This window comes from Erigeron canadensis, chromosome 3 (genome assembly GCF_010389155.1).
Source record: "Erigeron canadensis isolate Cc75 chromosome 3, C_canadensis_v1, whole genome shotgun sequence".
Classification (NCBI taxonomy): Eukaryota; Viridiplantae; Streptophyta; class Magnoliopsida; order Asterales; family Asteraceae; genus Erigeron; species Erigeron canadensis.
The window spans coordinates 32381741-32502860 of NC_057763.1; the positions used below are offsets into that span (position 1 = coordinate 32381741).

The window sequence follows — 121120 nt, forward strand, 5'->3', positions numbered from 1 at the left end:
GCACCCCTCCCTGCATATATATAGCCAAGCAAGAGAACTAGTACGGATGTCACAGCGTAAATCTTAGTAGCAACTAGCAAGTGAACCCAGACTGCACTAAGTAGAGCAGAGTTTGTCTTAACTTTAATTTCAAAATGGTATAAATGGCTCCAAAAGGTACCATTACAGAATATCTTTCTTGACTACTACTAAAAGTATCTTTAACATTCAACCATAAACTTTCGGGCATTACAGAAGATCCTTCTCGACTAGTCATGAAACATTAGTGTCTATTCTCAGGCATACTAGTATAGAAACATATATCAAAATACACATTAACGCAAATTCATAGGTTAAAGCTTAGGTTGTGAATTGCAGCTAATTTAGTGCTTTTCATCTGGGGAGAGTTGAGAAATATTATACAGTCCAGGAGACTTCGTCTTTAACTCACCAAGCTTAGATTGTGCATTTGCAGCTAACTTAGTGCTTTTCATCTGGCGAGATGACTGAGAAACACTATACGGTCCAGAAGACTTCCTTAACTCACCAGGCTTATGTTGTGAATTTGCAGCTAATTCAATGCTTTTCATCTGGCGAAAGGACTGAGAAACACTACACGGTCCAGGAGACTTCCTTGTCTCACCAGGCTTAGGTTCTGCAATTGCAGCAGCTAATTTAGTGCTTTTCAACTGGTGAGAGGACTGAGAAAACTCACCAGGCTTAAGTTCTGCAATTTCAGCTAATTTAGTGCTTTTCATCTGGCGAGAGGACTGAGAAAAATACTGTCCAGGAGACTTCTTTAACTCAACAGGCTCATGTTGTGCAACTGCAGCTAATTTAGTGCTTTTCTTCTGGGGAGAGGACTGAGAAACAGAATATATAGGAAAGAATGCAACAAATTGCAAAATAGATAATAACATCATCTCAAAAATGAACAACTTGTCAGAAAAGTGATTGGATTTGATTACGCCCATTGCCACAAGAACCTTAATCCCTGCATATAGCCAAACAAGAGAATTAATATAAATGCCACAGCGTAAATCTTACTAGCAAGTGAACCCAGCCTCAAGACATGAACTCAAGGTACATGCATATGAATTTATTATCAAGCAAACTGTTAATCAACGATTGAACTACAGAGTGCATATCATTGCTCTGATTCCTACATCTGCCCTCGGGGGCAAGAGATAGTGTTCAATCCTTAAGACACATCGAAATATCAAGCGAATCATGGAATTCCAAATAGTTGTACAAAAGCATATAATTTTTACCTGAGAAATGCAGATTCGGAAGATCAATCTGATATAATAGAGCCTGGCAAGCAACATATGCGGAGGGAAATTGTCCACAAATGCTAGTGAGAAGCAAAAACGGTAGAAAATGCCAAGGAGGCTGATACATACAGGATAAAGAAGAAAGTCCAGTGGAGCCAAAGAGGATACATGCCATAAATTTGTATTAGTATCATGAAAAAGGGAAATCGGCACAACCTGCCATGTGCAATACTTAAGGAACTTGGGGTAATATTGGTTCACAACAGCATAGCGAGGCTGCATCCAAACACACGGTTTGGTTAACACAACAAAACATAAGCGTATGATATAAATACACGGTATCAGAAACTCATAAAAAAAAACCCAACTAAAATAGAAAAGAAAAATATTACTTGGAGGAGAGTCACAGGGAAAGCATTTACAATAAGTCTTCCTTCAAATTTATGCAAAAAGTCTTGTGGGGATATTTTCATATATGTCTGGCCCAAACTCATGGACATGGCGATAGCCTGGCATTTGATGATTAAAGCATTCTTAATTAATACGTATATATAGTAACAAGATTTAAAATCACGAAAACATATTGTACTAGATATAAGAAAACAAGGTTAATTTTGAGATCATATGACATACGAAACCGGCACAGCATTGCTTGATGCAGTCCAAGACGAGAAACAAGGTCTTACGTACAGTCTTCATCTAGTTGCAATGAAGTATACGAGACAATAGCGAAAATTGCTGGAATGCTAATGATGACAAGAATCTTCAGCGGGTTTCGTCCAAAAGGAAAGATGGATGTACATCATGAACACGACTAGCAGAACAGAAAGTAGTAAACAGAACGCATAATTGACAAGATACTCATCTATATATTCAAACCCTTGAATGATTTTGAACTCAAAAAATCTATTCATCAGATCCACATCCCTGCATTTATTAAAAAGGAATAAAAAAACTTAACAACAAATAATAAAGGAATAATAATAATGATGCTGTATCCTTAGCTCCTTAAAAATCATGTTCCTTAAATTAACTAGGGTTTTAAGCTCCTAAAAAAACACCGAAGATTTATAAGAAGACGAAATTGAATAAAAGAAAGAGGGAACTCACGACGCAGAAATGGAAAAATCTATCGGTCGCTTGTAGGCCGCCATGTCCAGTTTTTAGGTTTCAATCTTCCGGTATCAAATGTATACACATACTATATACGAGAGTATTAATGTTGGCATGCACATCATACGTGATATGCTAGGGAGGATGGCGGTCCAGGAACGGTCTGAAACAGACCAATAGGGAGCTTGACACCGAGGGGTTTACCATGGTTTTTGTCACGATCTTGTCGAGCATATTTGGCGCCTCCCGTGCTCCGTTGTTCTTTGTTCTAATTATAAAATGTGAAACTATGTTTTTTTTAGTCCGAGTATTGTACTTTTCAATTAGCAATGTGTTTTGTTTTTTTAAAAAGGAAATGTTAGGTAACGCATGCAGTATCTATCTTAGGTAAAACAGAGGAGGATTATGTAAAATTCAGGGGTTATGTAAAATTCAAGGGTTATGTATGTTTATCAAATTCAAAGGTTTAATATGTAACTTTTTTTAATGTGGCGGTACCTAATCTTATATAAAGTCTACAGTACGAATCATTTTTCCTTTTTTTATTAGTATTGTATTGTATGTTTTTTTATTTAATGAGATATTTTAAGTGTGTTTTTATTAATAAATGTAGTTGTACAAGTTAAAGGGTTAAAAGTGTACTACTAAATAGAATAATATATGGTAGAATATTGGGTTCAAAGGGTAAAATTTAATAAATAGTGGGTCCTAAACTAGTCCTGATATTGTGGGTGTTTTGGGAATTAGTTCTTGGTTAGTCTTCAGGCTGATGTGGTACTAACAGAGACCAGTTCTTAGAGGATGAGTGAAGGGCACTTTGACTGAGTTATTAACCAAAATGGTGTTTCTTAAAAACATAATTACTAAAATGATGATGTTTTTAAAAAAAAATGTTTATCATAGTGCTAGTATCATTGATAAATTTGTATCATTTTGCTAAAAATTCAAGCTCTCGGCAATTTCTTTCTTTTTTTTGGTAGATTTGAATTAATTGATTTCTAAAGATTTTAGATGATATATTATGGCTGTTAAAAGATAGCTTTAACCTTCGATCCTTTGAAGTTTGAACTTTTAAACACTTAACAGTTGTGGTGGATTCCTTAAAAGTGCCCTTCTTTTTATATTCACATAAGTTAGTAGTATAACAAAACATAATAACCATCATTTTATTTTATTGTATGATGATAATGGACAGTAATTATAATAAAACTAGTGATGCAATCCGGGCGTTGCCTCAGGAGACATAACATTGTTTTAAAAAACCTTATATAGGCAGGAGATACATTTGTTTGTTCCATTACATGATCAGTTATATGAATAGTTAAAAGGGGAAAACAATGGTTAATCATCTACCAATTATATATTGATTAATTGAAAAAATGTGGCAAAACAGGAAGAAAGGAATGCAAAACGCACTAAAACTATAATATTATATATGAACTTTAAAAAGGAAATGGAAAGTACTGTATAAAAAATCATTGTAAAAAATTAAAGACAATGAACATGGATACCATATTAAATTTGTACATCAAATTGTAAAAAATTACAAACAACTAAAAGAACGCAATTTTAGTCAAAAGTATAAGGCAAAAATAAAAACGTAAAACAAAGAAATAAACTCACGTTTTTTGTTGTTAAATTGACCGATCGATAGACTAAATTGACACAAATACTACGTATTCCACGCCAGTTATAAAATGGACCTAATTTGCAGCTTTTGTAGTTCATGTTAGACATCAAAAAACTATTTAACGATTATTAACACTCATTTGAGGAAGAAAACATAACTCCATGTCAACGAAAAGGACTTCATTTGCAGCCGTTATTGTTATTCCCGTTAAAACACCTAAACTAAAGTTAACAGCTGTGAATATTTATTAAAGTTTTATAATACCTTTTAACGAAGGGGACTATTATTGCAAGGGATTTAACAGGAAGGACTAATATTGCCTAAAAGGAAGTCTTAGTGAAAATCCATTAACTAAATAAAAGGATTTTGGACCCACTAAAATGGTAAAATAAAAAACTTTCGGAAAGGACAGAGTTAAAAGAAACTTAAGAGAGATGTGGGCCCTACCAAATTAATAAAAAAATAAAAGATTGTGAGGTGGCACACAAACTCACGCACGCTCTTTAATATATATATATATAGGAATATAATTATCTTATATTTAATAAGAGAAATGATATAGTTACAAACAAAAGTTTACTAACCATATTTACAAACACATGTGGACCAATAGAAAAAAAAGTGATTCAAGAAAGAGAAAATAAATTTAGTTTTATTGGTGGTTATTGATGCCACATGGGTTTGTAATTTTTGTTTGTAAAATTTTGTTTGTGGATGTAGCATTGCTCATTTAATAAAGCTTCCAAGAAGTGTATATCCTTTCATCCGTGTCAAAGAAGCATTATATATTTTTGGAAGAAAGATTCATATTTTTGTCTAAAAATTAAAGGAGACAAAATTGAATATGTTGCACGGGTTGGAGTTTACCTTCGGTAGGCCAAATGACAATATAGAAACGTAGAACAGTTTCAATGTGCGCAAATGTATCGAGCTAAGCACCGGGTAATAGGGTTAGCAGCCATTATACATCATTTAAAATGGTGTGTTTTTGCCAAATGATACAAACTATCAAAAACAGTATTTTGGTAAATATTTTTTTAAAAAAAACACTATTGTGATAAATACTTTTTAAATCACACCATTTTGGTTAATAACTCCACTTTGAGTACTCTTAGGCACCCAAGTTGGGTGAAATCTTCTCACACGCTAATTTTCAATCCATAAAAAACAAGGGGTACCAATTATTTATTCATTATACATTAAATATTTAGCATATGAGAAAGATTTCACTCAACTTAGACGAGTATGGTACCCGCGCAATGCGGAGGCGAGTTGGCGAGGACGGTGATGGCGACATCTATTGGTGTAGGTAAAAGTATTTGATTTAAAGGGGTTAGTAGAGATATTTTTTAATATAATGGACTAATGGTGTAATTCAATATTAAGGGCTGATGGTGATTTAATTCATTAAGGGTATTTTGGTCAATTCACATGTACCATTTATGTAAACTTTTAACATAGGGGTTATAATTTTTATATAGTAGTATAGAAGTATAGAAATACAGATGTGTGACGATACCAACTTTACTTCTTCCCTTTTAAATATTATGGTTATAGATATGTATCAAAATAGGTCTTTTGTAAGAAAACATATTATTATTTATTTACAAAAGTTGAGGTTTATATACTAGATAGAACTAATAAATGTTTTAATATTCAAAATTCAATAGGTTTATGTATGAAAGTCAAGCTTCATGTAGTGATTACGAATTGTAACTATCTATATCTGTAACGACTTGGGGACATATATGAAGCAAAAGCAACTAAGTCTCTCAATTTTACTGTTGCATTTAGGGTATGTTTGGTAATAAAAGCTCAGAGCTGAAGTTATGACTTTATCAATAATAAACATAAATATTATTTTGAAAATCAACCATGTACAAGTTTTCAAATTTAAGTATTGATCATTGAATATGTCAGAGGTAATTGAACAAACTTTGTAGATGTTTAAAACATTACATCTTGTTCATTTTTTATCTACTTATAAATAAATGTAACATTAATTCAACAATATTATCGGTAGTATAAAACTTGAACTGCCTCAATATACATCATAAGGTTATAGTATTTCTTTACCACACTTCTTATTATATCATTACATTATCATTTATCAGGTACAACTAATTTAGATAAAAAAAGCAAAATAGTAAAACATATATGTAACTTTCATATATAATGGTCTGATATATGTATGTCCGTATATAAACAAAAACATATGCTCATTTGGTATATCGACTTACCAGTCCATCTCATTCATAGTATGCCAATTCTTGACTCGTACATTTACAACAGAGAAAAGAAAAAAGACTGAAAAGTACAAGAGCAAAATGCCTTGTCCTGTCATGTGTTGTTGGTTTGTGTTCTTTGGAAGTCCTACTTTGGGTTCAATTTCAAGGAAGCACTGCAAAAACCAGACATTACTTCACAAACTTACAATAAAAACAAACATTTTTGTTAAACGAACGCTGCAAAATGTACAAGGGTCGTATACCTATTGATGCAGTAACGTTTGCCGGTGGGTGGAGGACCATCATCGAAAACATGACCAAGATGAGCATCACAAACTGCACATACAACTTCTTGGCGAGGCATGAAAATGATTGATAGGTCTAGCTTTGACTTCACATTGTCTCCAATTGGTTCATAGTATGATGGCCAACCGGTTCCACTGTCAAACTTGGTGGATGACCTTTAGCACGGACAAATTGTGTCAACTTTTAAACAAATCATACACAAAAAAGGGGGTCTTTTATTATTAGTTTCTATGTTCGATAACTTACTCGAATAGTGGAGTGTCACAACAGATGCAATTGTAAACCCCAGGAGTTTTAGTGTTCCAATATTCCCTGAACATTCATAAAAACTTTAGAACTATAGTTACCAAGAAAGGCATCAATTCTATAGCTATGTTCATCTAATCAGGATTAATATTTTCCTTTAACAAGAAACTCAAACATACTCGATGTTACACCTTTTTAATCACCTCAAGTTACGGGCTTGAACCCACACCTCACCCTACAACCACCTTGGATACTGCTAGCTGGTTACAATCATAGATAACATACCATATAGATGTTGTACACAGACATTATGCTTCTAAAACTTCGATGACCTGATTACATATTTTGCCATACTGGCAAATTATTGGTCTCATTTTTATAAAAATAGGAAGAAAAAAAAGTTCACACCAGCTATATCAAAGCTTAATGTAATATGACCTATTTTGAGGAAACTTGACTCCTATTTCAAAATATATCTAAGTAATTCTGATTATAGCTTAGTGTATAATTACTTGAAAATCGCATACGCAAACACCATATAAAAGGAGATATATAGAGATGTTATAAGCATACCCAGAAAAGGCCCTTTCTGTGCCTTTCTGTCTAGTTACATAAAACTGCTCTCCAGTCAGCTTCTTCTTCCATTCTTGATCACTTACAGATTTAAAATCCGTATTTCCTGACTCTGCATTTGATCAATCAACAGAGCTATTAATAAATAGCCGGAAGTAATTGCAAGAGTCAAGAGAACAGTTTTACAGAAGAAAGCCTCTGATTATCGACAGTAATAAGTCCAAACAAATTAGTTCCTCATTCAAGCAAAATACAAGTTTAGCCTCAACACTCGAGTCTACAAATTACTAGTGAGCATTTGGCATTGTGTTTTGAAAGTAATTTTGTGATACGACTAATCTGGATCAAATAGTGTTTTAATGTTCTTGTTAGAGTTATCTTAACAAAAGGTGTAGATTGGCAGAGACGCCCTTGAACCCCGGTGCCATCTTGACACTAGTCATTGTCCACCGCACAAGGATGAGTCCAAGCAACTCCCCTGGCATAATGGGGCTCGCAGGAGACTAGGTTAGGAACTGAGACCTATGATCTTGACAAATTCACTCCTGGGGGCATGTGTATTGTGAGTGTGGGTACCGATTGATAAACTGGTTCTTGTTTAAAGTTGGGATGATCAGATGACAAGTTGCTGCTACTTCTAAACTGATTATCCAAAACTTGTTATTCGATCCATAAATGGCATTTGAGCATGAAATGATGAGCTTGTAAACAACTAAACAATGGAAATTCAACTACGCCAATCACCGTGTCTCCTGAATTCTTAACAAACCTTAGATGACAAATGATTGGCCTACAACGAGAGTTGTGTTTTTCAATCTTTTAGAAGTAATGATTTGAGTGAGATGAATAGTGAAAAGGATAGTGTGTGTACCTAATGATTGGGTATATATAGAGTCCCATATTAGGACCCTGCACGTGTTAGGGGCCTATCCCGTCATGGGCTATCAATAAGAGATACGTAATTAAACACTAGAAACTGAATTATGTCTGATCATATAGTCAGATAATCATGAACTAGTTTCCTATAACCAGACACTCGATACTGATTTGTCTCATAATGTATATGCTACTTGAACAGACCTTTCGAAATGTAATGCCAAGCGCCTCATTATAACACCAAGCATTAAGAGGTGTCATCATTTTCATTAAACTTTGCAGACTCTAACTGCCGGACACAAAAAGGACAACCTCTACTATAGATGGCTATTCTATGGCCATCTCAAGGTGTTTATCCATGAAGTCTTTCAGACTACCTTAGAAGCAAAACCCTTCAACTATGTGTGCCAAACACGGTCTTAGAATTATTAAATTACCTTCTTTTGTAATAACTTATCACCAATATAGGTATTCGAAATGAACCATTTTCTAAGGACAAACTGTAAATATATATATGTCGTATATGCCATTCTAAAAACACACACATGAATACTTGGGTAGACTCAAGATACCATAAATATCTGATACCAATCATACTAATAAATGAATCTTTAAAATCTTTATAGAATCATAAGCCTAAGCTAGGAGTGTTTAGAATTGCTTATTTATAAGTGCCTATTTGCTAGAAAAAGTAAACAGTTACCAAAATGCTTATTTCAAAGTGTTTATTCCAAGATAAGCAGTTTCTAATAAGCACTTAAATACACTACATGACTACAATTAATTTTAAAAAAAAAAATTTTTAAAAAGAGACCTTGGATAGTGGAGTCTGGTTTCTGTGATGATGAAGAAGAAGAACCCATGGAACAAACTAGTGAAGGAAATCTGGTTGTTGGTATTCTTGATATAAAAAGATAAGATGATTTGATAGCTGAATTCAATTGGGGTTTGGATGAAAACTGAATTTGGAGTCTAATACTGTTTGAGGTTAAAGAATGAGAAGCCATTGTTGACTGTACAAAACAGAATACAACGTTCTGGTCCCTTTGGTAAACATTGATTATGTGTTTGATTTTAGTTTAATGTTGTGGAGATTGTTTGAACAAATGGATGATTTTTGACCATGTATTTATTTGGGTATCAACCCATCTCAAGCTCTTCATGATGTGATTCGTTTTAGATTAGATTGGGCTGGCCCAATTATGGAAGCCCAGTATGCTTACATTATCATACCATTAGCAATTTAGCACAAGTCAGTGAGTCACAACACATTGCCACAATTGCATAAATGTATCATAATACTACATATTATCTTTTCAATTATTATTATTATTTTTTTCCAATTAAGTTTTGTAATTCAATGCAAATATTGAACAATCTGTAATCTATGTTTGGTGAGCAAATGCAACACTATCCCAAAGCTTTTAGTTCATCTAAAAACAAGTTAAAGGATCCAAAATTGACTACGTGTTATAAAGTACAAGTTAATACGAGCCAACCAAAAGAAGCAAGGCTTTAGATCAACAAATCATCGATACAATCTTCTTAGAGATGGGTTATTTATGTTTTAGATTAGCACAAAAAAGGCATTCGTAGAGAGAAGGAATTTTTGACATGGATAAATCAACATTTGAATACAGATGATCACATTGGTGTATAAGAAAGTAAGAAGCAAGTCAGCAACAATGTGAGCATTGGTAGTGGCATGGGTGTAAGAGCACACGGTATGGGGGCTCTATAGCGCTCCAAAGGCCCAAAGACTAATGTGGCAATCGACACCTCCTCTCCCACCATACCAATCTCTCCGTTTGGCGTTCTTGGTTAATGCCTTAATGGATTGTCATATCAACATTTTTATCTTTCTATAGAACTCATGTTATATTTCATGTAATACATACAACTTCTTCAAGCTCCATATGCTAAATCCCACCATTTTGAACTAAAGCCATAGATGACAGATAGTTATACACATGTAGATGACTTGAGAGCACACCAAAATTGGATGCAAAAACAAAACTTGAAATATGCAGCAGAAATTGTTATTTCAAAACAAAAACTACATAACTTTAAAACTCACAAAAATACTAAATGGATCTACTTTTAACTATCAAAAACCAAAAAAAAAAAAAAAAAAACTGTAAAAACTACATAACCTTAAAAGGATCTACTCTTGACTATCAAAAACCAAAAAAAAAAACTGTAAAAACTACCAACAGCTCTTGTTACTCCTCTTCATTTCTTGCTACAATCTTGTACTTCCCTGTTGCTTGTTGCTACAAAACAAAACAAGACACAATATAACATCACTAAAAATAACTATTTATGATTCAAATGATCTATAAAAAATTTCTTTTACTACTTTTAGTACCTTTTCCCACAAATCAGTGTGTTTTTTACAAAAACCAGCAACAATAGTCCCTTTGTTTCTGCCTTCTTTATACTCAATACACAAATTTTGCTCAAGCCCACAAGTCACATGAAAACTCAAACCACATTTTTGTTCAGAACAATCTATAACACATCCTTTTGGTTCCTTACAAACATAACATTTTCTAGCCCATCTCTTTTTCAACACTTTTGAACAATCTATCCCTTCTCGACCTTCCGGGTCAGTGAAAAAAACCTCCGGTATGAACAACGCGCACACGATATGCGCCCAACGACCATCTTTAGTTGGTTTCAATGCACCCCCATTATTAGGACATAAACAACAAGATAAAGATTTAGTTTTATCGGTTATTATTCGACATTGCGAACAGAACCAATCACCTTCTGGAACACCTTTTGTTAATGGGTCACCATAACAAGTAGTATGCACCATTAAATTACATCCATCACAAAACACAATTGGGTCTAATGCATCCCCATCTGTACTTTGACATACTGCACACAAAATCCCATCTTCTTCATCATCCTGATTTTTTTCAGTTTCTTGACCATCAACAGATTCTTGGCCCGTTTCTTGACCCGTTTCTCGTTTCGGGTCATATTCGAGATTTAGATCAAACAGCGAAAAGGGTTTGTCAGGAAGATGATTTGGGTGAAGGGCACATATTCTTTTTTTGGCAGGTAAGCAGTAAGTAGCAGCAAGGGAAGCCAAGCTATCAAGATTCGTCGAAATCGATAATGGGTTTCGAGATTCTTTTCGTTTTTTGGCGGGTAAGCAAGAAGGGGTTGGATCTTGATGCAAAAGATTGAATCTTTTGTGTGGTGGTAAGCTGTGAATTTTGTTTTCCATTGTTTGTTTTTGCAGAGAAAAATTGAGTTTGGTTTTGGGAGAGATAATGAAATTTTTGATTTGGATTTTGTTTTTTAAATGAAAGATTTGGGGAAAAATTTGAAGTTGGCGGGAATGGAAATTAGGAATCTTTTTGTAAATATTTTGATTTAATTTTTGAATTTAAAAGTTTGATGGCTTCAAAAAAATTTTAACTGAAAATGTAGCTTTTGTTTTCCCACTAAATATTTAAAAGTTTTTCATTTTAGAATCTGGATTTCACTTAAAGAACTACAAGTTGAATTAATTACTACGAGTACTTTACTAGCACTACTACTTCCTAATAAATATCTTTATGGTCCCTGGTATCTAGATCATGTTTTTGGTAACTTGATCAGATTATTAATGATAGAGGGTCATTTTTTACTCTATCATATATATCATTATAGACATAGAGGGCCCACACTTTTTGGTTGGATACCAAAAAGTGTGGTTGAGAATTGAGATACCCATAATGATCTTTATATATTGAGGATTTATTTACTTATAAAAATAAAGATATTACAGATCATGTTATTCGTAACTAGTTCCCAATAGTATATTTTATACTTTTTTATCCTCATATTATTTTGTTGGTATGTGGATGAGAATATATAAGTCTATTAGACATTTATTCATTAAACAATAAATAATAAAATATTAGCATGTGAGGATTTCCACACCTAAGTTTAGATGTCGGATAGCTTTATATTCTTTTTTCCCTATATATAAACCTAATAGAGTTGTGAGATAAAATAATTAACAAAAATATATGCTAACTAATAATTAATGTACGAATGGTTGAATGAACTACACGATCCCTCAAACCATCCTAAGTTCCTAACAAATAAGAATGACCCACACATTTTACGAGCTGAAAATCATGAAACCTACTTATATCTAATAAATTGTTAATCAGGCCACATACCCCGACCACAGAATATTCTGTAACCCGACCACCCCTCTTTAGGAGCGACAGTCGCTCCTAAAGGGTCGATACATTTATTGCTCGCGGATACCTATGCATATACCGGTTGTACCGTTGACCTGTCAAACCCCCTCTTTAGGAGCGACAGTCGCTCCTAAAGGGGTGCATCGAATAAATAAAAACCGATCGATCCCCCTGCTTCTTTATCAGTCTTCTCCATTCCAATCTCCTTTTCTCTTCTCCATTCCAACCGATCCAACCCCCCTCTCCCCCATATTTTCCGGCCAAGATATTCCGGTGAGGCTTTAGGAGCGACACAGTTTTTCAGTGAGGCTTTAGGAGCGACCCGTCGTTACCCCTTTCGTAAACCTCAACCGATCCAGCCCCCCTCTCCCCCATTTTTTCCGGCCAGATATTCCGGTGAGGCTTTAGGAGAGACCCAGTTTTTCAGTGAGGCTTTAGGAGCGACCCTTCGTTACCCCTTTCGTAAACCCAACGTTAAAGTAAGTTTTTATTTTTTTTTTTATTTCGTATCTATTAATTTGCTATATAGTATATGTATTAGTTTGATGTTATTCTTGTTATGCATAGATGTATTAGGATCGATCTTATATGCCCATAGATTTAACGTATTGTATACGCCCATAGATTTAATGTATTGTTGTTCTTGTGTTCTTGTTGTTGTTCTTGTTTTTGTTATGTAAAAATGTTTGTAAAAAAGTGTAAAAAATATAAAATGTAAAAAAAGTGTATTACATAGTATATAAAAAATATATTTAAAAAAAAGTTTATAAAAGTTTGTACTAGAAAATGTTTGTATTAGAAAATATAAAAATGTATAAATAAAAAAGGTATTAAAACATAAGTATAAAAAAATATTAAAACATATATTGAAAAAGTAGTAGTACAAAAGTCATATAAAAAATTAAGTTAAAAAAAAGTAATTAAAAAAGTTGATATAAAAAGTATTATAATACGTGTATTATTTATGTAGATATAAGAAAAATGCTAGGAAAATGTATAAGTAAAAAAGGTATTAAAACATAAGTATAAAAAGATATTAAAACATATATTGAAAAAGTAGTAGTACAAAAGTCATATAAAAAATTAAGTTAAAGAAAAGTAATTAAAAAAGTTGATATAAAAAGTATTATAATACGTGTATTATTTATGTAGATATAAGAAAAATGCTAGGAGCTCACGGCGGCGACGGCGATGGGAGGGATCCGCACCGATCGTGGTGGAAGAAAATATCAGGCTGCAAAAACAGCGGTAAGAAAATTGACTTTACATTAAATTTAGTTATGCATTGAAATAATTGTATTCTTATCGTTTAAAGTAACTTATTTATGTTATTGTTACTTATTGGTTTTGTAGGCTCGAAGAAAACACCACCACCACCAAGAGGGGCAGCCAAAAATCTAAAACTTGAGGTTGCCTTGAAGAAAAATGGAGGCCCGTTACCCATGTACTTCGACTACAAATCAAAGACCTTTCAGTCGATCGGGGACTACGGGGCTATGTACAAATCTTTGTTAGGCTCGTTGATCGGAGATGTCCCCCAGTACTACGAGTCATGGGACGATGTGCCTGAGTCTATGAGGGACCATATCTTGGAGGAAGTACAGGTTAGAATATGTTTCTTTTTATATTTTTTTACTTAATATGTTTTACAATGATAACCCCGAAAATGCTAACTTGTATTTTTAAACAATGTAGCGCTATTTTGCGATGGACCAGTACTTAGAGCTTGATGAGGACGACCCCACCCGGAAGGCAGCAAAACTGGCTTTCCGTGCTGATGCAGCTAGCATACATAGGCAGAGAAAGTCAAAATTCAAATCTCAGCATTTTACAGCACGGGGGGGTGTAGGCGCAGCAGATACCCTGCAGACAACACCGCCAGCACCGCCAGCCCCGGATTGTTTGTTGTTTTCATACTCGGCCAACATATGTAGTCGGATCCACTCGTAACCTTCGTTTTCATCATACCCCAATGCAACAGCAAGTGCCCGGAATCCACAGTTGCCATCACCACTGACATTAATAATCCCCTTGACGTATGGTCTAAATACATTCGGTATGTCATCAAGGTAACCCTTTATACCCGTCGTCTGCAGTGGGCGAGTGTTAGGTGGTGGTACTGGTAGAGCAGCCAATTGCTGCTCAGCTGATATGGGAGATATTGGTGATGGTGCTGGTGCTGGTGGCATCGGAGGTGATGGTGCTGGTGGCATCGAAGGTTGTGTGGGCGTACTGAAAAAATCAAAGTACGATGATGGTGCAGCTGGCATCGGAGTGCTAGGACCTGCAGGAAAATAAGTATCGGCACTGAAGAACTGATCCACTACGCCTGTTGGTGCTGTTGGTGGCACAGGATAGTACGCGGGTTCGGCTGCGCCGAACAACTGATCTAAGAATGAGGGTTCGGTTGTAGGCTCATTACTCGGCCCTGCTGCTGAAAATTGTGACGATCGGATCAACTCATCAATATAATCACGGGTGTCCTCCCGTAATTCGGTGTCAGGCTCCGCGAAACGTGACTGCGTGGGCACATGGTCACTGTGTCTCGCCGCCTGAAAGTCTCTGTAGCATGAGCCTGAGTCTGGTGCGGTATCCGGATACTTAGGTGTTGTCACGTGCACGGACCTCGACTTTTTCATCTTTGGTGGTGGTGGCATCGGAGGTGATACGTTCAAGTCTGGCATCTGCAATGAATGAATGAATAATTAAGTTAGATGTATACCCGTATAGTATTTAACAATTAATAATTTGCTAGACTATAATAATATACCTTTTTCTTTGACCCAACAGGTCTACCACGTGTTTTCTTTTGGACCTCTGGATCCTTGATTTTAGACCGACCCGGATAGATGAGGTCCTTTATTTTTGACATCAAGCTTTTCCTTTGTTTTATGGGTTGTCGTTCCAAGGCAGCAGTAACCTCGCCACAAAAGGCCTCAACAGGCTCGTCATCATCCGAGTTTTTCTTCACATTTCCAGGCAGGCAGGTGGACGGGGTTATATCGAGCCTGCACCAAAATGCATCTATCTCATATTCTTGTACACGCCTTCCTGCAGGAATAAAAATATTACATTAAGTATTTTTAAGTAAAATGGACCATTTGTATCTGAATGAACTGTACTTACGTTCCTGCATGTATGTTAGAAGTCGACAACTACATGGCAAGCCACAACTAGCCCATACCGTACACCCGCACTTTGACACGTCCCCTTTTACTGTATTTTTCAATCGATCAATTTCGTCAACCATAATTTGCAAGGCTACATGGGAGGCTTTACCGAGCAAATCCTTTAAACAGGGATAGTTGTGTTTATTTTGATTGTACTGCCTGCAATGTTCCAGTGACCCCTTTATTTCGGTGTATTGCCCGCTGACAACAGAGTTAACACATTCAACGATTCTGTGGAACGTAAGCCGCTTTTGATGCATAACTGACTTCAGCAAAGAATGCTCGCTCTCAACCCTGTTGGTAGTGTAGTTACGATAGTTGCGGTGTTGGTCGACCCAACATGACACAAATAACTCCTTGTACGAGGTAAGCCACTGTATTTGTAGATACTTATAAAGATCTGCAGGAAAATAAAAAGTGATTTAGCTACATGGTTACATCGTAAGCGTTATCATAAAAACAGTATGGGGACGGGATGTATATACTTAGTTTATCTGCCAAGAATACTTTTAGCCGCTGCTCATTCTCTGCGTATTCTTTAACCGTGATTGAGTTTACGAGTTTATCCCACCGGTGTCTAAACGAACCATAATCTTTTTTTGACCCAAACGATGGGTTGGCATGTAACTCAATATTCCTCCAAATGTGTATTCTACACAGTATCAGCTTCGTTTCCGGCATCACATCCTTAACCGCTTTCATGAGGGCCAGATCCCGATCAGTGAGTGCCACACGCACGACGAACCCTTCTTCGAGCGTCGACCTCAAGCACTGTAACACCCATGTGTATGCCGCATGTTGCTCATTTTCAATAAGTGCGTGCGCAATGCTGAATGTCTTGCCAGTTGGAGTGACACCCACAATCTCAACAAGCGGCATGTTGTAAATGTTGGTTTTATACGTGGCGTCTATTTCAATGATCCAAGGAAATGCACGCCATATGTCAAGTGATGTAGGATGTACGAAAAAAAGATTGGTCAAACATCCGGTTTTGCTATCCGTCGTGTACTGATACGTGTACTGATGGTCAGATAGTAATTGGAGCACGATCTGCAACGGGTAAACAACCAAAGTATAAGGAAGTCGTATTTTTTAAAAAATAAACATATAGTTATATGATCCACATGCAGGTATGTTTCTTATTTCACCTGCATTCGAGTTTCCCCTCGTTGTTGGGCGTGCTTTAGCCGGTGTTGCCGCAGGTAGTTAGAAATGTCTTGTGAACGGGTCAAGATGCCGGGAAATGCATCCTTCAATTGGTCCCTTATGCTATTTGGCCCAAAACCTAGCAACGCCTTTTCGTCCACAAATTCTTTTTGAACATCGGTTAGTCGTCTTGCGTACGCAATACCTTCCAAATTACGAGCTGATGGATGGTTATGTCGGTGATCTATAACTTCAACCCACCAACTATGGTCCTTTGTCAGACGGCCTACCAATTTGAATGGACAGTCAATTTTGGTACTCCCTTTGGGTGCCCCGGTTGACCGCTTATCTTTTTTTCCACCACGGTTGCAAATAAGGACCACCTTTTTAACTTCTCCGCCTTTTGTGACATTTGATCTTCGTGTAACTAACACATAACCAAGCTCTTTTGCCGTTCTTTGAGCCCAGTCTACCAAATCTATGTGTGTGTCAAACACCTGAAATATTTTATACATTTTTTTTTAATACACTTTTTATGCACTTTTTTATAATACATTTTTTTTAATACACTATTTTATATACTTTTTTATAATCCATTTTCTTATACACTTTTTTATAATACACTTTTTATACACTTTTTTATAATACACTTTTTTATACACTTTTTTTTTAACAATTTTTTAATAGCTTTTGTTAATCTACATTTTTACGTACATTTTTTAATATGTTTTTATAAACAATTTTTTATCCGTAGTTTTAATAATTAGTTTTCTTACATACTTTTATAGCAACAAATCTAATGAATAATAACAAAATACAATTACTCACAAAATAACAACACAAAAAATGAAAATGTTGGATTATATACATACCTCCTTGGTATAAAAAACATCGTGATCGTAATCAAATTCATCACGGACATCTGGGGATTCAAATTCGTCATCGGGCTCTTCGTACACAAACTCGTCATTTACACCTTCCGGCGCATTTGGATTTAAGAAAATTTCCTCCAAGCAATCCATCTAAAATAATAAAAACACTTAACAGTAATAAATGAAAACGAATAAATCAAAATGAATGAATATGAAAACGATCGAATATCAAAACGATTGAATAATGAGATTGAACTTATAAAGAATGAATATGAAACGATTGAACTTATAAAGAATGAATCGTCACGGGGAAACAGAGAATAAATCAAAATGAATGAATATGAAAACGATCGAATATCAAAACGATTGAATAATGAGATTGAACTTATAAAGAATGAATATGAAACGATTGAACTTATAAAGAATGAATCGTCACGGGGAAATAGAAACATTGCTGTACGATTCGAACCTACCACCTCTTTTGGAGCGACTGTCGCTCCTAAAGGGGTGGTAGGTTCGAATCGTACAGAAATGTTGTCGTATGCTGTCGCCCGTTGTCGTATCCTACTACCCCTTTAGGAGCGACTGTCGCTCCAAAAGGGGTGGTCAGGTTACATAAGGGGTGGTCGGCCTACACGTCCCCTTATTAATAGAATGTGAAATCATTGTAACTAAAGACAGTAAGACATCCTAATAGATAAAACCCCAGAAGTCCAAAACCAAATGACACGACTAATCCGTCATATGAGCATCTCCAACGTAACTTGGCAAACACTTTTTTAAAAATTTAAAATAGTCTTATTTGAACTCTTTGAAGCAAGATTGTTAATATCTCAATCTTCATCACAAGATCTCAAAATTTTACCATATGATCAATGCAAATGATTTAGATTTATGTAGGATTTATGGAAGCATATGATCAATGTAGGATATTTGGAAGCTTATGATATGTATAAGCTCTCAATCTTTCGATCTTAGACTACCCACATCAGTGAACTCTATCAACCCAATCTTTAATTAAAAACTAATTTTTCTCTCTATTCCACATATACAACCCAATCTCCCTAAACTTTTCACTTACATTCGCAACCCAACCTAAACCATTTTTTTTTTGTATATTATAATTTAAAATTATTTTAAACTTGTTAAAAATGAAAATTTTACCTCAAATAATTTTAAAATTCGTACGATAATCTTATAGATATAGAAATAACGAGTAGAAAATACAAAATTAATAAAATATTAATAAATGTAGATTTTAGAAATACCTTCTTTTTAATACTACTTATGTCAAAATGTTCGTAATGAAAAAATAAAAAATACCATATATTTATATTTATATAAAACTTAATAAAATGTAAGATATTATAGAAAAAACAAATATGGGTTATTATTAATTGTAATAATAATATACTTATAAAAAGTTATCATTCAGTCAATGACAAGTGTGTAAAGTTAATTGTCTTTTTGTGTGCAATCCAAGATTGAAATGAAGTTTGGTTTGTGTGTCAATTCGTCCCTCTCTCATGCTTTATTAATATTTTAATTGGTGAATCATCTCATAGTTCACTGATAAGGATGGTCTTAGGATCTCTCTTCGACCCAATCTTGTTTAACTTGAAATAGTAATTAAAATTTAAAAGGCACCAAATAGCTAAATTTGGTCATAAAATTCTTATATGTATATCCATAAATGACGTTTAAAAGTATATTTTATCAATATTTTTAACCCAAAAATTTAACGTTCAAAAAAGAAAATTGTAACCCAAAGGTTAAATACCTTAAAAATAATGTCATGTGTATATCTATGTGGTCCATTAAGAATCTTTAAATTCTAAAAAAAAAAAAAAAAGTCATGTGAAGTGGTTGTGGTGGATATAGATTTGCATTCAAAGTTTTCAACATCTATAAAATGTGGTCCTTAAATTTTATCATTTGTTCAACTCTGAGATATTTCATTGAACTCCAAGGCCATCCAAATCAAATAAAATACCAAGTTTGTCGAGTTGCGTATAAGGGAAACGTGTATACGAATTAGTGAACCGACTAAATTAATGATGTTTTGGTAACAAGGTTAAAGAAGACAAAAATAAAAATAGAATTAATGCCGTCAAAAAATGAAGAAAGAAAATTTCGATTTAATTAACCATATAATATTCTACAATGCGCTTGGTCATTATTTTTGATGACCTTTCTTAGGAACCATGTTGAAGAATAGCTAGGACTTCATTCCTCCAATTTTTGCCATATCACTAGTGGTTTCAGCTTTCTAAGCATAGGGCTAATAGCATAATGGCGTTGCTGCTAGACTTTGTGTTCGAATAACGCTTTGAGATAACCAACCAGTCAAGAGAAAGAAGCGGTCCAGTTTAACAGATTCAATGCACTGCGTCGATATTGAGATCAATTTGTGGGTATTAGGCTAAAGTTAAAGTTGGGTAGGAAGGGAGTTTTTCTTAAATGTGGAAGTTTTGGCTTCAAATTATGAGCTCAGATGGTTTGAAAGTATCCATCCAATTCCAAATATAAAAAAACTCGACACAAACGTAACCCAAAATTTGCGTTTTGTATATAATAGCGAATGCAATTTATACAATAAGTTAAAAAGGTAGACGTCACATTATACAACGAATCGCAACAAACTATAATAAATCGAACAAACGATTGTAAATGCTATATGAGTGTAAGTCACTTCAAATGAATGTGATGACACTAAATGCCTTTATTTATTACATGACCCACAATGTTGTTGGCTCTCCACATGATAACGTTATCCATACACATATTTATGTTTGTTTTTATTATTTATTTTACTAAAAAGTAATACAATCAACTTGCATCTTGTAGTACAATATAAATAAAATGCAGGCACATGAAACAAGCAACAATGGCTGCTTCTTCTGTAGCACTTGTCATCTTCTTTTGCATTCTCTTTCAATTGTTTATATCCATTTCTGAAGCCATTATTCCTCCCTAACGCCTTCAACCGCATGGAGACAAGACGTGATATATCAGTCAAGCCAACCCTCGTAGATGCAAGACCAGACCTAGTCGATGCGGTACCTGGATCAGTTGTGATGACAAGCTTGTGATACGAAACACTAGACTCGTTTATGGTTTGTAAGAACTGTCAAGAACCCGGCCTAGAGCCTAAGATTAAAAAACATGCAACATTTGAGGTTTTTTTTTTTCTTTTTTCTTTTTCCCATTTGCTTTGTGTATGTTGATATGTGAGAAATTTTTTACATAAATGGTAATTGGTATCGAAGGAAGACTTTCTAGAAACGCTTTCTCTTCCCGACAGTGGTATAACTGTTTGCATCTCACTTTTTCCGTAACTTGTTCCGATGAGATTGAGTATTGTTGTGTCTATTGTCATATATGTATAGTATTATCTGTTCTATACAAAGAGAAATCTGACTATTTATCTTCATAAAGTGATAATCGTACCACATATTTTGATTCATTTACCACACCGTACATGTTTCATAGCATACTGTATAAGTATACAATGCATAACAGTGGTAAACTTTATCAAATTCTGTGATACGAATATCACTCCCCTTGTCTTTTTATGGGGTAACAACTATACACATTAACAATCATCTTTCAATTCCCTCTAACTAAAAGAAGTCTTATAAGGTCGCAACTGGATAGGAGTAGACCTGTCAATTTGAATTGACCTAATATAACATCTAATAAAAGTTCAAAAGAACATAGAAGAGCAACAAACAGTCCTCATGCTGTTTGAATTAGTGATCGACACATCCTTGTATGTATGAGACGAGTCACAGTTTGAAATGGTTAAAGTTCAAAAAATGAAATGTATAAATGTAAAATGTAAAATGAAACCAATTGAGCATATCTCAAACGATGCCCACAATAGCTCAAGTGATACTCACACTAATAAAATACATGGGTCTCATTAGAGGGACTTATGAAAGATAAGGTCCAACGGTGACATTGTGATCATTCAGGCTTTTGGTTCAAATCATGCCGTCTGAAACTATTCCTTATGAGGTTGATAATGACGGGCGGGTTGGACAACAGCTAGTGCCAAAAAAAAATCCAGGGTCAAGGATGCCCTTATCAATCGCTTGAAGTAAAATGAAAAACAGATGTTTAGGTTAAACCAAAAATACTGAAACTTTAACACTTTGTTTTTATCATCATCGCTTGAAGTAGAAGTAAGAGATACATACTTTGCTTCGTATCTATTCTATTTTTCTACATATAATGTTCCTTTCATATCTAGTCTCATACATGTATTCACCTTCTTTTCTAGATTTTCAATTTGTACAAATTATATGCTTCAATTGCCAAAAGAAAGAAGTTGATCGTTAGTTATTTGTCTTAACAGCAAAAAGCATCCAGTTAAATAAAGAGGATGTATCTTATGGATGTTCCAAGATGGTCAAATTGCATATACACGTATTTTAGAACTTTGATAACTTTGAGTTTAATTTCACAACTAGCTTCTGTGTAGATATTCCGATGAGCATATGTTAGAAACGGGTTAATGAGAAGGGCATTGTGCGAAAATCCAGATATTTCCATCATGAAAGTGTCAACGGAGCAACCGAGCAACATTCCCACGCTCCTTATGGCACCTCCTAATAGCACAAAAATACAATCTATGTGTTAACAGGGTATTATAGAAATTGTTGTTGAAACTGAAATAATATATTTCATGCTACGGGGACACTTTGAGAATTTGGATGTAAGCAGTACTGTTTCTAAACATACAAGTGTGCTTAGCTCTATGAAAGTGCAGTCTAAAGACTAAAGTATTAAGATAACAGAAGTCTAACCAAATTATAGAAAATCTTAGAGAAATTTACCTTATTGGTCACATTTATTTGAAATTTCCTTGAAATGAACAAGATCTTTCTAGTTTTCAAAAATGGTCAAAAATCCCACCAAAAAGGTCCCCCGGACCATGATCAAAATGGGCAGGTGCCCTGGGTAGCCGTGTAGTGCAGTACAGGTTTGCAGACAGCAAGATATCACTGTTAAAGTGCAAACAAACGTATCAGATTACAGTTTCTTGTGAAAACTAGATTATGAAGATTGAAGAACTAGCTAAATGAATCAAAAAGCAGCTCATTAGAAAAATTAACCACCTTTGCAGTATGCACCACCATACCAATAAAAACTATATGATAGTCAAAGGAAAAACTATATGATAGTCAAAGGTCTACTACTCTAGTACACGAGATAAAATAATATATACACTTAAAATTTTCATAAGTTATGAACCACAAAGTTGCAAATTCAGAATTTGCATAGGGGGGCAAGTATTTGACTCAGGTGTACGTGGCCTAACCAGAGTATATCTATGACTGTTTAAGAACCATTTCCCTGACAACCCTAAAGATGTTTACGAAAAGGTTCAAACCTTAGTCCTCATACGACGACATTAGGATGCCTAACAACTAGGCCACCTTGGTGACGACTACACATAAGAGTGACTAACATGAAGAGAGGAAAGAAGAGAAGTCCATAGCAACCACCTGCTGAATTTTGCGTTGTCTAGTACAATCCAGAAGATCTTTGTTCTGCCACTCCCAAAGCAAACACCTGAGACAGAAATACGATCATCAAAAATATGAATGAAGCACTACACGGTATAAAATGCTATGTAACAAACTGAATGATACAATATCACACATTTTATGAACTTGTGAATAGTATTTTGGAAATACACAGATAATAATTCACATCATGAGTTAATAAGGTGGTTAGGTACAAACACAAGGCAGATCACAGTCAATGATTTTTAAACAAGCTAATAAAACATGAGGTGATGAGCCTGCAGAAAAAATCATTATATAAGAAAATCTTTCTCACAGAATAAGAAACATAAACTTGTGACAACAAGACTCTTTTGTGATCTTCAATGTCAATGTCTGAATCTACAGATAAATTCTATAATAGGATTACAAGACCTGCTCTTTTCCTGCCTATGAGTCAAGACTCTGTGGAAATGTATTACACAGATTTACAGCATGTTTAGCCTAAGATCAAATCTATACGCTCAGACATCTTTGCACATCTAATCACTCAAGCCTTTTAGCTTATATCAGAGATATAAATAAGACTGGTATATCTGCTAAGTATTGATCTCTCACTAGAGCTATAGTTACAGAAGTCTTTAAATGATAATATCAATGTCACAATGGCTAAGCTTGTACACTCTATGTGAAAGGATCATGCAAATAATCCTTCATATATTCTTGACGCCTCTTAGCGACAAATTGCAGAAATAAGACACAAGCATACTTTCACACATATGGCTTGAATAAAAAACCCTTCCCTCTCTGAGTAACCTGAACAGGGAAAAACCTCATCTAAGATCTGAAACATATTCTATTCCCGACTAACTTCCAAAATGTAGCCACCATGAAGCAAGGCAATACATACAAGCACATGTAGTTAAACTACTCACCTATGATTGTAAACATATCATTACAAAGGTCCAGTTTAGCTAAACATCTATATTTGGATACAGCTTATGATATATATAATAGCTGCTTTTAATGAGATAAACAAATATTCATATCTTATATGCACATAAACAAGTATTGTAGCTTTAATAAAAACTCTCTAAATCACTAAATCGGATACAAAAAACATAAACTTCGGAAAGCTTATAGTTTGTTGATCAGATAAAGAGGTGTAAAAGGTTGGCATTTTTTGTTTCTTGAATTATATCCTAACAGCAGCAACTTGACTCCTTTTCTATACACAAAAACTACTAACTACTTACTGGAAAGGACAATACCAAGTGAAAATACTAAAACACTTAAACACCTATATAAGGATTCAAGATACTTGACACTAATTGGTACTGTTATCTAAAGCACTAACAGTGCATGCCGTGTTCAACCTCCAGCCTCCTAACGGGCCATGTAGAAATCACATCAGTAAACAAATGCTACTTCAGTCCTAAGGTAAAACATCATCCCAGTTCCAACTTCCATAAATGATATGGCAAAGAAAGGGTAAAACAGAATTACAAGCTAATCTAGACAGGGAAAAAAGTAAGCTATTGCTCTAAATTATTTCATCACACTCATTCTTTACTGCAGCTAATGGATTACACACATGTCAGATGATTACCAAAAAGATAGTAACATGCTAGTCTAAGAGAAACGGCAGATATCCTCAACAAATCTAGAAGAAAACCAATCACCAAAAAAAAGAACCAAACACTGATTTACTCACAAGATTGCACACTTACTTGATTGTGGAACTCATGGAACTCCACTTCTTCAAATTTGCAGCAGCCATAACTCCTCATGCAAACCCTCGAGCCCGTGACACTCGACTGTTTGGTGAAAATAACTGATACTAAACACAATTGAAGGCGCAGCCTACTGATCATTACCCCATCCCACAAACATTAAACGGAACATAAGCAATTACAATTTACAATCGCATCAGTACATTTGTTTGGCTATGTGGACCAGAGTCGAGCCTCCCTAAATGACCAAGCCTATTAAACTGGCAACCAGCTATGACCCTTTACACCCACAATGAGTAAACCAACCAAGACCAAGAGAAACAAAACATAAGAGCAATAAAGAAGGTGAAATAAGAGAGATGCAACGGCATACAAATAGTCAATGAAGCGATAACAAATGCAACCAGCAGTATAAACCCTACTGCAAATACGGGTACCCCCGAGCCGAGCCCGAGTTGACTCCCCAGTCCCCCCCTCGCCAAGCCGAGAAAGAGTCTTCAAAGCGATAGCTAAGAATGCATTGAATGCTCTAGCAAACAGAACACCAACTACTCACAAAAGTGAGCAAAGAGAAAAACTCTATAACTTTAATCAATTTTGAAGATACCTTTACAAGGATATGGAACCGGGCTTTAATTACACTCAGCACAAAAAACTAATATAAAGATAGTGAAATATGATGTACCCTAGATATCCTGAAACTAAAGAATCTAAGTTTCTTAAATATAAAAAGGGACTAAAATTTGAGGAAAAAACTATTATAACTAATATAAGGCAACTTGAAATAGTTAAGGTTTACCATTATGAAACTTTTGATCATCCATCATTCCACGAAGCCTGAAAGAAGTCAACCACCTATGTGTTTACAGAATATAATTGATACCTTAATGCACCATGAAAAGGTCAGCTTCAGTACATGTCTTCTTTCTCCAACGCTTATCCTGATCTTCTTAGTATTTGGTACTGGAAGCTTCCAGTTTATTTCTGACTTCAGTTTGTATAACTTTGATCTTTTCTGCTAGGTTCTCCACTACAGTGCTTACCCCAACAGAACCAATGATTGTAGTAACAGAGAATGGTGTTTTGAATTGGAGATATTCCCACCCATTAGTTAACCAGAAGGTATTAACTACTCTAGTACCTAATAGCGGATGGCTGACGAATTTTTCAAAACAGGCCCTACAAACAGGTTGAATTCTCTAGCAAACTACCAACGCTTAAAAAGAGTTTATGCAACGAAGCACCGAAAGGTGCAAAAACAGATGAGCTTTTACTCTTTAAGATACCTTTACCTGCCTATGGAATTGGGCTTTACATGAGCTCAACATACAAAGACTATAGAAAGTAAAAACGAAGTAACCTAAAACTCCTAAAGTTTGGAAATTTGGTATTATAAAGAACAACTAAGTCTCAAAGATATCAAGAACTATATTTTAGTAAATCTAAGACTGTAAAAAAAACTAGAATAGATAAACTGTTTCTAACTATGGAACAATTTAGCCTCCTTCCATAACAGAAAGTCTACATATAAATAAATCTACAATTGCCCAAAACATATCCGATGAACTATCTACAAGCAGAAGTGAGATAATGAGACAACCAAAGAAAAAACCATCTACGAGATGGCTGTATCAGTTCCAAGACCTATCATTTCAACCAAAATGACAAAGAAAAAGAAGATAAAACTTGGCAATTTGCTTTTCAAAGGGACATACATCACCATATGCAACTAGCTTTTCAATTAGCAGCCCACATTAGTTACAGGAATTGAAGGACAAGCCGCAACACAAAAAACCCAACACAGACAATAATGAATAGTTTACCCCAGCATTCACACATACACGACTGATCTGATGTAGCGCGTCTACAAATTAGAAGAACACTTTATGCTAAGGATGCAAGCTAGAAAAAGTAACACATCGACAATAAAGCACTATAACCAATAGGTCTTAAGAGTGTTACCACCCAAATGTGTAGTAAGTTAGGCAAGGACCTCCCAAGTTGAAATATTGAGCTCTAACAGTATCTGTCTCGAAGTCATCATTCAGCTAACCTTGCCCCCTTCCCGGGGTCCGGCCCAACGTGTGAGAGGTAAAGCAAGCTAAACGAGAGGTCAAGGCCATATTGGAGATACATCTATATGTAGGATCATCCACACTGGATTATAAATCTTGAAAGAGATAGATACCAACGGGGAATTTACAAATGCGATTTAATCAGCTTAACAATACTAGTTCACCCAAGCAAGAAACCCATCATCTGACATTGTAATAAAAAATCATCACATCAATTTGTATTTCCAAGGCATTTGGTGGTTCTAAACTGCACTTAACAAAAAGAGTACTATAATGTTTAAACATCATGGCCAAGAATGTTGGGTAAACCGCACATCAGAATATCGGATTGGTCCTTAAGTAACTGAAGATTGGTACACATGCCATTTACACTACACATATTGAAGTCTTACTATAAAGGACACCAGCTGATAAACAATTAATAACCAAATTTAACCCAACTTCTTTCACATCTACATCACATAATGAAACAGGTCAAGTCAGTAAAGACTAAAGAGAATCAAAAGATGACTTACATGCTTTGGATGACATACAAAGGGACATCAACAAAAACCAATGAGTTCAAAAGAGCTGCTAGCATTTGCAGTAAGATAAAGTAACTAAATAGCATGCATATCTTAATAAATGTTTCTTATGATATAACATTTCAAACCAACCTAGGGTTCAATTCCAAGTACCATAGCTCCGATAAGCAATCTAAGATACCACAGCGTAGCATAGCATTGTCTATCTGTGTCCTTGAGCCCGTTGCATGTCATATGAGCCCCAAGATCCAGGTCCAGGTCCATACTGAGGATAAGCTTCTGCACCAGGCTGTACCTGATAGGTTGAAAGAGTAGTAAGAAGAATTAAAGCCCCCAAAAAAATGTCACTTTGTATTGAAATCAAGATAGGTGACAACAGAATGGAGATGGCTGTGGTAGTCAACATACCACACTTACTACAAGCAAAAAATGATAATAATGATGAGAAAACTTACTGGATTCATTTGATTCGTAGTACCCATGCCATAATTTGTAGGATAAGAATTCCCTGCATAGCTAGCTTCAGCATTGCCATAATTTGGGTTATAGCCTGAGTATAAACAGCCAAGAGAACCATTAGAATGCATATATATAGCCTTAATGAGGGTATCGTATTCCATAATACTAGACAAGCAATGTATGACAAGGAAAAAAAAACTTGCAAAACAATTACAAGTGCTAGAAGCTCCAAACCCCAAGACTCGTACTAATGCTTGAGGATCTTACAAAGTTAACATAATGAAGCAATAACAAGGGATTAAAATTCAACTTGATCCAGTAACACACCCAAAAAAAGTAACGTGAAACTTATAGAAAACAAAGGGTATGTAAGCATACCACAAAAACAGGACATGCAAAGTTATTAGAAGGATAAATCACACATAACTCAGATGACCGACACCAGGTGAGCTAGAAAAACTTAACTGAAATTATGAGGGCTTTACTTAGTGCATGCATACATCAACCAAGAATTCAGCTAAAAGATATATCAAGGCAACAGATGGCTATTTAAACTTTGAAGAACCTTATTTTCCTCTAAATAATACCAAATGCAAGTACATGAGATCATTTTTAAACACTGTAGGATCGTATGGAAAGTTTGAGTTGGCTAGGTTTTCAAGATGAACAGGAGTGGAGAGTGTTCTTCAGACACAAGTTAGATAGGTTTATTGCAATTACCATTTTCTTAATTCAATGTCTAGGGACTTCCTCTTCATGTCTCTATGAGCTTTATTTTACGAGATAAGTCAATCACATGTAACTAAGGAACTGCAAGTACTTGCATACCTGGATTTGGATTAACTGCTGCTGCAGCAGCACGAGCCCTTTTCTCAGCATTGGCCATCTCAGCACGCAACTTTTCCAGCTCACGAGCCATAGAAAGTAAATTCTTTTCCATCACTTGACCATGCTCATAATTCTCTGCATGCCCCTTCTTCTCATGTTCAATTGCAGCCCTTCAAAAATAATATAGTTGTCAATGGACATTCATATGCAACATAATATACTTCACATGTAGTTTTGAAAGAAAAAATGAGAACGGGTAGCATCCTTATCATTCTTTTCTGATACTTCTATCTGTATTCGAACATTAAAAATGAGGATCCTTAAGTTCATAATAAAACCATAATTTTAACATCCATGTAACATAATCCTGGTCACATATCACAAATTCCAAAGTTCCTTCTCTCTGTTAGAGCCAACTAGTACAATATAAAAAATTGACGTTTAGTGAGCAGCACACACACACACAAACAAATACATATATCAAAAACAACTATTTAAATAATGAAGAAGTGAAATAAAAGGCACTTCCAATCTACTATGTTAATGCACCTAATAAACAAAAACAGATAAAAGTCGGCAGTTTCTGTTGTCTGCTATTAGATAGAACATAACCAGGCCATCAATAGTTTAAAGATAAAAACTGAGAGTGGATCAAGAATTTATTTTTACTCTTTATGTCAAACTCTAATGAAGTTCATTACTTTGCCATAAAATAACTTGCATTATTACGTATAACTGATTAAATGGCACTTTAAAGCAAAAAACTTTACAATTTACAACTAGAACTAAAGATACGGCTTGTAAAGCCATTCAGAGACTACCTCGCACGTTGCAGTTCCTGTCTAAGCCCTCCAATTTCTGACTTAAGTGCCGGAACTTGCTGCAAATCTGCATTTGCTCTAGCAAGTTCTTGGGTCATAGCCTGAACCTGTGCAGTAAGTTTCTGACGAGTAGCAGTCAACTCCTTAACATCAGCATGAACTTGCATAAGCTCGGCTCGCATCCCTTCCATCCCGTGAAGATCATGTTCCATTTTAGCCGATTTCTCATACAACTCCCTCATCTGCATATCCTTCTCAATCAACAAATTCCTCGCGAAATGATCCGTTTGTTGAAGCTCATGTTGCGCCGCTTCCAGTTCCTGCTTAAGCGCAACGTGTGTCGCAGCCAACCGCTGGTTATCAATCAACAGTCCCTGAATATCCTGATGTTGAACCGCTAACCGCTCCTCTATAACCGCCGGATGAGGCGGTAGCGGCCTGTGACCGTGACCGTGCACAAACTGAGATTCTCTCAGTTCTTCGAGTAATGCGTGTGACGGCATCGGCATCGGCATGGGCATCGGAATCGGACCTCGGTTCCTTCCGAACAATGGAGGCTCGTGTACCGGCGCCATCGGAACCGGAGGTCCGCCACGGTTCCTTGCAGACATTTTTTTTATGCTTCTAAATAAATTTTATATATGACAAATATATAAAACCCGAACTGTATGTATATAATTGTATATGCCTACAAAATTGAAAATATAAAAAAAATTAAAAATTAATTGATTGTAAATTGATCACATAAAAAGGACATATATAAATGAAGACCTAATAATTGACAGAAATTGTGGGAAAAAAATAAATAATAAAACTGAGGGTAAGTATGGATTGAAAAAATTAGGGCAAAATTGGAAAAATAAATGGGAAAAAAAGGAGGGGAGATTAAAAGGGAATGATACCTGAGGGTTTGAGATTACCGTCTTCGAAGTGGAGTTTGATAGAGAGATTTTTGACTGGAAAATACGTAAGCGAAGGAGCAACTGTTTTGTTGAATTTTTTATACGGGTATTGACCCGACCCAGTTAGTTTATGTCTTTATGATATCAAATGGGTGTTTGGTATTACGATTACAAAATAAATTTTACGTTTTCAAATTAAATTATATGTTTTTATATTGCGTTTGTAAAAAATTATGCATGTACATGTTTTTTCAAAACTACGTTTTCATAGCAAATAATCATTTTTTAACACAAATATTTTTAAAATTATTTGCGTTTTACAAATATAATAATCAGATAATCCACTTTAAAATGAAATTCAAAAACCCTCTAAAAACTATACCATTATCATAAAATCGTGTATGATGTTTATACATTTTTTGAATGGTTTGTGATTGTAAATATAAATGACAAACATAAAGTATATGTTTGAACAAAGAAATGAATGATTTTACAATCTAAGACATATCGTGATGTATTCTATATATATATATATATATATAATTAAAAAAGGATATATTTAAGTTTATGTGACTATTTAATTTATTTGCCAACTAAGCTTTTGTCTTATGTGTAAATTTATGGGGTTTTTTGTGGTTTTATCCAAATATACGAGTATGGTACCCGCGCAATGCGGCGGTAGTAATGGGGAAGACGGTCTGTTAGAGATTTTGGGTAGTTACATAAAGAAAAAAAAACAAAAAAATCCAAGGGCAAATCTGGTAATTCAAAGGCAGAATTACCTAATATAGAATATGACATTTCTTTTATAAGGTATTATAGAAGATCTAAGTCTTTTTTATAGTTTTTTTTTTATTAATATAGAAAGATATTTTTTTAAAATACACGAACAACTTAATTACTAATTAATCTTTTAGTTTTTAAACTCTTTTGAAATTTAGATAATGCTTAATGACTGGGATGATTTGTGTTGCCAATATTTATTTCAATTCTTACTTTATTATATTGGACTTCAATCGAATACAATGCAGTTTTTTATTTTGTGTATTATATACATCTCATATATGTGTGGTTGTGTTAAATTGAACTTTGTATAATTGTATCATCACTGTGAAAAATCATATGTGTGCTATGTACATGTTGTAAAAGCTCCAAAGGTTTGTGATTTTTTATTTTAATTAGCCGATAATTAGATCAAGACCTACTATATGCATAACCTGTTTTTAACATATGATTAATGATAAAGGTTATGATTAATGATTAAGGTTCTATCATCTTCCTGTTAATTAAAAACACTCATCTTCTTTTAGTATATGTTGTTACTACTACTATTTGTAATTTTATTTTATTTTCATTCAAAATTCATATATGTTGTTGGAATTTTCAACTTTTTTTTTCTCGAAAAGTTTATATATTGTTTAGGAAGTTATATCCAATATTTGTTACCTTCAATAATATGTGTGAGGTTTTTTTCTCTAAAAGTTTATATATTGTTTAGGAAATTATATTCAAGATATGCGAAGTTCATTTATTTATAAGTTGAATGTGTTTTTTTGGGGGAGAAAATAACCTTCTTTTATCCTTATTTTTTAAAATTTTTTTTCTCTTTTTTGTAACATTATTTGATTTAATGTATACCATGTGTGTTTCAATGTTTTAATTATTTATTAACTATTAATTACTTTTTGGAAAAATAAAAATTAAACCATTTATTTAAATTTAAAATATCTTTATTATATAACTAAGAGATGATAATGTTGCTCTTAATTGACAAACGCAGTTAATAGTCACATTAGTTTTTTTTTATTATTTGTCATTTTATCAAATATTTATTTTATTTTCATGTCATATATATAGTCATGTCATACTCATTAGTCCAAGTTAATTATAAGTTAATTAGTCATATATCTTGTAAGTCAATATCAATTACAAAAAAAAATTTAAAAATATTATTTGATGTATACTTATTTTCAAGTTATACATAAATCATTTTGACTCAATCACATTAATATATTAATATTTTGTTTAAATAATGATCTATAATTTATAATAACATACATTAATCGTTTTGTTTTCTAAGTTTTACCTCTTACTTTATAGTCATTCAAGGATATTTTTTTGTTATTGTTTTTGTACTCTTTTTTTTCTTCATCTCTTATAGCTAATTCAGTAAATTATGCAACTTTTGTAAAAATAAATTACTATATTTAGAATTTTTGTTTTATTCACGGACTCACCATCAACTATATGTCATTCTTGCAATAATTAAAAATAAAAAATAATTGAAAATTTTGATAAAAAATGAGATTCTTGACAATTATACAACTAAAGTTATTTTTTTCCCTTATAAAATATTAATAGATTTGTAATTTGTATGATTACTTTAAGTGTTTTATAGAATATATTTCTTTTTTGTTTAGTTGTTTTTTTAATAATGAATTCATAAATTTAAAATCATTTATTATTTATTTCTATGTGTATGTTTGGCAAGGGCTTTTTAAGGGGCTAGATGATTGAGCTTTTAAAAGGAAGCTCCTACGATAAATATTATATAACTTATGTGACATTCCTCCTTTTTTACCATTTAAAATTTTTACTATGTGGCGCTTTATTGTTAAAACAAGTTCTTTTAAGTTATATATGTAGTTATTAGGTGTAATATAAAATTCGAAAATATTTAGTAATCATTCTACCATAATATTTTTTAAAAATTTTATTAAATTATAGTTTTTAATGGTTTACAAGTATTAAAAAAAAATATATTATCTATTTATTATAATATTAACAATTAATTATTACAATATTTACCGTTCAACGGACGAGTTTAATCTAGTTATATAATGTTTGAATAAAAAGGTCATTTCTTGAACAAATAATTCTTAGCTACCCTTCTCATTCACTATTTTGATATCTTCCATATTTGATACTACTATCATATATGAAATTATGCTATGATGCTAACATGATAATAACAACATTTGTAAAGATTTGGTGAATACTAGGTGAAATAAGATGATATGTCAAATTGGATAAGGTGAAAGCTTTAAGCTTACCTGGAAAAGTGTGTAGGTGATAACGGAGTCGGTGGAATGGATGGCCGTGTGAATGAAAATGTCATTATTTTTGTTTTACTTCCATAAACATAATAACCATAAACATAATAAAAAGCAAAATGCAAGATATTATTGTTTTGTTTTTTTTTCGTAATCGTAGCAAAATGTCCTTTGTGACGATCTTGTTTGGCGAATCAGTGAGTGAGGTCAAGGAGCAACTCCTCGTTATATCTATAAGCAAGGGTGATGAATAACAAGAATAAAAATAAAGGATCTCCATTAGACTCTAGGTCATTTAATCGATCTAGCGATCAATTCATGTGGCCCTATACTTTTTACCGTATGTGTTGCCAAACATAAAAGAACTTTTGTTTAGATTATCGGGAGAAAATCAAACGACTTTGATGTACGTGCATAACCATTATTCGCATCAGTATATCATTGTTTGTTTAGTATACAAAACATTTATAGGAGTTGTATATAAATATGATATATAGGTCGAAAGTTTTTCTGGATACAATCTCTCTATTTTTTATTTTTATGGGAAATTTGTAAGATTGTCTACATGAGTACATCTTGACCCACTTATGGTAGGTTGACTAGATATAGAAGCAACCAATATATTCCCTATATTATATTATGATTTTGAAGAATGTTGCATATATATGTATCCTATATGAATAGAGTCTCTGATGTCTAACAGAACAAACTTAAATTCTTGTTGTTGGTCGCTTTAATGATCCACCGTAACTACAGACATAATCTCGTGACCAAGTAATTAAATTCCTAACGGCTAATTAAATGAAAAGGACTTAACACCAACTTCATGCTAATCAGGCCCAATTGTCAGTAGTGACCCACTAACTCCCATCCACAATAAGCCTCTATACAACTTCGATATCCATCGTATTTCCATGCAAAACACACATTGAATTCATCCAAATCCCATGGAAGCACTTTGGAATTTAGAAGATAAATGGAACTTTTCAACACAGAAAGCTGTCATCTTCTGTGCTTGTACTGCATTTCTTGTTGTGGTGATCGTCGGGTTTTGTGTCACAATGGCCTTGAGGAAGAGGGCTAGAAATGACATTGAAGAACGTGGTGCTGTGGTTGAGTCGGGTGTGCCAAAAGGGGTAAGGGTGAAAAAGGGGTTGACTGGGTCTGTTAGGTGGAGTAAGGCTAGTAAATGGGATGGGAATTTGACTGCAAGTAGGAAAGAACAGCCCACACCCTTGCTTGCTAGAGGTGGCGGTGAGGTGGGGTGGCCAAGTCATAATGCTCTGTCTCCAGTGTGGCAACGGCCTATACTTATGGGTGGGAAGTGCGAGTTTCCGAGGTTTAGTGGGCTCATTCTTTACGATGAAAGTGGAAAACCGCTTGATCAAGGTCACTCTGTTGTTGATATCCAGGTATGTACTTGTAATCAAATTCTTTTATAACTAAATGTGTAGAATACGGGTGACATACGGGTGACGCTTTCAATTCACTGAACGGGTTGACTCAGAATGTCTGATCTCCAACAGGAAAAATCACACACATTGAGAAGGGAAGGAAATGAAATGGGTTAAACATGTTATAAGTTGTCCAAAGTCATTTTTCATTCCATAGAACTTCATAAACCGTTAAATTCAAAGACAATTTGTGATTGTGAAAAAGAGTAAATGCCTAGGAACCCCTCAGTCCCATAGAGGAATTTTTCCTCTCAAGCTAGCGACCCTGCAACGTTGTCTGACGGTGAGACCCCAGAAACCTTGACTGGTTGAATATGCTTTTGCAGGGATTCGAACCTAGGTGGTGTTCTCACCAAGTCGTTTTTTAGGAGGGCAGGTGGCCACTGGGCTGTAACCCAGATGGTTGACAATTTGTGATTGTAATAACAATATAATCATAATCAAGTAATCAACTTATAGAATACTTATAACTGTTTTGAAATGGGCACACACTTTTGTAAGTCAACCAAACCCTGGCTGGCCGAGCTTCAACCCCCACTCAACCTGACCTGTCACCCAACCGCCCATTTGGTCACCTGTTGTCTAAAACAATAGCACAATAGTAACTTACACGGTGCGGCGGTTATACCTCACGGGGTTCTGAAAAAAAGGCATTGAAATGCTGAAAAAACCTGTAGAATGTCTGCAATCGGAGTTCTAAAAGATAATATGCACAACACATGTATCAGCAACTTCAAGATTCAAATGATACCTTCTCTTCTTTTTGTTTTTACAAAAAAGAATTACCTGTGAGGCTATGAGTGCTATTCAGTTGAAACTTTATATATCAATTTCTTTACTAATCAAACTATACTATGAATGCTATTTGTGGGATTGCAGGAACAGTCTACGACAGGAACTACTTTGCGGGATCTTCTTCTATAGTTCATTTTCAGCATTCGTTGTTGTTGGTATCAATATACGCGTGTAATTAGTCACTTTTTTCTTCTGAGATCTAGTAAAATTCTATACAGAAGATCATCTGCCCAGTACCCATCTTTTGCATACATCTTAGAATTCATAAATCAATGCATCTATTGTAAAACAAAACAAGCCAATAAAGAAGTAATTTGAAAATTTCAAAAGACTTTAAATAATGAAATTTATTGAAGAACAAGAATATGACATACACGACAAACCTCTCATCAACAAAATGAAAACAAATATAGAACACAGATGGCGTGCACCTCAGCTTTACAAAAAAATTACACAATCGGGAGACAAAATTCACAAGTTGACAATGATATATCCAACAAGCGCCACAATCAGATGATTCTGCAGTTGTTCTTCGATGATAATTGAATAACAAACTCAGAAACCAACCAAGTTCACACAGGCAAAGAATTGATGCGTGTTTGATTACCTGGCAAGATACAAGCTTGCACTTGATCATGCAATTGACTCTATTAACGGTTCTCTGTTTTCTAGTCTTGACTTATCATGGTAGTAGAAGTACAAAACCAATTGTGCAATTCCCAAAATGGTTCCTATACCATTTGGGACCTAAAGTTCAAAAGATACAAATGTTAGTCGTTATCAAATAAAAGTCCAACATGGAAACAAAGTTAGAATTTTGCTTGGTGCAAGAAACTTACATAGATGAAAGCATCGAAATTAAATATTCCATATAACATAAACGCGGTGCTCATCAAAAAAGTGGAGAGGGAGAGGTAAAATGGCATGAATTCGACACTCTTTGTCTGGATCACTAGATTCTGGAAGTAAAAAATAAAGTGAAGAAGTAGAAATAACTACCTTGAAATCTGTCAAGATCGGATACAAAATTACAACACATAAACAGGCTATTAGATCATGATGCAAGTTCCATAGTGAAAGAACATACCATTACTGACAAGGGGGAAGCAAACATCGATATAAGGGTAGCACAACTCAAAAACCCGATAAGTAAATGTCGAACTTCAAGGTCTGTTACAAGCAAACTCCCGATAACAATGACTGCAAATACGCCAAACACTGCCAGTAGTAATGCAGACATGTTGAACTGCAAAGATGAGCACATATTTAATATCCAAATGATTTGGATAATATCTGAAGATAATGCACTATATACATGGGATCCTAACCTTTTTGCGTTTCTCAGCACACGAGATATAGATAATTATGTACGTTAATTGGAAAACTGCACCAGCAGAGTTGACTGTTGTAACCAAGATATTATCGGAAGATATGAACGGGGTGCCATACCAAGCACAGATCAAGCAGTTCATGAGGGCATATATGTATGGCATTCCAGAGAACTGCTCTGTTGATCGGTTTCTGATTATTCTTTGAAAGGTAGGTCTGTAATATAAAAAACTATGTATCAGTGAGGTATTTCAAAGATGATTTAATTACCCTCCCAAAGAAATTTCGTTGTCGAAAGAAGATATACATGGGACTTAATTACAAGGCCTAAAAATAAGATGACGGCACATAACAAAATCAATAATTAGCATTTAGAGAGGGGAAATGACTGACTTTATGCATTTTCTCTCTCAAAATATTCACTATTGATTTTGCCAGGTGCCAACACTCTCTGGAAACTGTAAATACTTACATGGGCGAAATGAAAAGCCCAAAAGCAAATATGTTTCCTGCAAAAGTTGCCAAGAATCGTTACAAATGATATCTGGACCAACACTAATATGCTTTCAAAGAAAGGTAAACATTCAAAAGTAAATCCAGTGATTAAACATAAGAAAAAGGCAAGAACAGAACATTTGTTGCCTTTTCTGTTTTCGGAGAGACAATTAGGAAGGGAAATTCACGGTCAAATAAAAAGAGCCCTTATCATAGATACTGAAAAAAGCACGCCTTTTTAATTCTTCAATCCAATGAACAAGCAAAAAATATCTTAAAATCCGGGTGCTTAATTGTTTTTATTCTATTCAGCAGTATGCTATGTACGCTAAGGAAGCTTTTTACAAGAGGATCATGGCCCGAACTAATATAAGTTTACTTTCAGATATATAATGAAGCGATTTCAGTAATCAATTTGTTTATTAACCAAGTTACCCTCGTCGTTTCCCTTTTGTCTCACTGCTCAAACAGTAGTCTAAATATTTGACATTTGCAACTCATATCAAATCTTATAAAGTCCAAATGATAAATTAAGTTCCCTCAGCTCCAACTTCAAAAGTTCATTATTCCTAATGGTTGACTAGACTATCTGGCGTGTGCCGGCCAGAATTTCAACCTTTAATGATTTGTTTACACATTAAACCACGAAAAAAAAAAAGAAAAAAAAAAGAAGAACAACAACAACAACGATACCAAATCCTAATCCTGACATTGTCGGGGCAAGGCGACACTACAAATCAACTAAACCCTAAAATCTAAAATATGGTTCCAAAAAACCAAACAATATTCTTCCAATTCTTTCAACTTTTTTTTGGGTCCTTTTGGTTAGAAGCTTTGAGTAACTACTTTAATTACCAAATTCATTTATTTTATTAAATAAGTAAATACTTGGTAAAATTACAAGCCAAATATTACATAACTACATACATACAGTCAATCATTTTGGCACTAGTAATAGTAAACAACAACTTACCTAATCCAAACAAACAAGATAACAAAACAAACCACATTGTAAATTTTTTCTAATAATGAAAACACAAACACATATATAGTTAGATACAAGAAAAAATATATATCTATATATATGTACACTAACCAGCTACTCCAGCAGCTTGTTTACAAGCCTCAAATGTTTGAGGGGAAACTAAAGCAACAGCCATTGATAGACAATTTTGAATTATGGGTTCTATTGTAAAGGTTTTTTAGAGACCAGAACTCCAGAAATATCACATGATGATTGTTTTATGGAAAAACATGTATGTAGTCAACTTGAATTCCAGCTGTGTAGTTTACCCTACGTATTTACAATTTAAGAACTAAACATATTTGGTTAACACTTGTTTAGTCCTTGTACTTTTTTAGTATTGCAATCTTTTCCGTGGATCATTCGTTTGTTTTTAACATGTGGTTTGTCTATGCTGGAAAAGGGTTTGGAAACACGAATTATTACACAGTTTAGATAAAAATTTAGCTTCAAAGTAAATGATATGACTTGAATTCAAATTTTGATATGCGGTTTTTATAACCAGGTTAGGCTAGAGTTTATCATTGTGTCTATCTAAATAAGTGTCGTGTCATATATACGAAGTGTTAGACTACAACAAAAATATTACAAGGCCAAGAGTGAAATGTACAGTAATTTATACATTCGTAACTTCATAACATAAACCAGTTATAATTGTTGACGGTTTTCCTTTTCCTGGCATGTTTATTTTGGTCATCAACCTTCTAGTTGAAAGTTAAATCATATATATAAGCATTTTAATCACATTTTTGGTGAAACGTGAGAGTTAAATTGATAACATTTAGTTAGGGGGTTAGCTGTAATAATCGATAGTTCAAGAACAAGCTCCGAAAGTCCATCATAAGTTAAAGACTTAAAGATCATTAATGCAGTTTCCACTTAAATAAAAATTAAAAAAATTAATTAATATATATGATAAATATCGCTTTCAAATTACACCATGTCAAAGAGAAATAAGAATTTGAGACGTTTTCATTAAGAAAAAACATGCCTTATCTTTAAGGCAGATTTTCATATTATTATTGGTTTAAAACTGGACTACTTCTAAACAAATACTCTACCACGTTAATGTAAATAAAAGTTACAGATTTTTTTAACCCCCAATTAATATAAGTTCAATAATTTAAGTCAATATTATATTCAAGCAAAAAAAAGAAGATGAGTTGGACCGAATAGTTATAGTTTACGCACGAAAATGCCTTTTGTCATAGACTCATAGTTCATTGTGGATATTGAAAAAGTAAGTCAGATTTGAAACCATTCCAAGTGTCATTTTACAATCTTATCTTATGATTTTTTGTACCCTTGTGTTGTGTTTAGTGCATCCTCAATTCCTCATACATTTACTCCTGGTTAGGTAGGTACGCTCTTTATTCATAAAAACAAAAACGTGGGTTTATATTTTATGGTGGGGTAGTTTGTGTTCGCTATCACTACGTTTGTCCGAATATGTCCGGATAACAATATTTTGGACCCACAAGTTATTTTCTACAGATGGCACATCATCATATGATTAAAAATAATAATTAATAATATTTTCTAATGTAAATATAATTATTATTTTTTATTTGGTTCACATAATGTTTTTAGAATAAATAGAATCTTTCGAAGAAATTATAATCTGAATGAATGAAATTTGACGGAATGTTTTTAATTTTTTGAGAATTCAAGTGACGGAAGGAATGAAATTTCTTCCCCCATCTCCAAGGAATGAAGATTCCATCAAATGATGAAATGTTTACATTTCTACGGAATGAGATTCCTCCTTTTTTGAACAAACAAACGCACTAAAGAATGTAATTCAATTCCAATTCCATCAGAATTCATCAAATTATGTGAAATAGACGCGAGCTAAGAGTCGTTTCAATGTATTTATATTTGAAAAATAAATTTCATATCTAACACGTTTTGATGATATGGAGGTTGAGTGTATGCATTGTATGTTTTTAGAGTAGGTTTAGCTAGTTTAATATCAACATTATTAGGGACGCACGCGTAATGCGGCGACGTGTGGTCGTAATGGCGATGACAGTGGCAATGGTAGCGGTGACGGTTGTGGTGTGTGACTATTGATGTAAAAGGTTTTTTTATATATATATATAAAATGGGGTTTTGTAGATATTTTTAAAATTGAGATGAGTTGTATTGTAAATAATGTCGTTAATATTAAAAAAAGGGGGGGGGGGGTTGTTCTATAAAGAAATATACATAGAACGAGGTTTTTTACCAACATGATGTACGACTATTTAAAAATATAGCTAAATTAAGTTGGTTAAAAGGTTATAATGTATACGTCAACAATTATTAGTAATTTGTCTAGTGGTAAAATTTCATCTAAACTTTAAGTGATGGCATCATGTATTCATACCTTTGATGTGTAAACAATTAAGACATATGTCAAATAATTATATTCTGCAATGAAAATTATATTCAAAGAATCCGCAACAAAAGATCTATCTTTTACAATCTTTAAACACATGTAATTATCGACGTAAATTGGATCAATTATTTGACAAACAACAAAGCTTTTTTTAAAAAACCACATGATGAAAAAAAATACATCAATATGAAAAATATATAATCAAATTTTTGTATTACTGTCCAAAAAACTCTAAAACAAAAAAAAAGACATCAGTTTAATAAAGAACATATAAAAAAACAAAATATAGAAAACAAAGAGTAAAAAAGATACCGTACATGTTTTGTAGTTATAGAATTAGTATGTATTAAAAACTATTTTAAATGTATATATAAATAGACGGGAACGGTACCTGCGCATTGCAACGTTGATAGAAGTGATAACGGGGTGGTGATGTAATGACTGCTGCGACGGTGGCGGTGTTAGGGTGATCTACATGACGGGCTCCGTCCTCAAATTTAAAATTTCGTCGAAAGTATATCGAATGACCACTCTAATGAAAGAGTATAGATTTTTAAGAACACCCATATAATTTTTTTAATTTATCGATGTACCGTTTTTGAGATAAAAGATTTTAAATGAATTAGTAGAATAAAATGATTTATGGAGGAGAAAGAAAAAAATAATTGGTTGAGATTTGAGTAGAGATAAAAGGTATTATAATTATTTTAGGTAAATATAGAATAGATAGGAATGGTATTTTGAGGAAATACTTAAAGTCAATATTGAAAATTTAAGTTCAATGTTGAAAATTTATAAAAAAAATCTGTTTTATAATATAGTATAGATATTTGTGAATAAATAACAACAAATCTTTTATAACACAATGGAGATCATCTAAATTTTATTTTCTTTTTAGTTTTCAAATGATATTATATATCAAGATTTCCTTGCTTTTAGGAATAATAACAATTAAAAGATTATGGAATCATATTTTAAACTATTATTTTATAAAATGCTTGTAATGTTTATACATATATGAAATTTGAAAGTTATTAAATCAATAAAAGAAAAAAGACAGGCACACAGTCTGTATAAACTTAAAAGTGTGTTGACATTGTTGTGACATTAAAAAAAATGTACATGTTTAAGTTGTTGTAATCTTTATTTCGTAACCATATACAAAAATATACTTTAAGAGATGTAACAACATTTACCAATTAAAAGATTATGGAATCATATTTTAAATTATTCTTTTATAAAATGCTTATAATGTTTATACACGTATGAAATTTGAAAGTTATTCAATCCATAAAAGAAAAAAAATCTATATAAACTTAAAAATGTGTTGACATTGTTGTGACATTAAAAATAATGTAGATGTTTAATTTGTTGTAAGCTTTATTTCGTAACCATATCTACCAATATAATAAAACATATATGATTAAAGTATTATTTAAACGACATGTGACTCATTATCTTATTGACATGTGTATTTTAATATTTTAATTATTTGAGTTAATTTATATTTATCAAGTTTCCTAAATCAAATCAAATACAAATTATTATTATATTATATTAATATTAATATCAATATTAATATTAATAATAAAAATCGTAAAAAAACCTCCATTATCTTCCGTTCGTAATGTTTCTAATTACCAACTTAAATAATCTAAAGTTATAACTTATCAATTCAATTTACTTATTCATATTTAGAACCTACCTACCATGTTAGATTATTATCGGAGTTTTACATAACATCTATGTAAATTTGAATTTAATCTTAGACTATTAAAAGATAATGTTATGTTATATTGCTTACCATTATATAAATCAAATGTATGGTAATCATATATTATATATGGTTAATTCGTACATTATACGGGTATTAGAACTAGTACAAAAATATACCTTAAGAGGTGTAACAACATTTATCAATTATCAATCACGTGAACTTTTTGGTACTATATTTATAGAAGAATCGTCAACATTCGTATAGTATCATTTCTGTCTGCTGAAAAAAACCTATGTAAATCCCTCAACATTTTTATATATAGGAAAACCATTTTACCTTATTTGTAAAATATATAAACATGGTAATTAATTTTTGGCTTCAAAGAAATGTTACATGCTTTAAACAAGCCGAAAGAAAAGTATAATATTCAATATTGATTAAAAAAATGTAATTTGTTTTACATGATAATTAGATGGAGTAAGCTGTAAGCATATGTAACAAAGTCAAATGCATGCCAACAAAAAAAAATTAGACACTTAAATTATAAAAGAAACCTTGTGTTCCTAGCTTGTCCTTCTTGGAAGCCCCATCAACATGCACATTGTGATTTGTCAGTGTCTTCCTCTACACTACTTATCTATTAAAAAAAGAAAAGTATCAAATGTGGTCATTATCAGTTTATAAATAGTTTTTATAACCATAATATTTACTTATCCTGTTCAATGGAACGACTCCTTGTACTGATATTGTTAGATGTACGTACAGATTAAGGGAAAGACAAATTTTGACATCATGTTAGAAAGTTAGACATAACAGAGGAAGGAAACAATTCCCAACTGCAATCTATCTCATTATTATTAATTACCAAAATCTAAGTTTATTGGAAACCAATAATTTGATCATTAAAAACCAAAACTAATTAACAACTCAAAAATTAAGTTCAAAAAAAAAAAAAAAACACAAAAATTAATCAGGATAACTATTAAGCTCTAATATAAGGAAACTAGTTATTTATCCCCGGCGTTGCCCGGGGTCGTAGTTCTGTGTGTTTATCGGATGCAATTGTTTATCTTTCAAAGCATGATGCGTTAAATATTTACCTGTTTAAACTATAAAAGTTAAATTACAAAATATGTAATGCATGTATGATGTGTTGAGGTTACCATTGCCTTTTTTATATGTACTCTGCAATAAAGAAATAGATTTAGCTTCAGAATATATGTTTTTACATGTGACCCAAATTTGTTGAAACCTAAAAAAAAATGGCCCATCAAAAGTCATCACGAATCCATACTTTATTTTTAGTTGTTCACGTCATCACCGTCACACGGTGCCACTACTTTACCTCCATCTGAACCTTTAGTCATATCATTACACATGTCTTTTTTTTTTCTTTTGGGTTATATGTTAAGTCAAGTATTTCATTATTTCCAATGCCTTTCAAAAAAAAAAAGGAAGAAGTACTCATATCTCTCTTTTTTTTTCAAGTTTTGTTTTTCTTCCAAATTCATTTCTTATTTCTTTATGGAACTCTTTCTTTATATCCCTCCAAAAACTGTTATAGCCACTTCTGAACTGTTGTTCATCTGCGGTTAATAATTGACCAAATACTTTCTGGGTTTGCTATTCATCCGCTTTTACACAAGTAGATTCCGTCACAATACGAAGGTTGTTCACGGAAGATGCGGAGTCACACCTTAAGATGTTAGCACACTATGATGTTTTCAGCGATGATATTTATGTTAATTTTACCAAATCGGTATGTGTGTATATATATTATATCATATTTATAACTGTATATTTTTAGATTACAAACGAAACAGAAGATAGCTGACGATTCACAACTTAAACCGAATTCTACAGATATCTGCTGCAGCCGTAGTCCCACTCTGATGTCGTTATTATACTGTCAATCTGTTATTTATTTGAAGTTATCATGTAAATGGTGGAGCATTTTTTTGGTTGATTATTGAAGCAAGTAATCAATGTTTGATATATGTTGTAAGTGGTGGAGCATTTTTTTCAATTGAATTATAGCATAGATTATTGTAGAAGCAAGATTATACAGTATGTATATTTATGTATGTATGTAATTGAATATGTAGAAGAAAAGATAATTTTGTGGCATGATTTAGCCAGTAAAGTTTTCAGGGGGTAAAATGTAAAAGATAAAAAAGCTAGTGGAAGAAATTAAAAAAGAAAAAAACAAAACTGCTTACATCAGCAGCCAATCAAGCCGGTTACATTTTAACTAAGCCGATCAGAGCCAGCACTGTACAATCCACTTTCGGATTGTTATATATATAATGAATGAATCACCAAAGCCGACGATGTTCAAGGTTTCTAGAAGCTCGACTAATTCTTCCAAGAACCTTATATGCCTCTGATCGAATCTATCTCCTCAACGAATATTTGCTAACTCATTGCATAATGACAAATAGCCAATGTACGTAATCACACATCTATACGCATAATCAAACCCCCATCTAGAAAATGATGAATAGCAATATTCTGATAAATTAGATTTGGACAGAATAAAGATAGCCATACATTAATTGTATCATTACTACGTACTACAAGCCAAGATCCAACCAAAACACAAATTCGTTTACGCAAAGAGTCAATTGAAATGAGGATGGCAGATCTAGTAGACAAGTTTCAAGAAGCAAAAGCTCGCTGGCCCAAGAAATTTTCTTATTGTAACAAACCTAAAAATCTATCCAACCTCATAATATGCACGAAACTAACCCAATACTATTACGTTATTACCACCCATTAATTTTCCTTTTAACTTGGGGGTCAAAAGTGTATAGAATTTCATGAAACTGCCAGACTCCCAGCAGCATTTCCACAAGGGCCGGAAAATCTTTCAAAATAAAATTTAAAAAAAAATAAAAACATAAAAAAACTATCATTCTTCAATTAGTTGATCAATTTGGTACCAAGACATAAAATGCCACTTCAATTCAGAGTGCGACGACATAAATTCCAACAGAAAAGCTTAATGAAAAACAAGTTCCTTGGCGGTGGCCCATTCACTGCAAAAATTTAAAAAAAGGTAGACGAGTAAGATTTGAATCGTACTTGAAAAAAAAAAAAAGAAGCTTCGAAAGGGAAACGATAAAAGCATACATAAACTTGATGGTTAAGAAAGAAAGAGAAAAAGGCCGGGCTTAGAAAATTAGCAAGTTAGTAGCTAGCTTTTAGTTGGTTCAAAAAAGTATTGAGTGTGAGACGAATCCTTTCACGTACAACAGGTAGCATATAAAAGAAAGATGAAAGTAAACATATAATACATGCCGAACAAGTAACAAGAGATAAAAAAAAGTATGCATGTATATATTAAGAAATTAAGAAGAAGGTTTTAAGAAACATACGAATTAAGTCCAAGGCTAGCTCCTCGTGCGTGGCTTATTAGGTGCTGGTGGCACAACACCCTCGAGCTGATTGAAGAAATTAATGAAAATTAATGACAAGTGTGTACGTTGTAACAAGAGTAGCTAGGCTACACACACAAATATAGACACACAATGTTAAAGCTTACGTACAGCATCCGGAAATGAGATTTCGGAATATGGCTCAGATTCTGTGAATACGACTAAGTCTTCTTCCGAATACTTATAACGGTCCATGGTCAACATTTAGGGTACGTGCAAGGCTTCACTGTTATAAGGTGAAGTTTCCCTGATGTCGCATATCGAATGAATGTTCGGAAAAAAATAAAATAATACAAGCCCATATCCAACAAGAACACAATACTTTTATGCAAAGACTCGATTAAAACAAATATGACAGACTAGAAGGCCAATGGTCGCCTTTTTCGGGAAACTAAATCACAAATTAGTCGTAACAAATTAAAATAAGTGAATGATTTAATGTATATATTCCTGATTAAAATGAAATCTAGCTTAATTAGTTACTGGGGGGGGGGGGGGGGGTGGTAATACGGTGCGAGCCATCTCTCGATCGATTGTAAACTCAAACCGTAATTTCTCTTCTTCTCCCTATGTGTATATCGACTTTTATATATTACGCAACATGGGGGGTGGGGGTGCGGTTTAATTGGTGTTATATATTTACACGGTGGATATGTTTATTTCATTTATAGAGAGTTATGGGTTCAAATCTTATCACATGTAAATGTGGTGAGGAGACCTTAGCAATGCTATACCCATCTACACATAAAAGAACAAACCCTTCAGAGCATTGCCAAGATTCGAACCCGGCGTGAATGCATCGAAATTGAGGGTGTTAGCCATTTATCCGCTCAATGTATAATCACTATGTCATCATTTATATCCATATTATATTAAATTAAAATATAGAAAAAATAAACCCAAAACACCAAAACATGTTTAATTAGTTGAAGTACAATTACAAAACTAGATTATTTTAAAAAAGCTATTAACAACAAAAATAGAAATAATAGATTAATGTTTAATTAGTTGAAGTACAATAACAAAACTAGATTATTTAAAAAAAGCTATTAACAACAAACATAGAATTAATAGATTAATGGAAATTGGTTAAAAATATAAAAGCTCATTGTCTTTTCCACATCCTCACCTTCAACATTAACTTGAAAAATAAATAGTACACAAAAAAGGTTATAAGATAGTGCATACTTTATAGTTGTCTAAGTGGTATGTTTGATACGACTATTGACTTTTCACATGTGGTTCTATTTTTTATTTTTTTTGTTGTTTTTTCTTTTTTTTTTAAAGAGTATTGACTTTTGTGGACAAACTATAAGGTAAGTGTGGGGGAGGGCAAAGTGCGATAAGTGCGCCGCAATATTTGTATAGCCAGAATGTGCGACGCAGTTTCTATAGACTGCGAAGCACATTAATGCTCGAAAATAAGGGGTGCGACGCCTAGGTTGTGGGTGCGACGCACTCCCACGTGTCGTTCAGAAAATTCGAAAACCAAAAAAAAAAAGTATTTAATTAAAAAGGGCGACGCACTTTTATAAGTGCGACGCAGTGTCTGTTCAGATCGGGTCAAAGCAGTCAAAAGGAAGGGTTTTCTCACTTTACCTTTTTACCTAAAACTTTTGAAACCCTTTTTCTCTCTAACATTCACCCAACCGACCCTCTTTCTCCTCTCAATTTGTTTGTTTCTCTTGTTATTTCCAATTCACAATAATCATGACAAGAACTGGAAAGGTATATCTTCACCTTGCTTTTGTTTTATTTTCTTATGTATTTTAGGTTAGATTCTTTTGAATAAATCTTGGTAGTGGTTGTATGTTTGGATGTTTAAGGTTGCGTGAATTAGTCGAGGGTTTTGATTGTCAAATGTTTATTAACAAGTAGTTAGATGGATTTTAAATTACGATTGGGAATCCATTGTAAACCCTCGACCAAAAAACCCAGAATACATTCGAGTGCGACGCACTTTCTGAAGTGCGCCGCCGTTGGATAGGATATGAGGGCGACACACTTTTAAATGTGCGACGCAGTTTTGTATGTCGAGGTTCAGACTGCTTCGCAGTCACCTAAAACTGCGACGCAGTTTGGTTCCTTGCTCGCCTTACCCGACTTAAGCTCATATATAGTCATAATTATTCGGGTTTTGATTGTTTTCGTCTTTGTTTGTGTGCAGGCCGCTGCTGCAGGTACAAGTGGGCGTAATCCCAGGCGTGCCTCTTTTTCATCCCACATGGGTGAAGACACATCATATGCGGGACAAGCCCAAGCTGCCGTTGCTCCTGTACCCGCACTCTCTGCTCACCAATGGCTTACTTGGCCTCGTGCTTCACAAGAGGAAAAAGCCGCGTACAATGCAAGGTTGGAGAAATTTCTCTCCAAAGATATCGATGAGCCCAGGTATCTTCCCTCTAGTATGCTTGACATGTTAGCGATACGGGGGGACATTGAAGGGTTTTTACGTTTGGTTGGAATGGAGAATGATGAAAGTGGGAATCCAAGGGATCAGGATTTTAGACTTTGGTTTGATATATTTGGTAATAGGGAGTCAGTTTGCAAGGAATGGTGCTTGGAATTTTACTCCACCATCAATGTTAGTAAAATTGATAAGGTTAAGGACATTTTCACTGAAAAATGTATTCACTTCCGATGTGGGGGTAAAGATAGGTCTTTAACCATTGCTGAGTTTGGAGTAGCCACCGGGATGTATACCCAGAATTTGTTAGAAAATAATCCATTGTTCAGGAAGGTTCTTAGCAGGGGGGCCAGAACCGGGTTAGGATTCTCGGATGGTGATCAAAAATCTTATTTCAAGCAGATTAGCGGTGGTGTTACTTGGGAAAATGGTATTGGGGCGAGTAACATTAAGTCACCCATTTTGAGATTGTTTTTGAAAATGATAACTTACTTGGTTGTTCAAAGATCAAATCAAAGGGACAAGGTCTGTTTGGAAGATATGTGGTTGCTTAGATTGTTTCATGAGGTTGTCCCTTATAGGTCAGCTTGTGCACCATACATGGTGGCAAGGCATATGGGAACCCGGGGAATGAGGGATCGGAAGCTAGTGTGTGGTCACTACATTACAAGAGTGGTTAAGTTTTTTGGATGTGAGAACGATAGGGCAAATGCGGTTTACAACTTGAACTGGAAGCTTATGAAGGAATTTGAGTACGCTAACTTGAAGCGTTTTGGTTTGTTGAAGAAACAGTCCCACGAAGATTTGTACGCTTTGATTGATTTTGGTGATGATGCCCCCGAGGGTGAAGAAGGGGATGATGAAGATGAAGAAATGGAGGATGCAGTGGAGGAAGAATTGGTTAGACGCCCTAAGCGTCGTGCTACTTCTACTGCAGGAGCTTCTTCTTCTTCTTCTGCAGGTTTTGACTTCACCTCTCTTCAGTCTGTTATGGATCGGATGTTTGAATCTCAGCAATCATTTCACATGGATAGTTTCCGAGAGCAGGTTGAGGGAGATATGACGATGATGGGTTCTGGGCTTGGTAGAGTGGTATATGACTCGCGCCGTTACCAGCCCATGTGGGAGGCACAACTGAGAGGGCAGGACTTTAGCCCACCCGCTGATCTTCCCGACTACCGTCCACCTACCATGTTTATTCCGCATCAGAGAGTCGGTGGAGGTTTTTACTTTCCTCCCGAGCATGTGGTCGAGGAGCCTCCTCGTCACGATCCAGGGGCACTAGGACCGGATATGCCGGTCCGATTTGGTTCTTATACAGGTACTTATGCTGGCATGGACGTGACCCAGGCAGGAGCTTCTGAGCAGACTTATGCAGAACGGGTGGTTGATTCTTTCTTTGACTATGGTAACCTTCCTGGCTACCAACACTACCCACCTCACCCTCCACCTCAGCGAGTTTTTGTGCAGGTTGAAGAATGAGAAGCCGTCAGTTTGCTGTTTTTGATGGCTTGTATGATTTGTTTGAACAATTTCATTTTCCGTACTTTTAATTTCGATTTGGTTGTTTTGTATCCACCCTACGGGGTGATGAGACATCGTATTTTCTTTCCATTCCCGTAGAATAATTAGGTTTGAATGTTGCATGCTTAACATTTATATTATTATGTTGGCTTTGTTTGTGTTCATGTGTGATAACAAAGGTGTCATATACATATGTTGGCAGTAAGTTTAGCGCTCATTATTCTTGTTGGCATTATTCGCGCATGGAACACCACATGTACCCGGCAAGTTTTCTTGTTCTTATTTTGCTTTTTAGTTTACTTTTTCCTATTTCCCTTATTTGGCTTAGTTTCTTGGACATTGAGGACATTGTCCAACTCAAGTGTGTGTGTGGGTGGGGGGGGGGGGGGGGAGGTAAATAGGAAAAAGTCGGGTAATTTTTGAAGATTTTTGCATGTTTGTCCTCGTAGTTAATTGCTTTTGTCACCTAATTATAGATATAAATGAGCAATGTAACTACACTTTGGTAATAGTTTTAATATGTGGAATGTGTTTTGACTGATTAATTTGGCATCCCTTCTGGATTAATAACATTGCTAGCATGCTTATAGCACCAAAACACCAGAATTGTGAGATTGATTGATTCATTGCTAGATATGATAGGTGTTACAGTTTTGGAACTATTTAGCCTTGTAAATTTGTCCCTCTCATAGGCTTTTGGATTTATCCGGAAGTAAAGCTCTCTTTTAGAGCTCTGAACTATGATGTGCAAGTTTGAGGTTGGTTTTCCATTTCTGGAATATTGCATTTGATATGAGTGTGCCGGTGATTGCGTTGATTCTAGAACTTGTCCTTGTTGATCGTTCCGTTATTTTGCTATATGATGAAGAGGCAAATCTAGATTAATACCTTTATTCCTTGTTCATTCACCTGTTGTTTCGTAAAAATCTGTTATGTGCATGTGATGTGCTTAGTAGCTAACTACACTGGTTAGTGAACCACCCGTTGGAAACCCGTATGTTGCACTCACTTTTAGTGCAAGAAACAATAGAAAACATGTTGTCACTAGCCTGTTCTTTGCTAAATCCACCTAAATATAAACCTTTCTTCGCCATACCGATAGTCAAAATCCTGGTGGGTCATTGGTTGCCTTTGCTAGATTGGATGGTTTGGGTTTTGCCTTATTATGTCGGGTCGGGATATTCTCATCATTTGGGGGTAGTTTGATTTCGTCATGGTTCTTGGATAAAGTCTAAATTGTTCATCTTAGCATCTTTTGTGATGATTTGTCACTATTTCTTAAATTATGTAAGAGAATACCAATTAATCAGAGTAAAAGTAGCTCACAAAAAAAAAATTGAATAAAAAGAATAAAAGATTTGAAAAACAGAAAAAGAAAAAATGAGTTTGGGCTGTCAGTTGGTATCTCTCCTTTTTGTCAAATCATTTTATCTAAGTTGGTCGTCATTATAACCAACAAAGTGTGCTGAAGTTTAATACGTATATGGTTAGATTGTTTGAAGTTGGCAAGTTGTTTGAAGTCAATATTGGTTAGATTTGGTTGATAAGTTGTTCGATGGAGAACTTTTTGGGATGTGGACCGTTGGCAACTAATGACATGGGTTTGTTTTGGACTAGACTATATGTGCAACTTTGTTAAATGTTGTGTTAGATCTTTGTTAACACCACTTGTTACCCAAATACCCATACCTTGTTTAAATGCCCTGTTTAGCCTAAAAATGTTACAACCCGTAAAGTCCTCTCCAGATAGACGTTATAGGGCGCATGCGCCTTGGCGACTTAGGAACGATCCTTGTACAAGCCTATGGTTAAAAGATTATGCATCACGACTTGGCTATTGAGTGATTATTCAAATATTCAACCCCAAGAGAAAGTTAGTTGGAGTAGGATAAGCGAGATATCACTTGTTCGTTTCATTTGTGCTTAGTCGTGTTATTGAGGCTTGCATATCGGTCAAATATTGTCAAACGTTCCGGTTTTCATTTAAGATTAAAACTGCCTAACCATTTATTCTTATTTTTGATTATGGTTGAGCTTCTTTTTTGACAACTGAAAATGTGGTTCCATAAAATACCAAGGATTGATTTGTTTTTAGTTTGGATTTGCTTGAGGACAAGCAAAGCTTAAGTGTGGGGGGATTTCATATTTCGTATTTTATGCCCATTTCCCATAGCTTAAAGTGTCGATTAGTGAGGTTTACGAGTCATTTTCGTATACATTTGGTGCGTTTATGGTATTTGTTAGTGTTTCAGGTGGAAAACAGGTACCTAAGCGATATTTTGCAGAAAACAAAGTTTCTGGAGCAAAATGGGTGTTTACGGATGTTTCATGTGGCTCGTGAATGAAGAATTAAAGAAGTCAAGCTGGTCAAAGAAGCTCAACGCCAGAGTGCGATGCACCTTATGGAGTGCGTCGCCGTTTTGCTTGTCGTGGAAATAAGTGCTTCGCAGTCCAATCAATGTGCGACGCACATTCTCTATAGGCGACAAGAGATCAGTCAACGAAGTCAAAGTCAATAAAGTCAAAGGGCGAGGTGCGACGCACCTGGGCGCCGAATCTGTCCACTTTTCTGCATCATATAAATAGCTGCAAAAACATTCCAAAAACCTATCTTTCACTTTCCAGACGATTTGAAGAGCTTTTTCTAGGGTTTTTCTTATTTTTCATCATTTTGGAGGATCGAAGACTCGTTCGGAATCATTTCGTTATTCGTTTTTCAATCATTTGTATTCGGTAACAATGAATTCTTTCGTTTTGATTTGTTATTTCATATTTAATATGAGTGGCTAATCGCCTTTTCATCCATCTTGATGGAGTGAGACATTATGTAGGGTTTGCACAATATTTTTTAATTCAAGTGATTTGATTTAACTTTTTGTCGAAATCTCAATCTATTAATTCTTTGCTATTCGATTATTGATTGCGGATAATTTGTATTCAGTGCTTAGTGACGACTAGGATTTGGGTATAAGTTATTTTGATTGCTTAGTTAGAAGCAATTGGTTCTATGACGGGTACGGTAGAGGGTAATCGATATTTGATAAAAATTAACGGGTTGACGGTTGGGTACAATCGATAGGCAAAATTGTTATCTGAAATGACCAAAACCATTGTTTAACTAGGGAAGTTATAAAAAGGCGTCTCGGGGTACCGGTCTTAATAATGAAACTAGTCTATACAAGAGAGTCGAATAAGTTGTTAACTTGACGGGTACGGAGTTTGACGATTAATTTGAGTCTCGGTCATTTAATCACTAAATTAAATTTGAACTTCAACAAATGTACAATCCTAACATTCTGTTGAGCGAAATCAGGATGGGTGACTTTTAAATTATTGTTTTTCAACAACAACTTTTTTTTCGATTAATCCTTTGGGATTACTAATTTTTCAAACTAACTTCTTGCAACGTGACAATTCGGCCACAAAACCCCCATATTTTACTTGAATCATTTAATGTTTACAATTGCTTGTTTAAGTCCTTGCGAACGATCTCGGCTTACCAGTTTTCACTATACTGCATGCGATCAGGTACACTGCCTGTGAGTGTGTAGTAGTCAGTCTTTCGGTAAATCGTGTTTATAAATTTAAAGCTAGATTTCGCACATCAGGATTATTAGCATGTTTCTAGTATGTTTAATAGTATTAGAAGCTTTGTATTCATAGAGTATGTAATAAATTAGTATGTATAAATAAAAAAAAATTTAAATTTCAATAATCGCAACAAAACACATCGCGATTTTGAAAAAAAAAAAATCAAAGTCAACATATTACGATTTTGCAAAATCTCATAGCGATTTTGAAGATCTTGTAGTGATTTTGTAATATCTAATAGCGATTTTGCAAGATCTCGTAGCGATTTTGCAAGATTTCGTAGCGATTTTGAAGATCTCGTAGCGATTTTAAGGTTCTTTATGCGATTTTGTCGAGTTATTGCGATTTATATGGCTATTTTGTGATAATTTGAAAAAACTTGGCTATTTTTGTACATTTGTAACGATTTTTGGCTATTGTTGCGATTTTTTCTTTCGAAAATATATCTACGGCAGTCTTTTCATAATACACGGGCTCCATGGAACAATGAGTTGGCCCAACTGTGACAAGAAGTTGGTCTAAAGATGTTCCATACTTCCATTACCAGCCCCATTCGTTTCAAGTTCCAATTTATATTTGTTCTAGCTTCATTTTTATTTTTATAGTTCATCAATTAACTGATCGGTACCTGCCTATCGATTTAAGCAAGTGTAGAATCATAACTAATGTAGCGATCGAGAGAGTACTGTTAGGAACTGACATCTAATTATTTGGGCTTACATGAAACAAACAAGACTAATAATAATGATAGTGTACTTAACATTTGGTTAACTAATTAACAAAGGAAATGTGGTTGGAAACAAATGAACTCATATCCAAACCCTAAAGACGCGAGATATTAACATCCAATTAGTGTCCAAAAGAAATGAAATATTATCCATTGAAAATGTGGCCAGAAACCTATAAACTCAAATTTAAGTATCGGCTTATTGGCTTCATGGCTCCACCAATGTTAATAAGCATTAGATCTACTGGCTTCAAATTGTTGTAAGCTGTGTAAGTGTTGTACATATATACCGTGGGCGATTTTGTCGGGATGAGTGTGAACAAAATTCTTATTTTTCAAAAAAAAAAAGGAACAAAAAACAAGTATATGTACGTTTCTGGCGCATTTGCTCCATTTTGTTGGCAATGGGTTTAGGTTAAGGAAAACATTCTAGTTCTAGTACATGTGCATATGGGAAAAGCTACTATTAATCATGTAAGTTTCATGTGTCACCACATGCTAATATACAATAATGTATCCATCTATGTCTAAATTTAATATATATGTTTTCTTTAGATTTTGTGTCATTTTTTAAATAGAAATAACGTAAACCATATCTGTGGCATGGCGTCTTGCATACTTGTGAATGAAAATGGAAATTCATATATGATTTTACCACAGTACACTTGTTACTAACGTTTTTTTAATACTATTTGAAATAAACACAAGAAATGAAAAATCACTAGAACTCCATATGTAACATGTTAAATTCACAAATATTTTTGCATCATAATTATTTTAATACCTGAAAATTTAAAGATTTGATATTATGAGCTATCCGTATAATATTTTTAAATGGCGTGATATTGATACCACAATACTACTTAATAAAACCATTGCATAATGTAACTTTTAGTCTTCTACAAACATGTTGTACAGGCATATAATGCATAAATGTGATAAATTAATAAATTTGTACAACATGTTTAATATAATGCATAGTATTTAATAAAGTCATCACACAACACACCTCACCAATTAACGCTGTTATGGCCGCACGCAAGGCTGGCCTAATTGTATCATAGGGTCAAGCATGAGCTTTAGGCCTCCAAAAACAAAAGGCCCCCAATTTTTGTAGCATTTAGCTTTTGTATACATCATAAAATTTAGCGGCTAAAAGAAAAAATTAAACCTCGACTAAAAAAAAAGTAGGGTATGTAGGTATAGTATACCATTTATTACTCACAATTAAGTTTTTTTTTATCTTAAATTTCTTTTTATTACTCACAAATTTTAATTACAATAGCCTTGTGATCCTTCAATCCTTCATATTGATACACTAGTAGCTATGTGAGATTGAGTACACCATTTGATTTAATGCATGTCATTTTGTTATAGTAATTCACAGAGTAAGAGAATTCAGCAAATCAATAATAGAATAGTTGTGGTCCTTCATTGTAGCATTTTTTTCTTTGTTATAAACTAAACCCCTAAATTTGATTCCGTTTAAAGTCACCTAAAAGCTTAAGCCGACACTGGCGACGCCACCATCACTATCGCCGCCGTCATTATTGCCGTCGCATCATACGGATAACATTCTAGTAACTAAAAAGGTAAAATTAAAATTCGCTTACATTCAACTTTTCAATATAAACTTTGTAAGTAATTCCACCGCAAATGATGCACCAATTATTGTGTCTTTTCTTTCCTCTAAGGTACCATGACATAGCACATAAATCCTCTACTAATTTTATACGAAGTAATTATGTCGTGTTGAGCTTTGTATATAAGTACTATACTATGAATCCTGGTAATTTTATTGAGACATAACTATCATATACCTTCACTAGCTTAGCTTGACAGCTGACATAGATCATAGATGATACGTAATTTTATTGAGACATAACCAACTATCATATACCTTCACTAGCTTAGCTTGACAGTTGACATAGATCATAGATGATACGTATTTATAGATATTTTTGTAGGTCGAACCGTATACAATAAATGCACATGTCTTTTTTTTCTTTTCCGAAAGTGATTTGCAACAAATAAATTGAGGGCAAAAATCTAAACATAACGTGAATCTCTTCAATCACTTGATTGAAAAACAATGGCCTTTTTGAGTTGGCAATATCATATTAAAGCGATTTATAATGTGATTTTAAGCTTACGAAAGATTTTTATAACTAAAGTGTACTACTAAGTAGTAGATACAATAAATCGATTTATGTTTATTGATGGTTCATACAAAACACGTTCTGAGTCACATGGAACACATTTATTGTCCTATAAACCAACTGAGCTATAAAATTTTCTATAAACTAATGAATATTGTATAAAATTAATTATTGATATTATTATATAGTTCACAATTTCTATTCCAAATAATATAATCTAATTATAAGCCCACACGAAAATTGATATTTCAAAATGCAAATTTTACGTTCATGGTCCTTCACCCGTCGCTTTCATTTGATTTGATCTAATCAAAAACACAATCAAGCGTTTAGTTAAGTATTAAACTCTCTTTATTGTACTTATTTGCTTAATAAGATAAATGATTAACTCTAAAGATATTATTAACTTCATGGGTGAAGTTGAGAGAATCTTGACATTTGGATTAAAATTAAAGGTTAAGATTCAAAGTTGATGTTTAAAATTTGACCCTTGATTTTAATCTAAAGGTCAAAATCATCAACTTTATCTATAAAGTTAATAATAATTTTAGAGGATCTCAATCCTAAGATAAATGCAAGAAATGTTTTACATCAGAAGAATCAATAATTGAGTTTCAATATCTTAATCGGCTTTTTCCACGTTTGTTGAAACAGTACAAAGTGCGAACATATGAATAGATATCTCTCATAGTCTCATATCTACTGCACTAAAGTTGGATAAATGTCCTTGCATAGGAGATCGAGATTAAAAACGCGTTTGGTTCAGAGATTTCACGTTTGTTGAAACAGTACAAAGTGCGAACATATGAATAGATATCTCTCATAGTCTCATATCTACTGCAGTAAAGTTGGATAAATGTCCTTGCATAGGAGACCGAGATTAAAAACGTGTTTGGTTCAGAGATTTTGATGGAATCTGATGGAATTTGAATTGAATTCCATTTCGTGGTACGTTTGGTTGTCAAAAGATGATGGAAGTTCATTCCATTGGAATGTAAACATTCCATCAAATGATGGAATCTCCAATCCATAGGGTTATTGGATGAAATTTGATTCCTTCATTCTTTTTAATTTTTAGAAAACAAAAAATATTTCATCAAATTCCGTTGCAAGATTCCATTCATTATAAAAACATTATGTGAACCAAACGCGCCTAAGTGTTCTATCCACATGCCTTGCAAGACTGTAGGTCTTTTTCCACCTTAGATGAATATTAAAAATAGTCTCTTTATACCGCTATGGTAGAAGTAAGGTTACTACATCTTAACTTCTACATACATCGTCAAGGTATTGGAACCCAAAACTTATAAAAAAAAAAAAAAAAATCAACATTGAGTGCTTACTTTCTATTGATTCATCACTGTTGTCAACTCTCGCTAGATTTCAAGCGACCAACACTAAAAAATTATGAAAATTCATCAGTAAACTATCAAAAATCACTACATTCTACCCTTTAGTTCGGCTTTACGTTTTGAAATTAATTTGTGATGGAAGTCATTATATCTAATGTTATTGAAATATCATTATATTTGTTTCCAAACTTATATCAACTTTTTTTATTAATGTCGAATGCTAACGTTATTATTCCGATATATATGTTTGATGTTTCTATGTGGCTTATATTATCATTATTAAATTATCATTATTTGTATTAATATTTGTTACTTTGGTATGCGACATATCATTATTACGCAGATTGTGTAAATGTAAACATTATTTTGTGAATAGCTAATTGTTAGGGTTGAACACATGTTCTGTAACATCGTATGACCGTATGGGTAGACATTTTCTCGCTTTACTCCAAATTTATAAGACGACTTACGTAATTCTAGCGAATACAAAATGATATTAATCCAGATGGATTTAAAGTAATTTTTAAATACAAAAGTTACGGTCTAAATTTAATAATTTTGATTCACATTAATAATAAGATCATATACTTTTATTTTTAGTATCAAAATCAAAACGGTACCGAATCAGAACTTAGACGGCTAGATTTGAGTCATGGGTGCTTTAAAAAGATAAGAACAATATCTAATTTTATAATTAGAAGGATTCATAATTTTCTTTTTTTTTTTTTTACAATCTATCGCATTTTAGGCCCAAAATACCCTTTTAATCTCAATACTTTATCATTGTTTTGGTAAACTTACTAAACTTCAAAGAAACATTGTCGGTAACAAATTAAAAAAAAAAAAAAAAAAAAAGAAAGAGTGTTGGGTGTCATTAGTCATAACCCAACTCATTAGCCAACAATATGTACAGCCGATATATATATATACTAGATTTTTGACCCGCACGATGCGCAAACTGTATAAAAAACTATATAATACACTTTATATATGAAGAAACGATAGCGAACATATTTCATTAGAATTACGTGATGTGAACTATATAAATAGTTTAGTAACATATAAACATATGGTTGAACAGAAATAGATTCAACCAAAAGCTTGATAAAATATGAACTTAAGGAGATAGAAGGACTTAAGTTATTAAGTTATACTTTAAATTATCATTAAGAATTTAGTAATATGTTTTTCTTCTAGTAATTCTAGTAATTTGCCTTTTGTTGCCACTAAATGATCTACATCTAGAACATGTATTATGTAGTCGTCTTGTTACAACATAACTCGAAGATATACAATTTGATCCTTAATGTAGAGTGACAATTCCAACTATATTTCTCTCCAAAAAAGTTAAAAGTCACATGAAAAATTACAATTGGCTGGATGTATAATTCAAAGAGGATAATTTGACTATGCCTTATGTGTTGAATGTTCTTCTTAACATCCAAAAAGTAAAACAATTATATTCATTTGAAGGTGTTGCTGCGATTTTTAGAAATGGATTATCAACACCATGGTGGTTTTAATTTTTGTTTAATCTAATTGACTAATCCAGAAGAGGTAGAATGTGCCGTTCCAAAAAAGAAAGAAAAAGAAAATTAGGATGTAGAATTTGGTTTAAGGGTGGGGTAGGTCTCGGACTCCGGGTGATTTACAATTACTTGAATTTATATGAGTCAATTTTTTTTTGGTTTTGCTAAACGAAACCCTAAGGGTTTTTGTTAAAGTGTATTAATTAGTTGTACGTTTACCATAAAACCCATCTTATTTGTACTTACCGGCTATTGGCAAAGAAGAAGGTATACACCAATGTAGTTTTTATACTTAAAAGAGGATATTGTTTATTAAAACAAAAAAGTTTAAATTTGGAACATATATTCAAGGTGTAGTTAATATAATGTTAAGATTTATGAGTTTCGATGTTATCTTTTAACTAATTAAATCTATTTTTTACACTTAATTTGTTTTATTTATTTGTTTTATTTTTGTATATTCATATAGTTTTGAAAACTTCCATATAATCATCATAATAAAAAAAGATAATGAAATATCATGAGGTATAGACGTGATTTTTTAGTTAAAGAGAAGATATCATTTTATCTAATGAGAAGATCTTAGATTTCTACAATATATTTATTTATTAGTTAATTAATTAATTAATATATATATATAAGTTCATTTTTTTTCTAAACATATAGTTTATTTTTGAAAAAAATATGGAGTTGACACATAGGATAAAATCTTATGTGAGATTTTACCAATATAGTTTTAAATTGCAAAAGTGCTTTAAAAAGCTTGATTAACTACTTTTTTTTTATAAGAGTTATAGATATATATTTCGATAATAATATACTGTAATATAATTTCTAAAACAACCACCGCGCATACACACACAGCACTCTGTCTCTACTCTTCACCCCGCGTATATATCTATATCTATATCTATATATCTATATATACACACACACATTGCGACACAAAAGCATCACAACTTCTCATTCTGTAAATTATATAAATCCCTTCACTTCCACTTTTTCAGGAACACATTTTTTTTTAATACTCGTCTTAATTCGGATTGGATCATATTCAACGTAAGTTCATTCATTATTCCCAAAACATATTTCATTTCCTTCCTATATTTGCCGACATTTATGTTGTGTTTATTAGATAGATCTGATGTTTATAATTTTGTAAGAATATGTAATACTAAAATTTATGTTATAATGTTTCACATTTTTATGCTGTTCGATCTACTTGATTTCAAGTAGAGTAAGTCTAGATTAGTTATTTTCGATTTTTTAAAAAAACCCAATTATTAAGCTCATTATCAGAGATTATTTAGCCGTAAGCCCGGAAAATAAGCTGATCCAAATAGCTCATTAGCTAGCTTGTTTTAGCCCCCATGATTTATTTTAGTAAAACTAGCATTTTGCTTTTTACAATGCTGCAATAAAAGTGAGTATAAAATTGTATTTTTTTAGGACCTTGTTTGGTAAGTTGGAATGGGGTGATGATGGTGAATTGGTGATCTATTCTAATGGAATTTAAAAAAAGTTTTTGTTTTTATTTTTGGAATAGAATAGTTAATTCTATCGTTATTCCATTCAGGCCAAACAAACCTAAGGTTTTAATAAAATGGGTGTTTTGGTTAAAAAGATTAGAAAGATCCAATGTCTAACCCTGAAAAAAAGTGGAAAAGTTAGTAACTTTTTATATCATGTCAACTATTTTAATAGTTGTCATATGGCCCAAAATATCGAAATTTCATCATTTTTTTTTTTTAAAAAAAACTCACATTCTATGACGGAAAGTTTGTGACGCTGCCATGGAGTTGTCTCTGCCCCTGTTCATGTTTATGTATGATTTGCTAAAATGTGTTTTTGATATCTCATGTTGGTATATTCAGTTTTAAAAATGAAATGTTTGTAGCATGTGGATGTTAAGTAACATTTGTTTAACTTGTTTATGTTTAGAGAGTTCAAGGATGAGTACATATACACCAAAGAACATTCTCATTACCGGGGCGGCTGGTTTTATTGCCTCTCATGTCGCTAACCGGCTTGTTAGAACCTATCCGGATTACAAGATTGTCGTGCTCGACAAACTAGATTACTGCTCAAATCTTAAGAACTTAAACCCCTCTAGATCATCACCTAATTTTAAGTTTGTTAAGGGGGATATTGGTAGTGCTGATCTGGTGAATTACCTTTTGATCACCGAAAATATTGATACTATAATGCATTTTGCTGCTCAAACCCATGTTGATAACTCATTCGGAAACAGTTTTGAATTTACCAAGAACAACATTTATGGTACCCATGTGCTTCTTGAGGCGTGCAAAGTCACACGTCAAATCAGACGGTTCATCCATGTCAGTACGGATGAGGTTTATGGTGAAACCGAAGAGGATGCAGTTGTGGGTAACCATGAAGCTTCACAGCTTCTTCCCACGAATCCTTATTCTGCCACGAAAGCTGGTGCAGAAATGCTTGTTATGGCTTATGGCAGGTCTTACGGGTTGCCTGTGATTACCACAAGAGGAAACAACGTTTATGGCACAAATCAGTTTCCTGAAAAACTGATCCCGAAGTTCATTCTATTAGCAATGAGAGGTGAACCACTTCCGATTCATGGTGATGGTTCTAATGTAAGGAGTTATCTTTACTGTGAAGATGTTGCGGAGGCTTTTGAAGTTGTTCTTCATAAAGGAGAGGTGGGTCATGTTTATAACATAGGAACTAAAAAGGAAAGGCGTGTTATTGATGTTGCTAGAGATGTTTGTAAACTTTTCAACAGGGATCCTGAAGCAAGCATTAAGTTTGTGGAGAACAGACCATTTAACGATCAAAGGTACTTCTTGGATGATGAGAAACTTAAGGGTTTGGGTTGGGCCGAAAGGACTACATGGGAAGAGGGTCTGAAAAAGACCATGGAATGGTACACAAGCAATCCCGAATGGTGGGGAGATGTCTCTGGTGCACTTCTTCCTCATCCAAGAATGCTGATGATGCCAGGTGGCACCGAGAGAGTTGTTGATGTACCTGAAAACGTTCAATCTGATTCACCTCATGCCGCGGTTAATCCTTCTCAGTTTCGAAAGGTGGTTTCTGCTCCAAAAAGTAACGGTTCTGCTAATAAGCCATCTTTTAAGTTCCTTATCTATGGTAAAACTGGGTGGATAGGTGGTTTACTTGGGCAAATATGTGAAAAACAAGGAATTCAATACGAGTATGGGAAGGGTCGTATGGAGGATCGGGCCCAAATTGTTGCTGATATTCAGAAGATCAAACCAACCCATGTTTTCAATGCTGCTGGTGTCACGGGTCGACCCAATGTTGATTGGTGTGAATCTCACAGGGCTGAAACAATCCGTACCAATGTTGCTGGCACCCTAACTTTAGCAGATGTTTGCAGAGAATCTGGGATCCTGATGATTAACTTTGCTACTGGATGTATATTTGAATATGATGATGCACATCCAGAAGGTTCAGGCATTGGTTTCAAGGAAGAAGACACACCCAATTTCACCGGTTCTTTCTATTCTAAAACCAAGGCTATGGTAATTTCACTAATTCCTAATTTCCTTCCAACTATACGGCATATATATAACTGTATGAAATTACAAAATTTTGAAACATTCTTGTATTATTTATGCAGGTTGAGGAGCTATTGAAAGAATTTGACAATGTGTGCACACTTAGAGTCCGAATGCCAATCTCATCTGATCTCAACAACCCGCGCAACTTTGTCACCAAAATATCTCGCTATGATAAGGTGGTCAACATTCCCAACTCAATGACCATTCTGGACGAGCTTCTGCCTATTTCTATTGAAATGGCTAAGAGAAACCTCAAGGGAATATGGAACTTTACAAACCCGGGGGTGGTCAGTCATAACGAGGTCTTGGAGCTATATAAAGAATACATAAACCCCGAATTCAAATGGAAAAACTTCACGCTTGAAGAACAAGCACGAGTGATTGTCGCCCCACGAAGCAATAACGAGTTGGACACATCCAAGTTGAAGAAAGAGTTCCCCGAGTTGCTATCAATAAAGGAATCGTTAATCAAATACGTATTTGCTCCCAATAAAAAAGTTTGATTAGCATTTGGGGTATACTCAGAGAGACAGAAATATGTTTGCTTGGGATATTATTAGTTATTTATGTGTAATAATCTTTAAAGTTTAAACTGGGAAATTGATTACTTATGAGGTTTACTTGGTAAGTAAAATGAAAAGATTACAGGAAAGGCCAAAAGTTTGTACTATGTAGTTGGTTTTTGTTGGTCCTATATATCATTGGTTCTCATCACATTTGTTAAATACTATTAGCATATTGCTAATTTTGATTTTGCTTTACACAATCTTTGTATTTCTATATATATATTTTTTGGTCCTATTTGAGTTGATAGTTTTGTCAAGCAATACATCTTTTTCTTAAGGAATATTCTACTTTTTTTCAATCTAAAAAGTTATCCATCATGAACAAATGTTCAAACAAACTACTATTACTTGATAGAAATACAAAACACTAACAACTTTAAAAACAATAACCACTTGAGATTTTTTTTTTTTTAATTTTTTTATAAAAGAAATAAAATAAAATAACCACTTGAGATTGTATTATGAAATAAGTATAAGATATATGGCCTACATCTGAAATTTGTAAGATTTACTTTATTTGTTTTAACTACTTACAGAAATACGGAATGTATATAGAGATTTATTGTTATTTGGAATACATAATAGGGGAGGGAATGTGGAAAGAAAAGAGGTGTGGGATAATAATAGTAGCCTAGTAGGAATAGGAATATATATTTAAGGTGACAGTTGTGACCATTTTTTAGTAGAAAAAGGAGCGAGTTGGCCATGTGACCACCGCCACAATCATATCTTTCATGTTCCAATCATGCTTGGCCTGGGTGCCTCCCCCACACACCGCATCTCTAATTTCATCGACATTGAGATTAAAATATTAAAAGTGTAAGGGTCTTATTTGGGCGTTTTAAGCTCGAGACACTTGTTGTCCTAATTGTGTCGGCCAAACCATTTAGGACGTATTTGGGTTGGGTGGTTTGAACCTTTGTTAATAATACATTTTGAGACGTAAACTATACTTCAAATATGAAGTATACTAAAAAAAAAGTGTCCATTTTCTCGAAGTAAACTTGCCAGAGAGACGTCTATTAATCTATTATCTATCCCACAAAAATAATTTCAGCCAAGTTGCATGACATAGTGGAACACTGTAAAATAACAAATTTGAACCTAATATTGACAAAGTCACGAGTTCGGGTACCGAGATTCATGATCAATTGATAATTTGATAAAGCCAAAAGTTCCCGAATTTCATACCAAACATTCATATGATACCGTTAATTAATTAATTAATTTTTTTTTAATTCCAAGTTTCCAACCTTAAAATTGTTGTAAAAGAAATAAGTTGGAGATTTTCCACCCAAAAGTCCAAACCATGAACTGGAACGCGCAAGTCGTAAATGGTTTCTCGATTTCTGAAACGACAAAATCGATAGTAACATATAGTTTCCTTTTGATAAAAGTTCACAATCTTTGAATTTCCGTGTTTATTTATTGCTCTGACCAATCGGATCGGACACCAGACCGCTCGTGCCCGCCCATTTTGTCTCGCTCTAAATGGAATCCCTATCACATAAAGTCATAGAAAAAAGTGTAGTGACATGAATTAAACACATAAAATTTGTTGCGATAATATACACTAACCATTTTTTATTCCATATAAATCATTTTTTTTTTCTTTTTTAAACGGCGATATAAATCATATCAATATCTAATAATTAAAAAGATAATTCTCACACTTAAGACATAGCCATGTTTTCTTTCCTTTCCACTTTATGGTCATTAGTCATTACACTAACCAAGTGACCATCACAACAATTGCTAGATTTTTTCTAATTAATTAACAAGCTAACATGTTATGAATCGAAAATTATAATTATAATAATCAATAAGTAAAATTATCATAAACTCAAATATACGAATCTTTCCAAAAAGGACATAACACGGATCATAGTAAAAGAGGACACGCAAGCCCAAAATCACACCACCCACCTCTTTGTCTACTCAATCATATGCTCCATGTTCCCCTTACTTTTCCATTTTTGTGAAACTTCACTTTGTGATAGTAATAATCAAAAATAAATAAAATAAATTCTTGTTTCATTTCTATGTATAGAAATTTGTTAACAAATTACTTGTAAATCATGGCCACTTTTTTTTAAAAAAAAAAAACAAATATCATACATACATGTCAGCCAACGCGGCGGAAGCCCTAACCGCAACACGCCAAGGTCTCGGACTCTCGGTATGTTGGGCCAAAAACGCTGACACCACTTCTCTTGTTACGGATGATCTTAGAGGCTAGAGAACAAGAACACTAAAACAATGCTGATAACACATTTGACAAAAAAAAAAAACAACTAACGAAAAGGCACACATCATTGGTTCCCATATGGTTCGATCCTTCCTAGTACAACAACACTATTACATAAATTAACCTATTTATTAACAAAACTAATAGCCTGCTACATATTTACATACATTTTCATGATGCTCTAGCAAGATCTTTCAGAAATGAGACGACATCATCTGATGTCGGGAGTAGGTAGCGAGCATTTGTACGTTTTCTTCCAACTGCACATGAGAAATAGTTATCCCCTTTCAGATCAAGTACACTCCACGTTACTTTATCCGGGGATGGTGATGATCGCCTTCCACCATTCCTAACAACATCGTTATTGTTATTGCTACCATTAGTGTAGCTATTACCATTTTGCTTATATTCCGGATGTCGTTGGTGTGTTTGCCTTTGAGATGATTTTGACCCGCTTTTTCTCGATTTCCTGTCTATATATGATTTTGTTGCATCACTTAGCTTCTGTCTCGGGATACCAATGCTGTCTGAGGGGAGATCTGGCTCAAAAAATGTGTAAATATCTTCATCCTGTAAACAATACAAGTTAAAACATAGTTTTTGTATATGAGAAGTTATTTGAGCCATTTAGAGGTGCACAGATGGGATTGGGCCATAGACCGGTTCTCAAGCTGGTTTAGCCTAAAATATGTATTCGGCCCGAAATACAATTCCAAAGCCTGGTCTAGCCCGAGCCCAGTTAAACTTGAAACAGTCTGGCCTTGGGTTGCAACTGGTTTAACAAAAGCCAGAAAGCTGGTCTATTTTTTGGGCATTTCTCAAAAATGTCTTGTGTTATTGTTTATGATTTAATATATTATTTAAGATTGCAGAATATTGGACTACATACCTTCCCTAGTGAATGACCAATGCATAGGACATAATCGATCGGTGCAGAAATGGATTTGCTATGAACGATCTCTCCTAATATGCGAACAATAGTAGTACCCTTTTTACATGAAAAAAAAAATATATTGTGAGATTGATTGATAGTAATATCCATGAACTATGGCTGATATGGTCCACCTATTTAAATAATAATCACCTTTGTGACTCCCACGGCTCGGACCTCGACAGAGCGGCTACCTTGGACAACGTCTACGGATGCATTAGATATCGGGCCTGTCCAGAGATGCTGCAACATGTCCCTGGCTTGTAGCCTCCCGAACTCCACATCTGAATTCATAATTAATTGCAAGAAACACATTATGATCATTAGTCTCTCACACAATGATAGCTAGAAAAAATAAACCATACCTGCATACTTGTAGTTCCATACAAGTGAAGTCTCACGAAGCTCGAAATGAGATCGAGGTGTTCTTTCGGTAAAGTATTCAAAAACTTGCTGTGAAAAATTTATGAAGTTTTATGATGAAGAAAACAAGACAAGCCATGAACCTTAAAGAAGCGCATGTACCATCTACCTTTACACTATCCACCCAATCCATATTTGAATGTTCAGGCATCGTAGTCATCCAGTCACCTCTGGTAGAGCGTAGAAACATTCCATTTTCGGCAGCCAACCACATGTTGTACTCACCAAAATTCTAAAATCAACATAAATAAGAATCATGAAAACTTGAGGTGGAAATTTTGACACTTCACCATATATAGGTCGATTTGGGTAATGTTTGATCTTTAACAGGTCAAGCAAAAGTCTAAAGTAAAAAGGAGACGCATGAAATAGGTTATTTAGGCTGAAGTGTATTTGAAGACATAAAAACTTCGTAATTGCTTTACTAAGAGATTCACATTATCTTATAAAAACATGAAAAAATAGGTTCAGGTTGTGTAACTGTTTTAAGTAGTTTATAAAGTTTACCAGGAAGGGACCCTTTTAGCAAAAAAGGAAGATATGGGTTATATTATTTTGTAATAATATAGTTTTGTAATCATATGTAGCATGTTATTAATTCAAAGATCTAAGAACTGCATAAAGAAAATATATTTGCAGGTCAGTTCAACCCTTTTCTACCTGCACTTAAAAGTTAACCGACCTATCCAATTCACCACCTGTAATGAAAATCCATGGAAGTACCAAAGATAGAAGATGTACCTCATCCAAAACAGCTCTGTCGCTTCCACTGAGAACAACAACCGTGGTTTTTGGGTCACTGCAAAGCCTAGTCAGAGGTTCTTTCAAATCGGGGTGCAACCTAAAATCCATTTCTCTTATCTGATCGCCTCCAATTCTATCAGGTGTATCAACTGGTTCAGTTAATGTAGCATTAAATCCCTGTAGTTTTTGGGACATACAATCAGCATTTCATTATGTACCCCCAGACGTTCTAACTTCAAAAAACAATAAAGTTAAATGACAAAGTGTTTACTTGCCAGTATAACAAGTCGATTACTTGACTGCAAATAACGCTCGATAGCCTCTTCAACTGGAAGCGGTGGCGGAACTTGCCTAATCCTTTGTTGCGCTTCAATTACAGTATCGTTCAGTTCACTACATGAAGTTCAAAAAAGTTGAACCTTTACAGCTTCATATCACTCAAAAAGTCAAAATTAAGTTAACTTGATGATATAAGCCATATATTGATACCACATGGGCACTTTCATTTCTCCTCTGAAAATACAAGTGTAAATGGTTGACTGGGCCAAAAAAGTTACCCGTCAAAGGTTTAGTGTATAGTCATAGATAAGACTTTCTAAATTATTTGATTGAAGATATATATTCAATTTCACCATTTGTACATGTTATTGTATTGAATCTATTAGCTACTCGTATTAATTAAACACATTTTAAAACGGGAAAGTGTTTATGGGTAGCACAATTTGACATATTCCAACCCAGTCTTTTTGACCCAACCGGTTTGACTAGTTACCAAAACTACCCACTTCACTTCTAATATATATATATATACCTAACAAAAGTTTCAGCCCATTCTTGAGCAGTGTGAGTTGTGACGTGCGAAAAGTTATGCAGATGACGTTTCTCTCTTTCTTCAGCTGACATATTTAAAGCCTGGCCTATGGAAGCTGCAACTTCTGTTATGTTCCATGGATTAACAAGAATCGCTCCTGCACCCAGGGACTGTGCAGCGCCAGCAAACTATGCCATTAACCAGGAGATGGTGACAATGATACGTAAGAGCTTATAATATAAATCTTGAAAGTTGAAATTGAAGATCATAATATAAAAGATAGTGATAATTACTTCACTTAATATGAGTACTCCTCTTTTAGCATCTTGGCATGCAACAAATTCGTAGCTGACAAGATTCATTCCATCTCGCAAAGATGTTACAAGTGCTACATCTGGTAACATGAGTATGGAAAAAGCATCAGGTATAGTCGAATCTTTGATAAATTCGACCATGTATTTCACATGTTGCACATATCAAAGAGAATGTTGACTTAAGTATGAGAAAAAGAGAGTTAAAAAAACAGTACCCGTGACAGCATATAGTGCACATAACGCTTGAAAATCAAGAGAGCGATCCTGCAGACATCACGTGATGGTCATCAAAACTTCACTTAATATATGTAGATTAATTTCCATTACCAAAATCTTAAAAGCCTAAGTATTGGTTTTTTATAATGGAAGGCTAACCAGATGGTGAATCGGAACGGTAGTCAATGTCCCAAACCTACCATTTATCCGCCCCACAATTTCATGAACCTGACTTGTGAGCTTTTGATCTGCAAAAGTGTAAATTCGAAAACCAAAACAATGTGTCATCTTATAAGGGACAAAGCAGTAGCATGAAACAACATGAAGACAGCTAATACATGCTGAATCAAACGAAAAGAAATTAAAAGATACAAAAAAAATGTGAAAACATACATTCAGGAACATCGGTTCTTGTTGGTACTGCAATTTGTAGCAAAACCACTTTATCATGCCAATATTGATTTTCCTCTAGGAACTTCTCGAATGCCAGTATCTTTTGAGGGATCCCTTTAATCATATCCAGACGATCAACTCCTAACATCACCTTTAAGAACAAATATAAGTAAAAATGATAAAACATAAGTATAAAGTGATATAACTAATATCAGAAAGTTAAAAGGTGAAAAAGTGACATTACCTTTCTCCCAGAAAACCTCTCCTTCAGTTCTTTAATGTGGTTTTGCACTTCTGGAGACTCGAGAGCATGAGTAAACCGTTCTGAATCTATACCAATTGGGAACTGTGTTTCATCAATTCAAATAACCAGCATCAGAATTAAGTAAAAAGGCCGTCTTTAGTGAGTTCATCTTTGACTTACTGCAGCAACACGAGTAAGCCTCCCATTATCCTCTACTCCTTCAGGTGTACCCTCAAGTCCCAAGATACGAGTACAAGCACTCACAAAATGTCTTGCATAATCATATGTATGAAAGCTGGATAACAAATTAAAATTACGTGAATACGTAATCATAGTCTGCGATAAAAGCACATACAACTTATTATAAACTACAAACTTACCCGACCAAGTCAGCCGCAAGAACTGCTCGAAGAAGCTCAGAGCGAGAAGGCAATGTTCTATGAATTTCAGAAGAAGGAAAAGGCGTATGAAGGAACCAGCCAACTTTCATGTTAATGTTATGATCTTTAAGACACTTTGGAAGGAACATAAGATGGTAGTCATGACACCAAACAACATCACCTTCTTCATAATGCTCATTTACCACATCAGCAAACATTTGATTTGCTTTCTTGTATGCAGCGAATTGGGACTGGAAGCTTCGGGTTGTAGCCAAACGGTCTTCTTGTGGAAGACCAAGATAATGAAATAGAGGCCATAATATGTTGTTGCAGTAACCGTTATAATACTGATGGACTATTTCTTCATCAAGAAAGACTGGTATGCATCTCTGCATAAAAATTATGTAAAACACTATTTAGAGGTGGTAATTTAGACCCATTCTCTTATCAGTGAGTTTAGATGGGTTTTCTTCTCTTGTTATCCCAAACAGTTCGATTGAAAAATATTTCAAAGGGCAAAGTGGCTATACGAGTCACACAGGTCAAGCAGCCTGAGAGTATCCCAAAGTCTATTTTCAGTGCATACACCCTCAGGTGCTGTTTTCACTCAATTATTTGGATTATAAATTTATTTTTAATAATAATATTGTTTGTTAATCATAATTTCCGAATTAATCGTCTATAAAAAAGCTAAAAAAGGACTCGAAAGTGTTCTGGACCAACACAACCAAACCAGCCCCTTTTAACTTGTACAAAGATGGTTAATTTCAGCATGAATATGTTTTGACCCATCCAACTTGTAAACTTTTATCACAACTATAGGAATCTATCTCACAACAATACCATTTCCTTGTTATCTGAAATATACCTTCTCAGCCAGTGCTTTAGTTAACGACCTCTGCCCGGGCTCATCAGGCACATTTACACCTGCCCATCCAATCCATTTCGCCTCAACCTCCTTCACTCCTTCAATAAATTTAAACAAGTGAACCAAGTTTTACTTTCTATTAAATTGCATACAAATGAAACCAACCTTATCTTAGGGCCTTTGACCTAATGGTTTTCAAGGTGACCCCTGAACCAAGGGGTTGTGGGTTTGAGGGCCAGTAGGGACACATATGTAGATAAGGGCTGAAGTGTTTCAATAATTACCTTCAAAGAAAATATGAATTAAGAAAGTAACCAAATAATCTACCTTTTGTTTTCGGCTAACCAACTTAATTTAAGAACGGTTCAAAAAATATATTCCAAGATAATTACCGGAAAATAACAAGTGTTCAGGAACAAGCACACATGATTGCCACGTCCGAAGAAAATTCGTAAGGTTAGAGGTAATAGTTAGTATGATCAAAAGTACTTTTGACTGGTTACCTGATACAATTACCTAAAAGTGTAAATCTTTAGCATTGATTTACCTTAATTCAAAGATTCTGAAACTTTGTTTTACTTGCTTAAAGGGAGTTGGTAACTAAAAATAGAAATTGGACTTTATGGTAATGGAATGACTTTTAAAAACTTACCCAAAAGAGCACTAACAAGTCCTCCACCGCTAACTTCTAGTGACCAACTCTCTTCTCCTCTTCTAACAGCAGAAACCGGCAATCTATTAGCAACGACTAGCAACCGTTGTGTGAACAATCCCCCATCAGGCTTTTCCCATGCGCCATGTGCAGCAGAAGCTCCATTTAAATACTGCTCCACAAAGTTATCGCATTCCCTTAACCGTGGTTCAGGATCAATAGTGGCATTGCCATTAACATCATATGAAGCTCTGCTATTTTTCCTGAACTCTCTTTCTCTCAACAATCTCTCTATTCGACTCTTTGGAACTGATAAATTGCCATTGTAGTTATTCCCAGGCATAACCGAATAACGGCTATCCAAATCAGCTACTCTAAATCATGAAAAAAACAAATATTGTAAGTAAGATTTTTTAGGTAGTGATTATCACTAGAATAAATGGGATCCACATAATTCTTTCATATTATACATGTGAGAAAACAACAAATGGGATCCACATAATTCTAGTAAACTATCATAGTATATCTGGGGTCTACCAAGATTCCAAAATCCTTGTTTCTAATTTAACCCAAAGTTGAAATTATTTAGCTCCAATATGTACAACACACCAACTAGATCACACTGAATTCTGAACACATACAACACATTATAATGACTCCGTCACACAGAACACAAACAACACACCAATCAAATACCCACAAATAACAAATACAAGATATTAATCTTATACAAGTATTTATATATCTAATCTAAACAAGATAATAAAGTAACAAACTTTAAGAAGATCAAGAAATACCCAACTCAAATAACATGGTCTTAATTACTAACTATAGCTATGATTGTATTAACACGCAGTGAAATATAATATTTAAGATAACCGCCATCTAATATTTAAGTATAAACCGCTATTAAAACATTACATTATACTGAAAATAAAAACCCAACTTACCAGAAGTTGAAGAAGCAAAGTGTCAATAAGTTTAAAGAGAGAGAAACATAAAAGGTTTTGAGTTGCAAATGAGAGGAAAAAAAAGAGTGTATGTTTGTGTGTATATATATAATACATATAGAAATGAATACACTTGTAAGCTTTATATATAAGGTGTGTGTCTCACAGGCATGCAGGTGAAACAAAACAACAAAGATTGTATTATGATGATGAGATCTCCATTAATTTATTGTCGGAAGAAGTTCCTAACAACTTTGACAGGTCAGGGGCCCTTAATTAAGGCTAAGAGGTTAAGATTCAATGATGATCAAACTTGGAAGAATCCTCGTCCTTTATTATCAATTTATCATATCTTTCTATCATTCTTTTAAATTTTTAATTTTATTTATATATTATTTTCATTGATTGCTTACATCACTAGATAGAAAAATAAAAGTATGACAGATACAACATACGATATGACTACACAGAGCTTCATTGTATCTGAAATTATATTTAGATGGCTTTATTATTTAGGTTGAGCTTATTCGAATTTGAAACAGTTTTAGGAATGACTAGTTTGCACCGGCTTTAATCTCATGGTCACCTTTAAAATTATTAGCACGGGCCACACATTACGACGGTATGGCCGCAACGACGGTCTGGTGGTCTTGGCGACGGATGGAGACGACTGCATCTGTCAAGTGATGTGATGTGATGTAAATGTGAATGATATAAAGGTTGTGTTGTATATATCTTAGAAGATAGAAAGATAATCGTGCAATGTGGCATGATGTGGTGGTGATGGGGACCGGTGGTGATGTCGACGGTAGTAAGTGGTGGTGGTAATTGATGTAAAAATTATTGACTGAAGGGATAAGGAAGATATTTTGAGAGATAAGCGATTGATGATGTAGATTAATTTCATTAAAAATATGATGATCATTTCACATTTTTTTTAATATCTAACTTTTTAAAAACGATGTATCATCTTCATATAGTAGCTAATAAGATTCAAACATGAGACATTTTGTAAAAAGGTTATAGATGCGTATATTTATATAAAAATATGGGAAGTGATATTGGTATCACAAAGGTTGATTTTTTTTTACCACATGAGACAACTTTTATAACACACTGTACAAGTCACTAAGACATATGTGTGATAATAAATTAACTATTGTGATACTAAGGTGGTGTTTGGGGTTGCGTTTACAAAATAAATTTTGCGTTTTCAAAATAGATTATGCGTTTTCAAAACTACGTTTTGAAAAAGCATGTATGTACATGCTTCTCCAAAACTACGTTTTTTTATATTTAGGTAATTTATAAAGTAAGTATTTTGTAACACTAGCTTATTACTCGCGTAAAACGCGAGATTTGTATATTTTTTTGCATTAATTTTTTTTTAATATTTGAAAACTATTAATATCAAAATAAATATTTACAAACTTTTGAACCACAATTATAATACCATATTCATTGTTAAAGAAAAATATTAATAATGTTATTAAAATGACTTATTTGTATAAAAGTAAAATATAAGGATTAAAAATGTTATTGATCAATTCTTGGTGAATGATGATGTCATCATGAGAATCTAATGGTGCAAAATATAAATTTGATTCAATGTAGAATGATAACCGGACATTTGATTTTTATTCTTAAATCCGTCAATGTATACGATACACTAAATTATACATATAAGATATATTTTGTTATATAATGTGTGATTCAATATCCCAGACTAAACTTTTTTGAGAGATTTGATGTACTAGAAAATATCTAGTTATGATGACAAAATATTGCGAGTATCAAAGAGACAGAGGAATATATGGTACGTAGCAAGTGGGGTAATTCGACAAGTATGTCCAAAACAACAAAATAAGTGGTTTTGGTGCAATGGATACACTTTATTTTCTAGTTTAACTGTTTTGCACACATAAAAATAGTCAAAATTTATATAATTTGTATATGTCAAATTTTATATATCATTTCATCAATGAATGAAATGATAAAATAATAAATAAGTTGTGTATGTCAAATTCTAGAACATTGTTTGATCCAATGTATTACTAAATTATAAAAGAAACGATTATTTATTAGTGAGATATTTACATTGACATTTCTTTTAAAAGACACTAGCATATTACCCGCGCAATGCGGCGGTGGTCGTGACAATGTCATTGTAATGGGGAGCCGAGTGTTGGTGGTGGAGACGACATCGAGTGGTGTGGATAATTGATGTAAATGGTTAATGAAAATATATTAAGGAATATAGGATTGGTAGTGTAAATAAATCATTAATGTTATGGGGTAGTGTATGTTGAAATATTTAAAGGGTGCTAAGTGAAAATATTACATATTTTCAACACTTCCATAAATAAAAGGGGTTATTTCTTTTATAATATAGTATAGATAATTGATATATGAGTAAATGACTAATATTTCCAATTTTGGTATGCTCACCTCGGGTTCAAATCCTGATAACGCCTTAAGAGGTTTGCTCTTCTGTGTATTGATAAGTACGTCATTGTTAAGGTCTTTCATCACATTTGCTCTGACAAGATTGACTCCATAAAAAAACCACAAAGTGTAATAATCTATGTATAACTTACTATTGTTTATTGCACAGTCAAATTGGTATATTGGAAAGAAAAATAAAATAAGATAAATATGCACTAATTATATATACATTAAAAATTTATGTAAATGTATAAGTTTTTTATGCATGAAACGTATAAGCTCCTATAACACATAATAATTTTTATCAATTTTTAATTTAACCTTAAAGTTTTTATTATTTAACTTTTGTCTCACATCAAAGTTTTAGTTTTTATTTTTTTGACTCTAAACTTTTTTTTATCAAACAAGTATAAGTTTTTTTATGCATGAAACGTACAAGCTTTTATAATACATAATATTTTTTACTAATTTTCATTTTAACTCTCTAAAGTTTTAATTTTTTAACTTTTGTCTCGTATCAAGTTTTATTTTTCATTTTTTTTACTTTAAGCTTTTAGTTTCTCATGTTTTCATCAAACAATTTTCACACAGTTACTGTTTACTTTTAAACATTTGATTTTGATTATTTCCATTCGTCATTTTGTATATATAACACTTTAAATATATAATAAATTTCATCATCGTTACGTCTTACTTTCATGTAACATTTAGGACATAAACTAAAAACCTATACATTTTATAAGTTCTTTATGCATGAATGTACAAGTTCTTATAGACATAATAACTTTTACCAAATTTCATTTTAACCCCATAAATTTTCATCTTTTAACTTTTGTCCCACATTAAAATTTTCATTTTATTTTCATGAATCTCAACTTTTGGGCTTTCATGTTTTCATCAAACAACTTTTACACATTTACAGTTTTACTTTTAAACATTAATTTTGATTATTGTTATCCGTCTTTATATATATAACGTTTTTTAAAAATATTATAACTTTCATCATCGTTACGACTTACGTTCATGTAACATTATTTAATGCATTAATATAGTTATTATTTATGTTATTATACATCTTATTATTCTTTTGCATTTTTTTTATTAACATTGCTACATGTTTAGTTATCTTTTTAATAAAAATTAGGTTCGAATATTTGACATAAACTTAGATGCAAAAGTTTGTCGCGTAAAGAGCGTCGACTGCAGTAACGCGCGGGTCCAGTATCTAGTTCAAACTAAAAAACATGGACAAATTGTCCAAAGCTGCTTCACATTTTTAAGTTTAAGTATATTCATTAAACTTAAAAGAACAAACATCTATAATCTAGACCTATGAGCATAAGCATATTTAATTTATACTATAAATTTCATTGACAGGCTTTTTCATTTTTACTTCCTATCTTGTTAGGCCTCAGCCAACGCAACCTTCGTGGGCTCTTCGTTGTTGGTGTCGACAAGGAAGCCGTTGGCAGCGTGTCGATGGCGGTCGGCGGTCGGTCGTCCCGAAAAAAGTAATTGGTGACACATCGGCGATGCCCTTTCCTTTCTTCACAGCAGCATCAACCACATCGAACGGCGAGCCAGAAGAACCAACATCAACAACCTTTCTTTTTAAAGACATTATACCCTAAAGATAGCAGATCTGAAACAAGCAAACACAAACGTCAGAAGGAAAGACAACTACCAATAAAAAGGATTTTAATGCAGAAAGCGAGTAAGGACGCACCTTTTATATAACCAAGAAAGGAAGACACCAACCGTCGATCCAAGATATCGAGATACGTGCACACCTGCCATACTTAAATACAACTTAAAATAAAAACACAACACAAAAATCACAAAAACTCCCCCAACAAAAGAATAAATGGCATGATAAGTCCAAAGGAACGGACTTTGTGCACGGTCCCTCCCTTCGGACTGGGGGCTTGATGGTGTACCCGCCCAGCGATATCACCCTGCGACTCGGAAGATCATCCGTAACAATGGCTTCAGGAAGAATTAAAACCATAAAATCAGTTTGCTATAAATATGAGATTTGTTCCTATTAATAAGGACGACTAGATTTAGAAAGTTATAAGAAGTCCACGAAATGAGGGAAAACCCTAGACTACTTCCCAAGCAAAACCCCTATATAAGGGGCAGGAAAAGGATCTCGAAGGGAGAACAACATCACGGCATAATCATCGCAATACTACTACGACAAAACACACGATCATTTCACGAGAGAAAACTCATCTTGTTCGATTGGCGTAAAGAGACTAGAGCCCTACCTTCGGGGAATCGTCAACGAACAACCACAAAACATCCATTTCCCATACTCTTAATCTAATCACGGTTTAGTGTACAAACATTGATATTTCACTCTCTCTACTCCACCGCTCCTTCTAGTCCATTGCAACCCACATCTTTTTTCAGGTAAACAAAAACAAAACGATAACAACATTGTTTAGTACTGTTGTTTGCACAACCATCATAAATTCATTTTCTTGTAGCAACAATAATAGCCTGTAGAGTATAAGCAACTTAGCTACCACCAATAGCGGCTTAAGCCATGTTGAGGTCTAAAGTGAAACAAAAAAGTGAGGCCTATTTATAACTAAAATTTATTTAAAAAGAAGAACAAAAAACCCACCCAAAACATATTACAATTTACTTAATCAAAAGTCATTTTAAACTATACTTAATTTAAATTTTTTAAGTTTCTCTTATTTATTTTTATTTTCAAATTTTTTTATATGATTTTTTTCTCTTCCATACATAAAATAAACTGATATATTTAACTTATATATAAAATTTGAGGCCTTCAATAATACAGGGCCTAAAGCCCTTGCTTTCTTTGCCTTACCCTTGAGCCACCACTGGCTACCACCACCATGATCATCACCGAAGGAAGTACAAAACAATCCCATTCTCTCTTTGTATATATCTACATGTTTCGTCATCTTTTTCGGTGGTTGAAGGAAGGAAACCGGTGGTTACTGGAAGTAGCTGTTACTGCTACTGATACCCTTTCAATCATAAAATCAACAAAAAGAACCATGTAATCACTATCCTTTTGCAAGAACATTAAAATCCCACAAACTTGTTTAATTTTTATACGAATTCAAGACACCGGAGGGAGCCGCCACCATCGCAACAGTCTCTCCCCACAACACTATACTACAACATCATCTATTATGTCTGTGCGTGTAGATCTACGATTTAAATATCTATTGTGTTGGTTTCTCTAGCTGGAAACGACGACTGTATGAGTTTGAAATCGTTGGTCGGAGTTAATGGCCGTGGCCGGAGATCTTCTCCAATATTTTCTTCTTTTATCAATTTGCTAAAAATGCCTTCATCACAGATGTCTGTGTTCTTGAGTTTATATGTAAAGGAAGGGGAAAGATGAGAAGAGGGATGAATGGAAGAGAAGGGGTGGAGTTTCCTTCCTTCCAAATCATCCCAAAAGTGGGAGGAATATATCTTTAACAAATTCTATAGAATTCTCATTCTAAATCTTTTCCCTTCTTCTCTTCTTCCCTTAAATAAAACTCAAGAACCCAAATATTTTTAAAATCCTTTACAATCTTTTCCTTTCATTTTAAAACAAAACTCAAGAACATACCCGAGGGTGTTAATTGTTAAAATATTTTTTGTTTTTTTGATTTTTGTGACTCTTCAGCTTGAAGAGAAATGATTGTATAAATCAATAAAATTTAGTAACGATTAATTACGATTCAAACAAAAACTTCTTTTGAAAATTTAATACCAAAACTTGCGATCGATCTAGTTTACATGAGAATACGTTTGAAACCCATCATCAATCAAATTCAGGCATCATATTATGAATTTTAATCTATTGCCGAAAATAAGATAATGAGTTTAATTAATGTATAGTTTAAATTTATACATACAGTAAATCAAGTCCCAAAAACGAAAGATATGGACTTCTGAATATAGCGTAGGAATACACTATAACATAAATTTGATCAAAAGAATTACACAAAAAGATGATTCTATCTATCATCTACAACTCAAATTCAATTAGCTAGCAAGAAATTAGGAGTAGTAATTTTGCGTCATGCATTGATATAATCCTAAAGAAACATTATTTAATTATATGCCCTTTTCGGTATATTCGTAGCAAATTATCAGTTTTATCAAGGATTCACATCAACAATACATAACAAAATTAATTTAATGACAAAAGGATCAAAATCTCAAACGGTGGATGATAATTAATTTTAATTAATATACACACTTCATATAAATTATTATTCTTTCAATAAATCTAATATCTAAATTGTATGTGATCCCGCAAGCTTTGTGAAAATAAAGGTAATCTAGTACAAAAATTGTGTCATCAGACCACTTATATATTGTAAGGATATGTGCGTATTATTTGTTTATATCCAATAAAATCTTTCAATCTGTTTTTGGAAGCAGAAAAAAAACAATGAATCTAAAATCTAATATTTACTATACATTATTAGAAAATAGCCAACATGTTTACAAGATCACCTCCATAAATGTAATTTCGACACAAACATTGACCAACTCGGATTAACTAAAATCTGGTTTATTATCTAAATGGTTATACCAAACGACGAAGATATATATATATATATATATATATATATATATATATAGAAAAAACACATCATTGATCCTTAAGACTCGAACAAGTAGCTTAATCTCTATCATAGAAGTGACCCTTCATATAAAAACAAATAAAATCAAGCTATTTTAATTAGATCTTTATTATGTAGATTTATTCACAAACATTATCATAGTATATCTATATCCATGTCTGATGTAAACTTGTCTCAAATACGTAATATTCGTAATTAGTATATTTATAATTTGGCATGTTCAAATTTAAAAAATCTTAGAAACAAAATGGCAGATACACAAAAATAATGAATGAGACTTATAAGCATATATCCATAATCGCATATATGATGCTCACAACATCATGTATTTGAAGAGAAATAAAATACGAGTAATCACTAACTTTCAATTTCAATGACGAAACTTTGTAATTGATCATAAAGTCAAACTAAAGAACTATACAAAAATAACCAAGTTTAGCTATAGTTGATGGTAAATACGAACCATCATAATCTAATAGGTGGTTTAGAAAAAAAATATATAATTCAAACTATTATGTATAATTTATGTCCCATATAGCAAACAACTATTTCAAGCACAATATTACATATTGACTTCTAATTTGTTGTCAATATTTAAAAAAAAAAATTGTTGGTAATCAAATCAAAGAATATAATATAATAGTAATAGACAACTAAATCACCATATCAATTTGTGTAGTTGATAGTAAGATTGTGTAGAAAATTGTGTACCTTCCATTAAAATAAAGAGCCAAAGATGTGCATATTGTTCTGGCCGTCGGACTTTTCCATTGAACCTAACCGGCAATATATTAGCTCAATCGATCAAAGATTTTTATTTTATTTAGCGCTGTGTTGTAAAACAAAGACATATAACAATACAAAAGACAAGAATATAGAGAGAATGAAGAGAGTTATTTTATTCAATTTATAAAGAGGTATATATAATTACAAGCTAGAGTATCCTCTAAGAAAACAATCTCCTAATCATTGAAAAGATTACCATTCAATATATCGACATCCATTCCATATATAATATTTATAACAATTTGATTTTGTTCTCAAAAATTTATAAATAAATAAAAAATAATATATGTACAACAATAACATATCATTTATAATATGCCTCCTCAGGTGGTTCCTTATAGACTTCAATCCTTGCGTCCAACTACGTACCCGACCCGTCAGTACCCGTTTGGGGAACGTCCAGTGCCAAAGTCACTGAATGGGTAAGTCGCCAATCTCTAAAACGGACTATGACGCGAGCAAACCCGAAGAAGCTAGTAGTAGGGGCTACGTCAAAGCCGTTGTTCGGAGGTTTGTGCCAACATTAGACGTGTGTTTTGTGAAGGATAGTGGGGCCCAAAAAGATGATGTGAGTGGAAGAATAGGAGAAGAAAAGGAGATGTTCTTGGGGTGTTCTAGGAGAGTAAAAACATGATGATTGATGAATAGTGGAAGAATAAGGGAAGACGCGACTCCTTATAAGGAGAGACCTTATAAAACATATTTAGTTATCATATTTTAGGAAATTCGGCATTTTTTTTATACCTAAAATATCCCTATTTTTTAATCCTAATTCCCTTATACACCTAATCTATACTTTTATACTATAAAAAAAACTCTCTTTAAATATTATTACATGGAGAAATTATCTAAAATAACATTAATTATTAAATTACACTACCAGCCATTTATCATTTATAATATATTTTTTGTTTGAACATTCGTGTCACGGGACGGCTAGCCGTTACATCCAATTGGGCAGGCAGTCACTAGCGACCGAACCACGAGTCAGGGAACCACAGGGGAGGGAAAACCACACCAATTTAGCCGCTACAGAAGACACGACACTAAATTAGGGGAAAACCTTTAATTGCTCGGATTCGAACCCTGGTCTCCCAGGGCCCAAACTTTCATTGCAACACAGGGATGCCGGCCACTGCGCTATTAAGGCAGTTGCAAATCCTTTATAATATATTCATTAACCTTTTAAATCAATTAATTTTGCATCAATTATCTACACATTACGCCTCCACTACCAATAGTCGCTCTCACCACCATACCGTCGTCGTCACGACCACTGTCGCATTACGCGGTACCGTGCTAGTGTTCTTTTATATGTATATCAAAATCTAAGATCCGATAAATAAATAAAAAGTAATAAGCTTAAGTAAACTAGAGTAGACGGTATTAAAAACAAACAACTATAAAAACATGAATCAAACAATTTCAGTAAATAAACATATTGTCACCTTATACGTACAATGTCTTTTTTGAGAGCGCTTGCTTTTCATTATCAAACGTCGGCTGCCCTTTAAAGAAAGATGAGGATGTGAAGAAAGCTATAGAAACGCAAGGAGAAAAGTATATATTAGAGAATATCATCGCCTCGACAATGATACAATAAAAACAAACTAGTAGCGCACCAACTTTGATGGTCAGACTGGCTAGAGGCGGTTAAGATGAATGTAACATAGAGAAACAATTACGAGTACATATTTTTGGCTTACATGTTTCGCCAACCCAATGTCTGCATGCTGCTTCACCACTCTATACTCATGACTCATCGACAAGCAAATTTGCTCCTTTAATGTCCCTATTTAATAGACATGAACGAATAAAAATATAGACGTTAAGTATTGTAAAACAATTTTTAAAGTAAAACAAATAAGATAAGATCTTGACTCTTAAATCATAGTTAAATTGATGCACGAAAATTCACGAAATAATTGATGTACGATGATATTTATGATGCACGGTGATTTCCACTGATGTAAAATTTATTGTTTTATTTGTTTTATTTTACCTAAAACCTAAAAGTATAATTATATATCATAGCTTTATAAGCACCAATAAATATATATGTGCAAAACTCATTCATTTTCCCTATGTCAACTACAATTTAATTTAAATTAGGGAAAAACTCATAAAAAGATAACCTCTTTATATAAATTTTTTATTAAATAAAATCTATATAGTTTTCGTCTATATAAAGGATCACATTTCTAAAAATTTCATAATGAAGGGAATGTCACTAGTTTTTAACGTCAGCCCTCCATTAAGTATTACGTCACAACTGTCACGTCATCAAAATTGCTTATGTAGCATTTGACTTTAATTGAAAATACACATGTGTGTGTGTGTTTGAATGTGGTTTGTGTTTTCTGAAAATACATATATATGCGTTTTGGTGTACAAAATGAATTTTTAACTGAAAAATTCACGATTTTGAATGTGTTTTTGTGTATAAAAACACATATATATTAATTTTCATTCAAAGTTAAAGGTTGCGTAAGCACTTTTGATGACTACGTATGTTAAAAAATAATTGTACATGTATGTAAGTTTATAAATGCTATTTTATTTGCTTTTGAAAATCCGTTGGATTGTAATTTTAATGTAGTTATATGTTAGATGTTATGAGTTACGACTTATGAATTTGACAATTGTGATCAACGAGTGACACAATAATATGTTTTAAGGTGTATGACTTAAAACAATAAGTGTATGAATTACCTTCTAAATGAATAAATGGAACTACTGATAATTATATGCCAAATAGGCAAATATATTCCACTAATTATTTTTAAAAAATTAACTTTTTATTTTATCAAATGTTATGATCAATTTAAAAAAAAATTAAGAAAATGATAAATTGCATTGCATAAGATGTACATAAAAATATTGTATCTTTTATATTAAAAGATCACCCCTAATTTATAGTAAATGATTAAATGTATAACTATTTAATGCACCATAACTACAGCTCATAAAGTTTTGTTTAGCAAAACTAAAAGAAACTATTAGAATGATTTGTTTTAAATACAAGTATATCATTTCTTTTTAGAAGTTATTTTGTAATGATAATTCCACAACAAATTTTAGTTTTTTTTATAAGTATGAATCAATTATCATAACAGAAAGTTTAAATTATATTATTTTAAAAATTTTCAATTTAGAAAAAGAAACCCTTAATAATTTATAAAAAGACACAACAATATACTCAAAAACTTTGAATCTAAATCTTCTCAAATTTAAAATCTCATATAAAAATTTCTTTAACATTAGGCTCTTAACCCAAGGTAACAAAATTTACTATGAAGTTAAAAAAAATTGCATCTCAATAGAGTCAAACCACTATCATACTTCCCATTGACCAATCACACCTACAAAAATACATCACACTTACCGCCATTTTTCAATTTCAGCATTTCACGGAAAACAAAAAACCACACGCAGAGCGAGCAGCGATTAAATCTTCTCTCTGTAAGTCAAATTCAAATATTTATCATTATCATCATCAACATCAAACCGTTAATCGGACTGAATGCCTAACCGCCGATCTGCTATTAGTCCGATCGAAACGTCATTTAAACCCTAATTATTTCAATTACGCTCATTTTGTGCTAAAATTTGCAGGTGTTTTGTGCTCGGGTGCATTCGGATCGCATCTCAAGCTGTGATCGGTTATTTTCAAGAAATCGCTCATTGTTTCGAGGTGAATTTTAACATTTTAAGTTAAGTATATTTGAATTTGACTGATTTGAGCTATACATAAGATCAAAAGGTTGTGTAAACTCTAAGTTTCAGATTCACTTACTCGAATTTGCCGTATTTTGTCGATTATATTCGTTATATGTATAAATTTGATGATTTTGCAGGTTTTTCGTGCATAATTTCGTTTCAGTCATTTTTCGGCTGTTATCGGAAATTTTTTCGGATCAGTAGGTATCATCCGAACTGAATGTTGTAAATTTTTATGTGCTTTCATTAATGTTTAGCTGTTGATATACGTTTTTGTTCGGCTGTATTGATTTATAATATTATAGGTTGCCTTGAAAGTAGAGTTCGGATTAGGATACATATCGAAATGATTCATACTGAATTTGCTATAGGAAGTTTGAATTCGTGTTGTGAACATTTGGAGATGTGTAGTTTAAGGTTCGTGTATAGCTGAATTAGAAATTGAACACAGTTCAGGATTCGGCAGAAATGAAAGTTTACGAAATTGTGATACTTTGTCACATATAAGTTGGATGCCTCAGTTCGTACCATACCGTCTTAGTAGTCATTGTCATGGTCTATGTGTGTATAAATTCCTCTATCTATTGCTATTTACAACTAAGTATGTGAAATTTAAATTCGTTTCGGTGTTTTTCTATAATTTGCTGCTAGGAGACCTTTTATTTTCATGATCTATCAAGACAGGACAGATCAACGAAACCTTTTTTCTTGGATTCCAAGTGGTTATATCTCTAGTATCTTTTGCTTAGCATTTAGTCTTGAGTTTTGAGAAAAGAGATGGTCCTGATATGGCGATGCCTATGTCATACTAAATGTTTATATAATTTCAAAGTGTTCATTGTGAATACCTGCCAGTTCAGATGTTGGATCATTGACCTTGTTTTTTGGGAATACTTTGAGGTGTTCTCTGATTACTGCAAAATGATGAGTGTGTTTGTGAACATTTTTTCCTCTTTTTGAAGCAAGTCTTTTGTGCCATTAACCAACTGCTGATGATAAAAAAATTTGGTGCTTAAGTTGTATAAAGTTAGGCTATTATTCATAGTATGCATATGGCTTTCAAGTAGGCATTATTATTGGCAGCCACAGTTGATCAGTGGGCTTTATTCATAAATTTGGTCTCAGTCTTTTGTTTTTAATTCAAGTTTTTCCACTGTGTGGAGCAGAACTACATACCTTTTTGTTTTCAAATGATGGCCTTTGTGAACAGGTCGTGCAACAAGTGTTGAGACATAGTAATTATCTGGAGATCACTTTCAACGCTGCAATGAGATGCAACGCGTGCTGGCGGGAGCTGGAAGGCAGAGCTATATCTACTACGTGTGGACATCTGTTGTGTATCCTAACATTATAATCTTCTGAAGACTGTAATCATTTATGAAATAAATCGTGTGCACAACTAATTTTCCTTAATAACACTAAAAGGCAATGAAGATGCAAGTAAGATACTAAGCAATGATGCAGCTTGCCCTGTTTGTGATCAAGTTCTTTCTAAAAGGTACAAGTAGATCTTGGATATGGCCATGCCAACCTGTTTCTTAAATTATATAGCCGTACATTTGTATGCCTGGTTTCTTATGAACTTAATGTGCATATTTTGCTTTCAGTCTCATGAAACCAGTGGATATCAACCCAAACGATGAATGGATAAATGTAAGAAAGCGCATCTGGAATAGTTATCTGGAAATATATATGCTTCAGTCTATTGTCACTATCTTGTAGTTTTGGTATTTTTATATATTACTCCGAAGTTGTCAGGATGTAGCAAGTATGATTCTGTATTCTAACTTTCTGCAAACGCTTCAATGCAGATGGCTATGGCTGGCATATCTCCGCAGATACGTATCCTATCGACTTGATTTTTCATTTGAATGTATGATTTCATCATGTATCTACATATGTCCTTTTCTTGACACATATTAAGTAATGAAGAGTGCATACAGAAGCGTTATGTTCTTCATTGGACAAAAAGAACTAGAAATGCAATTCAAGATGAACAGGATAGTCGCTCAGTGCAGGCAGAAATGTGAGGCAATGCAAGAGAAGTTTACAGAAAAAATGGAGCAAGTGCATACAGCATATCAGAAAATGGCCAAAAAGTGCCAGATGATGGAACAAGAAATTGAGAATTTGTCTAAAGATAAACAAGAGCTCCAAGAAAAGTTTTCTGAGAAATCCAGGTCATCTATTTGCCCTTTTCTTTACCACTCTCTGGCATCTGAAATGATTGAAGCTTCATTAAGGTTTGTACTCATTGGCAGGCAAAAGCGAAAGCTGGATGAGATGTATGACCAATTGAGAAGTGAGTACGAGTCGATAAAACGATCAGCTATTCAACCTGCAAACAACTTCTTCTCAAGGACAGAACCTGACTTGTTTGCCAGTCCAGCTAACATGATGGATAATAGAGATGCCATGAGGAAAGGTGATCTCTTTCTGTTTTACTTTAAATTACTGTGCTACAATATATATATATATATATATATATTGCACAACAAATAGGAAAAGTAAATAGTTTAGCTTTAAGTACAAGTAAAAGCTTTATTTACATGCGACGTTGGTATTGCCCAAGAAATGCTAGTTGACTTATTTGCTACAGATTGGTCCGTTATCACCCCTGACACTCCAGGACCCCGGGAAGATATATGGCCACAAACAACAAGACAGAACAGTTCCAACTCTGGCCCATTTGACATCTCTGCTAGCCCACCTGCTAAACCTTCAGCAATTCCAGTTGAAACCAGAAGACCGGTTGGTCGCCCCATGTTTGGAGGTGGAGTTGGTGGTGGCGGAAGTGGAGCTAGCAATCCCTCTACAACGTTGAGAAACCTCATTTTATCACCAATGAAGCGGCCTCAGCTCTCTCGTAGCCGGCCTCAATTGTTCACGTAAGTAACAGATAACCTGCTAGACTATTATAAAACTTGGCACATTCTATTTCAGTGTAAACATATACTGCTATGCTGGTATTTTATTGGCTTCTAGTGCTGATATCTTGCCATACTTCACTATTTTCAGGTTATAGATAAGGAAGGAAAAGCCAACCATAATCGATGGGTGTTCACCTTCACTTAATATTAGTAATAGCATACTCACTTGCAGACTCCAATATGTGCTAGTTACTGTTTATCTTACTGGAACCTGATGCAAATGTAAGGAGCAAGTCTGAAACTTGAATTGTTGCATACTGTTACTTCAAAACAAAAACACCATAGTATCTGATGAATAATATAAGCGCTAGCATTTGTATATCGTTGCTCGGATGAAAAATATCCATATAAATGACGAAAGAAGCAACAATGAAGTCCATCTTTTGATAGCCTCTCTTTATTTCTTATTCCTATTGACCTTGTCAGTGAAGACCAATCTGACGGTTCTGTTTAAAGTGAAAGGTATAACAATATAGCGTCGTCCCTTTTTGGTTTACTACTATTTTGCAGTGTTGTTGCATTCCTTGAAAGAATTCATTTAAATATCAAGGAAAAAAGTGTTCTAATATTCTCGATAAGCACATGCTGCATAACAATATGTTGCCCCTTTGCTGCCTAATCTTGTGACACATGGCACATTTTGTGGTTTCACCTTCTCTCGCATAATCCCTTGATTTCCTTTTTGACCTTCATGTTCGTTCCATCTTTAGTATTACTTGGTTTCTCCTGGTTTCTTTTCACTCTTTAACCTTTATCCAGACTCTCCTTGACTAATTCATAGCTAGTACAGTATTATTTTGCTTAGCATTCAGACTACATAATATGCGGCTTTGGTTTACTATGCACTAAAGTCGGTTACCAAATATCGATACCAACAGTGGCTCTTCAATATCGTGATCTACACAACTTTTTACCTATTAGTATTTTGAATTATTAATTTGTTTAAACTAATTCATTACTCTTTAACAATTAGCTTTTGCCGTTCAATTTTTTTTTTCTCCAATTAGCCAATGTTATTTACCCTTTTAACTTCTAAGGTATTAACTATCCGCAGCATATGATGTGAAAGTGTACATTTGGGTCAAGGAGGAAGGTACACAAGCACAGATATGAGTTATGACAGATCCTGAACAGGGCCTAAAATGCTCAGACTTTTCATAGTTAAAACATAATGGGCTCTAAAATGCTCGAGCCCCCAAGCCCTGACAAAATATCGAGCCTTTTAAGGCACAACTGGGCTATCTCGGGTTGAACCGGTTAAGCCTAATTCATGCCGGTATTTTCAAAATCGCTCTATTAATTTTTCTTATCTTATATATTTTACTGCACTTAGTTATTTTTATTTTATATATTTATTTTTGGCTTAGGTCATTTTGTTACTCAGATTTGATGTTTGTTGCTCTAGTTACAGGCTTCCCTTAGTTGAATTTGAGCTATAACGAATCCTTTGAAACTACTGAACATGAGCTCAAGTTTTCTTGTCAAATCCAACCTTGTGTCATTAATGGCTTAACGCTCGTCACCCCTCACATTGGGCTCCAGCTTATGGTGAGGTGGTTGGGTCAAGCTCATGTTCATCTTGAACAGTTTGCGTTTATACTCCATAAAAAGGGGTTTCTCAAGAATATATAGTTGCTAAAGCAAAGGTTTAAGCTCCAATTTTTCAAGGCCTTACTTTTGTGTGCATATAACATGCCTCAACCAATGGAAGAGTGAAAATGAAATGATTGACATAAATTGGGAAGTTAAAACTTAACAAAATACACAAATACGAGAGTCGCACATTATACCAGAAATTGGTGAATTGAACTTATTTGAAAAGTAAGTTTGAAACTTGATTTTGTAAATGAATAAGTATTTGAAAATATGTTGGTTTGATTAATAATTGAGAAATGCATACAAGACTAGTAAAGCAAATAAACAAATAAGAGTAAAACTTTTTCTTTGTTAAACGGTAAATTTGAAATCAACAATATTGCCTCTTCAATATCCATTAGAAAATCCATTATCCCCGGTCCATCCGGGTAATATTTTGTTCATACTGAACCCAAGAACTCAAAATCTCAAGTTCTTAACAATATACTCTAATTTAGACGTACATCTTTTTTTTAATGTAGAAATGAGTGATTTAGATAAAACAATACAGTTTCCTCCGAACAACAAAAGTTCACTTAAATACCAAGTAATCTAAAGAATATAATTCTAAAATTTTACATATACAATTTTGATCTAGAAAAAAAGAAAAATAAACAGAGTTATCATTCCGTGCGTCAATCAGAAATAAATTTCAAAGTTACCTTGTCTCTTATATTAAAAAATTCTACATCCTCCCCCAAATTCAATGATTTAATCCCTTCGCAACAAGTAAGAAAAATCTTGTTTACATCATATGACAATTAGAAGACTCAAACGACCAACTTTGTGTATCACTAGTTTCTGAAAACAGATTAAAAACACCTAAAAGACCATCTGATTCTTTCACTCATAAAGATAAATACATAAAACCCCATTAGGATCAATGAAGAATTCATCAAATTTGTTCACAATTATAATCCAAAATCAAGAAGAAAATAAACCTCTATTAACGTCCATTTAGTCAGCACCATAACAGAACTAATTTTATGCAAAGCTCTAATTACCATTATCCCCATAATGCCTTGCTGCAGCAATATAGAGCCAGTGAAGTTATCCAAAAAGCATAACCTGTAGTAAAACATGACCTCTTGTCATCTGTACTCATCATCAAATTCTATCAACCTTGCATTACAAACAGATGAGTAAATAAGAAAAGTATAAAGATTACATTAGCTACATTATGGAACAGATGCAGCAACAAATTGTACCTGTGAGGCTATCGCAACTATGACAATTCAATGGCAAGGGGAACAACAGAAAGTGCCGCGGAGATGGTGTCTGATACGGTCAAAACAAGTGCAATATGAATATTAAAAAGGAGAATAAACTTGAGGTGGCAAAGGGGGAGATCAACTGAAAGCCCAAACATGCAATTGTTTAGGTGGAAATGGCCAGGTCACCAAAAATACTTTTTGTCCAAAAGTATTTTTCAAAAAATTAGCAAGTCAAATATGATCACCAATATTGCATTATTCTAATAAATACAGTTTACATATTTGAGAAACATTTAAGAAAAATATAAGGATAGGAAGATACTCTCTAGCAGCATTTGATTTGGCATATTTCCGTGTAGGCTACCTTTTATATACCCGTTTGACCCATCAAAGATAAAACATAACAAAATCAACCCACTCATAAGTATATTGGTTGAAAATGCCACCTCAAGAATGAATGAATGAATAACTGGTCTGAATATGTACCTTCAGGTTCCATTCGAAGCCAATCTTGCCCACAAATCAAAGCTTGTCGAATATCAGAATCAACATATCTCAAATGCTTATCAACTACTCTACCACCTGTGCTAAATGACAGCTCCCGTGTAAGCGTCGACACAGGAACCCCCAGAATATCACGTGCCATCATAGACAAGATTGGGTACCTCGGTGTGTGAACTTTCCACCAATTCAATATATTAAAATCAGAATTTCTTGGAAATACAGGTTCCTCTAAATACTTGTCAAGATCCGAAACCCCGCTTTGGTGGTTTGAACTTTCATGAAGGAACTTGTCAAAGCCCCTCAAACGGTCTCGGGCCACATTACTAGTACCAGCTAAACCGCTGCCAACCTGATTCGCTTCGTCATCAAGTGAACCTGGGTCTATAGTATACTCGTTAAAAAGCTCTCGGATGCCCTCAGAAACATCCCGGATATGATCGGGAGCATCAGCATCATAAATCTGATTATAGTAATACTCTACAAGTTTCATCTTGAATCTTGGATCCAAGATAGCTGCTATTGCTAACCCTAACCCGCATTTATCCCAATACTTATCGAACTTGATCTTCATTTTGGTTGCAAGGGAGCTAATAAATTCATCTGGATTTTTGCAGTAATCAATCAACTGGATATGAACATCACATATTTCTGGGAAATATATGTTAGCAGTAGGATATTTGCTATTTGAATGGGTAAAAACGTTTGTAACCTCGAAAAGAAGTTTCATAAAAGAAGTAACTGAACTCGCCCATTGCCATTCTTCATCAGATAAAGAGATTGTGTAGGCAGAATCATGCTCTTGAAGTACATCAAATGCATTCCTGTATTCTAAAGCTGTTTCAAGCATAAGATATGTTGAGTTCCATCTCCATGGATTATCAAGAGATAAACGCTTTTCAGTGGTAATTCCAACCTGTTGAGCAAACTCGTCAAATTTCCCTTGTGTCACTGATAAACTTTTAACATATCTAACACTTTCCCGAATCTTTTGTGTCAAGTCTTTAAGTGATTCCATAGAATCGTGAATCAGGGATTTCACAAGATGTGAAGCACATCTCATGTCGAATAATTCACCGTTCTTCAAAAGGGGGCGATTTTGAGATAGCCAACTTTTAGTTCTCGAGGCGATATCATCGTAACTGAAACAATCATCTAGTGTCATAGAGAATAACTTCCGGTCGACATCCCAATCCATCAAACACTTAATAACCAAATCCGATAATGCGTCCTCTGTTTGAGAGGAATCTAAAGTCAAGAAATTTAATACTTTCCTCTGCAACCTCCAATTGTCGTCAATGTAATTTGCGGTCAAACACAGGAAGTCGACATTCTCTGGTGAAGACCACATACCAACAGCCAGACCTATTCTGCCATGTAAATTCCGTATGATGTCAAACACCTTTTGTCTTTCTTTTGCATAGATAGTCAAACAGTCAGACTCGATAACACCTGTGGTCATAACTTCAAACATGGGTTGAAGATTCTTAACGAATATTTTGAATCCCAAATGTTCTACCATAGCCGGTGGATAATCATGTAACATGATCATACGGGCCAAGTCAAGCCGACTTCGTTCTTGGTCAAACTTAACACTTCCAAAGTTAACTGCTTCTTCTATCTTTGAATCTTGGTCAAACTTGTAAGCTATGGGCATGATGTTTTCTTCTTTTCTTTGCACTTCATCATAGCTAACATTTGCAATGGGAACAGGGTCTTCTTTTCTCTTTCTTTTTGCCGCGAGTATTTGTGAAACGTCAAAATTGGATCTTTTTAAACACCGCATTAAGTGGTTTCTTAGATGAGTAGTTCCGCTATTGCTGGATCCGCTTAGCTTCTTTTGACAATGTACACAAACGGCATAACATCCTTCGGCTTTCCTGACCCTTTCAAAGTGATTCCAAACCACAGATGTTAACCTCTTTGGTTTCTTAACAGGAGTTTCAGTTTGTATTTCCATCATATCAACTTGATGGAAACCTATTTGAATGATGAACATATCAGCATACTTTCAGAAGATTATACAAATTCTTGATCAGAGTATCAATACATAATAGACGTAAATAGGTCTAAAGTTTTTAATATGCAGATTAGCATTTACATGAACTTTGAATAACATAAAAGTATGCAAGAACACTTCTTAAATTTAACTAAATAATTAATGATCTGGGCATCTAAAATGATAAACCTTTCTACAGGTTTATTGATTTGTTTCATTGGAGCATATGCTTTTGAACCTCTTCGAGGCTTCAAGCCATATAAGCGGGAATAGATGTTCACTATGGTTCAAAAAATATGTACCTCATCATCAATTTTTAACCTTTTTATAAACCCATCGTTGGAAATGTTTGTATGTTTGACAATTATTGTGACATAAAGAGCTGAAATCAGGTAATTAGCCCATAGAGCGTTAAACATAAGAAATAACACCTCTATACAGTATCTGCTGAAAATTGATTTCAAATGCCTAATATTGTAATAAAAGAAGCAAACATAATTCGCCACCTTACTAATTTAATTTGTCTGAAAATGAATGTCCACTTTGAAAATTATTCGCCTAGATTCACATTATACCTTATGTACATACATGAAAAAAGGCCCTGCATTAATCATATGCATTTTAAAAAAGCGAAACCTTGCATTCATCTAATCAACAACTACATTAAGGGGGAGTTTAAGCATATATAAAAAAAAAGAATTAGCTTATTAACATAAGGTTATGAGACTAAGCGGGTGTTTGGCTTAGCTTATCGGCTAACTGGTCTTCAGCTTATGTATTTTAATTAGAATAAGAAACTATGCACTTTAAGTTAGCTTAATTCTGGGCTTTATCAGCTTATAAAATTTTCAAACATCTACGCAAGCTCAAATATCTAAAATTACAAGCTTATCAACTTAAACTTATTAAGCTTATAAGCCCATAAGCATGAAAAAAGGGACTTTACTGGTTTTTAGAAATATCTACAAGCTAAAAAAAATCCATATAAAATAAGCTAATCCAAACAACCCCTAAGTTAAGTCCAAAAGCAAAGTAATTAGCTTTTAAAACTTTTAATAGCTCTAAAAATAATCTTACCCCTAATTGTTGTTAAAATTATATCTATTAATCACATAATGTTTGCAGAATTGTAATTAGTTTATATTTTTGTATAAAGTCAACCAAAAAACAACCCAAAATAGCATATAATTCATAAAGAAGACATAAATTAACATCTGAAACTGCATTATTTTGTAATATTAATTAAATTAATACGAGTCTAATAATAATAATAATAATTAGGGAAATAATAAAAGAAAAGCAGTGAAATTTCGAACCTATATATAATTTGCAGCAGTGGGTTAGTTTTTGATTATAAAAAAAGGGGTGTTATGTGTAATCCGATTGGATTGGATGGTCCAGTTAGGGTTTGTTTTTGTTTATTGAATTGAATTGAATTTGGGGATAAAAAAGAGGATCTGGATAATTTGACTGATAACCCGATGAAATTATAAGGAACCGGGTCGATGTTTGTTATGTGGGTTGGGTTAGGTTAGGTACGCTTCTGGCCGAGTCTTTTGGTAATGGCTTAATGAGTATGCTGTTTGCGGTTGTCATTTCATGTCTAACAAAAGAGTCTTAACAAAAATGCCTCGGTCTCAAGTCTCAACTCTATTGAGATGCAATAAGGCAAATTGATCAAATTATTTTTGACCTACTTGGGAGTTCGAATTGCTAAAATCTCGAGTTGGGTCGTGCTTACAAAAATAAAGGCTTACAATAGAATAAATAGCCAGTTATTTTAACGGGCCCTCATTACACCAAACTTCGAATAAACAACTAAAGAAAAATCAAACCAACAAGCCCTCTTGTGATAGTATTAGTAGTAAATAATATATAGGGAAAAGTACCTTGATGGTCTAATTTTGAGGTATAAATCTAAATATAGACACCTATCAGATATTTTACACATTTAGTTAATAAATTCTTACCACCTAATATTTTTGTAAGAAATAATATCATCCAATTAAAATACGACAAGTATGTTCCACAACTTATGGTCTTGTATTATTAGATCAAGTGTATATGTAGTATCAAGAATAATCTTATATTTGGTTTGTGTAGATACGATGATTTCGTTCTAATTGATTTACCATCCCTGTTTCCTTTTTAACAATGATTTTATTTTCCAAGACTTAAATCACATATAAAAGGGATATGTCCTCATGATTTAGAGTGATTACTTAAAAAATATAGCTTTATATTTTACTTTTTTTTTCTCTTTTAAATTGTGTCTTAGTGCTATTATTTTCTTGAGTTCGTCACTATCTTACTTTTTGAATGGGGTGATCACGGCACTATGTAAGCTGCTCCTAACACGTATTGTAAATATGTTGTAAGTATGACATCAAAATCTTCATAATATAATCTATGTCATTTAACATTGCCCATTATATTGAGATGGTTCCTGGTGTCCAAAGGTCAAAATGTATTAACTTTATTTGTGCCCATTTCAAGACATGACGAATTAAATAAATAGGTAGGAGTTTTTGTAAAATTTAATCTACATCTGAACAACCACAACTAACCTGGTTCACTTGAATGATGGATTTCATCAAGTCCATCATGTTTGGTTAACGATTCCTTGTACAATTATTGTTATATCTTTAATGCATTATTTACACGAAAACTTATAACTACAAGTAAAAGTTGTGGATTTTACAATGGACATTTGTCATAAATTATGTGGATGATTTGGTTTCTTATTAAAAAAATTTGATAGATAAAAAATTTAATAAATTTCTATATTGGGATTTACACTTTAAAATTAGACTATCTAGGTAATTTGCCCTAATATATATATGAATCAATCACTCGTTCACCATATATATATAGACTAATTACTAGTTCACCAATATATATTTTGCACCTAATTTTTTTGTTTGATATATGTCTTTTATAACCTTTTTAAATTTGTACATAGTTGTAAGTGACATGATTAGATATTATAATAGGTTAATTTATTATCATTGTTTAAATTGACATATGAGTATTATGTGTACAAGAAATTGATGATAAACGTCTTTTGTGTAAAATCTTTGTCACATAAACTGTTCAAGGAAACTTTTAGATAATTCATTTGAATTCAAATCATCAACGCCTCTTGTAAACAATCATAACACCATCCAATATGGTCTCTTGTAAACTCAGGAACATGGACTCAGAGTCATCTCCTTCACGAGTCCGGTTAGGCTGAATCGGACTAGAACATGGACTCAGAGTCGTCTCCTTCACGAGTCTGGTTAGACTGAATCGGACTAAAACTTGGGTCAACTTTGGTCAAACTTGGCTTACTTGGTCAACACTCTGCCAAATCGGCTCAACTTTGTCAATTTTCTTTTTGTCGTTATAAGAAATTATTAATAAAAACTTAAATTGGTTTAAGTTTATGTACTTAAACAATTAAGTTTGAACTTTAAAGTATTATGTTGATATTTTTAAACAATTATATCTAAATATAAAGTTTATTACATATAACTTCAAATTTTATTATTTTTCTATAATAAAATAAAGGATAATCTGACTTCTTCTTGATTACAATCGGAGTTTTTAAAAACTCTTGTCTTCTTCATTCTCCGATTCGATTCTAAGTTACGAGTTATCCAACATTGCCTATTTTTAAAAAAAGTTATAAGACATTAATCTAACACCTTCAACCTTATTTGCTGATTTACATTAAAAATTTTTATCACTTTAAATATTTTCACTAGCACTTTTACATTTATTACATTACACCAACCTACGCCGCCGCCACCAATTATCAAATCTAGGGATGGCAACGGACAATGAAAAAAGTCGTAACCCGCGGATACCCATCCATCATGGATGGATAACTTCATAAAAAAATTACCGTCGATATATAACGGATATAAATATGTACCCGTTTGCGGATCGCGGATGGGTAATGGATAAATTATATTCGTCATGGTATCCGTGTAGCGAACCCGCTATACCTGTACGTAAAACCCACGTATATATTTATAGTATAACCCGCCAAACCCGCATCCTAATATTTATATAAGATAAATATTGATACGTAATAAACTTATATTTAAATCAAATATGTTCCACCTTTAAAAGGTTAACGGAGATATTTTAGAAAAAAAAAAGGATTGATAGTGTAATTTAATTATTAATGTTAAGAGAATAGTGTATGTGAAAATATTTTAAAGGGTTGTAGCCTTGTAGGTGTAAATATTACATAGGAGGGCATTTTAAACATTTCTCCCCATGTAACTTTCAACATGAGAGTATTTTCTTTAATATAGAGTATAGAAGTATAGATATAGATATAGATAATTTAGTAAACAAATTTTAATTAATTTTAATAATTAATCTTGCTTTTCATATGGGTTTTTTAAAAGATTAATTTTAGGAAACTTTTTTATAATTATTGGAAGATATGAGATAAGTAAAGTTTTATAATCTTGCAGTGTGTGAACGGACATATAACATGTTCCTCCTGCTGCTCCAAGGTTAAGAGCAAATGTCCGTTTTGTTGCATGCCGATTGGTATGAGCCGTTGCCGAGGTCTTGAGAAGCTCATCGGTTCAATCTTTATATCATGCAAATATGCTAAGAATGGTTGTGAATTGAGAACCCCTTACAGTAACAAGAACGGGCATGAGCAACTGTGTTCTTATGTCACTTGCTTTTGCCCTCAACCGTCATGTTCCATTACTTGTTCTCCCAAGAGTTTGTATCTCCACTTTGTCAGCGCTCACGCTCAATCCACCACCCTTTTTACCTATAATACCACCTTCCCTGTTTCTATAGAAATGAACCAGAAGCAAATGTTCCTTCAAGAACAAGATAAAGGTGTTGTATTTGTCCTCATCAATCATGAAGTTCAACATGGACGAGCTTTCTATCTTGTCTGCATTGGCCTAAGTATATTGAAAACTAAGTTTGTATATCAACTCACTGCTGAAGCCACGGATACAACTCTTTCATTGAATTCTGTACCAGCTGTATACACAAGCTTGTCCAAAGATACCCCCATAAAGAATTACCTAACAATACCATCCGAGTTTGCGGGTAGCGATGGGCTCCTTTCCTTATCTCTCTCCATAAATAAAGTATCCGAGCTTGACGTGGAGGTCATTCAGCCTTGGGACTATGATCCGGATGCTGACAAAGTTCTGAAGGTGGTGCTTACTGATCCTGACATATTTGATTGCTCAATTTGTCTTACCCCATTATTCACCCCCATCTTCCAGGTACGCCATCTCTCTTTACTATGTTTGTCTATATTGCAACGTATACTTGAGAAAACTGGTAACTAAAACAAATATATATGTTTAAACAAGGAACCAATATATTTTTTTATGTTTTGTATGTTAACCCCTTGCTTAGATGATCTACATTCTACAGTATATGACAATCCATACTTGCACAATTCTAAGGCTAGATAAAATCGTTCATGCAGCACATTAAATGGCATATACATACAATCCCAACCTCCATGTGCTTGTTCTGGTATTAACTGGTTAACTAGCTAGTGTATGATTCTAGGAATAATTTCTTGGTGTTCGTTAGCGTATCAGGCTATCAGCTACCGAAAGTTGATTTTTAGTATGACATTGCAGTGTGAGAACGGCCATCTAGCATGCTCCTTGTGTTGTTCCATGCTGAAGAGTAAATGTTCCTCTTGCTGTTGTAACTATAATCGCTGCTGAGGTCTTGAGAGGGTCATTGAACCAATCAGTAAAATATCATGCAGAAATGCTAAGAATGGTTGCAAAAAGGCTTTGCGTTACAGTAAGAAGAGTAAACATGAACAAAAATGTCCCCATGCCACATGCTATTGCCCTTACCCATCATGTCCCTTTGCTGGTTGTTACGAGAACCTGTACCTCCACTTTGGCATCCGACATGCCGCTTTTATCACCCGCTTTACCTACAATACCACCTTCTCTATATGTGTAGACATAAATCAGAAGCACATATATCTTCAAGAACAAAAGGGAACTGCCATCTTCATTCTCACTCATGAAGTTCGAGAAGATGGATTATATTTTTATATTGATTGTGTTGGCACAAGTGCAATGAAAAATAAATATGTATATCAGCTGGAGGCCAATAGCATGGAGCCATGTTGCTCATTGAAATCTGTACCAGAGGTGCATTCAAAGTGGTCCGAACATTCTCATAGAGAGATTTACCTAAAAGTTCCATTTGAGCTTGTGGGTTACAATGGGATTCTGTCCCTATCTATCTGCATAACAGAAGGTATCTCAGTCATATGAATGACTGTCTTTTATGCTAAGTGATAATTCGTAAACATTAGATATGTTCTTTTCTATTTTGTGATGAGGTGTTTTAGTCCGATTTTGGATAATTGGTGGCTTAGTGTTGAAGTTGATGCTAATGTGGTAGATGCTATGCAGGATTTGAAGTGGAAGAATGGATCTTTTTTCGAGATGATTGATAGCTATTTTGGGAACACAAGTCTGTAATGACCTAATTCGATTTGTTCCAAGGGGACAAATAGTAATTTTGGGTTCATTTACTACATTCTCGCAGACGATTTGGTGGATAAAGAAGGGAACATATTTAACTTGAATATTAAACGTTGGAAGCATATGCAAACCATCAAGAGCAGAACGCTACATTTATTTTGTCAAATGTTCTTTCTTTTGTATTCTCCTTATCAGATATTTTAACAGGGACGAATTTAGATCTCTCTGAAGATGTATATGAAAGTGGTTTCACATATGTGCTAAAGTTATGGTTTTGAATGGTTCTTTTAGTTGATTATTGGCCTTTATTATTTGAAAGACAGATTTAGATCAGTTATGAAGAAGTATTGGATTTCATATAGTTAGTTACATCTTGTTAAATTGCTTGTTTACCATAATCAGCAATATCATTACGAGCTTCATTATCTGCTTGAATGATAATGAGTCGAGACCATCCCGAATCGGCATTCTTTCTATGGCAGAGTTATTCCATATGTCATTTGTATCTTTAAAATTGTTAATTAATGGAACCTAGTAGCATGTAAAATGTAAACCGTTTGACAGGTAACTCATTAGTGATTCATCTATTGAGCTTTGCTTCTTAGGAATCATGGCTGACCCTCCATCATTTGAACTTTGATGCTGATAGAGAGTAGAATATCTTAAAGGTATAAAATATCCCAAAGCTACGTCAAGCTACAGTTTTAAGCTATAATTTAATTTTTTGAAACTACCAAACATGATCTCAAATCTTCTTGCTTTGACCTTGTAGCATTAAGGCTCATCAAGCCCTGAAATCGGGCTCATGCTCACCTTGAACTGTTTGCAGTCTAATATCTAGTAGGAGGAAAAACCCTTAATAGTCCGTCCAAAGACATGAGAACATATTCTGGGAAAACTTGCCCTCTTAAACTCAAACCTGAGTCTCTCCAAATCCAAGGCCTTCATAGAAAGACTTCTTTATCGCTGGACTATTAACCCGTTGATGGAACATATGATCCAAGTTGCATTTTATACAAGTTTTGATCTTCCAAAACATTGATTTAATCCCTTCACAACGAGTTATCAAAGCCTTGTTCTTGTTCTTGTTCAATTCATGTCAATTGCACAATCAGAACATCTCCAAAAATGTCACACCCCACCTTAGGCGGAATCGTAAGATATGACGAAATGACATAGCATAGCACATGGAATTTGTAATAGAGTTAGAGCATTCACAGTCGTAGACACTCATCTTCCAAGAACTAGTCTCTGTCAGCACCATATCAGCCCAAGGACTAACCAAGGACTAATCCCCCAAAACACCCACAATGCTAGAACTAGTCTAGGACCCACCATTTATTTAATTTTACTTTTTTAACCCAAAATTAATAATACTAATAATAATATAGAAAATAAATAATAATAATAATAATAATATAATAATAATAATAATAATAATAATAATAATAATAATAATAATAATAATAATAATAATAAAATATATTGTATTAATTCTAGGGGGTTTTATAAAATTACATATAACTATAGGGGTAAAAATTAAAAATTCATAATAATATATATATATAAATAGTAAATGGCTGCATCTTGTTTATTTCTCAGCCGCCATCATCTTCCTTTTCCCCCCTCCTCTCGCCGCCGGAAAAAATGGCTACACTTCCTTTTTTTTTTTTCACAGCCACCACCACACACAAATTTATACAATATAACACATGTATACATACAAAAGATACACAAATACACTAAATATCCAAAAAAAAGGAAAGAAAGACAGAGAACGCTTCGTCTCTATGGGAACGAATGGGATGAAAACGACGAAGGACGAGTCATACCTAGTGGTGTGCACTCGTCCTCCAGGCTTGGACGAGCGGGGGAACGAGCCGGACGAACCCACTATGAATGCTCTTATACTAAATGAAATCCAAATAAATGTAATTCTCACAAGCAGAATAAGTCTAGGCAACATGCCTCAAATAGCAAAAGATGTAACAAATAGCAAAATAGAGTTCAATGATTAAATGCAACTAGGAGTCCATGAAGGATCTCTTTATTAGTCTTCCTAAAGTCCTTATGTTCAATCTCCTTAAGCATTGTTATTACCTGGAAATGAATGCTCGAAAATGTCAACATAATGTTGGTGAGTTCATAGGTTTAAAGTAATACAAATGTGTTTGCTGTGCATGATAAATGAGGTTTGGACAATAGTGTAAATATAAACATGTAGTAGCATGTATGCATACCAAATACTGATCATTGCCATCACAGTTATCCGACAACATAAACTCATCACTTCTTGCCAACAACTCAATCACATCACTTGCCAACAACTCAATCACACATTGTTATACCAACAAACTACCAGCTGGAGTATAAAGTTGGTTATTTGTTATCATTGTTATCCATTGCCATAAATTGTCTTCAATAGATATCGACAGACATCTATTGCATCATGAAATCAACGCAAATAAGCTAACATACACATTTCATAAGTACACGTATATGTCCAATAAAGCAAACTAGTTTTCGCACAGCTAGTAAAGAAATAAAAATGTTTTGAGCATCATTTTCCCCCAAAGAAATAATATAAAAAGGGGCCACGAAACTCACCTCAACAAGCAAGTAGTTGTGCAAAGTCCAAAATGATCACTAGAATCTACACAACACATATATAAGAACAAGTTACAATTATGGACATGGTCAATAACCATCCATTGTAACCCGTATTTGATGATATACATATATGGCTACTTTCAAAATATTCGTAACTGATATTTCATATATTATTAAGTTACAAGTCACATAACTTAATATAGAGTATTTGTTTTAATGATTTATGATTGAATTCTACAAGCTCATATTTGCTGAAATTTTTGGTAACTTTATCTGTTTTTTATTAGGATGAAACGATCAATTCAAGTTTTCAAATCTTAACTACTGTAACCTTAGAGTGTTATAAACTTACATGAATTTTTACTTAATTTATTTCGCACGTTAACTATTTTTAAAAATTCCATAATCACAGGCTAGTCAGAAAATTCACTGTTTGCACGCAGAAAAGTTTTATAAAAGTTAAGGGCCTTCGAAGCTTCAAAAAAATACAATTTTTTTTACTTTATACTCTTAACATCTTAAAAATGTTTCTGGAAAAAAATAAACCTCCAGTTCATAAAATCGACCAAGATATGACTATTTGAAGTCGACCTAAATCTGTTCGGGAAACTCATCTTTGCACAGTTTTGTTGTAAAATTCGTTTGACAACCTTAAACTTCATATTCTGACACGAAACCAATTCCACCAAAAATTACACTTCCTGAACTTAATTTTGGACACCAAAAACGTGACTTAACCATCTTCCATGACCAAGATACGATCTTTCAAAGTTAACAACCGAATCTGTCCAGATTCTGAAATAACTCAAACTTACTGTTTTAAAGACTATTACAACTAATATTCATATATAAACTTTCAAATATTTCCAACACCTATTTACATATGTTATTATGATTTCCATGCCTTCATAATTGGATTTCTTTAATTACATTAATTATTATGCTACAATAAATACGTAAACTTTTAACATTAATATGATTTATACTTCAAGCTTATGATTTAACCATTAAAAAAAACCCTTTCATTCATTATTATAAATTTTGCCATAATATACATATTCATCAACATAGGTTACTTATAAATAAAGATTAATAAATAAAAAAGATATACTTATATACATACATACATATATATATATGTATATGTATATATGAAAAGAGAAGACAAGTGATTTACCCCAAGATTGATGATTTCCTTCTTAGATACCTTGAAAAAAATAGAATATAATCTTTAAAATTTTATTATTAATTTTAATTTAAATCAAGATTCATAAGAATTATAATTAAACTTACCAATAAATTATAGCTTTAATCTTGAGAGGGTTTCCCTCTTTTATTCTCTCTGGGTCGATGCAAGAAGGAGAAGAAGGAAAAAAAATAGTTTTATTTTTTTTGTTTAGGTATTTACTTATATTTATTATAAGGATAAGTGTTTTAGAGTTTGAACGTAATTAGGATATATTAATATATAATTTAACAAGAGTTCTAATAGAAATACAATTTCTTTTTTCTTTTCTTTCTTTTTTTTTTCTTCTTGGCCGTCCACCCTCAAGTATACTCCACCATTTTTTTATTTTATTTGTTGCTTTATTTATTTAACTTTTAATTTATTAGTACAATAAAACTATTATTATTATTATTATTACTATATATATGATTATTGAAATTTATTATTATAGACTTTAAGCCATTTTTCTACACTTGTTATACTATATAGGCTCATTGACTAGTAAAGAAATTTGGGATTCAAGTTAGAGACTATAATAAATTACCAGTTTTGGTGACGGATGTCACAAAAAACACCTAAAGACCATCTGATTCTTTCGGTCGTAAATGCATATGCCTCTATGGGTCCAGATTTATGGACTTTCATGCGTATAAATGTAAAATTTTTTGTTAAAAGGGGTTATTGTTTGTATTTTATTTTCATTTTTTAATTTTTGGAGTGGACATATGTAATAAAGATATTTTATTAATTAACATAGTTGTTTTATATACATTATGTACTTAATTCAAGTTTGATTTATTAATAGAAACTGAGGATACAGTATCAGAGTTGTATGATTAGCAGCAAAAAGAGGTGATTTCTTTTGGGAAAGCAAAGCATGAGACGGATCAATTAAAGCCTAAAAGACATGGATGATGGCATGATGCCATTGAGGTTCCTTTCTTTGTAATTACTTGGAAAGTCCTTCAACTTGCTACTGAAACTTTTTTTGGGCTCGAACAAAAAAAGTTCTATTAAGGGGAAGAAAAACGGCTAAAATCTCTTTTATGGGATTTCGTACAAGTAGTCGGTTAAAAATAGGGCTAATTACTTGGAAAGTACCTCAACTTGTCACTGAAACCTTTTCTGGGGCTCCAACAAAAAAAGTTCTATTTAAGGGTATGAAAACGGCTAAACTACTTTTGTAGGGTCTCGTGTAAGTAGCCGGTAAAAAAAATTTTTGAATGTAATTTCTCTTTTATTTCATTTCATTTATGGATTGCATGGAAATTCTAAGTCAAATCTCTATACAAAACATCAAATAATCGATCTGAATCTATAACCACATCTTTCAATCTCCATTTCATCTCGATCATCTCCAACCACCCCACTGACACCACATAAATATGACTACCCGTTTCCCATTACAGATTTGGGATGCCATAATCGCATATTCGTTATGGTAACGTTAGCATCATCAATAACACTAGTATATAATCACATCACCATAAAATAAAAATAAAAAACATACAATTTTTTCGGCCACTCCAACACCACCACCACAATGATCTGGCCACAAAACTCATAAAACAATTTGAATATTCCTGATTGTATCTTTGTCCCCATATAACCATTCTCATGTAACTCTTTTAAAAAAACCCAAGTTAAAAATGTGGACTCGTGAAGTCTCCCTAGCCGCCACCATAAACACCGCTACTAATCCGACAATAAATTTTAATACCCGAGTCTGACACTTTTAAATTAATCAATCTTATTTGTTTTTCACCCAAAAAGGTTTTCTTGGGAGACCTTATTATTTGTGAGGAAGCCAAAATTAAATCTTGATAGTTGTGTATGTTTGTTAATTTGGTAGATGGGTCTTGTAGATCTAGTGATTTATAATGAAACCGTTGTTCAAATTTTGGTAACTTCGTATCCAATGAAGTTTCCGACGCCGGCATCAGCAGTTTTGAAATGGAAATGACTAGATGCTGATATGGTACAAGGGAATATAAAGAAGTGGTTATATTGAACTTTTTTTTTGTTAGAGCCCCATAAAAGGTTTCAGTGACAAGTTAAAAGACTTTTCAAGTACTTAGCCCTTAAAAATAAGGAAAAAACCGGCTAGCTACTGACACGTCAGCAAAAAGTGGTCACGGTCCTACTATAGTAATTTTAACCGTTTTCATATCCTCAAATAGAACTTTCTTTTGTTGGAGCCCCAGAAAAGGTTTCAGTGACAAGTTGAGGGACTTTTTAAGTAATTAGCCCTTATTTGTATTACTTTTATTTCTTTATAAGACTATTATCTATTATTTGAGTTATAATGTTAGTCTTAGATGCTAGCAATGAAATTGCTGACCATAGTTATAGAGGTTGAAGTAGTGAAACAGTGGGTCATTGGGACTTGAAAGTTGAGGTATGATTGATTGCATTATGATAGCATCAATGATGCGGAATCAAACAATATTATGTATTTATGTGGACATCTTGCTTGACCATACGCAATTTATTCTTATGTAGATGATGGAGAAAGAAGGAAGGAGATCTTGCACGTCATACATGCTTATAGGGTGGTTTGTGTATACGGAAGAGGATCAAATTTTAGTGTATAGATCCGGAAGAAAAAACACCACCAATATGGATGGCTTCAGAACTTGATGAAACATGGACTCGCTTAGACAAAATAAATGAAAGTCTAAACAATCAAGGAATGCCGCTATCAAGAAATTGCTCCAAAAGAACTGAATTGCAGAGTTTAAAAGGTTTAACTAAAACATAATTATTATTATTAAGTTACTTAAAAAGGTACCAAAAGGTTTTTGTTAAGAACATCAGGTTAATACCTTTGGTAACAACCAAACGAAAATAATCTCTCACTTTTGAGGATTCTTTCAATAATTGGACTATTTTGTATCGTTATACATACAAGTATTTGTTTTGATCTATTTAGTATCTTCAAAGATGTTGTATTGTTATATGTTGCAATCTATTACATGATGTGAAATAAAATTGTGACTTTCGTGTTGCAACTCTTATTAAATTTTAGGGAAATGACAATTTTTTCCGAAAGGATTGATGTAAATTTCGTGAATCATTATGGATTCAACTTTTTAATTAGTTAAAGTTTTTTATTACTACATTAACTACATAAATTATGAATATGTTATTATTTTACATGTTATGAATCCTTTTAGTTTGGTAAAATTTTATAGTTTATCATAAAAAATCATAATATATTGAAATGGAATATATAAGATATAATTTTGAAATTATCCATCCATCAGATACGTCTGAAGACTAGTATAATATATATAACGGTCTAATAATCATCAAAACCAACAAATAATTACTAGCTATCACACAATAACTAAAACATTATAAATCAAGAGTATTATTTTTATTTAGTCTCAGATTTCCAACTTTTATTATCCTGGCCTGAGAACCATTACGATGACCAACTGTGAGATTTAACCTTGTGATTTTCATACACATTGTCTAACTATTTTGCAAATTAAGTTGGTCACATGTTAATCTACATCACGTTGAAGTTAGATAGACTACCTTCCATATCAGCATTTGCACTAGTGAGAGACTTAGGTGGTGTAACATCTTAATAAATAAGACATGACTTCTTATTTGCCTAAGTTGGATATAATGTTTCTTTAGGGCTTATTTAATAAGTCATCACTTAATTGAAAAATACAGCCAAAAGGCATTTTACATAATTATGCTTTCAAAACTTTTTTTTTATAAAAAACACTTATTAAATTTCAAGGATATTATAGTATATTAAATTCTTCAGTCGGTTAATTCAGCACACATAACAAACAACAATTATTTTATCGTCTTATCCGTCTAAGACACACTAAATTCAGACAGACACTTAATCCACACGAAAAAACAAACAAACAAACATGCCCTAAGAAACAGAAGAGCAGAAGATGTACTTGCACAACCAGATTCATATACCATTGTTAAACCCTTCTTCTTCCTTAACTTTTTGTCATAAACTGTTCTGTTCCGTCTCCTTTTCGCATCCTTACCTCTGTAATATGACTTCACATGTTCTGAAAATTAAAGCATCAAAATGAGTGGAGAAAAAAAAATCATTGAAACGAGTTAAATTCTATGATCAACCAGCTTAATCACCTGGTAAAGCATCCCACTGCCGCGCAATACGTTTCTGAAGTTTATCAAATTCAATTGGAAGTCCCTCTTCTTCAAGACGCTGGAGTAAAATTACAAACACAATCAGAATTAAAGTCAAACGAAAACTATGACTACAGCAAGGATGAAACACGACCTTTTGTGCTTCCTCACAGAAGACCATTGAAGGTCTTTCTGACTGTGAACTTTCAGCCACATCTTTCCCTTTGCTGATTTTCGTCTCATGTTGTGGTTCCCTGATGTGTAAACCTGATTGCCTGCATCAGATGAACTTAGTTTATGAAGCGCCAAAATTCTACAAATTGAGCAAACATTAATACTCACTTCATTCTATCAAGAAGCCTATGACGTTCATCTGTCTTAATATCACAGAAAAAGAGGGACTGTCTTGTTTTCAGGGAAACATGAACTTTGATATGCCCCACTCGTCCCTTCACAAAGGCCACTTCCTTGATCTGCAAATAGCAAAAAATTGTGTTACATTATCCAATTGACAATCACAATCTTCAAAAACTAGTTCAGTACATCATCATAAGGTACGTGAATTGGATTTGTTGTCAAACACAAAAACCCCTTATCTAACGGGTACAGGTGTCCCTCTTCGTTAAGGAATGAGCAATCTACTGCATAAGATCCATCCCGACTTCTGTAGTTTGAGTGTCTGATTGCTTCCTCATGAATACAGTCTTCCAAGCGGCTAACTAGATTCTCCCCAACAGCATCACCCTGTAATATAAACACATATAATTAGAATTTAGGAAGGGGGGGATACGAGATTACGGTTAACTACACTAAATAAGTTAAACATCATACAAAGTCACACGAGTTGTATGTTGGTTGACAAATCATCTTTTTTAAATTATAGAAAAACTAATACCTCGAGTGTCAGGTATGGATGCTCATCAGAGCCATCATTAGTGTATAACGGGGGATCCAGACACAATACCACAACATACGAAATTTCATTCTGCGCATAAAGAACATGTGTTATATACTTGGTCAATAAATTAAAATTGATTTTTTAACAGAGATACAAATAAAAATACCCGGGGCAAGACGAACACGGAGGTAATGTCTTTGTACATAACCTTGTGTTTTACTTCAGGTCCCAGCAGCTTCAAGTTTTTCAGGTAAAATCTCACATTGTATATACTCCTGCATTTATATGTTATTACCAGAATGAAAACAATGAACATAACTTACATAGATTTGGAATGGAATATACAAAAGTAAAACAAGTGTTTTCAGAATAAGATAACTATTCTATACAAATGTTTATATACATTAATTATACCTTAATTGAGCAATGGACACATTATTAAACGCATCAATAGGTTTCTTTCGTTCGTTCTTCTTTTCAACTAGATTACGCAGCGATCCCATTGTTTTTTCTTTAAACTCCTGATAAAATTCCATAAGGAGATTAGAGAACAGTAATGGTGAAGTTGTTATATATACATACACTAAAGTTACATTATCAAAATTGATGGAATTAAAATTATAAGGGATGTGAAACACACATCTGCTTCTTCCGTTCCAGTAAAGCCAAAAACAAACTCTCTAGGATAAAAACCCTGTATCAAGAAGCGACTAAATAAATAAAAAAGGAGATTATGTATAAGAAACACTATCTCAAGTACAAGGAATTTAACCGTATAATACCCTTTTAGAAACATTCCCATCTTTGTGAAACTTTAACTTCACTTGCTCATAGGTTCTCTCTATGCGAGAAACATCATCCAAAGAAAGTTGCATGAGCGATTGCTTTTGTCCATGGACTAATGAAAGATGGTGGTCTGAAGAATAGGAAAATAAAAGTGAACAGAAATTCCATCAATATAATTCGATTAGATGAGGTTAATGTAAGTCTATAACGAAATTAAAGAGGGTCTTTGCACCACACGTACACCATTCCTAACAGGACACAGCAAATGAAGTAAGAGCGTTGGTTTTGGGTTGCTCTGAATATCGGTTGACACTTTAACACATTTGATATTTTCGGGTCAACCCAACTAGCTAGGGTGCTAACCTTTTGCAACGTTTTAGACTGACACTAACATATCGTGTGTGGAATTATTTATTCTCATGATCAAGTTGCATACACACAGCCACGGCCCACTAGATATTTGGGCTGTGCTGATCATATTCGCTTATCAGTTTCCTAGTGTGTCCATTATGGTAACTAGTCTTGTCAGCTTCAGTCCCGGTATTATTCCATGAGTAAACTAGTTTAGAAATGTTGGTACTCTCAATTAAAACCCTGCTAACAGTTGAGATTCATAATTTCATATCATGATTTGAAAGACCAGATAAAGAATTACTGTAAAAAGGGAGAAGTAGTAAAGATAACAAAAAGTTGGCTATAAGAAAAAGCTTTTGTAAGACACCGTACACTTTTTTTTTTCTTCAATAAGCTAATAAGTAGTATTGGATAACTGTTAATGCGGTAAACTGCTTAAAATGTCCAAGAAACGCAAGAGCTATATTAGTTAATGAAAAAAGATTACAAACCAACCCGTGAGATCTAGCTCTCCCCAATTCATACCACCAACATAGACTTGCGATCGTGTAAATGATATCTGGTGGCTTTCGAAATAAGCGTTCAACCACACAACATGCTGTGTCAAGTAAATAGAAACATTAGCTACATTCATACTACTAACAATCAGAGAAGATAACACGTTGACATGGAAAACTTAGAAAAATCTGAAATGTTCCAGCAGGATGTACAAAATTAAATAGCATATAAAAACGTTGTGAATCTTAAAGACTAGCTAGCTACCTCGTCCTCAAAACCCCCAAATTTGTATCTGTAACCATCAGTGCTATGGATTTCCAAGCAGTAGTCTCCTCCTGGATATTCCATGAATGTTGCTTTCTCTATGTTCCCAATTTTCAAATCAATAGTTCTTGTCATGCTATCCTTTCTCCAACATATGTTTTCTTTACTGAAAGTAATCTCCCCATAACTCTGAAATTCCCTCATCAATTATACTTTCATAAGCAAATAATAAGGAAAAGAACATACACCATGTTACTGATTTCTCTAGCTGCAATTAACTTAATTATACAATGGATTGGTGAATAAGTATATATGACTACATGCATGCATCAATATTGGGTTAAAATTTAACACAAGATTGCACATAAAAGCTAGCATGAAATTGAAAGATCTATTATATACTTAATCAATGATTACAATGGTGGGCACTTGCTAGATATATAAATGGTTTAGGACGAATTTGGTCCCATACTGGACTGACGCTTCCAAGGATTTTTACCAAAACGCAAAATTAACCTGATATGTTACTAATTAAAATTAATTACTTTAAAAGACAGGATGGAGACACGCAGGCAGGAATGGATATCTATCACCTGACAATTAAACTCATGTAGTTTACCAAGTTGTACATATTCAATAACATAAAAAGCCGATCAAGAATAGAGTAATGACATTTGAAAGAACTAGTTTGGAAATTAAAAAAATTTCAATTATTCGACGCATTACTATGACTACGTACAGGGTATATTTTATGATACAAAAACATGATCAAACTATAAAAAAAATAGGATTAGAACTGATAAGATACATGCATCAGTGGATGCCTAGAAAAAACTGATGGAATGACAGCTAGCTAGCTATGAAGTAATTTCAATCAAATTAACACACCATAGGATCCTACTTATCATAACCCGGCCAGTTTATTGAACAGTAAAGTTTGTAAGTGACAAAGGTCCAAATTCCTCTCGGATATCTCTTCGTGAATTCCGTTCAAACTATATATTTTTGCTGACATGCGTATGTTGCCACGTCATCATAACTATATCACGTACGACATCGATCATGCATCAGTTTACAAGTTATAAGATCTCCACATACATCAATATATAGCAATAATTAGAAGTTTGATCATGAATACGATAACAAAGTTGTATGCAAAAACGTCATAAGTCTAATCCATTTTCATGGCGATGTTCACTCATCTAAACCTTCGTTAGCTTAATTTCGCTTGTGTAACTAACTCATATATTTTTATCATTTTCTCGCATTCATTCACGTCCGTCTATATGTACGTGTGTATATACATAATACACATACACATATACATAGATGATGATAGATACATGAAAACAACACGTATCAAATCGATAAACAAACGGTTTCAAAAACCTAACCGGGAAAAAAAGTATCAGCAATATATATAAGTTAGTTGCAAAATCAACATGAAAAAGTTATAAAAAGTGGCTAGCTATTTGAACAAACTATATATGTGAGAAACATATAAAAGTTATGAAAAGTTAAGCTCACTGGGGGGTGTCGATTAATGTAGGAAACATTCAGAATTTTTTTCGTCTCCATGATTGACAGACAGAGTAGAGCTGACAGGAAGAGTAAGGAAGAGGAGAATATATATGTATATAATGTGTATGTGTCCAAAGGGAGGAAGAGAGAGAACCCCCTCATTAAAAATCGTCACGTGTCATCAGTGCTACTAGTTTGTTAGAATCATTAAAAATCGTCTCATTGGTCTTAAGCATGGTGAGTAGAGTACTAGTACGTAGTGAAATTATTAGGATTTGTAAAACTAGTGCATCTTAGTAAATAGACTAAAACGAGCTAGGCATCTTATCAGCACCTTGTCACGAAATACATTTTCTATGTTTTTGCTTTACATGAAAATAATATATAGAAGAAATAAGGATTAGTTTCCACGAATGTAAGAAACTTTGAACGAATGTTTATTGTAGGAAATAACTAAAGTTGTGTGTATTGTATGTAAACAACTTTGAAATAATGTTTATTGTATGTAAGAATTTCGTTTCAACTGATTAAAATCTGACAAGTGGCACCTGTATATGGTTGTCACGTATGTTTTCTTACATACACTAAGCATTTTTTCAAGTTGCTTACATACAATACACATAACTTTAGTTTTTTCCTACTATAGACATTCGGTCAAAGATAGTTACATTTCAGAAAACTAATCCCGAAGAAGTACAATATTAGTCTAATATAAATACATAAATATAAAATTTCACAATTAAACATCTAGCTATAATAAACAAAACATGTAGTAATAATAAAACGTATAATAACATGAAGCAAAAAATAACTATATCCATGCAAATAATGACAATCCGACAATCGTGATGTAATATACAATATTACTTTAAATGTTACATAAATCAGTATTATGTATTAAATAACGTTATATATACCAAATTAGAAAAAATAATAAAAACAAATGTGTAAAGGTAAAATCATAAAATGTGTAAAAGTGGTTAATTTGATAAAAACATAAAAACCCAAAGATTTGGTCTGAAGAAATCTTTTAAATTTTAGTTTGTAAATTAATATTAATTCGTTACATTATATATATATATATATATATATATATATAAAAGTTTGCTATTTCTAGTCGTTGGATAATGGATGAGTAGAGGTGGCTCAACAGTACTATGGAACTAGGCGATCACTTTAGGCCCCCAAATTTTCGAGACCTCAATATTTTGTATATTCGACTTAATGTTTGGATTTTGGACTAACTACGATATATAATTTGCATTATAGTAACGCCCTTATTAGTTTTGGTATCAACATCCATATCTTTTTTATTACTAGTAGTTTATAATAAAAATCGAGTTACTTTTTTTTTTTTGCTTTTCTCTTTTACTCTAATTTATATGGTAATGAATTAAGCCTCAAAAATTGATATCTTTTGAGGCCAAAAAAAAACCTTAAGTCACCATTGTGGATGAGGCGTATATAAGTATTGTACACAACGATAGAAAGTTAAATTTATGGGAAACCTAATTCTATAGATGTTTAACATTTTACTGGCCATTTAGGTTGACGCTTGTCAGGGTGGTGAATTGGAAAATCTCTTACTCTAACCTAACAGAACAAAAATTACAAGTCAAAATTTTTAACCCGGCCCTGGGTGGCTAGGTGACCCATGTGACCCAATAAATACATATGTTGTTGAAAGGTCAAATTAGTTGAGTTTGAGTTAAGTGGGTTAATTTTATGTCAACGGGATCAAACGTGTTATTGTTGGGTTAGGTAGTGTGGCATATCAAATGACTTAATTATTATTGGGTCAAGATTAGGTGGTTTGCATATCAAATGGGTTACTTTTGGGTCAACTGAGTTGGTATAAATATCATATAAATTTAGATTTTTTTGAGTTGACGGGTTGACCTTTTAACCCAAAAATTCAACCTGACCCCGACAAAAAAAAATCAAGTTTGAAAATTACCTGGTCAAGATTTCACAACCTTAATTAACCCAGTTTTTTGATTCGGCGTCAAGTTGAATTTCTGTTAGGGTCAAGTATTCACAATCTTAATATAATAATAACCCGACTCTATATATGTTATATCAAACAATGTACAAAATAAATTTACTTGGTAAGCCGTTCAACAAACGAATGTTAATCTAGTTATTAAAAGTTTGTGTAGTAAGTTAAGTTTAAAACTATGTGATCTTTAATACAATAATATTTTATTATGAGAATACAACTTAAAAATAGAATTAAAAAGTTAGAAAAATAAATAATACGTACTTGTTATACTATATAGCACGGATTCTCATAATTAAATACTATAATAGGGTTAATGATGCAAGAGCAGCTCTAGCTTGGAGCTCACGATAATGTCACCATACGTCCTTAACTATTTGCGGGCCCGCCTACATCTCCTGGTCTTTCAATATGGTCTAGTGAGTAAATCTTTTATAATAATAATAATAATAATAATAATAATAATAATAATAATAATAATAATAATAATAATAATAACTATTTTCCATAAAAAGGTACTTTGATAAAAATAATAATAATAATAATAATAATAATAATAATAATAATAATAATAATAATAATAATAATAATAATAAAAATTAATAAATCAAAAAGTTGCCTGATCGATCTATTTTCCATTTGTACACAATAGTAGTATGTTTTGTTTAGTCACAAAAATGGCTAAAAATGATTACTAACAAATAGATCCAGATTAAGCCCTTGTCAACAAATGGCTCTCGTGATGCAAACAAGAAACTTTTCTTTTTTTCACTCGTTAATATACAACTATAGTAGATAAAATAAAAAAAACAAACAAAAAAAAAAACTATTGTTGTATAGCAAACTGTCACCATCTCTTGGATCTCCGCCCATCAAATCCATACGATTCCCATATGCGTCCCTTGACGGTCAGCTTAGAATGGATGAGAGCTTCTAGCCCGTACCGTATATATCCACCCGAAAACGAGTCTGATTCTCGCCGGAAAGTTAACTTTCACATGTGTAAGTTGTACTTACACATGTGTAAGTCTCACCGGAGATGGTCGCCGTCGCCGGAGGATCATGGTGGTGGTCGGAGATGATGATGGTGGTGGTGGTGGTGGTCGGAGTTAACTTACACATGTGGTGTGTAAGTTACATGGACTTTTTTTGGACTCAACTTACACATGTGGTAACACTCCGGTAAGAACAGTCTTAAAAAGAACGGTGAGAACACTTAAAAAACATCATTTTGATACATTAAAAGTCCATAAAACTAACATAGTGCATAACTAATTATCATTATTTAAGTGTTTAACAACACATTGGCCTGTCAAAATTAAGAAAATCATTTTTTTTGTTTTATGCATCTATCTTGGATGCATATTCTTCTAAACGATGCATCCACCAAAAAACGTGATTTTTTTTTATTTTGACGGATCAATGTGTTGTTAAATACTTAAATAATGATAATTAGTTCTGCACTATGTTAGTTTTATGGACTTTTAATACATTAAAATGATGTTTTTTAAGTGTTCTTACCGTTTTTATTTTAAAATTGTTTTTATTTGATTAAGACAGATTGTTTTGAATTAAAAACGAGTACTCTAGCAAATTTGGAGTATGATGACCATAGTTACATAACAATACCAAAATCAGTATCCTCCTAAGAAAAGATTATGATGTCAATTAATATGACATGGTGACACAATTTTTTTCATTTTTAATAATAGGCAAGGAAAGCGGGTGCGGATTTGATATTTCCATCAAAAGTTTAAATCAACATTTATACAACGAATTACGTTCCCATTATTGCAAATTGGTTTCTGCACGCCATAAACACTCTTTAATTATATTTGCGGGTATTTTTCGTAGTGTACTCTATATGTAGACGCTTAGCTTTTTGTGTAAAACAGTTTTAGGTGCTTGATCTAATTAAAATTTATTGACATCAACCCTGTTTTAATACGGTATAAGGCATTAACCATGATCAAAATACATATTAGTGGACTTTTTAATAGCAGAAAGGTATGTTTAACGGAAAGGAATGTTTAATATAGATGACAATGACCATTATTTAATTTCTCTTTATCCATATTTATTTGTGGAACGTTAAAATTGATTCTTCATGTATCTTATGATGATATTGTAACGTTACTCGTATTATCTTTGTGCGACCACACATATCGACAAAATATCTTGGTGACTAACTCGATAAATATACAATAGGGAAATGCTAAATACAGCCCTAAGAGCTGTATTTAACGTGCATAAAAAACTTGTACCTTTCATATTAAAAGTCCGCCCCCTGATTTTCATGGTAAATGTACAAACAATTTATTCACCTTAAACACAGCCCTAAGGGTTATATTTAACAAAACTCTATAGAATATAATAATAACTCGATATGTTTTACCCTGATTTACGTGTGATTAATACGAGTATATTTTTGGAGAGTTATTATTGTACGTTCTTTAATCACATGCGATAGCTGTTAAGTTATTATTTAGCTATACGATACACTTGATGGACAGTTAAAGCTACCTGGCACAATTAATGTGATACGGATCATGTATCATATCATGAATATAACAAACAAAACAAACTAAAGAAAGCATTTCATTATATGATAATTAATGATGAACTCTCATACAAATTGACAAAGGCGACTGGTAACCAGATTTTTGTTAATTAAATGAGACTATTTAAATATATGTATACTTTACTATAACTTATTCCTTAAAGGATCCTTACAGATACATCGAAAATCATATACCTTTATTCCTTTAATCGAAGTACTATAGTGTAGTACGAGTAACATATATGTTTGGACCGATCGAGACCAAGATTTTGAAGACCCATTTTGACTATAAAGGTAAATTTAAATTATACGTATGGGTCATATATGGATCACACTCACAACAAAATAAAGACTTGAGATTGTCGAGTTCCATAGTGACGTAACTGTTGTTGAAAGATATTATTACATTGTTCAGTTTAAGTAGCTAGATATTCCATCAACTTTTTATATATAGTTTTACCATATATATATGGTGTATTTTCAATTGGTTAAATCCTCACATTATAAATTACGAAACCGAAAAAATGTTATGCTGTTTAATCGAGTGTTTACATGGGGATTAGTTTAACTTATAATATCATATTAAAGTTTTCGAAAAGCTCTAGTAATGAAATTACAAAAATTTAGTAGCCGTACTCCCCACTTGAAAAAAAGGTACCAAGTCATTAATTGATATATAATTATATAGGCACCTGGTGACCCGACCAGTTTTTTAATAAAATGACCACACTTTTTGCAGCGAGGGTTGCTGCAAAAAGTCATTGTACGTAACCGTACACTGTGGACTTAATGGTCCACTGTGGACCATCAAGTCCACAGTGTACGGGCGGTTTTATATATGGAAACATGTAGCGTCCGATTTTCTCACAATCGTTTTCAGTTCTATTTGTTCTTTCAGTTCTATCTCAATATAGTTATAGTTATAGTTCTTTCAGTTCTTTCAGTTTTCAATATATATATATATATATATATATTATTGTTTTCATTTATATATATAGATATAGATATATAGATATACATTAGCTTTTCAATATACTATAAATTGTAGATCTTTAGTATTATTATTATAGTTTATCATTATTTCAGATGGATTTTGAAAGTATATGGGACGAAATGGGTGCGGAAGGTTTTGAGCTTCACTTCGAAGAACCTGATGAAGAATTTGAGATACCAGAGGCGGCCCCTCATTTTGACTACGACGCTAGGGTTTTCCACACCGATCAGGTATCCTTGTTAACTTTAAAAAAAACTAATTTAGGCAAATATCATTATTAGTTTATATTTTAGTAGTATTTAATTTGTGTTTTGTTGTTAAATTTATTGCATATTTAAAATATTAGATATTTATTAGTATACAAATTAATGATAATTTGGGTTACCAAAAAGGTGGTCGGGTTACCAGACGCCTTTTTAAAAAAAACTAATTTAGGCAAATATCATTAAAATATTTATATTCTAGTACTATTTAATTTGTGTTTCGTTGTTAAATTTATTGCAATTTTAAAATGTTAGATATTGCATATTTAAAATGTTAGATATTTATTAGTATACAAATTAATGATAATTTAAAAAAAAAACTAATTTAGGCAAATATCATTAGAATATTTATATTTTAGTACTATTTAATTTGTGTTAGGATGTTAAATTTATTGCAATTTTAAAATGTTAGATATTGCAATTTTAAAATGTTAGATATTTATTAGTATACAAATTAATGATAATTTAAAAAAAAAAAACTAATTTAGGCAAATATCATTAAAATATTTATATTTTAGTACTATTTAATTAGTGTTAGGATGTTAAATTTAGTGCAATTTTAAAATGTTAGATATTGCAATTTTAAAATGTTAGATATTTATTAGTATACAAATTAATGATAATTTTAAAAAAAAAAAACTAATTTAGGCAAATATCATTAAAATATTTATATTTTAGTACTAATTAATTTGTGTTTCGTTGTTAAATTTATTGCAATTTTAAAATGTTAGATATTGCAATTTTAAAATGTTAGATATTTATTAGTATACAAATTAATGATAATTTTTATAAAAAAAACTAATTTATGCAAATATCATTAAAATATTTATATTTTAGTACTATTTAATTTGTGTTTCGTTGTTAAATTTATTGCAATTTTAAAATGTTAGATATTGCAATTTTAAAATGTTAGATATTTATTAGTATACAAATTAATGATAATTTAAAAAAAAAACTAATTTATGCAAATATCATTAAAATATTTATATTTTAGTACTATTTATATTGTGTTTCGTTGTTATATTTATTGCATATTTAAAATGTTAGATATTTATAAGTATACAATTTAATGATAATTTAAAAAAAAACTAATTTAGGTGTTCGATTCACACGAAGAATTGTTCAACTGGGCCAAAAGTACAGGATTGCAGCTTGGTTATGTGTTAATCAAACGACGAACAAATTCCAACTTAGCTGGTGTAAAAAATAAAGTGACGATAGTCTGTAATCTTTCTGGGAAAATGGATGATAGGATAGGCGGGCTCGTTAAAAAGACACTTAAATGTTAGTGCCCCTTTAGATTAATCGGTCGTTTGACTGATGATGGTTGGAGGATAACCGTTGTAGACGACACGCATAAGCACTATCCAGCTGAGAATCTGGAGGGTTACGCGTACGCAAGAAGGTTGACTGAAGAGGAGAGATTATTTCTGGAAGAAGAATATCATCGCGGTACTACGCCCCGTAAGATGTTAAAGCTATTGAAAGAAAAATTTCCAGGAAACTTGACCCGCAGTGATGACATTTACAATTTCCAAAAAGCTATGCGGAAAAAGGCGACCGAAAAACATGGGAACACTCCAATGCAGGTATATTATATCAAATTTACATATCTTTTTATTTATTTACTATGATAGAGTATCTGAAACGACATATGTACACCATATTGTTCAAACGAAACAGGTTATGTTCAGTATGCTTAAGGAGCATAATTACTTGTATTATCATACAACAAACAGTGTATCTGGTCGGTTTGAGAATCTGTTTTTTATACATCCGACATCATTTAAGTTGTGGCGTGCATTTCCTTATGTTATCCAAATAGACGCCACGTACAAAACTAATATGTACAACATGCCGTTGGTCGAGATCGTTGGTGTCACTCCAACAAACAGGACCTTTAGCATATCATATGCGTTTATCATAAGTGAACAAGAGCATAATTATTGATGGGTGTTGGAGTGTTTGAAGTCGACGTTAGGTGAAGGCTTTGTTGTGCGCGTGGTACTCACGGACCGGGATCTGGCGCTAATGAAAGCATGCAAAGCCGTTATGCCTGAAGCATACCATTTACTGTGTAGAGTGCACATATGGAGGAACATAGACAAATTTAGCATGCCATCGTTAAAAGGCGAAGGGAAATGGGGGCCTTTTTACGGATGGTGGAAAAAACTTTACGAGTTCCGCACACTAGAAGAGTACACCAACAATTTATCATATTTAAAAGAGAAGATAGGTCCCCGTTTAGACAGTAAGTGAAGTGCTTTTGAAGTTTTTTTTTTCTAATTTTTGGTAAATCACATATACCCACACAAGCTAATCAAATGTTAAATTGACAGAGGTTTACAAGTACCTGCAGAAGGAGTGGCTTTCCCCGTACAAGGAAAAGTTTGTCTCCTTTTGGGTGGATCAGCACCTCAACTACCGTAACTACACTACCAACCGAGTTGAGGCTGAGCATTCACTCCTCAAGTCCGAGTCACAGGGGAGATGTACATTTCAAAGAATAATTCAATGTGTTAATGATATCCTCCTCGGACAAGATACAGAAATCAAGGGCCAACTGGAGGAAAGCAGGATTTATAGAGTTGGTAAACACAACTACCCATGTTTGAAAGACCTGCTTTGTGTTGTATCTGTGACAGCTCTTGATATAATGGTCGATGAAATTAAACGATTAAAAAATGAGATCGGAAAAGACTTGAGAAAGTGCGGGTGTAAGGTGTGGATTAGTTGTGGCCTTCCATGTGCCTGCCATCTAGCTGCGTACATGCATTGCAGTAAGTTTATTGAAATATAGGCAATTGCTTTCTTTTTTTTTGGTAAATGCACAAATATTGTAATTATTTTTCGTCAAAAATGTAGACAAACGTGTTGAGGTGCATACCATAAATGACTTTTGGAGAAAGCTAGACCTGACACCGTCGACATGCCTTCCGGACAACGATCATCGAAAAGACTCTGACGATGACGAAGCTATCGACCAATTAGTAGAGGATGTTAAAGTCCAGTTTAAGGATCAATCGAAGTCAAATCGCAAAAACTGGATTTCTAAATTAAAAGACATCGTCTATCCGGGGAGAACGAAAATCAAGGACCCTTCTGTTATTAAAAATAAATGTGGAAGACCAATCGGGTCAAAGAAAAATATACCTATTTGTTAGTATACTTGTAAGTGTAATCTGTTATTAAAATTTTTTTTTTTTGCAGGCGCCCGAACATAACAGACCAGCGACAAACACAACACCCTCCGGTCTTCAAAAATCCAGGTCGGTTCAATTCTCCGATCAATTTTCGCAGCTGTCATGTGCATTTGGAGAAGGCCAATATGCGAGACACAGTGAATACGTGAGCACCCAATCACGTTTTTTCGAAGAAACGGAAAGTCAACCACAATCACCTGAAAGTCGGAGACAGAGTGATTATGTGGGCACCAGTTCTTTTTTCGCGGAAACACCATCACGTTTCTTCAATGAAACTGAAAGCCAACCACAATCACCTCAAAGTGGGAGGCACAATGATCATGTGGGAACCAGTTCAAATTGGGCTCAAAGCCAGCCCGAATGGGGTCAGATTAGGAGACAAAGTAATTATGTGGGCCTATCAATGAACGTGCCAGACAATGTAGACGAACCATATAACAAAGTATTATGGGGTCAAAGTGGTAGGCAGAGTGGGTATGTGGGTTATGAGTTTAACATCCCGGGAAATACAAATTCCTTTGGCGAACCTTATAACAAACTATACTGGGGACAAAGTGGCAGACATAGTTCGTATGTGGGTAGCGATTCACGTTTCGCAGACACACAAAGTTATTTCGGAGACCAGAATAACCAAACGCAAGAAGAAACATATAGCTTTGTTGATCAATTATTCTCGACACCCATTACACAGA

The 121120-nt window shown here is 33.3% G+C and overlaps 12 protein-coding genes and 1 long non-coding RNA gene across 17 annotated transcripts; 6 read left to right on the forward strand and 7 right to left on the reverse strand.

Annotated features, from left to right (window-relative positions):
- Positions 1–6140: 6140 nt before the first annotated feature.
- LOC122592647 (peptide methionine sulfoxide reductase B1, chloroplastic) lies at positions 6141–9271 on the reverse strand. Its single transcript, XM_043764930.1, has 5 exons — positions 9040–9271; positions 7350–7461; positions 6777–6842; positions 6488–6685; positions 6141–6397 (listed from the first exon to the last, which is right to left on the reverse strand). Exons 1-5 carry the CDS (start codon positions 9230–9232, stop codon positions 6370–6372), a joined length of 597 nt encoding a protein of 198 aa, XP_043620865.1. The 5' UTR covers positions 9233–9271; the 3' UTR covers positions 6141–6369.
- A 1094-nt stretch (positions 9272–10365) lies between these two features.
- LOC122594491 (protein Jade-1) lies at positions 10366–11484 on the reverse strand. Its single transcript, XM_043766940.1, has 2 exons — positions 10594–11484; positions 10366–10498 (listed from the first exon to the last, which is right to left on the reverse strand). Exons 1-2 carry the CDS (start codon positions 11461–11463, stop codon positions 10448–10450), a joined length of 921 nt encoding a protein of 306 aa, XP_043622875.1. The 5' UTR covers positions 11464–11484; the 3' UTR covers positions 10366–10447.
- A 2112-nt stretch (positions 11485–13596) lies between these two features.
- On the forward strand, positions 13597–14731 carry LOC122591936. Its single transcript, XM_043764159.1, has 4 exons — positions 13597–13681; positions 13787–14037; positions 14129–14379; positions 14530–14731. The coding sequence occupies exons 1-4, from the start codon at positions 13597–13599 to the stop codon at positions 14729–14731; spliced, it is 789 nt and encodes a 262-aa protein (XP_043620094.1).
- A 7183-nt stretch (positions 14732–21914) lies between these two features.
- Positions 21915–30258, reverse strand: LOC122593808 (protein FLX-like 1). Of its 3 annotated transcripts, XR_006322871.1 has the most exons (7): positions 29575–30258; positions 28754–28923; positions 27922–28016; positions 27599–27761; positions 23135–23201; positions 22463–22630; positions 21915–22234 (listed from the first exon to the last, which is right to left on the reverse strand). XR_006322871.1 is itself a non-coding variant. In XM_043766261.1 (4 exons), the coding sequence occupies exons 1-4, from the start codon at positions 30183–30185 to the stop codon at positions 27669–27671; spliced, it is 969 nt and encodes a 322-aa protein (XP_043622196.1). In that variant the 5' UTR covers positions 30186–30258; the 3' UTR covers positions 27433–27668. The 3 variants fall into 3 exon arrangements, 1 of the variants encoding a protein (XP_043622196.1); XR_006322872.1 differs by lacking the exon at positions 22463–22630; XM_043766261.1 differs by lacking the exons at positions 21915–22234; positions 22463–22630; positions 23135–23201 and having other exon boundaries at positions 27433–27761.
- Positions 30259–34380: 4122 nt separating this feature from the next.
- LOC122594364 lies at positions 34381–36014 on the forward strand. The gene is made up of 2 exons (XM_043766830.1): positions 34381–34941; positions 35863–36014. Exons 1-2 carry the CDS (start codon positions 34477–34479, stop codon positions 35905–35907), a joined length of 510 nt encoding a protein of 169 aa, XP_043622765.1. The 5' UTR covers positions 34381–34476; the 3' UTR covers positions 35908–36014.
- A 93-nt stretch (positions 36015–36107) lies between these two features.
- On the reverse strand, positions 36108–38858 carry LOC122594363 (bidirectional sugar transporter SWEET2). Its single transcript, XM_043766829.1, has 6 exons — positions 38699–38858; positions 37580–37616; positions 37107–37323; positions 36866–37024; positions 36618–36737; positions 36108–36525 (listed from the first exon to the last, which is right to left on the reverse strand). Exons 1-6 carry the CDS (start codon positions 38760–38762, stop codon positions 36412–36414), a joined length of 711 nt encoding a protein of 236 aa, XP_043622764.1. The 5' UTR covers positions 38763–38858; the 3' UTR covers positions 36108–36411.
- A 5403-nt stretch (positions 38859–44261) lies between these two features.
- On the forward strand, positions 44262–44835 carry LOC122590617. Its single transcript, XR_006322560.1, has 2 exons — positions 44262–44482; positions 44587–44835. It is a non-coding gene; the product is annotated as an uncharacterized LOC122590617 (long non-coding RNA).
- Positions 44836–60383: 15548 nt separating this feature from the next.
- On the forward strand, positions 60384–63685 carry LOC122592632 (trifunctional UDP-glucose 4,6-dehydratase/UDP-4-keto-6-deoxy-D-glucose 3,5-epimerase/UDP-4-keto-L-rhamnose-reductase RHM1-like). The gene is made up of 3 exons (XM_043764914.1): positions 60384–60508; positions 61391–62976; positions 63075–63685. Exons 2-3 carry the CDS (start codon positions 61402–61404, stop codon positions 63516–63518), a joined length of 2019 nt encoding a protein of 672 aa, XP_043620849.1. The 5' UTR covers positions 60384–60508; positions 61391–61401; the 3' UTR covers positions 63519–63685.
- Positions 63686–65854: 2169 nt separating this feature from the next.
- LOC122594088 (alpha,alpha-trehalose-phosphate synthase [UDP-forming] 1-like) lies at positions 65855–72804 on the reverse strand. The gene is made up of 18 exons (XM_043766565.1): positions 72756–72804; positions 71806–72179; positions 71154–71251; positions 70286–70674; positions 70086–70200; positions 69906–70007; positions 69662–69812; positions 69428–69516; positions 69268–69316; positions 69032–69132; positions 68739–68926; positions 68203–68320; positions 67925–68104; positions 67293–67415; positions 67126–67213; positions 66914–67044; positions 66719–66817; positions 65855–66399 (listed from the first exon to the last, which is right to left on the reverse strand). Exons 2-18 carry the CDS (start codon positions 72146–72148, stop codon positions 66001–66003), a joined length of 2763 nt encoding a protein of 920 aa, XP_043622500.1. The 5' UTR covers positions 72149–72179; positions 72756–72804; the 3' UTR covers positions 65855–66000.
- Positions 72805–85573: 12769 nt separating this feature from the next.
- Positions 85574–87232, forward strand: LOC122594503 (E3 ubiquitin-protein ligase CCNB1IP1 homolog). Of its 2 annotated transcripts, none has more exons than XM_043766950.1 (7): positions 85574–85677; positions 85766–85838; positions 85948–85993; positions 86152–86182; positions 86265–86520; positions 86602–86765; positions 86940–87232. In XM_043766950.1, exons 1-7 carry the CDS (start codon positions 85608–85610, stop codon positions 87230–87232), a joined length of 933 nt encoding a protein of 310 aa, XP_043622885.1. In that variant the 5' UTR covers positions 85574–85607. The 2 variants fall into 2 exon arrangements, with proteins under 2 accessions (XP_043622885.1, XP_043622886.1); XM_043766951.1 differs by having other exon boundaries at positions 86970–87232.
- A 2485-nt stretch (positions 87233–89717) lies between these two features.
- On the reverse strand, positions 89718–94208 carry LOC122593643 (zinc finger BED domain-containing protein RICESLEEPER 1-like). 2 transcript variants are annotated; one of them, XM_043766072.1, is made up of 4 exons: positions 93936–94208; positions 90606–92600; positions 90114–90183; positions 89718–89973 (listed from the first exon to the last, which is right to left on the reverse strand). In XM_043766072.1, exons 2-3 carry the CDS (start codon positions 92581–92583, stop codon positions 90131–90133), a joined length of 2031 nt encoding a protein of 676 aa, XP_043622007.1. In that variant the 5' UTR covers positions 92584–92600; positions 93936–94208; the 3' UTR covers positions 89718–89973; positions 90114–90130. The 2 variants fall into 2 exon arrangements, with proteins under 2 accessions (XP_043622007.1, XP_043622006.1); XM_043766071.1 differs by having other exon boundaries at positions 89718–90027.
- A 2324-nt stretch (positions 94209–96532) lies between these two features.
- On the forward strand, positions 96533–99419 carry LOC122591937 (E3 ubiquitin-protein ligase SINA-like 2). Its single transcript, XM_043764160.1, has 5 exons — positions 96533–96613; positions 97092–97877; positions 98247–98316; positions 98350–98889; positions 99048–99419. The coding sequence occupies exons 1-5, from the start codon at positions 96533–96535 to the stop codon at positions 99086–99088; spliced, it is 1518 nt and encodes a 505-aa protein (XP_043620095.1). The 3' UTR covers positions 99089–99419.
- A 7375-nt stretch (positions 99420–106794) lies between these two features.
- LOC122591938 (FACT complex subunit SSRP1-like) lies at positions 106795–110092 on the reverse strand. Its single transcript, XM_043764161.1, has 12 exons — positions 109889–110092; positions 109622–109724; positions 108769–108902; positions 108627–108680; positions 108401–108507; positions 108195–108261; positions 107984–108073; positions 107647–107832; positions 107431–107561; positions 107243–107363; positions 107089–107167; positions 106795–107006 (listed from the first exon to the last, which is right to left on the reverse strand). The coding sequence occupies exons 1-12, from the start codon at positions 110090–110092 to the stop codon at positions 106795–106797; spliced, it is 1488 nt and encodes a 495-aa protein (XP_043620096.1).
- Positions 110093–121120: the final 11028 nt, after the last annotated feature.

Coding starts and splice junctions, on each gene's coding strand:
- LOC122592647 (XM_043764930.1), bottom strand. CDS start 9,232: ATGGCTTCTCATTCTTTAACCTCAAACAGTATTAGACTCCAAATTCAG. Junction 7,462..9,039: donor ACCAGACTCCACTATCCAAG/GTCTCTTTTTAA, acceptor GATCAAATGCAG/AGTCAGGAAATACGGATTTT. Junction 6,686..6,776: donor TGTGACACTCCACTATTCGA/GTAAGTTATCGA, acceptor TCCGTGCTAAAG/GTCATCCACCAAGTTTGACA.
- LOC122594491 (XM_043766940.1), bottom strand. CDS start 11,463: ATGGAAAACAAAATTCACAGCTTACCACCACACAAAAGATTCAATCTT. Junction 10,499..10,593: donor ACACTGATTTGTGGGAAAAG/GTACTAAAAGTA, acceptor TTTGTTTTGTAG/CAACAAGCAACAGGGAAGTA.
- LOC122591936 (XM_043764159.1), top strand. CDS start 13,597: ATGCTAGGAGCTCACGGCGGCGACGGCGATGGGAGGGATCCGCACCGA. Junction 13,682..13,786: donor ATCAGGCTGCAAAAACAGCG/GTAAGAAAATTG, acceptor TTGGTTTTGTAG/GCTCGAAGAAAACACCACCA. Junction 14,038..14,128: donor ATATCTTGGAGGAAGTACAG/GTTAGAATATGT, acceptor TAAACAATGTAG/CGCTATTTTGCGATGGACCA.
- LOC122593808 (XM_043766261.1), bottom strand. CDS start 30,185: ATGTCTGCAAGGAACCGTGGCGGACCTCCGGTTCCGATGGCGCCGGTA. Junction 28,924..29,574: donor CAGGAACTGCAACGTGCGAG/GTAGTCTCTGAA, acceptor TTATTTTTGAAG/GGCTGCAATTGAACATGAGA. Junction 27,762..27,921: donor CTACGAATCAAATGAATCCA/GTAAGTTTTCTC, acceptor TCAACCTATCAG/GTACAGCCTGGTGCAGAAGC.
- LOC122594364 (XM_043766830.1), top strand. CDS start 34,477: ATGGAAGCACTTTGGAATTTAGAAGATAAATGGAACTTTTCAACACAG. Junction 34,942..35,862: donor ACTCTGTTGTTGATATCCAG/GTATGTACTTGT, acceptor GTGGGATTGCAG/GAACAGTCTACGACAGGAAC.
- LOC122594363 (XM_043766829.1), bottom strand. CDS start 38,762: ATGGCTGTTGCTTTAGTTTCCCCTCAAACATTTGAGGCTTGTAAACAA. Junction 37,324..37,579: donor GGGCTTTTCATTTCGCCCAT/GTAAGTATTTAC, acceptor TTTATATTACAG/ACCTACCTTTCAAAGAATAA. Junction 37,025..37,106: donor GTGCTGAGAAACGCAAAAAG/GTTAGGATCCCA, acceptor TCATCTTTGCAG/TTCAACATGTCTGCATTACT.
- LOC122592632 (XM_043764914.1), top strand. CDS start 61,402: ATGAGTACATATACACCAAAGAACATTCTCATTACCGGGGCGGCTGGT. Junction 62,977..63,074: donor ATTCTAAAACCAAGGCTATG/GTAATTTCACTA, acceptor TTATTTATGCAG/GTTGAGGAGCTATTGAAAGA.
- LOC122594088 (XM_043766565.1), bottom strand. CDS start 72,148: ATGCCTGGGAATAACTACAATGGCAATTTATCAGTTCCAAAGAGTCGA. Junction 69,813..69,905: donor AGAGGTTTTCTGGGAGAAAG/GTAATGTCACTT, acceptor TTGTTCTTAAAG/GTGATGTTAGGAGTTGATCG. Junction 68,105..68,202: donor GTAATCGACTTGTTATACTG/GCAAGTAAACAC, acceptor CAAAAACTACAG/GGATTTAATGCTACATTAAC.
- LOC122594503 (XM_043766950.1), top strand. CDS start 85,608: ATGAGATGCAACGCGTGCTGGCGGGAGCTGGAAGGCAGAGCTATATCT. Junction 85,678..85,765: donor TACGTGTGGACATCTGTTGT/GTATCCTAACAT, acceptor TAACACTAAAAG/GCAATGAAGATGCAAGTAAG. Junction 86,521..86,601: donor AAGTTTTCTGAGAAATCCAG/GTCATCTATTTG, acceptor ACTCATTGGCAG/GCAAAAGCGAAAGCTGGATG.
- LOC122593643 (XM_043766072.1), bottom strand. CDS start 92,583: ATGATGGAAATACAAACTGAAACTCCTGTTAAGAAACCAAAGAGGTTA. Junction 90,184..90,605: donor GCTTCGAATGGAACCTGAAG/GTACATATTCAG, acceptor TGACCGTATCAG/ACACCATCTCCGCGGCACTT.
- LOC122591937 (XM_043764160.1), top strand. CDS start 96,533: ATGTACCCGTTTGCGGATCGCGGATGGGTAATGGATAAATTATATTCG. Junction 96,614..97,091: donor GTAGCGAACCCGCTATACCT/GTACGTAAAACC, acceptor ATAATCTTGCAG/TGTGTGAACGGACATATAAC. Junction 98,317..98,349: donor TAAATGTTCCTCTTGCTGTT/GTAACTATAATC, acceptor GTCTTGAGAGGG/TCATTGAACCAATCAGTAAA.
- LOC122591938 (XM_043764161.1), bottom strand. CDS start 110,092: ATGAGGGAATTTCAGAGTTATGGGGAGATTACTTTCAGTAAAGAAAAC. Junction 108,508..108,626: donor CTGGAACGGAAGAAGCAGAT/GTGTGTTTCACA, acceptor GAATTTTATCAG/GAGTTTAAAGAAAAAACAAT. Junction 108,262..108,400: donor GTGTCCATTGCTCAATTAAG/GTATAATTAATG, acceptor ATATAAATGCAG/GAGTATATACAATGTGAGAT.